General features: G+C 40.5%; 5 protein-coding genes across 6 annotated transcripts; all 5 read right to left on the reverse strand.

Annotated features, from left to right (window-relative positions):
• Nucleotides 1-19,738: 19,738 nt before the first annotated feature.
• On the reverse strand, nucleotides 19,739-36,377 carry KRT23 (keratin 23). Of its 2 annotated transcripts, none has more exons than XM_044921448.1 (8): nucleotides 35,904-36,377; nucleotides 29,971-30,053; nucleotides 28,656-28,812; nucleotides 26,979-27,140; nucleotides 26,768-26,890; nucleotides 23,792-24,012; nucleotides 22,725-22,759; nucleotides 19,739-21,312 (listed from the first exon to the last, which is right to left on the reverse strand). In XM_044921448.1, exons 1-8 carry the CDS (start codon nucleotides 36,297-36,299, stop codon nucleotides 21,200-21,202), a joined length of 1,290 nt encoding a protein of 429 aa, XP_044777383.1. In that variant the 5' UTR covers nucleotides 36,300-36,377; the 3' UTR covers nucleotides 19,739-21,199. The 2 variants fall into 2 exon arrangements, with proteins under 2 accessions (XP_044777383.1, XP_021559659.1); XM_021703984.2 differs by having other exon boundaries at nucleotides 19,740-21,285; nucleotides 35,904-36,376.
• A 21,938-nt stretch (nucleotides 36,378-58,315) lies between these two features.
• KRT39 (keratin 39) lies at nucleotides 58,316-64,773 on the reverse strand. The gene is made up of 7 exons (XM_021704292.1): nucleotides 64,318-64,773; nucleotides 63,359-63,441; nucleotides 62,540-62,696; nucleotides 61,719-61,880; nucleotides 61,485-61,610; nucleotides 59,940-60,160; nucleotides 58,316-58,565 (listed from the first exon to the last, which is right to left on the reverse strand). The coding sequence occupies exons 1-7, from the start codon at nucleotides 64,771-64,773 to the stop codon at nucleotides 58,316-58,318; spliced, it is 1,455 nt and encodes a 484-aa protein (XP_021559967.1).
• Nucleotides 64,774-76,128: 11,355 nt separating this feature from the next.
• On the reverse strand, nucleotides 76,129-83,169 carry KRT40 (keratin 40). Its single transcript, XM_021704262.1, has 7 exons — nucleotides 81,946-83,169; nucleotides 81,139-81,221; nucleotides 80,514-80,670; nucleotides 78,977-79,138; nucleotides 78,773-78,898; nucleotides 77,224-77,444; nucleotides 76,129-76,700 (listed from the first exon to the last, which is right to left on the reverse strand). Exons 1-7 carry the CDS (start codon nucleotides 82,387-82,389, stop codon nucleotides 76,601-76,603), a joined length of 1,293 nt encoding a protein of 430 aa, XP_021559937.1. The 5' UTR covers nucleotides 82,390-83,169; the 3' UTR covers nucleotides 76,129-76,600.
• A 10,806-nt stretch (nucleotides 83,170-93,975) lies between these two features.
• LOC110593169 (keratin-associated protein 3-3) lies at nucleotides 93,976-101,681 on the reverse strand. Its single transcript, XM_044921641.1, has 2 exons — nucleotides 101,649-101,681; nucleotides 93,976-94,725 (listed from the first exon to the last, which is right to left on the reverse strand). Exon 2 carries the CDS (start codon nucleotides 94,711-94,713, stop codon nucleotides 94,417-94,419), a length of 297 nt encoding a protein of 98 aa, XP_044777576.1. The 5' UTR covers nucleotides 94,714-94,725; nucleotides 101,649-101,681; the 3' UTR covers nucleotides 93,976-94,416.
• Nucleotides 101,682-112,221: 10,540 nt separating this feature from the next.
• Nucleotides 112,222-112,794, reverse strand: LOC110580068 (keratin-associated protein 3-1). The gene has a single exon (XM_021689733.1). It carries the CDS (start codon nucleotides 112,753-112,755, stop codon nucleotides 112,462-112,464), a length of 294 nt encoding a protein of 97 aa, XP_021545408.1. The 5' UTR covers nucleotides 112,756-112,794; the 3' UTR covers nucleotides 112,222-112,461.
• Between the last annotated feature and the right edge of the window lie 15,638 nt (nucleotides 112,795-128,432).

Below are 128,432 nucleotides of genomic sequence, written 5' to 3' on the forward strand. Positions count from 1 at the left end.
TTGTAGGTGTTCAGAATGGTTTGATCCCTATCCAGCTGAATTCCTGAAAGGAGACGAAATCTAGGTCTCCTACTCCTCCGCCATCTTGCCTGTTTTCTACTTTTTTAAGCATTGGAAAGCCTGGAGCAATTTCTTATGTGTTTGACACGTATGTTGAGGGATAGTTAGTAATTGCCATGCGGGGCAAAATATAACAGGATTTTATGGCCAAATCTTATGTTGATAGAGTGGATAGGCTGGTAGCTACACACACTTCTTCAAAATAAATGCGTCTCTGTGAAATGAGCTGTCAGGAGGACTACGGGTTTTGGAAGCCCGGAGTAATTAAGGAGCAATATATTGGTTCTGAGGAACTGACGTTAATGTTGACACATGAGGTTTCTGGGCAATTTGATCTGTAGCAATAATTCATTTTGTTCCCTACTGCAGGACTCATTTTGTTCCTAAGTCATTGGAGGCTTTATTCAAGATTTACCTGGTGGCTTTTTAAAAGCACAGGATTTACTGTGGTTTGTGTTCAGTCACCAGTTATGTTCATTGAACATAATAAGTATGACATTAAGCCAGAGATCAGGTTTTTAATCTCTAACTCATCCTCTGCCCCAACACCCCAGATTCACACCAACATAGGGCCTTCACATTGTCAACATGGAAATACCAGACAGCAAAATTGGCCCTGGAAGCAATGATCAATTAGTCATAGATTAAAATGGAAACCAATTATTCTGGCCTGCCACACTTTCATGTTAGAGCCACTATCCTTAATCCACTTTGTCACGATGATTACATTTTGTCTCCATCGTTTTGCATTGTAGAATTCCAGAAATTTTAGCTCACATTCTTAGTGTGGCCACTTGAATGAAATTTTTTGTTAGAACTATAAGAAATCTTTAAGGACTTTGTCCTTTTTATAGTTCTGTCAAAATGGATTCAGCAGGTAGTTTGCATATCGTAGCTTTAGAGCTTTAAAATTGTACTAAGAGGGGCGCCTGGGTGGTGCAGTCAGTTAAGTGTCCAACTCTTGGTTTTAGCTTAGGTCGTGATCTCAGGGTCATGAGACTCCCCCTCTCCCCCTTCCCCATGTGCTTTCTCTCTCAAATCAATAAGTCTTTAAAATTGTACTAAGATATTTATATACACAGGTGATAATCTCCAAGGTAAAATTACCATCATAAAATCTACCTTTTGGGATGAACCAGCTCTCTCTCTCTTTTTTTTTTTTTTTTAAAGATTTTATTTATTTATTTGAGAGAGAATGAGACAGAGAGCATGAGAGGGGGTAGGGTCGGAGGGAGAAGCAGACCCCCTGCTGAGCAGGGAGCCCGATGCAGGACTCGATCCCGGGACTCCAGGATCATGACCTGAGCCGAAGGCAGTCGCTTAACCAACTGAGCCACCCAGGCGCCCCGAACCAGCTCTCTTGATGAGGAAAGAATAAAGTCAGGAAAAAAAAATGGCTGCAAACCTGAAATTGACTCAAAAATTTTAAATCCATCTTTCAAAGATCATCCCAGAACTTGTGCCTTCATCATAAAACAATTCATTATAATCAATTTGAGTTTATTCTTCCATATTTTTCCTTATAAGCCTATTTATCCAGTGTTGCTCTGCTATGCCTCATATTAAAACTTGAAATGCTGTGTATGTGTATACACACATATCATACACAATTTATAAATGTGTATACACATGTGCTTACAACATTCTGCTATAAAGGAAATGTCAGATTTACATATTCCCTGATTTGGAGGAATAAAAGGTTGATGACAGCTTTCTACTGAGAAACATACATTTAAAAAATAGACTCAGTAAAAGAGTTAAAGAAGGGGCGCCTGGGTGGCTCAGTCGTCAAGCGTCTGCCTTCGGCTCAGGTCATGATCCCAGGGTCCTGGGATCGAGCCCCACATCGGACTCCCTGCTCAGCGGGAAGCCTGCTTCTCCCTCTCCCACTCCCCCTGCTTGTGTTCCCTCTCTCTGTCAAATAAATAAATAAAATCTTAAAAAAAAGAATTAAAGAATATCTTTGTCTTGGTGTGGATATTGAAAAGCACTCTTCAAAACCATCCAACATCAGGGTATTATGCTGAGCGAAATAAGTCAAACAGAGAAAGACATGTATCATATGACCTCACTGATATGAGGAATTCTTAATCTCAGGAAACAAGCTGAGGGTTGCTGGAGTGGTTGGGGGGTGGGAGGGATGGGGTGGCTGGGTGATGGACATTGGGGAGGGTATGTGCTATGGTGAGCGCTGTGAATTGTGCAAGACTGTTGAATCTCAGATCTGTACCTCTGAGACAAATAATGCAATATATGTTAAGAAAAAAAAAAGAAGAAGAAGGTAGCGGGAGGGGAAGAATGAAGCGGGGGAAATCGGAGGGGTAGACGAACCATGAGAGACGATGGACTCTGAAAAACAAACAGGGTTCTAGAGGGGAGGGGGGTGGGAGGATGGGTTAGCCTGGTGATGGGTATTGAGGAGGGCACGTTCTGCATGGAGCACTGGGTGTTATGCACAAACAATGAATCATGGAACACTACATCTAAAACTAATGATGTAATGTATGGGGATAATATAAGAATAAAAAAATTAAAAAAAAAATGAAGAACAAATCAAGCTAAAAAAAAAAAAAACAAAAAACCATCCAACATCACTTTTGCCTTTTTACTGCTCTCTGATCCAGAACCTGCTACTAGTATTATAGATAACCAAGGGTTGAAAGCACAGACTTCGGAGATCTAGATTTGAATCCTCTCTCTGCCACCTACTTGCTGTGTGACTGTAGCTAAGGTTCTTAACCTCTCTGAGCCTCACTTTCCTCTTATGTAAAGTGCAGGATGGTTAATCACGCCTAGCATGGCATTGTTGTGAGAATTAAATGAAGTGACGTATTTGAAATGCTTAGCACAACATCTGACATGTTGCAAGCTCTCAGTGAGTTGTAGCCACTAGTAGAAGCAATGAGCCTAGTAAAAGTGCAATAGTTGTAAACTTGGTGATGGAAACAAGAAAATGGCCACTAACATTTACCACTCAGTGTGCACTAGACTAGCAGCATTGTGTCACTGATACTGATTGAGCCCATGTGGCTAGTATTAGGTACGCTGAAGGACAGCCTTCTGGATGAAAATGTAATTGAGACAGCATGTGATAACTTTGAAATATGTACAGTGACCCAGAAGTATTATAAGTGGGAGGAGCTATGAATGATTTACATAGAGCATCAACACATCAGATATTCTTGTGCTGGGCGCCGAGGACAGAAAGATGCATAAGAAAAGGTCCTGTCCTCAAGTCTGCTCCACTCTGGTGTGTGTGTGTTGTGTGTGTGTGTGTGTGTGCGTGCATATGTGTGCGTGTGCGTGTGTTGGGGTGGAGGGAACCAGAGAAGCAAACTTAGTGTGGTGAGAAGTTGAGGGATAAACTCAGCTATCAGGTTGTTCCCTCCTTGGATGATGTCCAGGGCTGGTCTCATGTTCTCATCTCAGGGAGTTTATAATCAAATGGAGAGGATGGATAAAGTAAGCTCCATTAGCACTCCTAGAACAGTGCTATTCAACAGCAACCACATACCTAAGTTAAAATTTTCTAGGGCCACATTTCAAAAGGTAAAAAAAAAAGGTGAGATTAATTTTAATAATTATTTTGTTTAAGCCGGTATATCCAAAACATATAATCTATAAAATTATTAACAAGATACTTTACTTTTTTTTGAACTTAAAAAAAAAAATTCATTTATTTGAGAGAGAGACAGAGCACAAGCCGGCGGGGTGGGGGGCAGAGGGAGAGGGAGAAACACTCCCCGCTGAACAGGGGGCCGGTGTGGGGTTCGATCCCAGGCCCCGGGGGTCATGACCTGAGCCAAAGGCAGCCGCTTAACCGACTGAGCCACCCAGGCACCGCCTTTTTGAACTGTCTTTGAGATGTGGTATCCACTTAAACTCACAGCATATCTCCATTTAGATAAGCCCTCAGTAGGTCCATGAGGTTAATGGCTGCCTACTGGCAGTTCTAGAGCTCAGCTATTCAGTCTCACAGTGTAGGTGTGCCCTGGGTCCCATACTTAGCTCCTGAATCAGGATCTACGTTTTTTTTTTTTTAAAGATTTTATTTATTTATTTGAGAGAGAGAGAATGAGAGAGAGCAAGCACATGAGAGGGGGGAGGGTCAGAGGGAGAAGCAGACTCCCTGCCGAGCAGGGAGCCCGAGGCGGGACTCGATCCAGGGACTCCAGGATCATGACCTGAGCCGAAGGCAGTCGCTTAACCAACTGAGCCACCCAGGCGCCCAGGATCTACGTTTTAACAAGATCCTTGGTGATTCACTGATGCTTGAGATGTGCTGCCTGATGACTTGAAAAGCTGATTATTTGAGATCACACACACCCTCACCTCTAATCATATTCATGCTGTACATTTCCTTATCAGAGATTAGGTAAACTATCTTATCATAACCAGACCAAAGGTAGGGTTCATTTTCGCCCTTGTTGGAATCAGTGCCATCTCATTAGGTTTTTTTAAATCAGAAGGTTGAGATATTTTAGTGAAAAATGAAGGGTAGGGCCAAAGATGAGACAGGGTCAACTTTTTATTCAACAATGACGCTACCATTATCATCTTAGCTATTCTTTTCAGAAATATGAAATGTTTTGAGAGGGAGAAAGAGGAGGAGAGGGATTGAGAGGGTCTGGTTAATTTCCTAATTCATGGGTTTTTCATTATGTCAGAGTCCTTCCCCCCAGGGGTGGCTTCATGGGCATATGACCTTAGAAGGGTCTGGCGCTTTTTAAAAATTTTAATTTAATTTAATTTAATTTATTTGTTTGAGACAGAGAGAGAGAGAGTGTGTGTGTGCGTGCACGTGCATGTGAGAGCATGCATGGGTGGGGGAGAGGGAGAGGGAAAAGCAGACCCCCTGCCAAGCATGAAGGCTGAAGTGGGGCTAGATCCCAGGGCCCTGAGATCATGACCTGAGCTGAAGGCAGATGCTTAACCCACTCTCTGGTGCTGCTGTCTGGCCCTTGTTTTAATGCTCTGCTGTTGCAGTGTGGAAATTCTTAATAATTTTGAACAAGAGGTCCTGAATTTTCATTTTGCACTGGGCCCTGCACATTATGTACCTTGTTCTGTTCTCCCTTAAATGTGTTCTTAATATTCACCCGTATGCAGCTGTAAGAGAGTAAGTAGGGTTTGGGAGGAGCTGATGATCTCTTTCACTTCCCCATCACCACAGTCTCTTTATAGCCCAAGAAATAAAAAGAGATAACCCAGGCCTTGGGGGGAACTAGGCTCAATAATGCATGACATAATGGTGTTTTAGAACTGGATGTCAATGAAGGCTAAATGCTGTGACTATATAACAAAACACCACCATGGAACAAAGATTAAGTTCCTAAATCAACATGTATAAATAGTCCCACCCTCCCAACCATCTCCACCAAGTTTACTGTTATTCATCCACACTGTTTGTACAGAGCTCAGGTCCATCTGGGCCATGCCAGTGAGTCAGCTGGGTTCATCTGAGTTGAAAGTTGTATATGGGTGAAAGTTAAAGGCTGACTTGCTTCTGTTTGTCAGAATTTTAACAATAAAGTGAAATAATAAAGTATAAAAGCATATTGGTAGTTTTAGTGCTCAGACCCAAAATCAGATGCTTTGAGCCAACTCAAAACTTTGAGACCTAAGAAATTCATTCAATTTTTAATGCTAATCTACTTGGTATAATTTGTAATGCTTAAACTCAGAGTTTGGTCCATGGATCTGCAACATTGGCCTCACCTGGGAGCTGGATATGAAAGACCCACAGTGAATATTATCCCCAGTGGGGAAGAACTGAGAGCTTTTCCCCTAAGGTCAGGAACAAGACAGGGATGTCCACTCTCACCACTGTATGTTGTTCAACATAGTACTAGAAGTCCTAGCCTCAGCAATCAGACATAAAAAGAAATAAAAGGCATCCAAGTTGGCAAAGAAGTCAAGCTTTCACTCTTGGCAGACATGGTACTCAATGTAGAAAACCCAAAAGCCTCGTCCAAAAAATTGCTAGAACTGATAATAGGATTTCAAGCAAAGTCGCAGGATATAAAATCAATGCACAGAAGTCAGTTGCATTTCTATACACTAACAATGAAGCAGAAGAAAGAGAAATTAAGGAATTGATCCCATTTACAATTGTACCAAAGGCCATGAGATACCTAGGAATAAACCTAACCAAAGAGGTAAAGGATCTGTACTCTGAAAACTATAGAGCACCTATGAAAGGAATTGAGGAAGACACAAAGAAATGGAAAAACATTCCATGCTCATGGATCGGAAGAACAAATATTGTTAAAATGTCTATGCTACCCAAAGCAATCTACACATTCAATGCAATCCCTATCAAAATACCATCAGCATTTTTCACAGAGCTGGAACCAACAATCCTAAAATTTGTATGGAACCAGAAAAGACCCCGAATAGCCAAAGTAATGTTGAAAAAGAAAACGAAAGCTGGAGGCATCACAATTCTGGACTTTAAGCTCTATTACAAAGTCGTAATCATCAAAACAGTATGGTACTGGCACAAAAACAGACACATAAATCAATGGAACAGAACAGAGAGCCCAGAAATGAACTCTCAACTCTATGGTCAACTAATCTTTGACAAAGCAGGAAAGAATATCCAATGGAAAAAAGATAGTCTCTTTAACAAGTGATGTTGGGAACATTGGACAGTCACATGCCGAAGAATGAAACTGGATCACTTTTTTATACCATACACAAAAATAGGCTCAAAATGAATGAAAGACCTAAATGTAAGATAGGAATCTATTAAAATCCTAGAGGAGAAAACAGGCAGCAATCTGTTTGACCTCGGCCACAGCAACTTCTTGCTAGACACATCTCCAAAGACCAGGGAAACAAAACAAAAATGAACTATTGGGACTTCATCAAGATAAAGCGCTTTTGCACAGCAAAGTAAACAGCCAATAAAACTAAAAGGCAACCGGACGCCTGGGTGGCTCAGATGGTTAAGCTTCTGCCTTCAGCTCAGGTCATGATCTCAGGGTCCTGGGATTGAGTCCCACATCGGGCTCCCTGCTCAGCGGGGAGCCTGCTTCTTCCTCTGCCGCTCCTCCTGCTTGTGCTCTCTCTCTCTCTCTCAAATAAATAAATAAAATCTTAAAAAAAAAACCAACTAAAAGGCAACCTATGGAATGGGAGAAGATATTTGTAAGTGACTTATCAGATAAAGGGCTATTATCCAGAATCTATAAAGAACTCATCAAACTCAACACCCAAAAAACAAATGATCCAGTCAAGAAATGGGCAGAAGACATGAACAGACATTTCTCCAAAGAAGACATCCAAATGGCCAACAGACACATGAAGAAGTGCTCCACATCGCTCGGCATCAGGGAAATCCAAATCGAAACCACGATGAGATACCACCTCACACCAGTCAGAACGGCTAAAATTAACAAGTCAGGAAACGGCAGATGTTGGCGGGGATGCGGAGAAAGGGGAACCCTCCTCCACTGTTGGTGGGAATGCAAGCTGGGGCAGCCACTCTGGAACACAGTATGGAGGTTATGCAAAAAGTTGAAAATAGAGCTACCCTGCGACCCAGCAATTGCACTCCTGGGTATTCACCCCATAGATGCAAAAGTAGGGGTCCGAAGGGGCACGTGCACCCCGATGTTTATAGCAGCAATGGCCACAAGAGCTGTGTAGAAATCTGTGGAGGGGACCTTCCAGTGTGGGTGGAGCAGTGGCCCCTCACAACCCAAGCTGGTGCTGAGGGATGGAAGGGTCGAGACCAGGGGAAAGGAGGCCGGAGGTAAATGGCTATGGTGTGCAGACAACCTTGTCCTGCAAGGACTCCGGTTTTCCTCTGTGTAATACGGCAGCCAGTGAACTTTGCCCGTGGAGTAATCCCCTATTACCTTTAAAAAGAGACGTATAGACCTCACATTATAAATACTGATTTTAAATGAACAGAATAGACAACACACCACTTTTTCTTTGCAATCATTTGAGAGGGGAAAGTAGCATCAGCGGTAACACACACACACACACACACACACACACAGATTTGACTGCAAAGAAATTAAAATAAAGCTACAGAACAAACTAGTAATGATTCAGAGTGAGACCCCTAACACCTCCCAAATGGGGTAAGCTTAGGACTCTGGTAACGGAGGCAGAGTCTGGGCGACTGGAGTTGCCTTTCATTCACGCACCCACCCCGTCCATCTGTCCTTCCTTCCACCCATCTGATCATTAGGAATTCTGGGAGCCTAGTGTCATCCAGGTGGAAGTATGAGTAAGAGTGTTTTCCCCTCGAGGATTCACAGCCTAGGCAGAGAAGCTAGCATAGGGCTTGCAGGTGGATGTACATGGGAGTGCCTGGCAAAAGGGGCACATAGGCGGGGTCTGGCCCAGACAGCAGACTATGGTGCAGCAAGCACCATCTGGTAGGGGTGGTGTTCTCATCACAACAGACTATTACATGGTTCTAAAGCAGCAGCTTTCACTTTCCTTTTGAAAAATGCCCTGCAAGCTTATTCACAGCCTTTGCCTTTTATTCCATGTTCACCAAGTGATTTTCTGATATCTAACTTAGTTTGTAGGCACATTGATCTTGAGACAAGGTGCACTGGATAGTGGTCAAACACCAACACCATCTTCATTGTAAATAAATAGGGGTTCTCTTGTTAACGGGGTTTATATGATTCCATTCCCTTAGCTCCTCATCAACCTTGAGTGGACTGATAAAATTTCTAAACCTGGAAGTTTGAGGAATGGACCTTGGCCACCAAACGTGCTTTGAATGGCTAAATGTATAAGGTGCAGGGGCTCTGGAATGCTCCTCTGGAAATATTCTGTCCATCTTCCCCACTGTGAGTACAAATGTACAAGTGTACCCCCACAGCCACGAATGTGACCCTGACAGCCACATAAGGACATGGCACAATAATACCCAGCACTGTATCCCACGAAGTGGGCTATCTGAAGAAGGGGCTAAAATATCCCCAGCTTCAACACAGGGCTGTGCAGAGATCTTAGGTGAAGTCTGGATACAAAGTCTAACATAGTACGTGCACAGTTGATAGTTAATAAATGAATGAATGAATTAGTATGAGGGGTCCAATTTATCTGTTTTAAAGAGGAAGGCAATTCTTTGTATTTTTCTTTAAACTCTTTCCTGTTTTTATGGTATCTAACACCGATTAAAATGTATTCTACTATGTTCCTTATTCAGTGAAAGAATTTTGATTGCATGTTTCTGTAGTAGGTAAATGAGCATAAAACAATCATTTCATGTTAGTTTTGTCATGGGAAAGAACACAGAACCCGGAGTCAAGAGATGTAGGATTTTACTCTCTCTTTGCTGTGACCAAGTTTCTTTACTTTTCAGGAATTAGTATCATTGAAGATAAAATGAATCGTCTTAAATTCCACGTTGCAACTTTATTTTTTTTCCCAAAGGTTTATTTATTCATTTTAGAGAGAGAGTGAGAAAGAGCATGCAGGTGTGCACAAGCTGGGGTGGGGGGGAGGTTGGGGCAGAGGGAGAGGAAGAGAATCAGACTCCCCGCTGAGGGCGGAGCCCCACATGGGCTTGCTTTCAAGACCCTGAGATCATGACCTGAGCCAAAATCAAGAGCCCAGTGCTTAACCAACTGAGCCACCCAGGCAGCCCTCCGCGTTGCAACTTTAAAGGATGTATTTATCTCTTGCTCCCTCTGCTGGATGATTGGCTTTGTGCTTTGTTCTTATAATGAATATATTGAATTGTCGCTGTGGGATTTTCTTTTTTCTTTTTGTACTTAAAAATTCCCAAGCTTATATTGAACTATAATTAGACTTGAGAAATCCTTTAACTCAGTGGTTCCTGTCATTAAGCTGTACACTGGAATCTCCAAGGGGCTTGATGTCATAGGCTAAGGATATAATTCAGGCTTTTACTGTGTTCAGTGTTTTTGTCCTGGAGGGTGGCATTTGGCCACAGTTTTCAAATTTAAGAAATCAGAAGCCATGATCCTTTGTGTTTTTAACCTAGGAACCATTGCTTTAAATCATCACGGACATTTTAAGGAATGCATCAAAATATCAAACTAGCTCAGGGTATGGGCATTCATATTTCTCCTGACTTGATCCTTCAAGCTGAACCATATGAAATTGCCGTTTTTTGTGGGTCAAACAAGTGGAATATCAGCAGTTTCATATAGTTTGGCCTATTTTGAACGAAACCCTTGGCCAGTATTTGATTTCAAATAAGGAGTTAAATTCTTTGTTGCTAAAGGAATTTGTGTTCAATGAGCTGTTGTAGAAGGCTGTATTTTTATTTTTATATTTAGTGGAGAGGGAAGCTTAGGAAGAGAAGGGAACATCTGGTGATTCTGTTTTGGTGGTCTTTTTTGTTTTTGTTTTTGCTACCGTACATGTTATGCAAACTACTGAGATTTAAAGTTGCCTTGGACATTAATTGTGAACGTTTGGTATCCCTTTATTCCCTCAGGGGGCTATGTGGATATTGATCCTTGTCCAACCTGAGAGCCCTGATCAGGAAAAAGAATATTGAGTTGCCTAAGTTGAGAGGCCTAAGTTGCCTCTCTGGTCAGCAGGGGGGCACTCTTGCCCTTCTTATCTAATAAAGGCTACCGCACCCTTTCGAGGCTCCTGGGAGGGCGGCCCGGGGCGGGGGGCGGGGACCTAAGCTTGTGAGTCACCATTCCCATCCTTCCCACTCTGTGCAAATTGGCATTTTGCAAACAACAGCATTGTTTGTTGGTTAGCAACAGTTGACCAGTCATCCTGAAAAACATTGGGGGAAACTCTACAACTTTAAAAGTAAAAAACAAAATATATCCTTTATATTATTTTTGCCATTAAGAATGAATTACCTGGGGGAAGAGCAGATACTTTCCAATCTCTTCAGTTATTACACCAGCCCTAAATTATTCAGGTGTTCTTTAAGTTAGCCGTGTTCATGTTTAGCAGTGTGCAAAGGGTCAAAAGCAATCTCAGCTGTCAAAAAGGTACAATAGTCTTCCGCCTTTCCCTGGCAGAGATGTTGTCATAGTTGGGCCTGTGTCTGCTCTAATTTCAACTCATTTTCTCCTGGTCTAATGTCTATAGACGAGGATGGCAGATTTCTTTCTGTAAAGGCCAGATGGTAAATATTTTAAGCTTTGTGGGCCAGAGAAACTCCGTTGTAACTATTCAGATCAGCTGCTGTAGCATAAGCAGCCATTGACAATGTGCAAACAAGTGGGTGTGGCCGTGTCCTAATGAAACTTTATAATTTGGCCAACCTATAGGCATCTGTAGATATTTAAAAACCAGTTAATATCTTCCATATACCTGTTATTTTATATTCTTTATAAGTGCAAACTCTTTTCTAATGAACAAGAGAATAATCAGGATTTTTTTTTAAACTTTTAATTTAAATTCCAGTTAACATACACTGTAATATTAGTTTCAGGAACAAGAGAATAATCAAATTCGAATGTCTGCCATCTGGTTCCACTCCTGTTTAGAACTGATGCCTGGTCCCCCTTACAACATTGCCCTCTGCTTGGGAAGCTCAGAGTTTCTGTTTTCCCTGTAAGCAAAGCAGTGCCCCAAAGAGCAGAGAAGGTGATAAAAATCCACAGAAGTTTATAAGGAGATAATACAGCAGTTTAGAAACCAGCACTGCTGGATTTGTGAACTTCTAATCTTTTCATTTGTCACGCCATTTAATCCATATTTTAAAAGAAAAAAAATGCCACAGTATAGAACAACAGGCACCGACTGGCCTGAATGATCCCAGGAAAATCTGGTTTAAGATTTTTCTAGGAGTTGAGCCAAGAACATTTTTCTTTCTACCTTTTGATCTGTTGAAAGATACACAGGATACTTGGATGCCTTGAGGACACAGATGCCCATATGGAAATAAAGTCTGACAAGTTGTCTTGCAGAGGGAGCCAGCGCTCAGAGAAGGGTCATTGTAAGGGCAGAAGCTGGAACTTTTGTGTCTACTGCCTGATCTCAAACTCATCTTTGTACTCTTTCTTTGAATGATTCTGCCTCTCTCGAGTGTGAGTGGGTTTGAGGAAAACTGAGGTAATATAATGGCTGCCTGTGGTTTCAGTCCCTCTTCACCTCCTCTTAAACTCCCCCTTCCCCACCTGGCTTCTGATAGTGGAGGCTACATACCCTCTCCCTCCCTGCAAAGAAACCTTCATCTGGGCCCTCTGCAGAGGGGAAGCTAGAGGACACCGAGAGCAGGAGAAGCTTTTATATCAAGACGATTTTATGTAAATACATAAATGCCAGAGATTTGCTTCGAGGCACCAACACACGGCTGGGGGGCAGGGAGGGAATATCTGAGAGGCCAAGCCTCCCCCTGCTGTGGGACTCACACAGGCACGGGAGGGCCTTCTAGATATCTTTTGGATCCTTTAAGCATAGCAAAGCCACTTAGAAAGTTTTATTTCTGGAGGATTATGGGGGTAGGCTCTGAATTTTTCCCCTTATGTGCTCCTGGTGGGTGAGGTAGGGAGGGTTCCATTCCAAGGACTACCAGGAAGAAACTGGCAGATCATATTTGTGTATCAAAGCCTTGAATTCAGCTCCTGACCCTACCCTCCATCATTCCCCCACTTCAGGTGTCCTGTGGGTCCTTCCCACCCAGCCTGCGCAGTGTCTGGACCCCAGACGGGTGTCTGGCTTGCCCAGAGGTGCTTCCTTCTGTCAGTTGCCTGAAGACATTGAAGGCACCTTTCTGGAGGCTGTGGTTTTAACCCTTTGCCTACTGTAAAGATAGTTAGCAGGCCTGTGTTTGTCACTGGGTGGGGGGGGGCCTTATTTCTACCTTCTGCTTCCTGTGATCAGGAAGGGAACATGTTCTGGACATCTGCTATTCAAAGGCAGCCCCAGTAGGGTTTGATACAGAATCTGGTCCTGGTTACTCTGACCTCTGGCTGGCCCAGGAACAGTGTGGCTGGGGTGGAAAAGAGAAGACTTGAGTGCTGTCATCTCCTCTCTTGCCTATTGGCCTCAGGTGCATCCATATTAGAGGTGGGGGCAGAGGAGGAAGACATGATGCCTTGTCTCCTATAGAGAGGCTTCTTCCAGAACTTTCTAACCACCTAACATTGTAGAGGGAAGAAGAGGGGACAGAGTGAGAAGTGGAATTACCCATGTCCCCATAACATGGCTTAGCCTGCTGTCCATGTAGGAATGATTAAAGGTGCTACCTCCTTTGCCAGAGCTGCCAGCCCATAGGTGTGTAACCTCTCCCAACTCTCAGCATTGTAGCAAGTGTGGTTCGTAAACGTTTAGGTGACTATTATCGCTAAGTGTATGTTAAACCTTTCTTTGAATAACTGAAAGATAAATAAATTTAGATATTCCATGGCTTCCCCAAACACTTGAATTAATGAGTTTTCTTGGAATGCCCTTTTTTGGTCTGCCAGCTGATTATTATTTTCAGAGGACACTAATGACTACCCAGGCATGATGCCTATGAAGCCCCACGTTAAGACAGCTTGTGTTGAAAACCTGCCATGCAGGTAATGACTGCCGCCCTCTGGAAAAACAAGCTGGGCCTCATGAGGGGAAGGCCACGTGGTAATGCCTTGATACTTGAGAAGGGTGTGAGGCCCAGTCATAGGAGTTGACTTGGTGGAAATGGGCGGAAAGGTCATGGATGACTTTACAAAGTTTTTGTTGAGTGTGGGAGAAAATTTCAAGAGGGTAGAAAGAACTTTACTGGAGAGACATGCTTTCTTTTTGTCTCTCAGCTCAAATCAATTTCCTTATCATAACACCAGCAAAGGTGTAATTATTATGACTACTTACTATGATTATGGGTGACAGGAATTACAATTGGGCAGAGGGATGGTTTTGTGTATTTTAATTTCCTTCTCAGAAGTTCTGACTTCATGAACTTTCTTATTTTGTCTCCCTAATAGTGACTGGTTTCCTAGCAGACATGTGTTAGAAGCTTAATAAATGTGTCCTGCTTGGTTCTTAATTCCAACTCATATGTGGATTTCTTGAAGACAAAGAATGATAAAATTAATAACAATAATGAAAGTAGCCAGGTCAAGCTGGTTTGTGTGGAACAGGACATAATTTCACAGAGTTATTGTTTGGGAACTTCAGCCATTGGTTGGTTCACTGAATAACAAAATGATCCTTGAAGAGAATTGAGGAAGAATTTTATAGGTGAATACTCCTATGTAAATAGTGGCATACTTTTTAGTGCTGTGTTAGAAACATGATAGACAACTTCTGACAGGTGTTTTTCACCCTCTCCAGTGAGTCTGGTTAGTAGTGAACTTTTCATATCATGTACTCATGCAATGAGGCCAGGAATAATTTGGGACAAAGTGATCAATCTTCTTGGTTTCCTGACTTCATTCTGTTTTCCACTCTTGACCAGAACCAAGAAACCCCTTCTTCAAGGCTTTCCTTAATCAGTGAGTACTCTTGCAAGCCTCACTTGCCTTGAGCAAGACAGTGCTAATCGGATTCTAATGATGCCACCTTTCCTACTGTATTTTTCATCCAGTTCAATCTATACTAAATCTATTGTTACTGGCTTGTGGATAAGACATTCAGTCTAGGGGATTTATCAATGGCTAATGGATTGAACTCATCTTGCTACTTAAAGTGTGGTCCCTGGATCATCTGGGAGCTTGTTAGTAATACAGAATCTTGGACCTCCAACCCAGACCTACCAGAAACCCAGAATCTGCAATTTGAACAAGATCATCAGATTTTATATGTATATGTATATGTATATGTATATGTATATGTATATGTATATGTATATGTATACACACACATACACACACACACAAAGATTTCAGAAGCACTGATATACATATAAGTCTTGGGATTAGATGTTGACCCCAAACTACTGCTTCCCAGAATGTTGGAAATGATGAATGGAAATCTTCACAATATGTTTTTATGATGAAACATAGTTTTGATTCAATGACTCAGAATTTTATTAGATGGTTTCTAATTTAAATTTTAAAGAGAAGTTTTGGTGCATAGGAAAGTCCATGTACTGGTATAACAAACACACACACACAAACACATATACTCAGAGTTCTTCAGTAAAACTCCTAAGACTCTTTAGGTCAGATCATGAAGTATGACAGAGACACTGTCATCTTTTCCTTTTTGCATGACCTCACGGCAAATATATTTTAGAAACCCTCTTAAGGAAGAAGGTGACATATAGATGTTGTGATAGAATAAATGAGATGGGGAATGACTCACCCACATGGGAATGATCTCAGTCATGTAGTAAGGCAGAGAAACCAACATTGTTATGATACACAAATAACCAACAAAACACTTCAGAGGGTATATACAAACACCAAAAATCTTGAAAGCATTTATTGATATAAGAGTATAGCATAGTGAAGAGACATGCCTCGAATGAATGGACAATATTTAAGGGTCTTAATGACTTAAAAACTTAAACATTATAACTAAGAGCTACCTGATAATCATGATCATCTTAATCTGTAAGAGGTTTTATAGTTTCTAGGTGAAGGAGAACATTGTTTGCCTACATTGAAAACAGATCACCTTTCCGTGAAGCTCTTGATCTGCATGATACTTACTGTTAGCATATTTATAGAGAAGTTGTTAATGTCCCTGGAATGAGGAACTTAAAGACAGAGTCAGAAGGAATCAAAACTCAAAGATAAGAAGAAGGAGAATTTACGTGGGCATCCCGGCATGCTCGAGTGAAGAGCAGGGATGTCCCTTCTTCTGGGTTGGAGTTACACTGCTTGGTCCCCATTTGTGAAGAGGAGAACCGTAAACATACATACATGGGCAATGGCTTTACTCTGTGCTGTCTCTGAAGAGTGAAGATCTTGACTTTTCTCTTGGATCCTTGGTGCTTCATCTATGGTTATTGGACCAGGACTTCCATAGAGATCCATTTCACTGTTAAAATGACTAAAATCCTGGTTGAAAGGTTTGGACTAGACTTAAATCAGCTATTGTCATTGAGCAAATAATAGACTCTTATTTTAAATACTCTGTTTTGTTATCCATGGTCACATGAAAAACTACTCCCAAACAACCATTTTAGTTGTAATTTCGTGGGTCAGAATTTCAGATTCAGAATATTGGGGCTGGCTTCTCTCTGCTCCATGATGTCTGGGGCCTCAGCCTGTTTGGCTTGAACGGTTGGGAACCAGCTGCAATGGGCTGGAGCAGAGTCATATGTCTGGAGCTTCAGTTATGGCTGTTGGCTGGGTTCCTCGGTTTTCCATGTGGCCTCTCTGTGAGGATAGCTTAGGCTTCCTCACAGCATGGTAGTCTCAGGGTAAATGAGCTTCTCATATGGCAGCTGGCTTCCTAGAGGGAGATTCTAAGAAGATATAAGCCCCAGTGTGTAAGCATTTATTAAACCTCTGCTTGCGTCTTGCTTGCTGATGTTCCATTGGCCAAATCAAGTCACAGAGTCAAGCTCAGCGTCTGTGTGGGAGAGACTACAGAAAGGCCTGAGACCTGGTGTTATGGGTTCACTGGGGCCACCAGTATCTACTACATAGCCAGAAAATGGTGCTATTATTTAGTATCCATTTTCTGTTGTGAAAGGCTACATGGGTGTATAGGTAACTATGACACAGCATTGCTTAATGTCCATACAATGTATTTTTAGAATTACGTTATTTTTTATCCCAAAGAAATGGTATGTTATGTTATTTGACACAATGTAAACTTTAAAAAATCTCCATGCTACATAAAGCTGTAATTAAATAATTTATATTTAAGACTATCTGTACAGAAAAGAAAAAAATCCAACCTTACTTAGTACCTATCGCAGGCTTACTTTTCTGTGGCAATTATTGGCATTTTTACAAATTGGTTCTAGCTTAAAAGCTCATCCTTAATTATTTTGGTTTTTCAATCATTCATACATTTAGAATTATTATTTTTAATTTGCTATGAGTTTTAAAAATTATATGGTGCTTTTTTTCAATTCTGATGTTTCCGTATGTCAGGGATGCTACATATAGGTAAGAGTCCTGTATGAGATCTGAGTCCCAGGAGAGCTGGGCTAACCTTTCTAGACTTTAGCTTCCTCATCTCTTTAACAAGAGGGTTCAATCAATTGATAGCTGTTTTCTTCTAATGCTACTATTTTTTTGTTTGGACTCCGTGTGATGCCTGATTAATTATTAGAGACATGTAAAATATGCATTTGGGAAATACTAAAACAAGCTATTACCCTAAGGAAGGATTTACTTAGGTGTTCCTGAAATTAAATTTTTCAGTCACTTGGCTTAGGGATGTTTTCCCCTTAAATCTCTTACCTGCATATGTTACTATTTTGCTTTGCTATATTAAAAAAAATGTAAGAGGTAAAGGAAATGAAGAAGCTAAAGTAACACAGCAAATTTTCATCATAGAAATGCATTACAGGAGCATAACACTCTGGGGAAATATTTGATTAAGCAACTGAAGGGGATTTTACTAAGATTAGGTGGAAGTAAGTTTGCAGAGTTTTGTGAAATACATTTTAGTATTTGTCTTACCTCTAAGTTTTTATTCAGCTGTCCTTCCTGGAAGGACCTTCCAATCTGGTAAAAGGAAACTCTATCTTCACAAGCATTTGGAAGCTTTTATTTCTATTAGCTGTCATTCATTCTTAATGAGAGTATTAAACAATTAGTAATATGGGAAACGTACAAACAAATACAGAAGTACTCACCTGAAGCTACAGAAGCAGTAGGTTCTCAACCTTGTCTATATGTTTTTAATTACTTGGGGATCTTTCAAATGTACTGATGCCTAGGTCCCGACCTTCCAAAACCATGATTTAATTGATCTATAATGGCCTGGCCATTAGAATTTTTAAATCTCCCTAGAAGATCCTGAAATGCAGCCGAGTTTGAGAACCTCTACCCTAAAGAAACTTTCTTGGATCTCTTGCTCTTACCATTTTTTCCCTACAGTCCTTGAACTCTTCTCAACTTTATGACCAACATACAATTGCTACATTCCTCAATAATGAATTTTTATAAGTTTAGTCCCCAATTTCACACATCATTAACAGGGTAGGTGTATAAAAGTATTATTGGAAAAATAAACATTTAGTAAAGGCACGTATTTCATTGGATGGACACATATTAGATGGATCTATCCACTCAACCATGTTATGGTGCTGTTGGAAAATATGTTGCCATAAATATTAAATTCCAAAGTAATATTTTATATCTTTCTGGGTTAGCCGACTATTTGTTTAGTTGGATCTTGGGTAATGGAATAGGTGTTTCTGGAATGAAAACAATATAACTTATTGCCAACTACTTTATGTGGTTTGGGTGTGTGTTGGTCAAAACCAAACACAAATGAAAACTTCTGTGGTTAGTAACTCACCTAAACATGCAGGCACTAATCAATTTGTAATGGGTATTTTGAAATATTTTTGGGATGATTTAGATGCAGGGGAGAAGTTATTCTATGTTGCCCGGCATGCAATGTCTTTTTTTTTTTTTTTTAAAGGTTTACTTATTTATTTGATAGAAAGAGAGAGAGAGAGACAGGGAGTGGGGGGAGGGGTAGAGGGAGAAGAAAAGGGAGAGAATCTCCAGCAGACTCCATGCTGAGCATGGAGCCTGACATGGGGCTCAATCCCAAGACCCTGAGATCATAACCTGAGCTGAAACCAAGAGTCAGATGCTCAACCAGCTGAGCCACTCAGGTGCCCCACCATTGTCTCTTTATTCAGGCAAATGGTTTAATTTTTCTGCTTGTCTCTACTTAGTGAAATAGAGATGGTATGGCCTAAAAAAATTCATATATTGAAATCCTAACCCCCACAGGTGATGGTTTTAGTAGGTGAGGCATTTGGAAGGTGCTTAGGTCATGAGGGTAGAGCCCTCATGAATGGGTTTTCTTACAAAAGAGACCCCAAGATCTCCCTGGCCTTTTTTCCCATTTGAGGACACAAGCTGTGAACCAGGATGATGGCCTTCACCAGAACACAACCATGCTGGTGCCTTGATTTTGAACTTCCCAGTCATCAGAACTGTGAGAAATAAGTTTCTGTTGTTTAGAAGCCACCCAGTCTGTGGTATAGTTATAGCTACTTAAATGGACTAAGGCGAGAGCAATTAATTATTAATAGGGTGACCAACCACCCCAGTTTGCCTGGGACTGAAGGGTTTCCTAGGCAAACTGGAATGAATTGATCACCTTAATCGATACAGTGAAAATTAACAACACTTTAAGGATATTTTAGCCCCTTGACTGAAAAATTATTCATTATGTTATAATTTCCTGTTACCAAATCATATACAAATTACGATGGTAAATGGAAGATTAGTGATTATTTTCTGGGCATAGTATAATAACTTTCCCTTCAGCTTATCATAGTTTTTTGAATATACTTCAAAAGATTTTGCTAGCAATGCTCAAACTTCACCTTGAGAAAATATGTATATTTAATGCATAATTTCTAGATTTTAAGAAAGAGACAATAGTGTCTAAAATTGCAGAGTGAATTGGTGCTAAAATGGAAAAAAATTAATTTTTAGATCTGCCTTGAGACTCTAGTACCCTATTGATGTAAGGAAGTTCTTGTAGTAAAATGAAATAGAAAAAGAGAAATAATGAAGTCTAGTATGAATCCACTCTTGTCCCCCAAAACATCAAATGTCTCCACAGACAAATACTGCACAAAGAAAACTCACTGAAGCTGTTAGTGTATTGGTTATTTTTGAGATTCTTTGAAGTAATCACATAGTACAGATAAATTTATAATTTTACTCCAGAGAATTAGTATATTTCAGTTAAACCAACAACACATTTTTGCCATGATGTGATTATCCTGAGCTCCTTTTGCCTAATTTCAGATTGTTAGGGGTTGGTTTTCCACTCTTTGGGCATTAAGAATCAGAAACACCACTTAATTGCCTTAAAGGGAAGAACAATTCAGTTTTGACAGATGCCCAGTTCAGAAAATATCAAAAGCAATCCTTACCAAGAAAGTATTAAAACACAGAAACAAAAACCACATGGGGCATTCCAATGTGTTAGATGATAATGGAACTACATTACACCACTTTTAGATTAATAACTGTTAATGGAGTCGAGAGAGCTGGATCTAGACTAGCAACGATCCAATGAGTGTTTGAGTAAATGCCTTTATTATTCTGGGCCTCAGTTTATTTGTCTGTAAAATGGGAGAGTTTGACTAGCCTGTGCTTGTGGTCCCTTAAATTGTGAATATCCTATAATTCCGTGTATAGTATTGTGATGACGCCTTAGCAGATATATGGATTTCTATCTTCCTTTTCTCTAACACTGCTCCTCTGTACCAGCCTTAGAACAGTGGCTCACACTGCTACAGTTTGAGAAAAAGGCATCTTCTTGAGAGGACAGAGGTGCATATTCTCTGTGCTTCAGCTCATACTCCACCTCAACATAATACTCCCAATCCTAATATTTGCATTTTGGATCTTGGATAAGTCACTTCCCCTTTCATTAGGGTCTTAGTGTCTGTTTGTAATAAGGTTTTTTTTTTTTTTTCTGAATTCCCTTTCCTTAACTTTCTTTTAGGCCCTTAAGGTTATGTATGTATGTATGAATGTGAGCTAGAATACTTTTTGGTCATCTCACATTCTCAGTGAAGCTTTCTAAGCCTTCCCTCCTCTGTTTCCCCCCTTCCTGTTGGCAGAGGTCTGGAGAGCCTCATGAGCCACATCTTTTCCCTAGGTTGCATGGCTGCAAGGTAGCAATTCTGCCCAGCATTTGGCGGCTGCAGACATGTTCAAAGCATTAAGGTCCCTTTCTTTCATGGACAATGCCCTGAGAATCCCTTGTTAGGATGAGACCTTGATATAAAAATGACATGAATATGATGTGATATAAACAAAGACATGATGCAGCTGGTATAGAGTTTTATTGGCTACAAAACAGATATGTAGTGATGGCAATCTGAAGATTGTAGTAGGAAAGTAGAGCTTTAAAAAGCTCATGAACTCATACTTTGATTCAAAAATTGCAGCAATATATTAAGATCATTATGGAATGTCTGGTGAGATTGTTACAGAGAAAAAAAAATAAGTTTCTGAGTTTGATAACTCCAAGGATACATCTTAGGACTCACCCATTTGTGTCTGGGCAAGGATTTCCATTGGAGAAAAGTAGTTCTTACAATAGGCAGAAACTTTTATTGGCCTTATGCACACTTTTGGATCTCATTCACTTGAGAAAGAATTATTCTTCCATTGACACTCTCCTGTGTGATGGCCTTGATCTTTGGAGCTGAGGGAAAAAGCAATGAAGAGGTCACTGCCATGCTTCTCCCACCATCTGAAATACTCATTTTTAGTTCCCTGCACTCAGCACCTGAAGCCCCTCTGTCCTTCCAAAATGATCACTCGGCAATATGGCAGGCTCTGCTGGAGTGAAGAGATCTCCCCAAGGAAGGTTTTTCCTCCCACCCTCCAGGAAACGAGGGTGTGTGAATAGTGTCATCTTCTAGAGGCCAAGATCTGCATCCTAGGCTTGCCTGATACAGAATCAAGGCTCTGACTACATGCACTTGAGGAGGACTTCTTGCTTATGCAGGCTTTATTGCACTTGTACCACAGATTCTGTGAGCTAACAGAGCACTCAACGCTATTCTGGGCACCTCATTTAAAGATCTAGAAAGCATGTAGGATGTGTGAGAAGCCAGGGATGTTTATTATGGCCACTGTTTTCAAAATTATGGTTTATTTGAATATGTGTTTTGTCGACACACCAGGACACTGATTCAGACCAAAGGGAAGACTTGACATTAAGAGAGATACAGGGAGAACTTTGTTAAAATCAAACCTCTCCCACAGTAGATTGGGCCATTCCTTCAAGTAATGGGTTCCCCATTCCTGGACATGCATAAGGAGAGGTTGAAGGACCATTTGTCCATATCTCACAGAGGGGTAGCAGTTAGACCAGCTGTCTGTGATGGTGCCTGGAACGCTGATTCTCTGAATCTCTAATGCCTTACAACACTTTTACCACAAACTAATCAGAAAAGTGCCACTTGTCCCAGACTGTGGTTTCTTAGAACTTTTCCATGAGATGTTAAAGAAAATCTGAGAAGGTAGGGATCCCAGGTCAAAGACATTTGGTGACACCGAGTTAAACAAAATAAAACTTTTGATGTTTCTTTCTCTTTCCTGTTCCTTTTCTTCCTCACAGCAGTGCCTGGTCCATCTTTAACTTACTGAAATGCATGACTGGTCATGAAGAGGATAGTGAGACCTAGTATTTCAACCATTTCTGGCCATGGGACACATCTTTCCGTAATACACAATTAAAGTCTTATGGAACACTAATGTTCAACAGAATGTAGTTTGGGAAATTATGTGAAATCGTTTTCTTGTAATCTCCTAGGAGTTTAGTAAACAGACTCCATAACTTAACAGAGATCTAATAGTATGAATGATCATTGCTATCTACTCTACTGCTGGCAGAGAACTTGCATATATATTATTGAAGACAATACTGAAAGCTCACTTTCTTCTTTCTTATCTAATTTAAGTTAATTCAAAATTCCTGGCCATCTGGGAGTAAAATAAAAATCGAACACAGGGTGTTTGTACACTAAGTACACTAAGTACATTTAGTACACTAAGGATTATGAGTACTATAGAATGAATAAACATGTTGATTCATTTTTAAAAAGTAGATTCAAACAATGAAAATTTTTTTTTTACCTTTCACACTTGACTTTGATTCCTCCTCCTTTGTCCTATAAAAATGATAAGAGTTACAGCTCATTCTAATGTTAGTGACAATCATAAAAACTCCTTAAGGTGAACCAACTTCCTGCCTGCTTGTAAATTCACAGCTCTTTAATAAGGATAATTGAGCTCTGTAGTCTCAAGGTCATGAGTTCATGGGAAACCCTTCCTGGATCCAGAAGGAAATGAGTACTGCCTCCCACTGACCCTGGGGTCAAGGGAAGTCTACCAAACCACCTCCATTATTTCAGCTGCCTGCAGGCTTTGCCTCCACTGGGATCCTTTCCGGGATCTGGGTTTGGAGCCTGGAACCCCCGGGCTTTTCAGACTGTTCAGGGTTTGGTCTGATAGTCTTTTATTTATGTATTTTTAGTTATTTTATTTTATTTTTTTAAAGTTTATTTATTTAAGCAATCTCTACACCCAATGTGGGGCTTGAACTCACGACCCCGAGATTAAGAGCCACATGCTTGGCTGACTGAGCCAGCCAGGTGTCCCTATTTATGTATCTTTTAAAAAAGTTTCTAACCCTTTCTCTTGGGTCCTAGAATGTATGTGCCCCCTCCCCCCCCCTTTTTTTTTCCTGGACAAGTTGGCCAGAAATACCAGATTGAAGAATCTAGATTTCTCAATTTCTTAGGAATCTTTTCCTGCTGTCAGGCTAAAATATTCCCTTCTGTTGTGGTGGTGGTGGTGTTTTTTTGTTTTTGTTTTTGTTTTTGTTTTTGTTTTGAGCCAAAATTGTGTGCATTCCTAGTGGAAAACACTATAGCCAAGCCTTCCCAGTTGTTTCTTTCTAGAGATTTTAATATATTAATTTTAACTATTGACCTCAAATCCTAGTGCCCTGGGAATAATAACTGAGTAATTCATACTTGCTACTTAATAAAATACAACCTGATCTAAGTATCCAGAGGAAATTCAACATAAACCTTTTTTCTCTGGAGTGATGATTGCTAACAGAACCCTGAGGTATAGGAATGCACCCACAAAAACTCGATGCTCTTTTCGTCCTCTTCCCCTGACAGTCTTTGCCTTACCCCTCACTCTCTCCCTCCAGGAGCTGGTGGTAGGTGGTGATTTCCTTCTCTAGGTGGGTCTTGATGCCCAGGAGGACCTTGTATTCATTGTGCTGACGCTCCAGGTCATGGCGTAGCTGCATCAGTTCATCCTCGTAGTGGGAGATGATCCGTTGCATGTCCTGGAGCTGGCAGGAGTACCGAGACTGGGTTTCCGATAACATGTTCTCTAAAGCAGATTTCTGAAAGAGGAAATGATATTTCTTCTATTAATTGACTGATGGCTTGATTGCTTCAATAATGGGGGCTTGTTGAGTAGTTAGAATATACCAACCACTCTGCTAGGTGTCTTGGTGGCTGCTGGGGTGCAAAGGTGGGCAGCTGGCTGACTCAGAGGTTTGGAGCTTGGGCAGTGAGGAGTGCACGAGAGTCAGGACGTTTGAAGCCCATTTTCTGGGCATTTCTTTGTGTCGGGGAGCCCTTGGCAACTTCATTACATTCTTGCAGTGTTTATTGTATATGCGACTCATTTGGGATTGGGTGTATGGTGCCTTGCCCCGATCTGTTCCTTACCTCCTCATGCTTACACTTTGTCTGTGGCCAGATGGAAAACTCCTGGGGGAAACAGTAACTGGACTGCTGTCTCTGTATCTTTAGAGAAGGGTCTCAAGTAGGAGTGCCAGATAAAATAGCACCTATTTCCATTTGAATTTCAGGCAAGCAACGAGTAATTTTTTAGTACAACATGTCCTAAAAATTGCCTCAATATTGCATGGGACATACTTATACGAAAAAAGCTTTGTTTTGTATCTGAAATTCAAATTTAACTGGATGACCTATATTTTAATTTGGTCAATCTGGCAACTGTAGTCCCAAGCAATGCTTGTTGATTATGACAGTGGTAACAAATTGTCATTATTGAGGAAATTCTAAAAGCTACACAATGAAGTTGCTGCACTAGGTTACAGCTAGGATACAGAGAACTGAGTTCAAGTCCCTGTTCTTTGGATTTCCCACCTGCTTTTCTGGAGCACATAATTTTAATCCTCATGAGAAACTCGTGACTGTGCTGGATACTCTCACTTGATGATGGCTGCTAACTTTCAGGGGGCACTTAATGTTGCCTGGCCTGTGCTCATCACTCTCCTGTTCTCCAAAAGAGCTACTGCATTCCTTCTCCTCTGTCCTCCTCAGATCCCCTCCTCACTCTCCTTTCTCTCAGCCCATGGCCTTGCTTCCTGTGTTATGGAGGAAATGAAAGCCGTCAGAAGAGGATTCCCACAAGCTCCCACTATTACTTCCACATACGTGAACCTGTGTTCTTGTTTCCCTCCTGTTACTGTGCATGAGCTGTCTGTGCTCCAGTCATTTTAGCAACTGCCCGCCTTTTTGCCTCATTAATATTTTCCTCTCTACCAGATTCTTCCCAACGGCTTTCAAATAGAATAATTTCTCCCACTTTAAAATTTTTCTCTCTTGAATCCATATCTACCCTCAGTTGTCATCCACTTTCTCTGTTCTCCTTCACCTACAGCAAAGCTCCTCAAAGAGTTGTCCGTACCCGCTGTTCCAAATTCCTCTGGACCTCCTTCGAAGGGGTCAAGGCTACACAGTCTGACTCCATCATTACCCCAAGGGCCTCCCCTTCCCTTCCCTCTTCTTCTCACCTTTCTTCTTCTCTTTGTTCGCTCACCACAGACACATTGGCTTCCCTGCTGTTCCTCCAACCCAACACCTGTGCCCCATGGTTTTGCCTTTGTTTTTCCCTCCACCTGGAGCCCCCTCTCCATGGCCACATAATGCACCTCTTTACCACTTCCAGGTTTTTGCTCAACTGTCACCTTAACAGTAAAACCTCTCCTGACCCCCTGGTTTAAAACGGCAGCTCCACATTCCAGAATGCCTGACCTCCCCACTCCATGCTTCATTTCTTGGTAACCCATTTCTCCGTCTCACATATTATATACTTTGATGATCTGTCATCCACACTAAAATGTCAACTCCCTTATTATAAAGTCCTTAGTACTTAGAATAATGTCAGATAGTAGAATGCATGAAAATGAATGTGAACGTCTTGCTGACCTCACAGGGTTGTTGTGAAATACTGTATGTCCAAATATTTTGAAAACCGTAAAACACTATAATTATTTCTGTGGTCATGATTATCATCTTGACAGTGTACATTTTAAATGTCTGTTCACCATCACTTATTCCTAAAACATAACAGTAATTTACCCTGTGTACCTGCCAACAGAATGAACCAATTATTTCTCCTCAAGATCAAGGGCAGAGTAGCACTTGGAAATGATATTGATGAATGATTAGAAGACTCAGATAGGCTACAAAGGGAATCAAATGACAGATTTCATTTAATGAATTTTGAGTGCTTGTGACACTCACACAAAGCATTTTACTAAAAACCATGAAAATAATAGAAATGGCATATATATAAGAATTTATAGTTTACTGGGTGATAAGACATCTACATGATGGACACAGCAGTACTTTGGTGTCAGCCGGGCCTGGATTTGCCACCAATTCATGTTGACACCAGAATTTCTTTGTATTGGGGCTTAAGGGGGCAGCCTGGTTGTAAGTGGGGAGAGCACTGGTAGAGATTATGAGGGCCTACCAGACCCTCACACCTCTCCCCAAGCACCAGGTGGCTTCACCACCGGCCACGTACTGTCTGTGTGACCTTGGCCAATTTACTTAACGGTCTGGAGCTTTGGTTTCCTCATCTCTAAAGTGAGAACATGACAACCTACCTGGAAAGTTTAACATGAGGATTAACAGCAGTTAACATAACGAACCCCCTGGCATACAATGTGGCACAATGTGGACACCTCAATAAATGGTAGCACTTACTATCTTTCTCACCATGAACAATTTGGATGGAAAGTGGAAACTCCCAAGGGAGTTGGGGAGAGGAGCCCAGGAGACAGGTCAAGAGAGGCTTTGTGGAGGACGTGGTACCTGACCCTAGCTCAGACTCACCCTGTTGCGCTGTGCCTGCAGGTCAATCTCCAGGGCCTGGAAAGTTCGCTTCAGCTCATGGATGTCACTTTGACTGCTCTGAACAACTGCTGGACTGGCCACCTCCTGGGCCATGGTGGCTGACTAGGAGACCAAGCAAAGGACAGAAGCATTGGCATTTGGGACCACATGGAAATGGAACCTTTGGGGAGTCTGAGCTCCTTTCCTTTACCTGTTCTTTATACCAAGCGTCCAAGTCTTGATGCTTCTTCTTTATTATAAACTCATATTCCTGTCTCATATCCTCCAGAACCTTAATCAGATCTTCTCCTGGAGTTGTATCCACCTTAACACTGACCTTGAAGTCATTTGGTACATGATGTTCCTCCATTTCCTGTTTAATAACAGAGAAAGAAAATGAATTGGCTGTGATAATCAGAAGGCCAGAGATGTGTTGATTGGCAGCAGTTAACAGATCTTTTAAAAATTCAGCTTTTGTGGTTGTTGTTCTTTTACTGGTGCGGTTTGGTTTCTCAGTTATTATTTGTTGATGGCAAAACATTGTATGGTTTTTTTTTTCTATTATAACTTTATAAAATAAAAAATAGCACTAGATAGGTAATCAAATGGCCTCTGTGATTACTGACTTAATCCCTGGTTGAAAATGTTTCACAAAGAATTATGCTTCCATAGCATGTAAAGTACTCTTCAGCACATGTTCATGGGTGAAGTGATGGCACAATTCAACATTTAAACATTTTAGGTTAGAGGCTAAAGCTTTTGGGAAGCAGTTCAGCAACCCAAAGCCAAAAGGTATAAAGACTTTTTAATATCTTGTCAATGCATTATGACTCTGTAGGCCAGACACCCATAGAATATCATGAAAATCAAAAGGGGCGCCTAGGTGGCTCAGTTGGTTAAGCGTCTGCCTTTGGCTCAGGTCGTGATCCTAGGCTCCTGGGATTGAGCCCCACGTTGGGCTCCCTGCTCAGCAAGGAGCCTGCTTCTCCTTCCCATTCATGCTTTCTCTCACTATCTCTGTCGCTATCCCTGTCTCTCTCTCTCTCAAATAAATAAAATCTTAAAAAAAAAAAAAAGAAAATCAAGAAACCGTAGGAAAAGTTTAATTAACAATCATTGTCTAACCAACTGTTCAGAATTGAGGCTTTTTGATGTTCATAAGCAATTTTGCTTTCCTAAAATGGGGATTGCTTTTCTCTTATTGCATCAGAGTCTCAGGGACTTTAGATGGATGGTAACTTTTTCCTTTCCTTTTTTTTTTTTTTTAAGATTTTATTTATTTATTTGACAGAGAGAGAGATAGCAAGAGTAGGAACACAAGCAGGGGGAGTGGGAGAGGGAGAAGCAGGCTTCCCACCAAGCAGGGAGCCCGACTCTGGGATCATGACCTGAGCCGAAGGCAGACGCTTAGCGACTGAGCCACCCAGGCGCCCCTGGATGGTAACTTTTTCAAAGTCAGTTAAATGCTTATGGCAATTAAGATTCTTCATTTTTGCCACTAGTTTTATTTACCCTGGTTAGTGGCAAATTCTCTTTATTCTACTGTCCCCCAATTTGCTGCACATTGGGCCAATGAAGGAAGTTCAATCTCATGCATTTATTCTTACAGTATCATATTAACAAACAAGTCTAGGTAAACATTGTATATTAGCAAAATTGTTGACGGATTCATCATTAATTGTGATTATATTTTGGCTGTTGGATTTGACACTGAATAGAAAACCTTTAAGCTGGAAAAATTAGATGTTTATATGGTTCCTTATAATTACTTAGGTTGAAGGACACTAAGGACTGGCATTCAGATAGTGGTTTCTTCTGGGCTATTGAATCATCTGAATGTGCAGATTAAGAGCTGTGCTGGTTACCAGGAGCTCCTGGGGAGTCCTACCTGCTCATGTCGCTTTTTCATGAGGATGAGCTCTTTCCTCATCCCTTCAACCTCCTGTTCCAGATCTGTTGTGACAATGGTCAGATCATCCAAGGTCTTTCGGAGACCTTCAACTTCAATTTCCAGATCTTTCTTGAAGGAGTGTTCATTTTCATACCTTTTGTTGGAAGGAAGAGAAGAATACACCCGTTGTGTGAAGGCTATGGCCTTGTAAGGATTCACCTTAGTTTAGAGGTGAATCTCTTACTTTTTAGGTTTAGTAGGAGCAAATGAATACATGCATCCCTCATATGTCTGTTTCACGCAGGTTTTTCTGATGGTGACTCAATGTTGTTGTTGTTTTTTTAAATAGAGAGGACTGTTTACTAATAAACAGTCATATGCCCATTGCTTAGACTTAGTAACTGTTAACATTTTGCTTCATCTATACTCTATTTTGTATTTTAAACTATAGACGTTATGACATTTCACCCCTAAATACTTAGGAATAATACATCATTTAAAAACAAGAATTTTTGTTAAGAATGAAGCAAAATGGGGACACCTGGGTGGCTCAGTTGGTTAAGCGTCTGACTCTTGGTTTTGGCTTGGGTCATGATCTCAGGGTCGTGAGATTGAGCTCCAAGTTGAACTCCATGCTCAGTGCAGAGTCTGCTTGGGGTTCTCACTTTCCCTCTCCCTCTGCACTTCCCCGCTTCATGCTCTCTCTCTCTCTCAAATAAATAAATCTTAAAAAAAGAATGAAGCAAAATGTTAACAGCTGTTAAATCTAAGTGATGGGCATACTCTTAACTATGGAGAACAAACTGATGGTTACCTGAGGGAAATGGGTAGGGGGGTGGGGGGAACAGGTGATGGGGATTAAGGAGTACACTTGCGGTGATGAGCACTGGGTGATGTATGGAAGTGTTGAATCACTATATTGTACACCTGAAAGGAATATGACACACTGTATGTTAACTATACTGGAATTAAAATAAAATAAGAAAAAAATAAAAACAGGAGTTTTCTAAATAAGCATAATAACATTATCACACCTACAGAGCTAGTAATAACTCTTTAATATCATCTAATTCTTGGTTCATATTCAAATTTCCCCATGCTACAAGGTGTATTTTATATCTAGTTTGTTTAAAGTAGGGTCCAGTCAAGTATTTGTTCATATTATGCTTTTTGATTATATTTTATAAAGGTATTACATGTGGCTAATGTTGAAATAAGTTTTCCTTTAGCAAAACAAAAACAAGAGGAACCTCCCAAACAAACAAAAACAGCAAATGAAAACTCCCAACAATAGGGTGAAGAAGCAACTTACTTGAGGCCAAAGTCATCCACCGCCATCCTAGCATTGTCAATGAGAAGAATGATTTGAGCATTGGTCATCTTGCCGTCCATGATCTGTAAAACACACATCAAGAGTCATTTAAGTCAGACACACTCCCATGGGAGAGCTGCATTTCCGAAAACTGTATCTTCTGGGTATATGACTTGTTAGCATAGATGACTTCTTTTCTGGCAGTGGAACAACAAATAATCAAATCAATAAATACTGAGCACTTACTAGGTACAAACCATCAGAATGGTTTTTAAAGTAAGAACATGGTCTGCAGCCACTTCACTGTCTTTGTTCACACTGAGTTTGACAGGCTAGGATTGGTGACGTTGCTGAAAGAATGACATCGGAAGGGGAAGGAGAATCATCGTTCAAAGTGCCTTCTGGCTTTCTAGTGCTGTGAACATAGCTTAGTGTTTTGTTTTAGTGCATCCACAACTGATGATGTTACAAGAGTTTTAAGTTCTAATCCTTTTTTCATTGTGACTATTAGTTTGGCTCCCTTAGGGCTCAGTAGTTATTTTCGATGAACATAATTCTTCCTTGTGGTAGCATTCATGTTTCTGATCAGTGATACTGAGCAAAGTATCAAAATCTCACTGATACCAGTTTGTCAAACTGATTTTAAATGAATTTTATAAGAGTCATCACATACCATAATTATTTTTTGTCCAAAGTGACTATAACCATTCACATAACTTGTAGGTATGTGTACGTGTTTGTAAATTATTTCATGATGAGAATGCCCTAATTGTAGCTATTGAAATATTAACTGAAGTAACTTTTTGGCAGCTTAATAAACTTTAACTGTGGTAAAGCCTCTGGTTAAGGCTTTTACTAGATGTTTATATATTTTTAACCTTAAAGTGAAAAATATTGTTGAAAGTTTCTACTTGAGCAATTGTATTTACGTATATGATTTGTAAATTCTTCTATAGTTATAACCAGAGTAGTGCACATTTGATATATGTCACTGTCTTCAGGAAAATTGGGTGGAAGGTGTCTCAACATCAAAAGTATAATACTACATACTTTTGTGCCAAGTCATGCTGAACTAGGAACTGGAGATTTTCTTTTTTAGTTCCTGTTACTGACAATTGGCATGAACTTGGGCCAGTCACTCTGTTTCCTGGGTTTCGATTTCATCATCTGTTAAATAAGGAGTTTGTAGTAGAAACTACTAGAGATCCTAGCTCTAAACTTCGTGATTTAGTTGGAGGCAGAGAATCCTGTGACATTCCCATCGTATTTGAACAGATAATTCCTTTATTTAGAAAGGATTTACTTAGGACAAAGTTATACCTCAATACAAAGGCACCTTTTAAAGATCTGCTCCTATTCAAAGCTTCACTGATTACTTGGAATTTGGTATCATGAATGCACAATAGCAGGATTCAGAGGTGGTAATAACACTCGGTCTGGAACTCCTTAAAGGGCAGAGCCTGGGGTCTTGCTATTGCACCTACTAGCTGAGTGAGCTTATTGAGTCTCAGTTTCTTCATCCATAAAATGGCAATAGTAATAGTAATAGTAGCCACTTCATCAGAGAGTTATGAGAATTAGATTAGAAGAGGTTAAACACAATAATGTTGTAACATACTTAGCATATTCTGGGCACACTGTAGACACTGAAAGATTAGTTGAAATTATATTAATCTAGAAAAATGTAAAGGTTTAATTTTCTTTTATAAAAGAACTTTTGAGAAGACCTATAGATGGCCAAAAGACACATGAAAAGATGTTCATCACTCATCTTCAGGGAAATGCAAATGAAAATCACAATAAGGTAACACCTCACACCAGTCAGAACTGGCTAGTATCAAAAAGACATATAATAAGTGTTGGAGAGGATATGGGGAAAAGGGAACCCTTGAACGTTCTTGGTGGGAATATAAATTGGTAAGCCACTGTGGAAAACAGTATGGAGGCTCCTCAAAAAATTAGAAATAGAACTGCCATATGACCCAGTAATTCCACTTCTGGGTATTTACCTGAAGAAAAAAACCCACCAATTTGAAAAGATATATGCACCCCTATGTTCATTGCAGCATTATTTATAGGAGCCAAGATATGGAACCAACTTAAGTGTCCATCGATAGATGAATGGATGCAGAAGATGTGCTATATATACATACAATGGAATCCTACAGAGCCATAAAAAGAATGAGATCCTACCATCTGCAATCACATGGATGGACCTAAAGGGTATATACTAGTTGAAATAAGTCAGACAGAAATATACCATAGAAATAAGAAACAAGTCAGAAAGACAAATACTGTATGATTTCACTTATATGTGGAATCTAAAAAACAAAGTAAATGGACAAACAAACAGAAATGGACTCATAAATGCAGGGAACAAACTGGCAGTTGCCAGAGGAATAGGGGAGGGGAGTGGGTGAAATCGGTAAATGGGATTAAGAGATGCAAACTTCCAGTTATAAAATAAATGAGGCACGGGAATGAAAAGTACAGTATAGGGAATATATTTAAAAAAAAAGAAAAAAGAAAAAAGCCAGCACTATCATAATTAGAGCCAATGTCCGTCCCGGATAAATCCCAGGTCCTGTACGTTGAGATGCATCCTCAAACTTCTGCTGTTCATGGTGGGAGATAACCAGGCTGCTGCCCAACTCCTTTCTTCCCTTGGTGGATTCCAAAAGGTACTATGACTACTTCCTTTGCTCTAAAAAAGGATTCTGTAGGTATTTCCCTGTCTCCCCACTGTGGTGCTGCTTAGGGACTTTCATACCAATGCTTTTCCTTCCAGGCTCTACATTCCTTCTGTTATCTAAGCTCATCGGAAACGAAAAGTAGCTCCATCCACGAAAGCCTGGGAACCCTGTGCACTGAGGTATTGATTGACATCCAGAGAAACCAAACAGTATTCCCTCCATGGAATCAGAAAAATAAAAAATATAATCTGTGGGCTTATTTGGCTTTTCTGAGTTAAATTGGTAATTTATCTGTTGCAAAACCCACATCAAGAATCTGATTCCCCCAGTTAGCATTCTTCTCAGAGTTCATGAATGGTGAGTTCTGAAATGCACTTGATATAGAGCACATTTAAAAACCAAAATGGGGGCGCCTGGGTGGCTCAGTCATTGGGCGTCTGCCTTCGGCTCAGGTCATGATCCTGGGGTCCTGGGATCGAGCCCCGCATTGGGCTCCCTGCTCTGCAGGAAGCCTGCTTCTCCCTCTCCCTTTCCCCCTGCTTGTGTTCCCTCTCTCACTATGTATCTCTCTGTCAAATAAATAAATAAAATCTTTAAAAAATATAAAAACCAAAATGATTTCCCCTGTTCAGGCTTACTTGATGCAATATTATGATACAGCCACTCTTTCTGAGACATCCTTCACAGTAATGAATGGGTGATGAGGAAGGGTTGAGAAATAATTTGTGAAGCCTAGGTTTTGCATTGTGTGTTGTAATTAATCACCTGGATTCTCCCCCAAGGCTCTGAGTTCATTCTTTTAAAAAACCCAAGTTGGTGTATTAGTATAATGTTGTTGCTCCAGGGTATGTAATCTTGTTCCAGGAAGAAGAAAACAGAATTTTTTTAATCATAAACCATAGTGCCAAAATATGGTACTATTGAGAGCCATTCTAAAATACGCATATCCTTATGACTAAGTCCAACTTGGTGTTTCAAAAGGATTGGATTAATTTTTGAACTCATTTTCTTACAGTTTTTTTGAGTAACATTTAAGATCCCTAAGATGGGAGTAGGAGAATGCTACTACTGATAGCATTTCATCAAGGCCTGGGAAGGGGTCAGCCCCTGGTTGCTGTGGGTTGTTGTATTCCTGGGCCTCTGTTTTCTTGCCTGTGAGTGGGGGAGGTCAGGACAGATAGAACAACCTCAGCTTCAAAGAATTGTTTTCTTCAGACACAAAAAAATACAACTAAAATAAGTAATCCAGAAAAGAGTGGGATTCAAGCCTGAAGTTAATTTATAACGCAGAATTTAAAGTCAGAACCCAGAATCCCAGGCTTAGAGAATGGGCTTGGAGAGTGGGCAAGCCACCCCCTCCTTGGCATTGCCCCCATTCCACTTTTCTCAGTTCTGTTCCAGAGAATTTGGGCAACCACTCAGTCTCCTCATCTATAAAAGGGGGGTAAGAATACTTGCTTCACAAAATGAGATAATGTGTATGAAATGTGTGTCATATGATTAACATTGCAACTGTAATGCATTATTTCTACTAACAAGCAGTACGTTTATGCAGGAGATAGGCTAGTGCGCACCATGCTGTATGGAAACTGTGAGGCCATTAGAAACAGATCTGGGGGGCGCCTGGGTGGCTCAGTTGGTTAAGCGACTGCCTTCGGCTCAGGTCATGATCCTGGAGTCCCAGGATCAAGTCCCGCATCAGGCTCCCTGCTCGGCAGGGGGTCTGCTTCTCCCTCTGACTCTCCCCCCTCTCATGTGCTCTCTCTCATTCTCTCTCTCTCTCAAATAAATAAATAAAATCTTAAAAAAAAAAAAAAACAGATCTGGGTTAGAATCCTGTGTCTGCCTCTTGCTGGTGGCTTTTGGTGGCTACTTCACTTCTCTGAGCTTCAGTCTCTTTACAGGGTCATTGTAAGAATTGAATCAGGTAACATCAAATGTTTCTATCAGTGCAGAAAGCTCTTGGATGGTACTTATTTGTGTATTAAAATATCCAACATGAAGGTTGGCATACAATAAGGGCTCAATAAATGTTTTCCTCCCCCTTCCCTCCTTCTCTCTGCTGTCAGTGAATTATATGACCATGTCTGACCTCATGTTTCTTTTGGGAGTTAGGTTCTCAGCTGTCTATTTGCAAAAATCTTCTATTCTCTCCATTCTAAAACAAAAGCAACTTTATTAATGAAAAAATATGATGAGGTTTGTTGAGTCACCTTGTTTTTTTTTTGTAAAGACAACCATGTACTATATAGTTAGGGTAATTACACAGTCAGTTATTAGGTTGATTATTCAATAATTAGGGTTCATTATGAGGACAGATTTATATTATCTTGATTGGTCTTTCCTACATTCAAGCAAGGACAACTGAGGGTTGAGAAATCATACTGTATAAATACTGGAAACCCGTGATGCCCTTTCTAGGATGGGTAAAATCATGATCTTACAGGGAATTTTTTGGGACCGATTTACAGAAAAGGGAAGTTATATAGCTTTAAAAAATAATTTATGAGCTGACTGGATTCCCTCCACTTCTAACCAATGTTGTGTGATGTCCCAGAAGGTATAAGCTCAGCTTTTTGAAATGTTCAGTTGAAAATTTTTTGTGTGTTTTTAAAGAAGTCTCTATAACCCATTCTAACTCTAAGATTCCAAAAATTATGCTCATTTTATTTTATTCCAGCAATATGCCCTTTCAGAACTGGGAGCAGCAAGAACTCAGAACTTCTAGCAGCCCTCCAGAGGAAATATCCAGGAATGTCAGAATGATGTATCTGTTCTTGGAGTGACAGCCTTCAGGTATGATCTCTAAAACAGTGTAACCCAGCCTTTCTTTCTGTGGGTAATCAAACTGTGGCCAGGACTTTTGAGGTAGAGCAGAAATGACATAATGAGAAAGTAAATGCTCTCTTGTGCCTCTTGTGACCTGAGCATGAGGGATGAATACTGGCCCTTATCATTACTGTAACATTCCTGGATCATAAGTGATATCGGACAGCAGATGGTTGCCTTACATTTTTTGGATTTTCCATATAATTTATGTATAGAGGACAAAATACACAAAACAGGCTTTCCCGAGTCCAAAAGGTGTAACAAGAAAATATCCTCAAATACCTTTGTTCAAAATTACTTTAAGCTCTTTTGCCATTTTCCTGGAAATTGTCTTTTGTACCGATTTTTCCTCCCATGGCTCTCTGGAAATGCAGCCCCCCTCTTGAGTTCCAGGGACACCCATGATCTTACCTGCTCCTGCAGGTGGCTGATGTTTTCCTCATACTGGGTGTAATTTTGCTTACTGCCAGGATCTCTCTGCTCGTGCCACTTCAAGATGTGACTTTCGAGCTTCTCGTTGGCCTCCTCCAGGGCACGCACCTTGTCCAGGTAGGAAGCCAGGCGGTCGTTGAGGTTCTGCATCACCTCCTTCCCACTTGCAGCTGGGAAGGAATTGCCTCTTCTAGATCCCCAAAGACCTCCAGGAGGCAGGCAGCTTGGTGAGCTGAAGGAAAGGGAGATGCGGACACCCCCGGTCCCCCCATGGATGCTGGGAGCCTGAGGGAAGCTCCCCATCTGGTCCCAGCTGCCTCCCCTGCCACGGAGGGAGCCTGAGGGGGTCTGGCTAAAGTTGTGGCTGGAGTTCATGGTCCCATCTGTGTTTGGTGCAGGGCTGGGCTCTGCTCTGCTCCCTGGCACTGTAGGACTGAGCCGCCCCAGACTGCCCTGGATGGTTTTACGCCCTTTGCTGTGGGAGTTCCCTTCCCTGACAACTGTACCAACAAGATCGTATCATTGTGCAACAGGTGTTTCCTCTTGGTCAATCCCAAAGTGCCCTGGGCCTTCACACACATTGTTGTTGTTTAGAGCCACATCAACATACCAGTTTGCTTCTCCCTTCTCGTCGTAACCAGGAGGTGGGGCCCACAACATGAGGTGGGTATTGGTCTCAGGTGTCTTTCTAATCTTCCTGTGGAATTTTTCCTTTGACCATTTATCTGAAAAGGACCAGACTGAAGTTTACAAAAAGGTTATTTGGTATACTACAGGTTTCCTTTTAAAAAGTAGACATTAACCACACAGACACACATGCCTTCCCCCACCCCAAATAAACAAACCGCAGCTCTAAAGCTCGGGTGGGAGAGACTCCCAAGGGAAGAGCCAGATCAGAATCTCAGGTCCGAGAATAAAAATACTCATGCTGAGGAGCTGGAGAATGTTCTGAATATCTGATGTCTTTGTGGCAGTTACTGTTTGATGGAAAGTAATTTCAAAGGATCATTCTTAAGAACAAACCCTCAATTATAATTAATTAATGAATGACCGAGCCTTCCACTTCCAGGGTGCCTTTCATCCCCAGCACACCTCAAAACCAAACAACCCAGCCTGCACCACGACTTCCTTGGCCCCTGGGAAGAATGCAGCCTTTGGTAACTGGCCAGCAGCCCTGTCCTGGCTGAGCCCCGAAAAGGTTGGCTTCTGAGTGTCTGTGACCTGCAGGGGCGTTGGAAGGACGCAGGACTTGTGCCATGGGTTGTCTAACGTGCTTGGTTAATCTTATGCTTCATCTGCCAAGGTAAAGGTTAGAAATGAATAAAGAAATAGTCTGGGGATGGGAAGCCACGTGGGGTTACTAGCAATTAGATTTAAAGGGGACTTTGAAATAAAATGGCAACATTGGAAGGGACTTTAGTGTACCTCCATCCAAGCCACTAATTTTGCAGTGTGGAAAACTGGCCTGGGTGGAGGGGGTGGTGGGGTGGCAGAGGACAGATCGTGGGTTAGAGGCAAAGCCATGGTGGGATTCTTTCCACCACACAGCGTTGTCCTTCATTGAGTTGAATCTTGACAGAGTCCTGTAAAGATTCTCTTCCATCATGGTGGTAATGGGACTTCCTAGGTTTCACAGCCCTTTGATGGTCTTTATTAAATGTGCACGACCACTCTTGAGGTAGCCACGCAAGGGTTATTGTCCCCATTTTACAGATAAAGAATCAGGGGCTCATGGAGGTGACTGCTTCAGAGCTGATTTGCATGTGCAATGTAATTCAGCACACGAATTTGTAGGTGTCAGTGCCTTGGTCTGTGCTGTTTCCACTGCTGGACACTCACTGCCTGACTGCCCGCACCTGCTCCCCTGACTTCCAGATGTAGTTCAAGGGTTACCTCCTTCCACGATTGTTTACTGAATTTTCCTGCATAAGTTGGGTGCCCCTTCTATGAAGAAACCACCTTTTCTGGATCCTAAGACCCTCCGGAGGGGCAGACAGCTTAGTGTTCCCACCGCACTGTGGAAACTGGGAGCCCCTCAACTGGGCCCAGCCACCTCCCTGGACCTGACTCCACCCCTGTTCTTATACTCATCACTCTGCATTTGTCACACTCCTCTGGGACTGCAGGCATCTTGAAAGCTGGGATTATGTCTTCCATCTCTGAAACACCAGAGTCTGGCTTCTTTTTTTTTTTTTTTTAAGATTTTATTTATTTGAGAGAGAGAGCACAAGCACAAGCGGGGTGAAGGGCAGAGGGAGAAGCAGACTTCCCACTGAGCAGGGAGCCCAATGAGGGACTCGATCCCAGGACCCTGGAATCATGACCTGAGCCGAAGGCAGACGCTTAACTACTGAGCCACCCAGGCGCCCCAGAGTCTGGCTTCTTATAGGCATTTCATAAATGTGTGTTAACTCAGTAATGAACTTTTTTTTTTAAAGATTTTATTTATTTATTTGACAGAGAGAGAGATAGCAAGAGCAGGAACACAAGCAGGGGGAGTGGGAGAGGGAGAAGCAGGCTTCCTGCTGAGCAGGGGGCCCGATGCGGGGCTCGATCCCAGGACCCTGGGATCATGACCTGAGCCAAAGGCAGCCGTTTAACTGACTGAGCCACCCAGGTGCCCCAGTAATGAACTTTTTAGAGTTAGGATTTTAACCCTGCTCCTCTGATGTCATCACCTCCTGCCCTTTTGGGAAGTGTGAGTTGTAAAATCAGATAGTAGGAAAAAGCCTCTCCAAGGGATGAAAAAGCCAGCCATAAAGGCAACCTCATTCCTAATTACAAATAAAATTACTTAAAGCACACCAGCTCTGCTTGTCCACCCTGGCAACAAAACCTTGCAAAAGTCCTCTGGAATTTCTTCATCTCACTCCACAGTGAGATGAATTTTTCCAAGATGGAATAATTTAATCAAGTCTAAAGGAAGACTTGAGTGTTCTATGGTCACTTACATCTCTGAACATGAGAAAGAGACAAAAGGGAAACAAGGCAAAAAGAGAGCAAATGAGGGGCGCGTAGAGACTTGTTTGGATGTGTGGTGGCAAGCAGTGCTCTGATGGATGTGGATGGTGCCATATCTTTTATTTTGACTCAAGGTTTGGGTCAACTCTGGATTGTGTTCGCATGGACCCAACCTCACAAATGACAACATCCATATGTAGGTTGCGTAAAGGGCCAGTCTGTGAGCCATCTCCTGAAACTCCCTCCCAGTGATTGGCGATGGGGATGATTACCTTCCCGCGCTTTGCAGGCCTGTCTGAAGTGACAGTGACTTATTAGCCCCGTGAATTTGGCCCATGCATCATTTTACATCAGTGTCTGGGAGTTTGGGTTTATGGGAGTTAACCTGGAGCAAAATACTTCTTGTATTATATATAGCAGGACCAGGTAAGGAAGAATTGGTGGTACCATCTGAGAAGACGGGAGAGAAGTCACCTCTTCTAGAACTATTATGCAAAGGTTTTCCTTGTAGCTCCCAATCTGTAGAGCTCCATTGGATTTTAAAAGAAATGGTGGATTTCTGTTGGTTGGTTGGTTGGTTGGTTGGTTGGTAAAAAATGATACATGCTTGTTATAAAAAATACTCAAGTAATACATGGAAGTATAAGAAAAAAGATTCTACCACACAGACAACCATCGGTAAATTAGTGAACATTATTTCAGATACTCTCTATCTGTATATATTGGTGGACGTAGGGATGACTAGAATAATTTTAGAAAAACGAGCTCATATGGTTTATTCTATTTTAGAAGAATTAAATTTTAAAAATTTAGTTGACGGGTAAGCTGAAAGGAATTCACTTTAGTTACATATTTTCTATAGGATTTTTAGACTTTCATCACATTCTTTTTACAATTTTTAAAAAAAAGATTTTATTTATTTATTTGACAGAGAGAGATAGAGATAGTGAGAAAGAGAGCATAAGCAGGGGGAGCTGCAGGCAGAGGGAGAGGGAGAAGCAGGCTCCCTGCTGAGCAAGGAGCGCAATGTGGGGCTCGATCCCAGGACCCCGGGATCATGACCTGAGCCGAAGGTAGCCGCTTACCTGACTGACCCACCCAGGTGCCCCTCTTTTTACAATTTTTAATGAGAATAAAATGGTCTGTATATTTGTGGAATCACAGAACTGGAAAGAAGGGCAAGAACAGGTCATTTGTTGCAGCTGTCTGTTTCTAGGTAGGTCCACCACAAATTGCTGAGCTTATTTTTAAACTAATTTTTAAACTAATTTTTAAAGAACTCAAGAGATAAAGGCTCAATCGCCTTCTTAATAGATGCCCAACATTTATTTATCTTTTTGGTCAATGAGCATTTCACCTACGATCTGGTTTCATGAATTTTTTTTTTTTTTGGTATTTCTATGGAGTTCAAACTGTTTCTAAATTATTCTTCTTTGCATGACTTTACAGTAAAAGATTTGTGATTTTCGCATTTGGTTCATCTTTCTGATAAATTGAGATGTGGTCACTAAAGGGGATGGATATTTTGCAGGAGAGCTTGGGCAGTGAGTGAATGAAGCGGGTTGCATGTGGGCATATTGGGGATCAGAAGGGAGCCCTGGCAGCCGTAGGCTGTCATTTCCTGGGAGCACAGTGTGTGTATGTCTTTTTTATTTTTATTTTTATTTTATTTTATTTTATTTTTTATTCTTATGTTAATCCCCATACATTACATCATTAGTTTTAGATATAGTGTTCCATGATTCATTGTTTGTGCATAACACCCTGTGCTCCATGCAGAATGTGCCCTCCTCAATACCCACCACCAGGCTAACCCATCCTCCCACCCCCCTCCCCTCTAGAACCCTCAGTTTGTGTGTATGTCTTTTAAAGACAATCATTCCATCACTGAGACATTCCCTAGGCACCCTTTTCTTTAGAGTGAGAGAAGTACAGCCAGAAGAATCCCCAAATAGATTTTAGACTCTGCATGGCATTTCAGAACAGATGAGTAGTAGATCTTCAGGCAAAATTGCTATGTCATTATCCTGTGATTTGGAGGGCTGCACAATAAGATTAGACATTTATAGAAATAAAACACGGCCCCTGCTGTGGAGCCAGGTTGGACATTCTATAAGTACCTAAGTTTATCAAACTGTGGCCAAATAAAAATAAGATTTTTTCATATTTTGATTTTTCCAGGAAAAAGGGGCCAACAGGTAGAAGGTTTAAGTGAAGAAGTATTCAGTATAGTATTCCAGACTAGGAGGGGAAGGCAAGCCAACTTAAGGTGCTTCCAAATAAGATGTGTATATATTGACCGATGTACAAGGAAAAATAATAAAAACACGCACAGGCAAAAAAAATGTCAAGATCATAGAAGGAAGTTTTCTCAAATGGTAGGTGATGAGACAACTGTGTTGGAAACTCTTCTTGATCTGATTTTGAAAAGCAGGAAAGAATTAGATGAAGATGCAGAGGTAGACAGAGCCTCGTAAGTGACCACAAACAAAGAGCATGTGTGGCCTTATGGGCAGATTCAGGAAATTTGAAGAGAAGAGATCAGAATAAAGAAAGAGAAAGCAGTTTTCAATTCAATAAAATCTGGCCATAAGTATTTATTAGGGTCTTACTCTGTATTAGCATATTTCTGAGCAATTTGGACATATAAGAATGTAAGAAGCGAAAGACACGTTTGGCACATTTACTGCACGTCAAGCAACTGCCCGGTGACCCCAGCACTTAAGAATAAGGAAGCTGAAAGGCCCAGGCTCTGGATTGCTCACCTTTAAGTCCTCAATACTATTTTCAGTTTATAGAAGGCTGTGGTAGGCCCTCCGTAAATGTTTATTAACCTTGGTCTTGGGAAGTTCCACTACTGTTCTATGGATTGCGTCAAATAGACCACGTGAGATACAGATGAGAAGAAAAAGGAAGATGATGGTGGCCGGGTCTGGTTAAAAAACAAGCTCTCTAATGGAGCGGATACTTGAGGGACTCTCGTGGTTGATAGGGTGCAAGAGGTCCCAGGTAAGGGAGTCGGAAAGAATGGCTGGAAAGGAAAAACAAATCCTGTGGAAGTTCCCAAATTCTAGATTCTGCTGATTGCATCCCCATGGTGTTTGTTTGTTTTTTTAAACATGTTCCCCTGACCCCTGTATTTCTTGTAAGATAGTAGTTTGATCTATAGGCTTTATTAGATTCCTGTCTGACATTTTTGGCAAGAATGCTTCCTGGGGAGTGTTGTGTTCTTCTTGTTCATGCTGTAACAAAATGCCTCATATCGCCCTTGCTTCACCATCGATGCTTAAACTCTTGTAGCTTCTGTATCCCAGGGGAAAATTTCCCAGGTGAAAAAACAGGACAGTGCCTCATTCTGAGCTGAGGTTTTTCACTTGGAATTCAATGGATAGACTTTAGGAAGTTAGTAAACATCTCTGAAAGTGTGTGCAAAATTGTCTCTGCATGTTCATATGTTCACTCTTCTGAGAGGAAGTTAAGCTTTCATTAACTTGTCAAAGGAGCATATAAATAGAAAAAGCTAGGATCTAATGGTGTAAAACTTTAAAGGTTCATTCTCTCACTGGCCTTTAGTTACCAGTAAGATGTGTAGGATTTTCATGTTTTGTAGGAACGCAACATTGGACTTCAGTAATGAACCGTATTTATCACCTGTCTCATACCCATCACTTTATAGACAGGAAAATAAAGAAGGGAAGTACTTTGAGCAAGGGCCCTTGGCCAGTTAATAGCAGAGCTAGGACTAACAGAAGGATTCCATGACACTGCTGTAGAGCTAGCCTCTCTACTTTATTACTATTTTTTTAAAGTCATAAAGCTGTTGCTTTGGATTCACTAACATTTTTGCACTTGTGGGATGTCGATTCATGCATTTGTTCATCTACAAATAGCCAGCTATGTTTAAAATGTTTCTGTTCCTTTTTTCTCCCGCCCTTCGACTATGCATCTTGTCTCTGATTCCATTGCTACTTAAACTCCATAGCCACACATAATTAGAGTTAAAATCCTCTAATTTAATTCACTTAATTATTTATTTTATTGGGAGTTTCCTTTGGAGGTGCCCTGGACTAGACTGATGAGACACAGTTCCTGCCTTCAAGCATCCTTCAGTCTATGGATATGGAGGTTTCGTTTTGCTTTGTTTTTTGCAGTTAGTACTCTGCCAGTGACGCAAACTGTTGTGTGAGGGTCTGTGCTAGGGGTGCTTAGGAGCAGTTCCTGATCTTTACCCATCTAGACCTTGAATTCAGAGTTGTGAGATCTCAGAGAGACATGGCAGTTCAGTATTACCACCAACGGAGAAAGCCATGTTTTCCTGGTTGTTGGGATCTTTCCACCCAGTAATGATGAAGTCGCGTTGGTGGTATAGTGGTGAGCATAGCTGCCTTCCAGTAATGATGAAGTCATCCTCATCTGAGTGACAGATTTGTCATTCAGTCCCTCATCGTGGAGCTTGGGGAGATTGGGTCAGCCTATCCCATGATACTGAGAGTTCAGTCTCATTTATCACTATCACTTTTTAAAAACAATTTAAAAATTTTTTTTATTTTTTTATTATGTTATGTTAATCCCCATACATTACATCATTAGTTTTAGATGCAGTGTTCCATGATTCATTGTTTGTGCATAACACCCAGTGCTCCATGCAGTACATACCCTCTTTAATACCCATCACCAGGCTAACCCATCCCCCACCCCCCTCCCCTCTAGAACCCTCAGTTTGTTTCTCAGAGTCCATAGTCTGTCATGGTTCGTCTCCCCCTCCGATTTCCCCCCCTTCATTCCTATCACTATCACTTTTAAAAAAGGAGGCCCATCCCCTCCCTTTTCCCAGTTTCCTTTTCCAGCTGCCACCAAACCTCTCTCAGAAGGTAAGAGATGTTCCAGCCAGATAGCTTCTTTGAAAGGAGTGCCAGGACAATCCGGGCTAAGCCTGGCTTTAGAAAGATCCCCAAGTCCTTCTGCACTACCTTTGGCATGACACCAGGCCTTTTAAGGTGATTTTGTTCATTTAAGGCTGCAGAAGACAAACAGATCCTACCAGAGGGTGGGGAGAGCTAGTGCAAGACTGAAATGATTTCATTTTTTTTCTCCTTTTTATCATCTTAATCTGATGAACATGATAGGTAACAGATAAATCCCTTATACAAAGGTTGTTGTCATTGATAATCCTTGAATTAACCTGCACATTAGCTTCAGTGCTCGTGGGGCGTTCCTTTCTTTTGCCATTTAAGGAGATATTTTGAGTAACTGTGATGTTGGTTTGCTGAGACATCATGTCATGCAGTTTGCTGAAGTCTGTCTTGGTAGTTTTTTTTTCTTTTAAAGATTTCATTTATTTATTTGACAGAGAGAGAGAGACAGTGAGAGAGGGAACACAAGTGGGGGGTTGGGGGGTGGGAGAGGGAGTAACAGGCTTCCCGCAGAGCAGGGAGCCCAATGCGGGGCTCAATCCCAGGACCCTGGGAAAATGACCTGAACTGAAGGCAGATGCTTAATGACTGAGCCACCTAGGCGCCCCTGTCTTGGTAGCTTTTACCTCTAGTCCAGTGTGGTTCACGTTGCGACATAGTCAGTGTGTGGAGGGCTGTGGGAAGGTCCTTGTGCTCCAGGATTCTTTCCCACTTGACAGTTGTTGGTGCCTGAAATCCAACCATTTATTTGTTTGGTTCACCAAAATAGTGCTTCCTATTAAAAAAAAAAAAAGAAGACCTTAATGTATTGTTCACCTTTTTATTCATTCATCCATTCTTTCAACAAGTATTTATTGAAAACCTGCTCTAAGTGACTGGAGCAGAGAGAGCAAGGGGGAACGGGGATGAGATGAAGCTGGAGGCACATAGGTGCTAGGATGTTCCGGGCTTTTCCAACCCTGAGTATTTTGATCTTAAACATAAGTTTCCTACAGAAAGATTTTAAGTGGGGGAGTGCTGTGCCACGATCACATTTGTGTTTTAAAAAGATAACCCCGGGGGCGCCTGGGTGGCTCAGACAGTTGGGCTTCTGCCTTCAGCTCAGGTCATGATCCTAGCGTCCTGGGATCGAGCCCTACATCGGGCTCCCTGCTCAGCTGGAAGCCTGCTTCTCCCTCTCCTACTCCCCCTCCTTGTGTTCCCTCTCTCTGTGTCAAATAAATTAAAAAAAAAAAAAATCTTAAAAAAAAAAAAAAAGGTAACCCCGGCTGTCTTATGGAAGTTGCTTGAGAGCCAGAGTAAATGTGTGGGGGTCAACTGGGAGGCTACTGCGCCTATCCAGAAGCAGAAGCGAGACGATGGTGGTTTACTCATTATTTTTTTGTAGGAAAATGATTTGGTGAAATATGCAAGGATATTTGAGGAGTAGCACAGCGTTAGTTTTCCGCCATGAAAAAGAAGACGTTGTCATAAAATTCAGTTTGTTTTTGATTCTTATGGCATCCACAGTATGTACGTGCTGCGTTGACCTTTTCTATAGGCTTATATCATAAGCACGGTATTGAGTATGCTGTCTTAGATAGTACATGCTTGAGGCTTGTCCTAATCAGTCTGCTTTTCGACAGGAAATAGACTAATCATATAGTTGGCTAAATATTCTTTTGTTCAAGGTTCTTAACCTGTTTTATGGATAAGTAACTACTATGATGGACTCTCTGTTACAGATAAAAGAATTTACAAAGTAAAAGGATATAGATTTGCCTGAGGTTGTCCAGTGTTGGTGGCACAGGGGCCCTGGGGGCCCATCCCCTACTTAACCACTGGCTTCAAATTTCATCCATGTATTTACCATGACTTCATGTGTGTTTATAGTATCTTTGCAGATTTATTTCTAGGTTGCTCCTCTTAGTATTTGTGGGTGATGTCCTTCTTACCTATTTTCTTGCTTATTACTATTCATGGCTTGGCTTTTGGTTTGGGAAAATTGGATTTATTCTTTCCCCATTCTCTCCTTTCTTTTGGTTAGAAATGATCGCTTTTTCCTTTCTTTTCTCTTTTTAAGATTTTATTTATTTACTTGAGAGGGAGAGCAAGCGAAAGAAAGAGCATAAGCGGGGGAAAGGGGCAGAAGGAGAGGGAGAAGCAGACTCCCTGTTGAGCAGGGCTGGATCCCAGGACCCCAGGACCATGACCTGAGCTGAAGGCAGGCACTTAACCGACTGAGCCACCCACACGCCCCAGGAATGATAACTTTTTCTATGTTTCTAGTTTCAAAGAATTCCCTGCCCCTTTTAAAAATCACCCTGATGATGCTATACCTTTTCCATATCTTTGTTACAGTGTGGATTAGTGGAAGGGTTTTGGCCTGGGGGTTAAAGACCCTACTGTGCTATTAACACACTGGGTAATCTTAATCTCTTGGTCTCAATTTTCTTATCATTAAAATGGAACTAACAATCTTTCCTGTAATTAATAGGGCTGTTGTTGGGAGTGAATGAGTTAATGTACATACATGAGCTGTATAATCTATATGTAATGTACATACATGAACTATGTAATCTGCATGCTATGTACACACACAAACTATGTAATCTCTGTACAGTGTATATCCATGAGCTGTGTAATCGGCATTCAATGTACTCATATGAGCTTTGTAATCTGTAACCTTCAGTGCACAGTTGAGGGTAGAGGATAGTGATGATTGTAAACACTCCTTGTCTGCCCTGCAGCCACGATCCCACAGGTCTTGAGAGAGAGGAGACCAATGAAGTTGTCAGGAGGTCACAGAGCTCAATAAAAAAAAGCCTCGCCTAACAGGCGTACTTCTGTCCCTCAGATGAACTCAGAAATAAACATTAATTGCAAGAGTTTACATTTTATAGATAGAGTCCATGTGAAGGTTAGTCTAGGTTTATGCTGATGAATGTTCTAGTTACCAGCTTCAAGTTCAGATTTTGATTCTGCCATCTGCTGCCCAACCCCTCAGGCCTCAATTTCCACAAATGTGAACTGAGCTTAATACTCTGATGGATAGGGGTTATTGTGGGGATTAAATTAGATATTGCATGCACTGCACATAAAAAGTGCTCAGTGGTGCTTATTAAAATATGTGTGTGTGTGTTTGTGTGTGAGTGTGTGTGTCTGTGTTAAAATAGTCTATTCTGGTCAAGTAAAATAAGCCTACATCACTCTGTGTTCTGGCTTCAGACAGTTTGCTGGGAAGTTATATATTTTTTATAGAATGCTCTAAACTTACACACTGTTTCAGTATCCTTGGTGTCTTTTAAATTCTCACTTTTCAATGAATTATATCCCAATTTCTTTGCTTAGTATATTTTATTCTTACTCCAACTAGGTTATCTGTTTGAAGTTACTTATATTTTAGGATGGACACTTTTTCCAGTCCGAGGAAGTTACCAGAGCATTTTATTTATGATGTGTTATAATAACTGGGGTTTAAGGTATCATGAAACACAGTGAACCAGTCTTACCGTTCTTCCCTAGGAAGGCTTGAATTTGTCCTGTTTCCTTTGAGCAAGTGAAAGCCATTCCCAAACACCTTTTGTTAGATCTCACTCCCATTCTTTCTTTCCATCTCTGTCTCTCTCATTTCTTCCATGAACCATGACTCTTTCTCTCCCCTTTGTTCTCTCCACTCTCACCCAGAGTGAGAGGAGAGGTTGGGAGGGTGGCCAGATTGGCTGGAGGGACAGGATCGTTCCAGCTAGCTGTCCTTTTTCTTTAATCCTAAAGGCATAACAGTCAATTAGGGAATAAATTCTTGCAAAATGTATGTTGGTTAAAAAAAGAAGAGGCAGTTTTGCATGATGGTTAAAAGTGCAGGGTCTGAAGTCATACAGCCCTGGGTTTGAATATTGGTTCTGACACTTAACTATCCATGAAACTCTGGTAAGTTATGAGTGTCTCTTGCCCGAAGCTCCTCGAAGATGAGTGGGTGTGTAGGAAATGCACATAGAGAACATGGAACACTTTGTTTGGCACATTGGAAGTACTCAGTAAATGTTAATTGTTGTTATTGTTGCTATAAAAAGGTGACCCCCAGGAAGGTTATGGAGTATGTTTACATCTTCAAACTATTAGTTAAGGTATAAGCCTAAGTATACACTATCTTTACACCACTTGTGTTCCCTGAGGCTTGATGTACAACATGGAAACTTGATTGGTTGGTAGATTTAAATACTCATGACTTTGTTACCGTACACATCAAGCTCCAGTTTGGGTCTTGGTGTTTTATGGAGATAATACATGAGACCTCTCTCTCTATCTCTCTAGTTTTCTTTTGGTTTAGTTGTAGGAGAGTGTGACAGGCAGAATAACACCCTCTCCCCAGCATGTCTGTCTTCTAATATCTAGAACCCTGTGAATATGTTATGGTACGTGGCAATGGGGAATTAATGTTGCAGACAGAGTTAAGGTTGCTAATAAGCTGGCCTTAAAATGGGGAGATTATCTTGAATGACTCAGGCGGGGCTGTGTCTTTAGAAGTGGAAGAGGGAGGTAGAAGAAAGGCCACATCAGGGAAGGAATGTGGGAGGCTGGAAGAGGCAAGGGCACAGGTTCTCCTCCAGGACCTCCAGGAAGGAGCACAGTTCTGCCCACACCTTGTTTTCGCTCAGTGGGACCTGTGTCAGACTTCTGAAATAAGATAATAAATTTGTGTTGTTTTGAGCCACTCAGTTTGTGCTAATTTGTTACAGTGACAATAGCAGATTAATATAGCATGTGTGTGTGTGTGTGTGTGTGTCAGTGAGAGAGAGATACAAATAGGAACTCTAGTGATGGAATTTTGCTGAAGACTAAATTAAGGTGAATAGAATATTTTCCATGTCATTTATAAAGCATATATTTTCACATGTATCATATGGATTTTTAATTGTTAGCATAATAGCAAAGATGGTTGTAGTAACTATTTCATAAACTCTATCCAAATTATAGGCAGATTTTTAATTTGCAAGTTAATGTATATTATATATCTTACAAAATTAAAGAATTTAAACCACATTTACTTAAACATTTCACCAATGGTTTTTATTGAAAAATATAAAGTTGCAAAAAAGCAGGACTTTTCTTGAAGAGCGAGGGCGTCCGTGGGTAACATCATTAGGGTGGATGTGAATATTTGTTTTTCAGTTACAACCCAAGGCTATCTCCCACGTGTTCTCCTCCTCTGGCCTCAGCTCCTGAACTCCTCTGTGGACCTTCCTTTCAGATAGAGCTACCTGAACCACAGGTTTGTTGATCACTAATTGCTGTTTACTGCACAGGCTTCATATCATTAATATGAAGAGGTAGGGCTGTAACTGCAATGCTGGACATGATGCCTGCAATCCATTCCCACCAAACATTCTGTTCTGTTTGGGTGAGCTGCAAATGACCTCTTGTCTTATCTCACTCTGTGGCCACAAGAGCATACCTGTTTTCCCCCTTCTTCCTTCTTATTTTTTCTGTGTCTCCCAGGATCTCCCCTGAATTTGCCAGTCATAGCATCTTCTACTTTTACTATCTAAACCTAGTACATTTGATTTCATTTCTGAGTGCTACCCCCCAATAATTTGTAGCCTATATTAAAGGGGATTCTGGGGGCGATTTTTGACATCCTATCCTGTTACCTTATATCCTGTTAATCTTAGGGTCACAACCAGAAAGTCCCCTGCAGCTTCAGCAGCCCATGATTGATGTTGAACTACAGATCATCTGTTGGAAACATGGATGGCTGGCAGCCATTGTTTCGACCTTGTGCTCACCATGACTATGAACAGGGTTAGAAATGAAATCTATGCTTTCCTGATGCTTCTCCAAATCAAGGCCTCTTGGTTTTATGTCTAGTATAGAGCTGTGCCATTCCATGCCAGTCCTCAAACAGTAAACTTCACATGAACTCAACCACTTAACTCCTGTATTTGGAATGAGATGAGATGTAAGTGCCATCTAGTTGGGCTGTCTGATCTCTGAGAAAGAGCTTCACAGGGTGACATTCCCTTGTGCAGTCACTCTGGTCTGAGTCTCTTCTTAGTCCGGTGAGTTCAAAAGCCCCATTTTATTAGTGCACCAGAACCAAAGGGATTCTCAGGAGCCGAGTCACAGGAACTCACCTAATTCTTAGGTGCCGGATGAACAAGCCAGAATGCAAACGTAATAATTTAATGGTGAGAGATGATCCATTCTGCAACCAAGAAATTCCCATCTGTGTTGTATCTGAGTATTAGAGAAACCAGACTGTGATATGGAAATTGATTGGTAAAATGGAACCAGAAGAGAGATGTGGCATGTTAAGGAATGCGGCCTGAGGAACTGCCCTGACTCTCCATGCACTAATGTGATTGCATGCAGCATCATTTCTTCCTGGATTGGGCTGGGTATAAACACTATCGAGTGCTTTTTGGGTTCACCTTCTTCAGAACTCCGGGACAAACACATTTCCTTAACTATTTGTGCCTTTGATTGGGCTACAGATATATTATATGGTCAAATTTGAGTGATTAGAACCAGGGCGTTTAGGGCGCCTGGGTGGCTCAGTTGGTTAAGCGACTGCCTTCGGCTCAGGTCATGATCCTGGAGTCCCGGGATCGAGTCCCGCATCGGGCTCCCTGCTCGGCAGGGGGTCTGCTTCTCCGTCTGACCCTCTTCCCTCTCGTGCGCTCTGTCTCTCATTCTCTCTCTCAAATAAATAAAATCTTTAAAAAAAAAAAAAGAAAAAAAAAAAAAAGAACCAGGGCGTTTAGAGTATGGAAGACACAAATTTGTTCAAATTTTAACTTGACCGTTACTAACCATGTGATGCTGAGCAAGTTAGTTAACTTCTGTAAGCCTTGGTTCATTTATTAGTGAAGTGGGAATAATAATAGCATTGTAAGGTTTTTGTGAGGATTGAGTGAGATAACTCAGGTAAAGCACTTAACGCAGTATCTGAGGCATAATATTCAACTGATTTTTAGTTGACTAGAAGAAATGTTACTCTTTCTACTTGTTGACCATAGGAGGCACTGTGGCTTCTGAATGGATCTCAGCACTTTGATTACGTGTTGATTGTTCTGTAATAACTGGGACAGGTTTGTTTGGAGGCTTCCTGCTGCTTTCTCTGTTGAGTCCATAACCTGACTCCAGGGAACATCGGGGTCAGGGGAGACAAGGGCAGCAGAATCTTTTCTCGGAGAAGGGCCACAAGTCCTATCTGGGCTGCCCTGTCATGTCCAATCTCCACAAAAGTGATCCTGTTTATAGGGCTGGCTTCACACTGTTCTCCCTTCTCCTCCTGGGCTGTCTTCCTGTTGGCTGCCAAAGAGTATGAAGGTTGATATATTACAGGAAGGTCCTTTCCAACTGAGTTCTGTAACATTCCAGAAAATAGAAGAGTTGGGCTTACATGTGGTAATCATTTCCCTATGTATATGTATATCAAAACATCTTAAATAGATATATTTTTTACTTAAAAGATAAATAGTAAAATAAAAAAAGAAAGTTTCCATCCTTAATCTGGTGCTTTCATTAAGTTATCGGGATGACTTTGCTCTACAATGTCATTGTCAGCTCCAGTGAAATATTTCATTAGCTTGAGTGTGACTGTTTGGCAGTTGAATGTAAGTGTCTCAGAGCAACAATGAAATCATACTCACAATGTTGCTCGGTGCCAGGCATGCCTAAGAGCTTTGCATGCATTCATTAATGTGATCATCTCAACCCTATGAAGTAGATGCTATCAATAGCCCCATTTTAAAGAAGAGGAAGTGGAGATACAGAGGTTCAGTAACTTGCCCAAGATCTCACAGTAGGTGGCAGGGCTGAGAATCAGACCCAGCTGGTCTGGCTTCACGAATCTGTTCTAAATCAGCATGTGATTGTTCTTCTTGGCCCGAAGCAGCCATGTTCTCTTGCTTTTTTTAATGCCTTGGTAGGCACAACTTGTTTTGAATTTTCACCCTAGTCTCCTTTTCTCCCCCAAGTTACAGAGTTCTCTTAAATAGGATGTGATTTTTACTTGCCTTCCACTGTGAGACTTCTCTCTGCACCCACAAAAGCTATGCTGGAGGTGGGGGGAGGTGGTCTCTTGGAGAGTGGCAGTGATGGAGGAAGGCACAGTTATGTTTTTCTGATGGGTCAGTGGCAAATGAGCTGACAAATACTTATGAAAGAGAAGACCTTTCTCTCCTTACATACAAGTTGGGGATAGGCAATTCTCTATAACTAACTATATGGATTTGGAGAAATTCAGCCCAAAATGTGGTCTCACTAGGTCTTCTGGTTTAGTAGAGTTGTGTGGCTTCTCTAAGAGCCACAGATATCAAGTAGGTAAGTAACTCTCAAGCATTTGCTGGACCCATTGGGCCACCACAATGAGCTATAAAGCAGAGGGTTTTACTCCGGCTTAGAAGAAGGCCTTTTGATTATAGAAAAATGCAAAAAAGGGAGCCACAAATCTGCTTTCTTTCTAGGAAATAGTAAGATAGACTTTAATCTCAGGTGTTTTCTTCAGGTACCACCAATATGTCCACCGTGATTCTTTTTTTTTTTTCTTTTTTTTTTATTCTTATGTTAATCCCCTACATTACATCATTAGTTTTAGATGTAGTGTTCCATGATTCATTGTTTGTGCATAACACCCAGTGCTCCATGCAGAATGTGCCCTCCTCAATACCCACCACCAGGCTAACCCATCCTCCCACCCCTCTCCCCTCTAGAACCCTCAGTTTGTTTTTCAGAGTCCATCGTCTCTCATGGTTCGTCTACCCCTCCGATTTCCCCCCCTTCATTCTTCCCCTCCTGCTACCTTCTTCTTCTTCTTCTTTTTTTTTTTCTTAACATATATTGCATTATTTGTCTCTGAGGTACAGATCTGAGATTCAACAGTCTTGCACAATTCACAGCGCTTACCAGAGCACATACCCTCCCCAGTGTCTATCACCCAGTCACCCCCTCCCTCCCACCCCACCCCCCACTCCAGTAACCCTCAGTTTGTTTCCTGCGATTAAGAATTCCTCATATCAGTGAGATCATATGATACATGTCTTTCTCTGTTTGACTTATTTCGCTCAACATAATACCCTCCAGTTCCATCCACGTCGTTGCAAATGGCAAGATCTCATTCCTTTTGATGGCTGCATAATATTCCATTGTATATATATACCACCTCTTCTTTATCCATTCATCTGTCGATGGACATCTTGGCTCTTTCCACAGTTTGGCTATTGTGGACATTGCTGCTATAAACATCGTCCACCCTGATTCTTATGTTGTTCCAGACATAGAGGGAGTAAAGAGAGAGAGAGGGAGAAGAGAGGGGAGGGGAGGGATGGGAACAGCAAGAAAACATGTTCAGAAACTTTGCTACTGGTGACAACTTGACTGGAATATTTAGAAACATCGGCATATTACATATTTTCTTATGTGCATATAAGTGGTAGCCTGTGGCTTAAAAACATCATCTAAGAAAACCCTCCAAATATAATGCTCAACCTGAAATGATCATTTGACTACATAAACCTTTCCAATGTTGCCAAATAGGGTTGGTTGTTCGCATTTGAACTGGGTGCGTGGATTTTTCCCGTGAAGCTTGTGAATCATTCATGAACACACCAGATGTTTCCAGCTAGCCAACCAGCCAAAGGATTCATTTCCTATAAAGACATTTGATTACAGTGTTGAAACAGTGCATTCCAGGCTTGCTTGCATTGATATTAAACATGGCATTGTGTCATGGATGCTGGTTGCCTCAGCCTACAAATTCTTCCTAGCGTGGATGGTGCTCTTCTCTTCTCTTCTGGGACACTTTCCGTTTGTCCTGAATTTTAATCTTTTTCTCCCTCCTCCTTATTTGGAGAGGGCACTTGCTTTAAAAAAAATTTTTTTATCAGAACTTGCATTTTAAGTCAAAATGGACAGAATTAGGATAGACCTACTCAGGCAATGAGTAAGATACTTTTCTCCATCGTTTGGTAAATGTAAATTATGGGAATTAATAAGAAGAACATGCCATCATTAGCTTCTAAAGAACTTAAATATCTTATCAATAGCATCTAATTGCCTTTTTAAAAAAGACATCAGAGAGAGAAGGAATTGGAGGATATTATTTCTGGTGTTATTTCCTATTTACAGATGCAGAAGGCAAGACAAAATAAGGTGAGTAACATCAGGGATTGTAAGAGAAGCTGAAGATATTAGATCAGAAAAATCTCTGGGTCTAAGAGCAGAGAAGTCAAATGATGCTCCTAAGAACTAGAAAGGAAGGTCACTGCCTGCTGGTCCAAGGTTTTTTTCCATCACACCCAGTTCCAGCACTGTCTACTCCAGATGTGGTGGGGAATGAGAAGTAGAAGAAAGAGCACTGGATTCTTTCACTGACTGTGTCATCGTAGACCAGTTCCCTTTCTCTTTGGACCCCAGTTTCTCCACCTCTGATATGAAAAAGGCCATTAGATGCCATCAAAAATCTTTCTAATTTTCAAAGAGATATTAGTACTCCCATGTTCATTGAGGCATTATTCACAATAGCCAAGAGGTGGAAACAATCTAAATGGATTGTTTGATGATAAATGGATAAAAAAGAACATGAGATATACATGTATGTACATATGTATGTATACATATATGTGTGCACACACACATACACATGTAATGGAATATCATTCAGCATTTAAGAAGAAGGACATCTTGTGGTATGTGACAACATGAATGAACCTTGAGGACATTATACCAGTGAAATGAATCAGTCACAGAAAAACAAATAATGCATGATTCCATTTATATGAGATATGATATGATTCCACTTATATGAGACATGAGATATATCTAAAATAGTCAAACTCATAGAAGCAAAGAATAGAAAGGTGGTTGCCACGGAAGGAGGTTGCTTGGGGGGAGGGTAAAGGGAGAGTTGCTAATCAAAGGGTATAAAGTAAGTTCTAGAGATCTGCTGGACAACATTGTGCTCTATAGCTAACAATACTGTATTGTTCACTTAAAAATCTGTCAAAGAGTAGATCTCATGTTAAGCATTCTTATCACAATAACATAAGGTTAAAAAATAAAACTCACTTAGTCTCTGAATTTATGGACAAAAAGAATGACCAATGCTGATATCGTAGACTCCTTAGATGGTCTCTCACTAGAAGCAGTGACAAGCAGGCTAGAGAATAGTTCTTTGAAGAGTTGAAAAAATAATCTCTTGCTACTGTGAATTGTTTCCATTCTTGGAGATCGATTATAGAATGTATCCGGTGCTATTTTAACCTACTTAAGGAAATCAAGTACTTAACATTCAATCTTATTATTGCGTGACACTGGGCGATAGTCACACAGTACTCAGTATTCACACAATATTGTGTGATAGTCATTGAACTGCTCTATCCATTAGTTCCTTTATCTATTAAGTGGGACTATTAAGGGTAACTCCTTCGTGGTAGTAAGGATTAAATGAATTAGTTATTAAATGAGTTACTTATTAGCTTTTTTTTAACCCTACCTCATAAACAGGTGGATAGATATGTAGAGAAGGAATTGTCTGCAAGTGTGGTCATCTATCAAGCTAGTGTCAGAACTTAAAAGATAATTCCCTAAGGCAGGAAGTCATTCAGATCTTTAAACCAAAAGGCATTTGTCATTTAGCAAGCAGTGGCTTTTATAATTCAGCACACATGCTTCAGGTGAGAATTTTGTTAAATTTGGATGCCCAGGTCCCACACCTGGAGATGCTAATGCAGGAGGTCTAGGGTACGGCCCAAGCATCTGAATTTTATAGGCTCCTCAGGGGATTTGGATATAAGTGGTTTCTGAGTCAACTAGAGAAATCCTGGTGGCAAGTAATGTAAGGGTTACCACCGACTGAACTCTTGAGGAAAAATTTTCAGGCCACTCCTTCTAAGCAGAAATTGGTGGAATTGATCCTAGAGAATGAGGATGGAGAGGTTATGAGCCATTTATAGGGATTGGGGGACAGTTAATGGTTGAGAGGCAAAGGGGAAGAGAGAAGCATGGTTACCCCTGCATTTGGAAGTGTTTAAACCAGCTGTCATATTAAGGGGGAGTCAACTTGAAAAAAGATGAAATCTAGAGAAAATATATCCCTAAACCTCCCTTGTTTAGAAATATAATTACAGACCACCAAATGGGTTTTGATACTCTTTCCTTCTCTGAGACAGGCTCTAACAAACAAAAGGCCATCTTGCTCCTTGGAGTCAATGTCTTACTAGGACTTTATAGATTTCCATAGAAAGGAACCTGCTGTTATAACTGCCTTATAGGACTGGGATTCATAGTCTTTTTGGTTTCAAATATCTATAATTCAGCCTAGTATGTACGAGGGTAAGTTTGGCACATGGAATACTTTGCTTGGAGTGGGAAGAAGAGAGCCTATTTTGGGGAGAAATTGGGAATGGCATTGCCATATCAGCCCAAGATTAGCCTGAGTCCAGCAAGTTTCCTAAACCCTGAATCCTGTTGGAATAAAAACTCAGAGCAGACTGTGCTACTCTGGCCTCTCACCAGTTGGTTTCCCAGGTAGTGTTGATAGTACATATCGGGTCCACTGGGGACTATCACTGAACCAGACACAAAGGAAGAAGTTTGTGAAATGGCAAATGCCTGGTTTCCAATTAGGGGACAAAACCTCTCTTCTGCCTGGCCTTATACAGCCTTTTACTATTATTATTCCATTTAATCCCTCCAGTGCGTCAGGACCTACATTGTTATGTCCCTTTTACTCAAGGTCATACACATAGACTGGGATGAGACTCTCTCCTAGGGCTTCTGAGTGCAAGCCCCCTGCTCTTCCCACATTTCCATCCTTCAGTCTGAGATGGTATGCTGTGAAGTGCTACCAGGGGTAATCTGGGTATTCAGATGGGAAGGAAGTTATTGATAGGAAAGAGATCATTCTGGGAGTTCTGTATTCCATTTGCTCAGTATAAGTTGCTACTTGTCTGGAGGGAGTGACTGCTGAGCTGTGAGTTAAATGATGCTTTTGTCCTTGCTGTGGGCACCAGCCATCAACTGATATCTGATATAGACCCTAAGACTTCAGAAACGTTTTACTGAATAGAATTGTAGGCTTGATGACAGGAAGATCTTGTTCTGTTCTTTTTTCACCCCTCAAAGCCGAGCACTATTAAAACTCCCCAAATCATGAGTGGATAACTACATTTATGGGGAAAGAATTTTGACAGGAGATAATAACACAGTTAAGTCTAGGGCTGTAGTTAAAAGCAAAGCTTATGTAAAAATAACATTTGCATCACGCTCTTCAGTGTACCAAGTAGCATGACATTAACAATTTCATTTGATCTGCACAACAAACCTGTCAAGTAGCCATGGTCCTCATTTAACAAATAAGGAAATTAAATTAGATGAAAGCTAAATGTTTTGCCCAGGGTCCCAAGAGACTAGTTTAGGACTTAAGGTCTTTTGACTCCACATTCTGTATTTGATTTGTAATTATTTACTAAGACTTCTGGAAATGTCAAATAACTTTGTAGGGATTGACTGAAACCCTCTGTGACCCTGTGAGAAGCTCTGATAATGGCCAGTACATACATGGTATCTTCTCACTTGAGACTGTCTTGTGTTTGCAAGCAGCAATTACTCAATGATTACTTTTCTGCAAAGTTTGTGGGATCAAGTCCATTTCTCTCTGATGGATAGGTTGAAGGAGGAACCTAAGCTATGTTTTCATGGTCATCAGTCCCAGGGAGATGGAGGAACAGGGTTATGGCGTGAGAGTTCCAGCTCCATGTCCCTCGTTAAACAGTCAGAAACAACTCCCATTCCCTAAAGAGTGGAAAGAGAAATAGCAAACATTTAATGAAAGGATCCATGTTATTTCTTCAAAATGCTCTAGATTCACTCCCCCAACTCTTCCTGATTCTTGTTGAAAATATTTGGAGAGCTCAGTGGTTACAAAGTTTTGGAGAACACCGACATCTTCAAAAATAGCTTGGGGGAATGTAAAGTATGTGAGTATGGATAACAAACAGCAGAGTTCAACAGGAGTCAGATTCATGACTATTCAAGGAAACGAAACATTAAAGATCTTTTCCCCTATTCATTCTATTCCTGTATAGGCTTCTTTCTATAGCCAAGGAAGGATTTTAGAAGGGAAGGTCGCAGCTTCTCACCTCATGTACCATGGCCAAAAACAATCCTAGAACTTGTCTGACTGGCTCTAGTGAGGAATATAAGTAAACAAGACCTGAGTAAACAGGAGAGAAACCTGCCTATCACCTGTGGAGTTAAGTAATGTAGGGCACCTTTCTGGGAACTTACAAATCAGTGCCTGTCTCTCAGAGAAATGGGTAATGTCCTTCCAGAGAAATGTCATTTATTATCATGTTGACAGCGGTGACTTAGGGAAGAATCGGAATACAAGGTATTCTATCTAGCAATGCAGACCCACTGTGGTAGTAAAAAACTAAGTACCTTAAGGGGCTGGGGACTTTTTAAGCCTTTCTGGTAGGAGCAAGTATTGACCTCTCTTTCATGAATGAGGGTCATTTTCATCACCTTGGGATGTTAGACTCTGACAGTTCTGATGATGAAGCAAGGCTGCACATGCTCATGAGAAGAAATGATTTTGCCATCCTTAATCTCCTGAGTGATGGTGAAGATTTTAACCAGTATTCGGGGCAGGGCTCTGTAGGCACTGCAGGGCTCGTGTGTCCCGCGGGAAGCTGATGATGTACTGTGAACTGGGGCTGTGCATTCCATGGCACAGGCCTTACTGGAAGGCTCACATTTGGTGGCACACAGGTTACAGGGAAGCCTAGAAAAAAACAGAATTTTACCTGTGATTGAGGGAAGGTAACGATGGTGATGGAGAACAATAGCGGTGGGTAACTTTTCAACATGTGTCACTCAAAACAAGTACTCCCAAATGCTTATTCATTCATTTTGTTCTATCGTTAGTCAAAGAAAAAGAATGAGAACAGATCCATGGGAAGGCAGCATCTTAGGTTTAGAAGCGTTAGATTATGTAAGCTGCCATTATGTAAGCTTCCACTGCATTGTGGAAGAACACCATGCCAGGAGTTGAAGACCAGGTGCAGCCTAGCTCTGTCATTTACCAGCTGGTGACCTCAGATAAGTCAATGAACCCTCCTGAGCTTTAGTTCTTCATCTGCAGACTGGGTATAATGGGAACTAAACTTACAGGGTCAACAGTGATAAGGGCCAAGTTGAGGGGCTTATTATCTGAGGAAAATAAGTTAATCAGATATTTTTCTGATCAGCGAGTCACAATACTACTGGTGGCCTGGACCCCATCTATGGAAGAGTCCTCAGTGCTTTATCCAGAAGCTTCAAAATGCCTTCTGGGAATATTTAAATGAAACTTTACAGAATTGGAGTTGGAAGCAGTTAACAGAACTCTTTATAGAAAGCATCATCTTTCTTTGATGATTCAAGGCACTTTAGTATATTGTAGCTCCTCATAGGGACTAGCTATGGTTAACCTCGTGCTAGTATAATGTGGCAGTTAAAATGTGCCAGTTAAAAGAATGCTGTGAACAGAGTTCACTGACTATCTGGGGGAAGAAGGTCTCCGTAACAATTGTAACTGAGTCTGCATCTGGGCATTACTTTGGACTGAGTTGCTTCCTCTAAAGAGTTGTGCTCTATCTGGGTCAGTTCCTTATGAGTTGGTTGGCTTCTTATCATTGAAAAGCATTACAATTTCTACTTTAAAAATGGTGCTAAAACACACATATCTACATGCTGTTGTTGGCATCAAGGACACGTGGCTGGACGGGGATGGGCATTTCAGCCTGAGCAGAATGTTCCTCCGAAGGGAACAGGGTCATCCTATTCAATCTCATGAAAGTTCATCTCACTGGGGGAAAATCTATAAGTCACCAGGAATATTTGAATATTTGGGAAAACCATTTTCCCCCTTGTACTTTAAAAAACTCAACATACAAGGAATTAACCTGGCACACTGGCTCTTCAAAATGACTCAACTCAGCTAAGACCTCAAATTTGGACTAGGTTACAGTTGTAGGTCTCCAAATAGCACAGCTTTCCCTACCACAAGTTTCCATCACTGGCAAGAAGATCAAAGAACACGCCCCCTGTTGCCAGTGGCAGCATTACATGTATGCAAGCATATTTCCTAGTAGAAGCTGTTTTTTATTTTACTTACTTGACATCTGAACTCCCCAGAAGGCTGCGGTATGTGGCAATCTCACACTCCAGCCGAGACTTGACATCCAGCAGAATCTCGTATTCTTGGTTTTGTCTTTCCAGGGCACACCGGATCTCTGCCAGCTGAACCTCCACGTTATCAATCAGACACTGGATCTGGGCCAGTAAGGCTGTGTAGCGGGCCTCTGTCTCTGCCAGGATACATCCCTGGGAATCTCTCTACCATGGAGGAGGAAAGTAGGGTTTATAATGATGACTCGTTGGAGCCTAGGTCACTTGTAAACTGCATCATTTTAAACAATGGTTTCTTTGTGACAGGTACTAATGAATCTCGAAGCCCTCTTATTACTTCCTAACCAAATAAATCCAAAACCAAAATTATCAACTATGCTAAAGCTCGCTTCCCTTTACCCTCTTTACTTATTTTTGCCTCCCTTTAAGTATTTACTTCTTTCTTAATCACCTGATAATATCCTACCACACTCTCCTACCTGTGAGACAAAAAAGTATTCCAACTTATTTTACACCTGGGCTTTAAGAACCTGGTACCATGGTACCTCATTCTATGAATATTTATACCTTAAAAAAGAAGTTAGCAGCATTTAGCCATAAACAATTCTTTCACTGAGTCCATTCCTTTATATCTAAAACACGAGAGTTGAAACTTTGATGATTAAAGTTCTTTCCTGCTCCATCATTCTGTAAGTCTACAGATAATGGAATTTTAGGTTTGAATAACCTATTATTTGCATGGTTTTCCCAATTTTTAGAGAGGGGAAAACTGAGGTTAAGGGGTTAGGTGAGTTGCCCATGGTCACGTGACTAGCTGGTGACAAAATCAGCTTTGGGGCAGGATCTTCCAAATACCCTTCACATCAGAGCATTTAAATAATTCCCTACTTCAGAGAGGCAGTACAATGAGGCAGAAGTGGTTCCAGCTTTGGAAACTGAATTCTGGCTCGGACTCATTTCTTCTGTGACTTTTAACAAGTTACTTAATGCCTCAAGATCTCAGTGTCTCCATCTCTATAAAATAGGCAAGATGGAACTCACCTGGGATTTGGCATGGGAAAATCACTTCAGCTCCCTGAGCCTCAATTGAAAAATTGGATTACTAATTATGCTACCTTCTTTATAAAATTATTTTATAAATTTGATAGTTTGTAAAAATGTTTTGCATGTAATAAAATGCTCCCTTAGTGTTTCCCAAAGTGTACTCCATGGATCATTATTGCCATGAGATGCTCTTTAAAAAAGGGGTCCAGAGTCAAATAAGTTTGGAATGCTGAATACCATATATCTCCTTCTTGGAGATCTATAGTGCATATTAGCTTATTAAAGGCCTGCAGGAAGGTACCCTGTTGAACCTATGTTTACTCCAGCTTTTCCCAGGCTTATTTGACCACAAGCCTTTTTTTGGCTATAGACCCTTTAGAAAACAGAGGAACTTCTGAAGGACACAATTTGGGAAACATTGCAACATGCAGGTGTCAGGGGCTATTGCCATCACTGCTGTGTTAGGCTTGGTCAGCTTGCTGGGTACCATTCGGTGCTGGGCCTGAAGTTCAATCTCCAGGGCATTCACGGTGCGTTTCAGTTCAGTGACCTCCTTCAGGCAGCACTGCTGCTGTTGAGAGCTGGTCACCACCTGCTGGTTCAGCCCCTCCATCTGAAACACAAAGATCATGAATATTATGAAGGAAAATGTGACGTTGATTAACAGGCACCTGGAAATGCAATGTCAACTTTTTGGTTTTGACTTTTCTACCCTCCCCACCTGTGTGTTGAACCATTGTTCCACTTCTCTGTGGTTTGTCTCCATGATGGACTCATACCGACATCTCATTTCTTGTAGAACCCGGTTTAGATCAACAGAAGGGGCAGCGATCACTTCAATGTTGAGTCTGTCCCCAAGCTGGCTCTGTAAGGAATTGATTTCCTATGGAAAGAAAAAGAATGTGAAGTCACTTGGTGAACAGATGACACCCTTGTGCTCTTGTTTGTCTAACAGCAATAATTTAGCTTAATTGTATCTGAAATGTAGCTCACAATAAAGGAATAGATGATTTATAGGTGCTATTGAGATGCTATAAAATGACCTCAGGCTATTTCAGATATGACTCTGTGTTCAAATATGTGGAACATTAAAAGGAATTAATTAGTAAGATCAGAGTCTTAAGGAATTTAGATCATTTCTAGGGATGGGTAATGGTGAAGCAGCAGAGAGGTAGAATTTATAATAAGAGACCATAGTCTCTATGACCCCAATATGGGCTTTTGTCAATCGGACTTACAGCAATAGTGGCAGAAGTCTGTGTAGGGATGCCTACAAAAAGATGTGAAACCTGTGAGGACAGGAGAAAGGTTGTTTCCTTCTCCTGGAAAAGCTGGAGAGGGCAATGGAGGCCTCAGATACTGTGTTATAGGCGATGGATTTGAAACACATGGAGCCAACGGTAGTAGTAGTAAGAATTGTTAGGGCTGAAAAGCAGAGTAGCATCTACTTTTTGGAGACAACTTTTGCCAAGTTCAACTCAAGGGAATCACTGCAATTTTTAGAGGCTTAGCTTGTAATGACTCTCTTGGTTTTTCTCTAACCTCTTCATGGTTGTTTTTGAGGCAGAGGAGCTCCTCCTTCAGAGACTTGACTTGTGCCTCCAGGTCGGCCTTGGCCAGGGTCAGCGCATTCAGGATCTGCTGTAGGCCTTTGGCGTCTGCCTCCACCAGCTGGCGTATGGACACCTCGGCTTCATACCTTTAAAAATGAGACATAGAAAGAGAGGCATTAAAATGCAGATGGTGTAAGTCAAGCCAAGCAGAACTCCCTTCCACATTTTCCTTTGGGCCTCTCATTTATTATATTTCTGTTGTGGGTTTTATTCTCTTTAGAGGTGAGACCACTTGATAAGCATCACCGTGTAATTATTATTCCTTAATCAGTTTGCCAGCGTGAGGCCATATTGCTGTTCTTTGAGATAAGGGAATTTATCCTCCTTCCCCTGCCCCTAGAGGCAATGCAGTAGACGTGGAAAGAGCAACGGATTAGGAGTTAGAAAACTTGGATGCACGTTTTAGCTACGTCTTGTCCTAGTTATATGTCTTTGGATGTAACTGAACCCCCTCAAACCACAGTTTTCTTGCCTTAAACAAGGCAACTATATATTAGCCCTCCCTATTTTCCTGAATTACTGTGCAGGTAATCAGATGGGTTCATATGTTAGAAACTGCAAGTACTGTTCATATGTGAGTGGTTATTAATCTTTTTCGTTTATCGAATGTGAAGGTTTTTTTTCTGGGCTAGTGCTGGTATGGTATGGATCAGGAGGTTTAGCAGATTTGGGGATAATCTTCTTGGGAGTGAGTAGAGTCAGAAGTGGGGTGAATTCTGTCGTGAATGACAGTGCTGGGTGGGCTTACTTGGCTCTCAAGTCATCAGCAGCCAGTTTGGTGTTGTCAATTTGTGAGACCAGTCTGGAATTCTCAGCCTTGGTACACAAGATCTAGAATTAAGAAATTGTACACACAAATGAGACAAACACCAGGATCTCCTTCTTAAAAACCAAGGGCTTGTGTGTATGGCAATTAACGGGGGCGGGAGGGGGGTAGTTAGGCTTTTCATAGCTATACTTAAGAAGCTTGGGAAGCTTTGGAAAGTCCGAGTTTTTGTTATTTTCCTAAAAAATCAGCAAAAACCACTCCAATAAAAACGCTTGTATATGTTTTACTGTTAAAATATAAAATCTGCTCTCGATTTGCCTCTTCTGGAATGTAACTGCCATGAGGACAAGGACTTCTTAGCTCACTAATATTTTCCCAGAGCCTAGAGTAATGTCTGGTGTGTTACTGGTGGTGTTTGGTAAATACTTGTTGAAGAAATAAAACGGAATAACTCTAGCATGTACAGTAGCAGCAGCACATCGCTCTGATTAGGAGCTAGGCTCGGTGTTGGAAGACACCATTGAAATATTTTGGAGATGATGAAATGAGCATGAAAGGGAGAAACAGTGGTGATGGTAATAAAATGGATAAAACACAAAATAATTCCTAAACTGTTTAGGAACTTATTAAAACAAAACGCTCTTTCTCAGATCCCCGTGTTCTTGTTTTTGTTAAAGAAATGGCAGCAATAGGCTGTTGACATATTTTGGCACATGTTGACACACTTGTGACACAGCAGAATATATCTCTGGAAGATGAGTAAGTATAAAACTCTGAATATTGCCTCAAGATGACAGTTTCATTCAAGAGATTTTCTTTTTCTACAAAATATGTTTTTCCAGCATAAGATGAACTAAAAATATTAAGGTTTAGCAAATGGCTATTGGTTGGAGAGTGTCATGACACGACCTGATTATACACGTTCCTAAGAATCTTACCTTCTGCTGGAGCTCCTCAATGGTAGCATAGTAGGACACGTAGTCAGGACATACAACACAGAGCTCTTTGTTACACTCTTCCTGGATTTTGCACTCCAGTGCAGCATTCTCTTGTTCCAAGATCCGCACCTTCTCCAGGTAGTTAGCAAGGCGCTTGTTCAAGATTTGCATGGTCTCTTTCTCGTTACTGTTGATGCCTTCACCGCACCAGCTGTAGTCATCCAAAAGGGGACAGGTATTGAAGTTGCTTATTAAGCAGATGGGTGTGAAGTAAAAGCAAGGAGTGGGTCTGGCAGCCCTCAGAACATGGCCAGTTGGTTGGCTGCTGTTGGCTTCAAGACCACCATGTTGGCAGCTGGCATTAGAAGAAATGGTCCGAAAATCTGTAATCCTAGAGCAGCCTTGGTGTGGCGTTGAACAAGAAATCGTTGTTGTTGTACAGTCCTTGGTATCCATAGTGTGTACCCAGTTTTGGTTTATTTCAGTCTGTGGTCCCGATCGAAAGCTCAAGCAGCCGCGACTGTGTCTGAATTCCAAGCTTCTTGGCTATTTCCTCTCTGAAGTGCTTATATAGCTTTTGCTCTAGGTGGGGTCACAGATGGCAGAATGTTTTCCTTTCTAATGTTTATATCAAATCCCATAGGAACATCTCATTAGTCTGCTTTTTACTCGCCTGAGAAGAGTTACTTGTCTCATAAAAATGTGCATTGAGGCTGTTACTAAGTTATGACCCATCACAACTACCACTTGTCATTGGATCCAGAGCTTCACATGAAGTCTTCAAAAGGAACTGTCATCACAGTTCTAACAGCATCCATTATTAAGTAGGTGTGAGTATATTAAGTTCATTAAATCCTTGTTGACCTCTCCACCTGGCATTAAGCTTGATCAGGAATGAGTTCATCCTTCTTTTCCTTTCTTCTCTAGAAAAGGGAAACTATTAATACCTAATAATTATTGGAGAACTTAGAAATCAGTGTTTTATTTTGTTCTGCCCCACTGATTTTCCCATTTTCATTGTTCAGACATTGTGAGTATAGGTTAAAATGTTAGTTTTAAATAAGACCCTTTTAAAAGGTGATTACTAGATTCCTGTTTCAGTTTGCCAGGTAGGGTTTGATTGCTAACAAGAAATTTCTTGGAAAAGAGGCTTTGGAAACCTTTTGGTTTTCCAAAGCCTGCATTTTATGACATTTTTAGTGCTCAGTGTTCACTTGTGGAATTACATTAGCAAAAAATTTGTCATGGTGTTGGCTTATGTTTGCTGTTTAAACATGATCTGTTTAAAGGCATGTGTTTTTTTTTTCTCAGGAATACTTTCTCAGCATTTTCTTAAGAAAGTTATTTGTTCCTGATCCTTTATGGAAGCTCTAGGAGAGAATAATTTCCTTGCCTTTTCCAGCTTCTAGAGGCTTCTCATGCTCCTCAGCCCGTGGCCCCTTCCATCTTCCAAGCCAGCAGTGGCAGATCTTTTTCACATGGCATCACTCTGACACTAACTCTTCTGCTTCCGTCTTCCATGCTTAAGGACCTTGTGATTATATTGGGCCCATGCATATCATCTAGGATAATCTTCTTATTTTAAGGTCAGCTGATTATCGGCCTTACTTCCCCTTTGTAACGTAGCCTAACATATTCAAAGGTTGTAGGATAAGGACATGAACATCTTTGGGGGCCCATTATCCTGCATATCACATAACGTAAGGAAAAAACACAGTAATTAACAAGAGCACCAACAAATATAAAATACACAGGAATAAATTCAGTTGGAAAGGTAAACTACATGTACAAAATATTAAAATGCACTGAAGAACAGGAAGCTAGAATAAATGGAAAGATATATCATGTTCTTGGACTGAAATACTGTATTCATCACTATAAAAATGTCATTGATTCTACATTAATTTAACTTGGATTCCAATAAATTATTGAGATCCTCCCAAAATGTGATTTTTTTTCAACCAGACAAGATAATTCTGAAGTTTTATGAGAAAAAATGAATCAAATTTGAATAGCCAGGAAAATTCTAAAAAAGAAAAGTCACCAAGAGATTAGTCCTTCCTATTTTAAAGCCTCAATAATTAAAATAGTATAGGATTCATGCCTGAATAACCAGACAAATGGATAGAACAGAATAAGGAGTCTAAAATAGACCTCTTTTGGATGCCTGGGTGGCTCAGTTAGTTAAACATCTGCCTTTGGCTTGGCTTATGATCCTGGAGTCCTGGGATTGAGTCCCGCATGGGGCTCCTTGCTCAGAGGGGAGTCTGCTTCTCCCTCTGCCTGCCACTCCCCCTGCTTGTGCTCTCTCTCTGACAAATATATAAATAAAAATCTTGTAAAAAATTAAAAAAAATAAAATAGACCTCCTTACAGATTGGGATTTAGTATATGATAAATGTGACATTTAAAATCAGTGGGGGAGGGGCGCCTGGGCGGCTCAGTCGTTAAGCGTCTGCCTTCGGCTCAGGTCATGGTCCCAGGGTCCTGGGATCGAGCCCCGCATCGGGCTCCCTGCTCGGCGGGAAGCCTGCTTCTCCCTCTCCCACTGCCCCCGCTTTGTTCCATCTCTCGCTGTGTCTCTCTCTGTCAAATAAATAAATAAAATCTTAAATAAAATAAAATAAAATAAAATCAGTGGGGGAAAAGATAGACTATCATATGTATTTTGGGGACAATTCTGTATCACTTGAGGTCAAAGGTGGGGCAGGAAATGTTGGAATCATACCTCATGCCTTATAGAAAGACAAATTACAAATTTTTTTAGAGATTTTATTTATTTGAGAGAGAGAGCAGGAGCAGGGGGAGGAGCTGAGGGAGAAGCAGACTCCCCATTGAGCAGGGACCCTGATGCAGGACTCGATCCCAGGACCCTGAGATCATGACCTGAGCTGAAGGCAGATACTTAACTGACTGAGCCACCCAGGCGCCTGACACATTACAAATTAATCAAAGATTCAAATGTGAAAAAATGAAGTCATAACTGTACTAATATGAGAGTTCTTTTATAAATTTGAAGTCAGAAGGCCTTTCTAATAATGACCAAAGTAAAGAAACCATAAAAACTTATAAACTTGACTACATAGAATAACTTGTACATTGGTAAAAAACACATCCTCTAAAATCAGAAGACAGGACGCCTGGGTGGCTCAGTTGGTTAAGCGACTGCCTTCGGCTCAGGTCATGATCCTGGAGTCCCGGGATCGAGCCCCGCATTGGGCTCCCTGCTCTGCGGGAAGCCTGCTTCTCCCTCTCCCACTCCCCCTGCTTGTGTTCCCTCTCTCGCTGTGTCTTTCTCTGTCAAATAAATAAATAAAATCTTTAAAAAATAAAAATAAAAAAAATAAAATCAGAAGACAGATGACAAACTGGGAAAGCATATTTGCAATAACACCGTAGATAATTTACCAGGAAGAAAATACAAAAGGCACTCAATTTAAAAAGTGCCTTAGAAAAAATGCTGTGTCACTCATAAAAAAGGGAATGTAAATTTAAACTACACTGAGATATTTTATCTTTCTACCTGTCAGATTGAAAAAAAAGCGCAGTTTGATAACAAATGTATACAGCCTTTCATTTTTTGCTGGTGTATAAAACTCATACAAGTTACTTTTATACTTTTATAAAAGTACAAATTCAAACAAGTTACTAAACTGCCACAATAGTAAGAGTGATATTGGCATTAGGGTTGACAAATAGATCGGTGAAAAAGAATATGGGTTCTAGAAACAGACTCACGTACATGTGGTCAGTTGACTTTTGACAAAGTTTCCAAAGTAAGTCAATGAGAAAAGGATAGCGTTTTCAATAAATGTTGCCAATCAGTTAGACAGTCGTATAAAAGAAATTACTATATCTTGAGCTCTACCTCACACTATATATAAAAATTAATTCAAGATGGATTAAACACTTAAATGTGAAGGTTATATGTACGGAGTTTTTAGAAGGCAACGTGGAAGAATATCTTCATAAACTTGTGCTGAGCAAAGACTTCTAGCACACGGAGAACACTAAACATAAAACAATGGATTAGACTTCATCATAGTTAAAATCTTTTATTGGTTAAAATATACCACGAAGAAAGCGAAAGGGCAAGCCACTTCCTGGGTGAAAAGATTCACTATTTTATAAAGGACCTTCCCTTTGACCCAGCAGTTTCACGACTAGTTTTGTGCCCAAGAGAATTGAGTGTATATATATATATATACACCCCCCCCCCACACACACAAAGACTTGTATAAAAATGCTTGTAGCATTTTTATTCTTAATAGCATCCAAACTGGAAACAACCCAACTGCTCACAGGCAGGACAATGGATCAACAAACTGGTATGTTCATAGAATAGATTGGTACTCAATAACAAAACAGAATGAACTATTGGTATTTACAGTGACATGGAAGAACTTCAAAAACATTATGTCAGCCTGAGGAAGTAAGGCACAAAAGGGTACAAACAGTACGATTATATTTATATTAACTTCAAAAACAGGCAAAACTCCTCTACAGCATTATATATCAGAATAGTGATTGTCTACTTGTGATGGAGGTGAGCTGACTGGGAAGGGGCATGAAGAAACTCTCAAGGCTGATATTTTACATCTTGGTATATGGTAGTCTATATCTTGATCTGGACGATTACATGACAGTGTATGTTTTCAAATTTCATGGAACTGCATACTTTCCATTGATGCATTTTATTATATGAAAATTAAATCCCAATAAAGTATGGTTAACATAGAAATTTAAGATTTGATACAGTTGAGTCGCTCTAGTAATGCTCACTACTTTATTCATATACCTGAATTACGAATGGATCATAGATTCTCTTGTGAAAAATGGAAGTCATAGATGTGCTAAGAGAAAATATAAGAGAATTCTTTTATAAAATAAGAGTGTGGAAGGCCTTTATAACGATGACTCAAAATCAAGAAACCACAAAAAAATGGATAAATTTGACTCTAAAAATAACAGCATTTGAAATAGTAATAATTTTAAAAACATATAAAATGGATCGGAAGGAAAGATATCTAAATGTTAAGAGTGGACTTCTTTGAATTTTGTAACTATTGATGAATGTTGTTTTCTTCTTTATGTTTTTGTACACATTCCACAACTTGGATGTATCACTTTCAGACTCAGAAAGAGAGTTTGATAATTATTTTGTATTTTTGTTTTTGTACCCTTTTCTCCATCTTATCACTTTTCTTCTCTTGTGTGTCTCAGGCAGAGTTTTTCCTTCCTTCCATGGCGGACTGCTTTATTTGTGCTCTGGAACTGATTCCTCTTTGATTCCTTCAGTATCACATTTCATCAGTTATACTCCTCCTTTCTTGCATCTTGCACATCTTCTGTACTGCCTGATCAATTTTCCTTTCCCTGTAAGCGTGTTTGTTACTGATCCGAAAATATGTCTTACTGATAACTGTATAGCACTTCAGCCATGAAGGCAGCTTCTTCCTTCCTTCCTTTTTTTTAAGATTTCATTTATTTATTTATTTGACAGAGAGACACAGCGAGAGAGGGAACACAAGCAGGAGCAGAGGGAGAGGGAGAAGCAGGCTTCCCGCTGAGCAAGGAGCCCGATGCGGGGCTCCATCCCAGCACCCTGGGATCATGACCTGAGCTTAAGGCAGATGCTTAACCAACTGAGCCACCCAGGGACCCCTTCTTCCTTCTTTCATTACCATTTTTTTTTTTTTTTGAGACAGCGTTGGGTGTCTGTCATTTTCATTTGCTACCACCAGCTCATTTGTTAACTTTTGGCAATCTGGCTAACCTGTAAACATTCTACGATATAGTCTATCTTGAAGAGCTTCTTTATCTGCCTTAACATAGCACCATTTTCCAGTGCAGAAATGCTTCCTACAAAGCAAGGTGCAAATTCTTGATTGCCTGGCAATTAAGACACTCCACAGTCTTGACCCAGCTGACTCTACCTCATATCCCTTGACTCCTGTACCCACCGCATACACTCTAGCCAAACTGGATCCCTTGCCATTCTTTAAGCTCTCTTTGCTTTGTTGCTCCAGAGCATGTTAATTGTTGAGGGTTCCTCCCCCTTTCTTCATCTAGGTGTTTCAACGCTGCTCTGGGAGAGAATTCAGCACTCACCCATATTTGGTTCTCTCCTTTGGGGCACATGGAAGATGAGTCTTTCTTGTCCCCTTGCAGTTAGGAGTAACCAGGCCTTTAATCTCTAGCTCAAGACCCTTGGGCAGTCTCTTTCCCTGCCCCAGGGGCTGGGGAGGCAGTATGTTCCAGATGCTGGAAGAGCAAGTCTGAGAGTGATAGAAAGGAGTTCCCTTTTTACAGCGTTGTCCTGGCTGGAGCCTTCTGGGAAAGAGGCTGTGCAGGAGAGAGGAAGGATGGGCTTTAGGTCCAGCCTGAGATCAGTAGCTGAGATAGAGGAAATATCACCTCTGTAGGGCCAGCAAGGAATCCATGAGTTGTAAATACCAAATATACACTATGAGGAGCCTGAGTCCTTGAGTCATGAATGCTTCTTGCATGTAAAGCAGGCAAATTTTGAGGCCATTGTTTTATGGGGTGGGCTATACATAGAACCTAGAATGCAAGGCTTTTTGCTGGTTCTTATAGATGAGTGATGCATTATATTTTAGATTATAATTTTCATGCAACACTAAGTGCTAAAATTACTGGTATCTTGTTTAGTGCATTATTAAAGCTACGAAGATATTATATTCTTAACTAAAAATTAAGACTCTACTAGATTTTACCGAGGAAAGTCTTATTGTTTCATCCAAAAGTAACATGGACATTTCAGTGTTTGACAACCCAGGGGAATGCCTACTGCATATGTTCACGTGGAAAAGGATGGAATTCCTACAATTTGGAGGAAGGCTTCTCAGTACTGTTTTGGGATGTCAGAGTTTTCAGTGATGGAAATTTTTGCTCTTTGTGTATAATTCAGTCATTTGTGAATATTTATCATCATCAGCAGCAATTAATTTGTTGTGGGTTGTTTGGTTAACTATAGAGTACATAATGATCCAGATTTGTAACAGTGATAATTTTGGTTTATACTTTTCCAATAACCGAATTTAAAAACATATTTATTGCCATGCAAATATAAATCTATTACTCTACTCCAAAGTAGACATATATTTAATGCTGCTAGGACTTTAGAAGTTTTTATCATTGTTGGAAGGTAGAAAGGAAAGAACATTTGGCCAGTCCATGTGTGATATGGTAAAAAAAAAAAAGCTTGAGGCCTCCCATCCTAGCACCATTTGGAACAGGGTGGCCAACCCAAGAAGAGGTCAGATCTAGAATTAACCTATGTCTTTTTTTTTTTTTTAAGATTTTATTTATTTATTTGACAGAGAGAGAGAGAGAGAGACAGCGAGAGAGGGAACACAAGCAGGGGGAATGCGAGAGGGAGAAGGAGGCTTCCTGCTGAGCAGGGAGCCTGATGTGGGGCTCCATCCCAGGACCCCCGGATCATGACCTGAGCCGAAGGCAGACACTTAACAACTGAGCCTCCCAGGCGCCCTTAGAATTAACCTATGTCTTTAACATAATGTTTAGTGCAATAATATGCAAAACTGTAAAAGCAACTGTGAAAGGCTTCAAGTAACATGAAAGCTCCCAAGGCGGCCATTCTATCTTAAAGATATTTTCCTACTTCAGTTCCGCTTTGATTTTGCATTAAGCCAGACTGAAAATATTTTTAACTCAGAAAATACAAATAGATGAATGAATCCATGCAAAAATGTTGTAGATCATGGAAGGTAGTTGTGTATTTTTCTGAGAGGAAATTGGATATAGCTCATAGGAAATTATTACAGATGTTGAAGAAACTATTAAATAAATAATGCTATTTATATATTCATATAAACTATCAAATAAATATATTTTATATTTATAATAACTAAGATATATTTATATACAAATATATATAATAAATATATCTTATATATTTGTTTGTTTATTTATTTGGGTTTTTTCCCCCACAGTTTTGACCAAGGCAGAAAAGAAACCATGGGAAATGCCGAGAATAGGCGGATGCAGACAGGGATTGATATGGTGGAAACCTCCGGGTGGCTGAGATTTATGATTTTATGACAGTACAGTATTAGATTTCTTCCCAATTTCATTAGCCAGAAGAATAATGGGGTTTGACAAATATTTATTGGGTTTACTCATCTGGAAAATATTTTAGTTTGAGCATTTTCACTACTTTTTATTGTTAAAATCAAGAAAGTGATTAACACTTTATTAATTAATTAACACTTCTAACATAAATTAATAAACACTTCTAAAATTTTAGGTCTGCAACTTGACTTTTCTTTAAGCCTACCCTGGACTAATGATTATTATATGCTTTATTTCTGAGTGTTCATAAAATAGAAAAGTGAAGAGGAGAACTTCCCTCCAGTTTTCCACTATATGTTTTTAAAAAGAACACTTGCATTTTGAAAATTATAGTTCCATATATAATGTAATATATATGTGTATATATATATATATAATATGTAAAATTATAGGTCCACAGGAAGTTGCAAAGATAGTGCAGAGAGATCCCATGTGTCCTAGCTTTCTCCTGTGGTTTTATCTTCCTTGATCCAATATAGTTCAATTGAAAGTCAGGAAGTTGACATGGATACAATGTGTATATAATACACACACACACACACACACACACACACGGGATGTGTATATTTCTTTTTTTTTTTTTTAAGATTTTTTAATTTATTTGAGAGAGAGAGAATGAGAGAGAGCACATGAGAGGGGGGAGGGTCAGAGGGAGAAGCAGACCCCCCCGCTGAGCAGGGAGCCTGATGCGGGACTCGATCCCGGGACTCCAGGATCATGACCTGAGCCGAAGGCAGACACTTAACCGACTGAGCCAACCAGATGCCCCAGTGTTTCCACTTTTTTTTTTTTTAAGATTTTATTTATTCATCTGAGAGAGAGAGAATGAGAGAGAGCACATGAGAGGGCGGAGGGTCAGAGGGAGAAGCAGGCTCCCTGCCGAGCAGGGAGCCCGATGCGGGACTCGATCCCGGGACTCCAGGATCATGACCTGAGCTGAAGGCAGACACTTAACCAGCTGAGCCACCCAGGCACCCAATTAGGTTAGATTTTAAGTCTTGGTTTACTGACATAGACTTAGCACAGGTGACTCCATTTTGGATCCATTTTTTGTTTAACACTTCTTCAGCTCCAGAAGTGGAATTGCTCGATCATATGTTAGTTCCATTTTTAATTTTTTGAGGAATTGCCAAACTGTATTCCCTAGTGGCTGTCCTATTTTACATTCCCTCCAAGAGCGCACAAGGGGTCCAATTTCTCCACCCCCTTGCAAATACTTGTTGTTTTCTGTTTCTTTGACAGTAGTCATCTCCTAATGGGTGTGAGATTCTTTCATTTTCACTACTACTTGACATTCTATTGTTAAAGATTTATTCATTTGGCATTAATAAGTACTCTCTTTTAAGAGGCAAATATACTTAAGAGCTATCTGTCTTTCTTACCTCCCCTGGTCAGTTTGATTCTCACGTGACTTCCTGGTAGTTACTGGACTCTAATTAAAACCTACACTTCTCAAATCATGTACCTATAGCCCTGACATTGATTGATTTTTTTTTTAAGATTTTATTTATTTATTTGAGAGAGAGAATGAGAGACAGAGAGCATGAGAGGGGGGAGGGTCAGAGAGAGAGGCAGACTCCCTGCCGAGCAGGGAGCCCGATGTGGGACTCGATCCCGGGACTCCAGGATCATGACCTGAGCCGAAAGCAGTCGCTTAACCAACTGAGCCACCCAGGCGCCCGGGATGTGTATATTTCTTTCACATATGTAGATTCATGTAACCACCACAGTACTCAAGATATGCAACTATTCAATCACCACAAAGATCTTTATGCTATGCCTGATTTGTTCCCTATCTCTGTAATCTTGTCATTTCAAGAATGTCATATAAGCACAATCATATAATATATGACCCTTCAAGATTGCCTTTTTTCACTCAGCATAATGGCCTTGAATCTTGAGAACATTTTGGTTGTTTCCAGTTTTTGGCTATTACAAATAAAGCTGCTATGAACAAGTGTGTATTTTTTTTTCAATACTTTACTTTCAGCCTCTCTATATCATTGTATTTGAACTGAGCTTCTTGTTGAGAGCATATAATCATGCTCTTTTTATCCACTCTGCCATCTCTCTCCTTTAATTAGTGTATATAGACTGTTTCCATTTGCTATAATTATTGATATGGTAGGGCTTAAGTCTATGTTTTATTTTTTGTTTTCTGTTTATTCCTTCTGTTTTTTCATCTCTCTGTCCTATTTTCCTGCCTTCCAGTGGATTCCTTGAATATATATTTAGAATTCCACTTTGATTTATCTATAGTGTTTTAAGTGTCTTTCTTTGCATAGTTTTTTAAGTAGTTGCTTAAGGTATTACATTTTATCTATTTATCTATCTATCTATCTATCTATCTATCTATCTTATCATGCTCTATTGGTGTTGACATCACTGCAGGTGAATACAGAAACCTTACCTCCCTTCATATCCTTTGACTATCCTCTTCTTGGAGATTTATTTATTTATTTATTTTTATTTTTAAAATTTATTTGACAGAGAGAGACATAGCGAGAGCAGGAACACAAGCAGGGGGAGTGGGAGAGGGAGAAGCAGGCTTCCCGCTGAGCAGGGAGCCCGATGTGGGACTTGATCCCAGAACCCTGGGATCATGACCTGAGCCGAAGGCAGACGCTTAACGACTGAGCCACCCAGGCGCCCTCTTCTTGGAGATTTTTTTTTTCTGTCTGCACCTGCTGGTGTTTATGGGTTGTTGGTTTCTCCAGCTCCCAACACAGGATATATGAGGCCAAAAGAAAACCTAGGGAACTCACTACCATGCTGTTCCTTGGATGTGATTCTAGTTGGTTTGGCTTCTTCAACCTTTCAGAGTCTGTTGATATTTGTTTTTTATGTAATTTCTCAGGTTTTTAGCCAAACTTAGGAAGAGGAATGAGGAAATATACATCTATTTCATTTTCTGGAGGTGGAGTTCTCTGTTTTGCTTTTTAAATGTGTGTGAATAATTATTTTTATACCCCAAATGTCCAATAACAGACCAATGTACCTTATGGTATTTTATTTATTTATTTTTATTTTTAAAAAATTTTTAAAGGATTTTATTTATTTATTTGTCAGAGAGAGAGAGAGAGCACAAGCAGGGGGAGCGGCAGGCAGAGGGAGAAGCAGGCTCCCTGCTGAGCAAGGAGCCCAGTGCAGGACCTGAGCCAACGCAGATGCTTAACTGACTGAGCCACCCAGGCGTCCCTACCTTATGGTATTTTATGCAGCCACTAAAATAATGGTCACAAGACAATCTTATATGTTTATTGGGATTGAAAATATTTACATCACACAGTGAAAAAATAGGTTACTCAACTATGTGCATATGTAAATATGATTACCACCATATGGAAAAACCTATTATAAGAAAGAAAGCTAGGGGCGCCTGGGTGGCTCAGTCATTGAGCGTCTGGCTTTGGCTCAGGTCATGATCCCAGGGTCCTGTGATCGAGCCCCGCATCGGGCTCCCCTGCTCCGCGGGAAGCCTGCTTCTCCCTCTCCCACTCCCCCTGCTTGTGTTCCCTCTCTCGCTGTGTCTCTCTCTGTCAAATAAATAAATAAAATCTTTAAAAAAAAGAAAGAAAGAAAGAAAGCTGGAAGTTCCAAAATACTGACAGTGGATGTGTTTGGGGTGTGGAATTGTAACTGACTTTTTTCCCCTTTCCTGTGCCAAATTGAAAAAAAAAAGAGGAATCCTAAATAAAATAATATTTATTCCTAAATTTCCTCTCAGAAAGATACATACAACTGTCTTCCAAGATACATGACATTTTGCATGGATTAATCTATTTGTATTTGAGGAGTTAAAAACTATTTTCAGCTTCAGTTTGTGCAAAATCAAACTATCGCCACGGGTTTAGGCCATTACCTTGGCATCACATGTTATTATATCCACAGTTCTAAGCCACAAAGCTATATTTACCATGCTAAAGGAATGAAACACATTTTATTCGGAGATTAGCAAGAAAGTTTTATAGACTCCTAGCATGTCACAAATAAGCAGTCGGGAGAGGAAATGATAAAGCAGAAATAAAGTGAGGATGTTTGGAGGTCAATTTTAGGGTAGAAACGCCTTCTTGACTTTCAGGCTTGGATGTCTCTGATTGAAGCCCCATCTCCTTTCCAGGACACTGTGGCTTTGATTCCTCCGTCTGCCGTGCGGGGGGTTTAGCATTCACGTACAGCAGCTTTCGACCGTGCAAATCACATACGCCGAGCATGGCTCACACGTGTTGCTTGATGTGCTTACGGCAGGACACGGGTTACAGGGAAGCCTGTGGAAATTTTGAACTAAGCTTAACAAGGGAAAGCCAGATAAAATTTCAACTCAAGAAAGATCATGCCAAAATTTGCCCTGCAAATGATGTTCTGCACACTCTTTGCCGAGTAACATTTGACTTCAGCCTATTTCAGGCCTGGACCCAGCATTGCCGCTTCATGCTCACGGCAGCTGTGCTCGCTGAATACAGTTTTATGTGTTTACTCCACTTTGCAAATGTCGTCTTATGCATGTTTCTGACTTCCCTTTGGCGGAAGGCAGGAACAAAGGGAGACCCGCCCCCCGCCCAGCATGGAATCTTATATACGATACTTGATCTGCTTTAGAACTTAGAATACTTTTAAACACTTCTACTGTCATGTGATTAGCCTCAGCCGTTTTTGTTTTTTACTCTTGTAAGGAGATCTTTTAATGCATTAGCGAGGTTTCACCTCGGGCAGATCTTGAGGAAGCAGGATTCTCCTGCATGAGCCCCTTTGTGACTTGGGGGATTTCGAGAATAATCGTGTGGAGCTTGCCTGCTGTCCTCACTCTCAAGGAGACCCCGGTACGTGTTGATCTCACACTCCAGCTGGGCTTTTGTGTCGAGCAGGAGCTCGCACTCCTGGTTCTGCCGCTCCAGGTCACACCTGATCTCAGCCAGCTGGGCCTCCACGTGATCAATCAGGCACTGCATCTGGGCCAGCTGGGTGCTGTACTGGGCCTCCGTCTCCGCCACGGTGCATTCCAGAGATTCTGTCTGCAGAAGGAAAAGAGTGTATTCAGAAGGGCTGTGTCGCATAGTCCGTGGGGCCAGAGTGCCTGTTTTCAAATCCTGGCTCTACCCTAGTGCTGCTATGTGACTTTGAGAAAATGACTTAGCTTCTCTGAGCCTCCGTTTTATTCTATAAAAAATGGGCAATGCAAAGTACCTAACTCATAGGATGGTTGTGAGGATTAAAGGAATTAATATGTGTAAGGCATTTTGAACAGTGCCTGGAAAAATTTTAAAAGCTGTATAAGCGTTAGTAATTACTACCACCACTATGCCCACTGCAACCTGCAACATACTGATGTAGCTTAAGGAGGATCAACAGCATTTGAGAGGAGAAACTGAGAATGGGCTTGAGGCAGGGAGGAGCCATATAGAAAAGAGGCTCTGGGATGGAACCAGCTGGATCCAGCTTCCACTTTTGTCTTTTAAAAACTGCATGACCTCTGCTACTTAATCTGAATCTCAGTCTTCCTCATCTGTATAATGGGGTTAATAAAGGGATTTACCCCATAAAGTTATTGTGAGGCTTTTAAGGCTCTCACAAGATGAAAGTGCAGCTATTATTCACCCACATAGTCTCTATAGGCCCTAACGTGGCACAGACAGTGGTGTTCGACTGGAACTGGCTAGGGTGACCTTCAAAGCATGGTATTCTTTTTTTCTTAAATTGTTTATTTATTTTAAGTAATCTTTACGCCCAATGTAGGGCTTGAAGTCACGACCCCGAGATCAAGAGTCGTGTGCTCCTCCGATTGAGCCAGCCAGGCATCCCCAGTGCATGGTATTCTTGTTGCTTGGTGGAGTGGGGTGCAATGAGGGGTCTGGTTGAGGTGTGGATCCTGGGAAAGTTTAGGGTAATGGTAGAATACAATGTTTGAATACCATTCTTTTATATGATGATGAGCTTGGGAAATTGGCCTGAATCAAAAGAGAGTTAAAACCCACCAGAATGCTTGAGTGCCTTTGGCTCAGAGGTTCCACTCTCATTCTGCTCCTGCCCTCCTGCTCTCTCTCTCTCTCTCTCTCTCTCTGTCTCTGTCTCTGGAAGGTGCTGTAGGATCATGCTCAAGCCCAGGAGGGAAGGTCAGGGCATCCCGTTGGGGCAGTACAAGCTGTTGACCTATCACTTCTGCTTCTAGTTAGGTAAACAGCAGTATTTGGGAAAGGCAAGGAAACACAATCGTTGCAAATCGGAAATTCAGACTTTCTGCCATGTGAACTGTGGGTCTCTCCTTGGGGTTACGGAAGAGGGGATAGCATCTCAGGGTCTGATTCTTCAGTGAGAAAAACAGAGCTGTCGTTCCCTTCCATACCAGGCTTTGCTGTGCTTGGAGCTCAATTTCCAGAGCATTGGCTGTGCGTTTCAGTTCCAGGATCTCTGTCTGGCAGCCCTGCAGCTGCTTCGCGATGCACAGCTGCTGCTGATTCAGCTCCTCGGTCTGAAACACAGGTATGATTAGAGGATGGAAAGAAGGCAGAAGTCTGGAAGCCTGTCATTTCTTGCTTCGGGTGCTGACCTGAACAGCGAATGATTCTTCCACGTCTCTGTGGTTGTTGGCGAGCACTGTTTCATACTGACAACGCATCTCGTCCAGGACCCTGTTGAGGTCGATGGTGGGGGCAGTGTCTAGCTCCACACTGAGTTGGTCACCCAGCTGTCCATGAAGCAAGTTGACCTCCTGGAAGAGGGAATGGAGTAAAGAAAGTCACAGAGGGGTGGGGGAAAAAATCTACTTTGACATCCCAAGGGCATCCCATTTCTGGAGAAGTGAGTAAAAGTGTGGGATTTAGATTCAGATTGCTTAGGTTGAATCTCTTTTCATCACTCAGTTTCTGCATCTGCAAAATGGGTATAATAATTTTGCCTTCCCCAGAGAGTTATTGTGAGAGATATGAGTTTAACATTCATATAAAGCACTTATGAAAGTCCTTGGCACATAGGAAGGTCTCAATAAATGCTATTATGATCAACACATGCTCAAAGGGAAAACACACTGTTACATCATTCAACTACTCACTTTGTAGCTTCATCAGCATGAGATAATCATATCCTCATATTTTATGATTTTAAAAAGTTTATAGACATAGAATATTTTAAAATACTGGTCCAAATATTGCATAAGATGTTATCCCCTTTCTGAAATGGCCTTCACACTCTGTGCTTGTCAGCCTGAATTTCATACCTTATGAATTAGAGTTACATGTGGCATAATGCCTCTAAGGAAGGCCATTTGTAAAGTTACCTCCTTCACAAAAGCAATGGCAGGTGAACAGTTTGGTTCTTTCATGTGATACTGGCCGGGGGCCATTTCACACGTACATCCAAAGCTATGCCAGAGTGATCAGGCTGCACAACATTAGTGCTGTTAGAGGTTAATTGGACACTTGGCCAGGGTCCCTAATAAGAAAACAGGGACCCAGGACAGCTAAGACAAAACCACACTAGCATCCTGTTTTACAGCATAGACAAGACCACAATAGCATCCTATCTCGCAGCCTCTGCAGGAGTGACTTCTGCAAAACATCCTGAAACATTACAATTAACCATAAAACATTGGTCACTATCACAAATTGAGGCAGTTAGTCTCCAGATGTCAGCCCCAAAGACCAGCAGCATGTGAACAATAACCCGATAGGTAGACAGGTGCATGATCAAAGCCCTGGTTGGCACACCTTAACAGCCAATCCACAGGTGACCCATGCTCAGGATGCTCAAGACAGTTCCTCGAAAGAGCTTATAAAAACTGCTAGATTTGAACACCAAAATGGCCACCCTCTCAGGTCCCCTCCCACTCCAGGAGCTTTATACTATCACTCAATAAACTTTGCTTTGCTGCCCACCACTCTTTGTCTGGTTTACCTCTTCATTCTTTGAAGCAGCGTGACCAAGAACCGCGGACACTGAGGGAACAAAAATCCTGTAACAGTGCCTTGAGTAATTTCGTTCCAGCTTTAGCAATATCTGCCCAGTTCGATTTATATACACAACACGAAATCTATCAGTTTGACTTTGTCACTTCTACATTCGTTCAGCAATTTTACCACTTTCCTCACCTCTTGGTGGTTTTTCTTAAGGCAAAGGAGATCTTCCTTCAGAGATTCCACATGGGCCTCCAGATCAGCTTTGCACAGAGTCAGCTCATGCAGGATCCCACGCAGGCCGCCAATGTCTGTCTCTACCAGCTGGTGAAGAGACAGTTCCGACTCGTACCTTTCACAGAAAAAGAGATGCAGACTGTGCTTACTTTGCTAGACACTGTGCACAGTGCTGGGCATGCTGGTGAGTGACACAAGGGCTCAAGGAAGCCATATCCCAAATAATAAATGTGAGCTTTGGGAGCATTCTTAGCTTAAAATAAAGCTTATATAGAGAATATTTGTGATGTGTGCACATGCACGTGTGTGTGAGAGAGACAGAGAGAGAGGCAGCCATAAATTCTCTTCTTCTTTTTTTTTTTAAAGATTTTATTTATTTATTTGACAGAGAGAGACACAGCAGGAGAGAAAACACAAGCATGGGGAGTGGGAGAGGGAGAAGCAGGCTTCCCGCAGAGCAGGGAGCCCGATGTGGGACTTGATCCCAGGACCCTGGGACCATGACCTGAGCTGAAGACAGACGCTTAACGACTGAGCCACCCAGGCGCCCCATAAATTATTTTCAAATTCAAATTTAACTTACTTTGACCTAAAGTCATCGGCAGCCAGTTTGCAGTTGTCAAGCTGTACAGCAAGTCTAGAATTCTCTGCCTTCGTGCACAAGATCTGGTGAGTAAGTTAGTTATATGTAATAGAGGGCTCTTTGAAAGAAACCTAAATATCTATTTAACAACTATGCCATTATTTATCTTTTAAAAGTCTTTATAAGAAAGTATAAAATAGCATTCAGCCTATTTTTCTTATTAACCATGTCGCTTCAATGGAGAAAAAAGCAGGACCAATTTATAAAAGAAATATAGAAAAAAAAAAAAGGGTTCGTTTTTCAGTGGCCTAAGGCATTTTGCAATATTCCTTGGCAGTTGAACTCGGATTTTTCTCCATAGGTAGTTTGTATTATGATTCTATCCTCATCCATGATAATAAAAATTCATCAGTAAGAAAAGAAGACGATTACTAGGGTGACATTACATGATTAAAAAGATGAAATATCAATATCTGTGTTAAAGATGGAAATATAAATGTCCAGTGTTACGTACAGCAATAACTTTAGGTGTAATGCAGTTTTTTCTCATTCTCTGGATGATAAAGTCTAGATGTGAGTGAGTTTATTTTGGCCACTCAATGATTACTGGCAGCCCCGCAGGTAATGCTGATGTTTGCTGACTCTCAGCCCACCACCCGTTGCTCTACATCACACTACCTCTTGGAAGACCCCTTTCCCTGGGGAGACTTCCATAGAACAGCCTTCTTCTTTTTTTTTTTTTTTTGTATAAAGATAAAGCAAATCACAGATTGGGAGGGTGGAGCATAGGGCAATGAAACACCAGACCTTTTGCTGGAGCTCTTCGATGGTGTTGAAGTAACGCTGATAATTGAGGCACACCAGTGGGATATCCTCTTCACATTGTTCTCGGATCCTGCATTCCAGCTCTGCATTCATCTCCTCCAGGCCACGCACCTTCTCCAGATAGTTGGCGAGTCTGTCATTCAGGAACTGCATCGTCTCCTCGCTGCTGTTGAACACTCCATCCTCACACCAAGCACAGTTCCCCACCAAGCACAGAGTATTACAATTCCCAGCAAAGTAGCATGGTGTGAGGCAACCAGTTGGCAAGCGAGACCTGGATAGGAAGCTGGGAGTCTGACATCTGGATGTAGCGGGGGTGTTGGGGAGGCAAGTGGTTTCCACGGAGCGGGTTGAAGCAAACGCACATTCAGAAGCCCTGGCACAGGATTCAGAAGAGCAGCACGTGGAGGAACATTCAGAAGTCATCCTGTTAGAAGCAAAGAACACAGACTAGTTGCAAAACTCTAGCTGACAGGCTCCCAAAGTCTCTTTCCCTCCTGAGACTTTTATACAGCCCGCAAAATGGGTATTTACAGAATGTACCGGATGTTCTATTTATCATGGTTGGTGTGGGTTTTCATATGAACATTCATTAGTGTTGTTTGTTTGCTGAGAAGAGTTTTATGCCTCATAAAAGAGGCATAACTCCAGGTTACTAAGTAAGGGCACTATTTCCATGTGCCAATAGGATAAAATGCTTGGTTCAAAAAATCTTCATAGGAAGCATTGTCTTTTTGGTAGAATATGGAAAGGCAGAGAAAATTTGGCCACTCAGTAATTACAGATACAACTGATTACAAATAACGAAAATAATATTCCCACAGATTTTGCTCCTATGTATTGGAAATTGTTTATATATCCTTTTAAAATTCATATTACATCTCATTAAATGCCATTTATTTGTTTGTGCCATCATAAAAATGTTCCATGTAGTTAGCAATCTTTGCAATGCTTTTTATGGTCTTGCTGTGCTCACATGGTAGAGGAGTGAGGTGTATACTGGGTTTAAAGTGTGTGTGTATGGGCATGTGTGTGCGTATGAACTATGTCTACTTGTGTGCAAATTGAAAAGTCACCTTATATAACTGATGGGCATAATTTGTGCCCTCCAGGCCAAAATACAAATTGGTTATCAAGATCTGGAGTTGTGATCTTTGATTTCCTGAAACTTGCTTTCTCCACATTTCCTATGCCTCATTTTTAGATTGGGGATACTATTTTTCACCTGTAATAATAATAAGAGTGAAATACAATTTTTTAAAGATTTTATTTATTTTTTTGAGACAGAGAGAGAGAGCGCACGCAGGGAGGAGGAAGAAGAGTGAGAAGCAGACTCCCCTGCTGAGCAGGGAGCCCGATGTGGGGCTCTATCCCCGGACCCTGGGATCATGACCTGAGCTGAAGGCAGCCACTTAACCGACTGAGCCACTCAGGGGCCCCGAGTGAAATACAATTTCTAGGTTACAATCTTTTAGTCTCTTGGGAAACTAAACCCTCATGGGTTACACTTCAGAATAGGGACAAGGAAGCTACAGAAGTCTTCTTTTCTGAGATGGAATCTGCTTTCTCTTATTTACTTATTTTTTAAGGTCACAATTTTATAAACATTTGAAATACTGGGACTGGGAATAAAATTTTATAATGTGAGTTTCGGACCAGCAGTTCTATTGGCTGAAATCCCTGGTGCAATACTGAATGGATAGGGATTTGAGATAACCTCTTTGGATTCTGTCTTGAATTTCATCTCCATTATGTAGCATAATCTCTTTCACTTTGCTTGGCATAATTGTAGTATTTTTTTCATTTTCAAAGGTGGGAAGAGAAGATTGCCTCCAGAATCTTTAAGTTTTGGAAAAAACCCACTACTCTGACAAAGTCAAAATTTTCATGATCCAGAAAAAAACTTAATTTTTTTCTAACTCTGAACACTTCTTCCTAGGTAGCTGATAGTGGAAAAACCAAAATCAAAACAAAAGATCTTAAATAGATGGATGTAAATAGCCTCTTAGGATTTATTACTCTCCCAACCAAGTAATAACTAGGCCTGACTCTGCTTAGATTCCAAGATCAGAAAGGATTGGACACTTTCAGGGTGATATGGTTGTAGACTCTTAGGATTTATTATTCATTAAGTGGAGTCGGGTTTGATTTTAGTGATTCTCTTTACAATTCAACACTTAATGCTAAATGTTCTTTTTTTTCCTTTCAATATTTTATTTAAATTCAAGTTAGTTCACACATGGTGTAGTGTTAGATTCAGGAGTAGAATTTAGTGATTCATCAGTTGCATATAACACCCAGTGCTAATTACATCATGTGCCCTCCTAATGCCCATCATCCAGTTACCCCATTCCCCCACCCACCTCCCCTCCAGCAATCCTTAGTTTGTTCCCTATCTTTAAGAATCTCTTATGGTTTGCCTCCCTCTCTTTCTTTATCTTATTTTATTTTTCCTTCTGTTCTCCTATGTTCATCTGTTTTGTTTCTTGAATTCCACATATGAATGAAATCATATAGTATTTGTGTTTCTCTGACTTCACTTAGCATAATACACTGTAGTTCCATTCATGTTGTTGCAAATGGCAAGATTTCATTATTTTTGATGGCTGAGTAATATTCCATTGAATATATACACCACATCTTTTCCAGAGTGGCTGCACCAGCTTGCATTCCTACCTATAGTGTAAGAGGATTCCCCTTTCTCCATATCCTCACCAACATCTGTTGTTTTCTGAGTTGTTAATTTTCGCCATTCTGACTGGTGTGAGGTTGTATCTCATTGAGGTTTTGATTTGTAGTTCCCTGATGCCGAGCAATGTTGAACATTTTTTCATGTGTCAGCCATTTGTATGTCTTCTTAGGAGAAATGTCTGTTCTTGTCTTCTGCCCATTTCACATTCTTAGAATGCTGATGGTATATTGACACTGTTTTGCAGAGGACATGAGTTCAAGGATTCAAAAACATTTGAAATCAGAAATTACAAATCTCTGGAGAAAATTCTAATTTCCACAGTAACCTAATGAATCAAAGGAAGAATTTCTTTGAAGAGAATCCATGTCTTGGTTGTCTATCATAGGTTCTGATTAATTTAAATGCAACAATATGTCATTATTTTAAAGTAACTGCAGGTAAAAATAAGAAATATTTCCTTGTATCTTGAGCTAATTCTTTTTGTAAAATGTTGATATGTGGAAAGAATGAGAGGAGAGAGAGAGAAAAGCAGTGAGAGCACCAACACAGAGGACTATTTTATTTGGGGCTTGATTAATTAGGTAGTGTTGTATGACAATCGATAGCTTTAGTTCCCATCTTAGAATATTGAAATTGCTGGGGTGCCTGGGTGGCTCAATTGGTTAAGTGTCTGACCCTTGTTCTTGGCTCAGGTCTTGATCTCAGGGTCTTGAGTTCAAGGCCCTGTTGGGCTCCATGCTGGGTGTGGAGCCTACTTAAAAAACAAAAACAAAACAACAACAAAAAAGAATATTGAAATTGCCCAGAGTTCCTTTTTATGGCAGATCATCCTCAAAAGGAGGGAACATTGGGAATAGAGAAAATAAATAGATGCCATTAAAGGTCGTGATAAAATGACATCATTATTTCTTCTTGTAATGTGCCCTTACCTCAGAACATCCACTTACCACTGCTGGACTCACTTTAGCAAAATACAAATCTATTTTTTGCCACTTTCCACCTAAAAAATCCAAACTTCCTGGCTTGGCAAATGACCTTTTCCAATCTGGTGCCAATTTACCCTTCTAGGCTAATTGCCTGATACTTTGTCTCACAAACCCCAGACTGCAGCCATCCTTCAAGCTTTGTAGGTGGTGTTTCCTTGGTCCACTGCTCTCCTGCCACCCCGAATGAACCCACCTGTTAAGACAGCTGAAATGGCATTCAACTGCCCCACATTGCGATGGAAGTGTTTCCCATTGCACTCTGCACACACCTCCACTATAGCAATTGTCACATCTCTTAACATTCTCAGTATTTTTATGTTTACTGGTCTTTTTCCTTTTTGGAAAATGTCTCTTTTAAGACCGGCATATCTTATTTGGCTTATCCTCAGCTTATCCAGTATCCTTCCCATACCTTGGGACATACTATAATAGGCCCTTAATAAATGTTTGCTAAAAATATAACCACTTGGCTCAGTAGAGGTTTCTGTTTTGACACATAATTGCTTATGAAAGAAACTGAATGCTGCAGGACAAGGAAGACTGGCAGAGGACAAAGAGCAATGTCCTCCTGGTCATGTCTACATTCTCATTCCAGTGCTGTTACTAACTAGCTGTATTATCTTCATCTAGTCATGCAACTCCTTTGGGACTTAGTTAAGTCCTCACTGTAGGGAAAAATAATAAGCTGTCACTTCTACATCGAGTTGTCAAGGCATAAACAATATGGATATCTTTCACTTTATAAATAATAAAATTTAATGCCAATGTAAGGTCTCTAGCTGATCAATCTTGGTCCCCAATAACTCCCTAATTGCCAAATACATATTCTTTTTTTCTTCCAAAATTTTAAAATTGAGATGAAATTTACATATATTGAAGTGCAGTTTTGACAAATGCATATACCTATGTAACCTTCACCCCATCAAGATATCTACATTTCCACGACACCAGAATGTTCCCATGTACCCTTTTTCACTCAGTCCCTACCTCCCAAAGGTAAACACTCCTCTGATTCTGGTTACCAGAGATTGGTATTCTCTATTTGTGAGTTTAACAAATCACACAGTGTGCATACTTTTTAATTTGATTTCTTTGGCTCAATGTCATAGATTTTATTTCATCCATGTTGTCCCTGATACCAGCAGTACAGTATTTCTTTCCTTCCTTCCCTCCCTCCCTCCTTCCTTCCTTTGCTTGCTTGCTTCCTTTCTTCCTCCCTTCCCCCTTCCTTCCCTCCCTTTCCTTCTTTCCTTCCTTCCTCTTCCTTCTTTCCTTCCTTCCTCTTCCTTCTTTCCTTCCTTCCTTCCTCCCTCCCTCCCTCCTCCCTCCGTTCCTTCCTTCCTTCCATTCGCTTTTTTTCTTTCCTTCTTTCAAAAAAAAAAAAACACACAAAGTTGCTGAGGAGTATTTCATTGTATGAATATGCTACAATATGTCAATTCTCCTTTGGATGAACATTTGGAGTATTTCTTATTAGGGGCTGTTAATGAATAAAACTCCCATAGATATTCTTGTACAAATATTTTTATGGATATGTATTTCATTTCTTTCTGGTAAATATTTAGGAGTAGAATAGTTGTGTCATATAGTAGGTATATGTTTCTTTTTATAAGAAACCACAGACCTTTTTTCAAAGCGATTATACCCTTTTATAATCTTACCAATAATGTAGGAGAGATTTAATTCCTCTATATCTTCACCAACATTTGATGTTGTCAGATATTTTAATTATAAATATTTTAGTCAGTGTGAAGTGTTCTCTCATAGTTTAATTTACATCTCTCTGATGACTGATGTTGAGCAACTTTTCATGCATTTATTGTCCATTTCTATATCTTTTTATGTGAAGCAACTACTCAAGTCTTTTGCCTATTTTTCTTGGTCTGTTTATCCAGGAGAAAGTATATGCCCCTTGGCAACACATTCTCTACTGTCCCTCTAAATTTACCATTTCCAGTGTTCTTTAATGCTTCCTGTGGTCTGAGATTCCATCTGGTAAAATTACTATTTTAAATCAAAAGGACTTCCTTCAGTGTTTCCCACATAGGGATAACATTTTAGAATCCAAGCCAATCAATTTCAGTGGATGAAAATACCACTAGGGTAAATTTACAGGAGCTACAAAATAAAGTGGCAATAGCATCATTGTTTTGTTTAAGATTATCAAAAAGTAAAAATTAAAAGAAAACTTTCTAAAGCAGTTATTACATGCTATAGCGTAAATGAAAGTTTTTTCTGGAAGTACTTTCTCTTAGTTGTTTTTCTTCAATTCCCATCTCTTTATAACAGAATATTATTCTTCTGAGTTAAAACAAAATTTAAAACACTTAAGGATTACTATAGATAACATTTGACTGTGTTAGCATCATGCTGATTATGGGCTAAGATAGCTGAAAAAATGGCATTAGTAAAATTTATTGATAGCTTTTCTACTCTCAGATCATGACAAAAATATATGCTTTTTTATTAGAAGGATATTGTCTTTGTTGATTATAATTTTCTGGATTATAAGCTTCAAGATGTATTTATTTAGTTATTTCTGTTTATATTAAAAAGTGATTTATTTATTTTTAAAATTCAATTTATTTAAACTAAAGAAACAAAACAGTTCACCCATTTCTTCTACTCCCCACTTCCCTGCCTCTGGCAACCAATCTGTTCTCCATAACTATCAAATTGGTTTTATTTATTTGTTTGTTTTTGATGCCACATATGAGAGATCATATGGCATTTATCTTTCTCCATCTGACTTATTTTACTTAGCATAATGCTCTTGAGGTCTATCCATGTTATTTCAGTGGGAAGATTTCATTCTTTTTTATGGCTGAATAATTCCATATATGTATATAGGTCATTTCTATATCTTAGCTATTGTAAATAATGTTGCAATTAACATGGGGGGTGCATATATCTTTTTTTTTTTTAAAGATTTTAATTTGAGAGAGAGAGAGTGAGAAAGAGTGAGCAGGAGGGGAGGGGCAGAGGAAGAGGGAGAAGCAGGCTCCCTGTTGAGCAGGGAGCCTCACATGGGCTCGATCCCAGGACCCTGGGATCATGACCTGAGCCGAAGGCAGATGCTTAACCGACTGAGCCACCCAGGAGCCCCTGGGAGTGTATCTATCTTTTTGAGTTAGTATTTTCATTTTCTTCAGACAAATACACAGAAGAGGAATTTCTGGATCATATCGTAGTTCTATTTTTAATTTTTGAGGAACCTCCATACTGTTTTCCATTGTGTCTGCACCAATTTACATTCCCACTAACAGTGCACAAGGGTTCCCTTTTCTCCACATCTTGTCAGTACTTGTTATTTCTTATCGTTTTGATACTAGCCATTCTGAATGATGTGAGATGGTATCTCATTGTGATGTTGATTTGCATTTCCCTGATGATTAATGATGTAAACATCTTTTCATGTACCTATTGGCCATTTGTATGTCTTCTTTGGAAAAATGTCTATTCAGAACTTCTGCCCATTTTTAAATTGAATTGTGTTTTTGGTATGGAGCTATATGGGTTCTTTATATATTTTCGACATCTGTGCTTTATCAGAGATATGATTTGTAAATATTTTCTCCCATTCAATAGGTTGCCTTTTCATTTTGTTGATGATTTCCTTTGCTGTGCAGAAGCTTTTTAGTTTGATGTAGTACCACTTATTTGCTTTTGTTGCTTTTGCTTTGGGGATCAAATTTAAAAAATCATAGTCAAGACCTATATCCAGGAGCTTACTGCTTATGTTTTCTTCTAGGAGTTTTATGGTTTCAGGTCTTATGTTCCAGTCTTTAATCCATTTTATTTTCATCTTATTCTTTCATTTGGAAGATATTCCTCTGTTTCTTCATCTTGCTTGACTCTCTATATTGGTTTCTATGCAGTAGATGAAAGAACCACCTCTCCCAGTCTTGAAGGAGTGGCCTTACGTAGGAGATAAACCTTGTTTTTTCAGCTCTGCTGTGGCTCTTGATTGTGTTTCAAACCTCTGTGCTTGTCCAAGTAGCCTGTTATATTTTTAATAGCTCCCAACAGGTCTAGGCTGTGCCAAGACCTGTCAGTGCCCCAAAGGGGAGGATCTTAGTCAGCATCTAGACTCAGGCTGACTGGGAACCAGACTCTTAGGCATTAGCTTTTTAAAGTACGAAAATATATACAGTCCTGTGGGACCCTAAGCATAAGCCCCACTGGCCAGCAAAGCCAGGTGATCTGGAGGTGTCCTCTGAGCAGTGGTCACAAAAACTCAAGATGAGTGTATAAGCCCATTTCTGGGTTATACCACCGAGCTGGAGCAAGGTGGAGAGAGAGGGCCAAGATGGTGTCCACAGTCCATGTTCCTTGAGAGCAGCTCAACACTAAATGTGTGCTGGGTCTGGAGCCCTCCCTTCAGGTGGAAGCTCCAGGACAAGGAAGAGGCCTCTTCTTCACAGAAAGAGGAGGGGGTGGGGGTGGGGAGGAATGCATTGTCTATGTAGTTCTCTTGGGGGTGGCAGCCTGCCAAGAACTGTCCACCCAGTTGCCACAGTCCTGTGGAACCCCAAAGTGCAAAGTAAACAAGGGATGTCCCTTGGGCACCAGACAAAAACCAGGGCACCAGACGTGTGTAAAGTTCCCTTTCGGGGGACACTGGTGCTCTGAAGTGCCACAGAGGGTGAAGGTGAAGATAGGGCCCACCCGCTGAAGTCTCTAGAAAGGATTACAAATGTATGTTTAATTGGAAATTATCTGCTGTAGCTCTTGATGCAGCCATGATGATTAGCTAAAGGCCTCTTGGAAAGACCAAGCTCCTGGGTAAGAACTCTTTCTCCCTTGGTTACAGTCCTCTGGGACACATGAACATAAGCTCCACTGGCCACAATAGGTGTCCCCTTGTAGCACTCCCCAAAATCGGGGTGCCACACAGGGTTCCGAGCTCCTTCCTGGGTGACACGGATTATCACAGTCCCACGGGACCAGGAACACACGCTCCCCTGGCTTCCAGAGCCAGGTGATCAAGACGCATCGGCGAGACAGCTGTGGCTGCAAAACCCCGGGCACCAGCTGAGCATCATAAACGCTCGGTTTAGGGAAACGCTGCCGCCCGGGAGCACGAGCGGGAGAACGCCAAGATGGCGCCCACCGGCCTCGGTCCGTGCTGTCCCCGAGGCGTGTGTGGAGCAGCCCCTCAGCCACCCACGCTTTACTCTAAGCAGGAGCGCCTCCTCCGCTGGAAGCCTGGGGACCGTCGGCTGCCTGGAGCTGGGCCCGGCACCGGTGAGTCCAAGCGCGAGCCCCTTAAGAGCCCTTTCTCAGATCGCTGTCCTGTGGAGCTTGGGGGGCGAGCCCCCGTTGGTGTTCAGGATTGCTTGTTGTGGGGGCTTGTCTTTCAAGTGCGTGTCTGAGAACTGGGATGCCCGTGTGGGGTTTGAACGCTTAGCTGCTCAGGGAGAGGCTCCGGGTTTTGAGTTCTCTCCCGGCTGCGGGTCACCCCGCACCCCCAGAGGTGGGGGGCGGGTGGGTAAGGGGGCCGATGGCCAGGTTGTGCCCGGGCCTGTCCTACCCGCGTCGGTGGCCTGGTGTGTCGCTCCGCCAGCCGTTAGGTTTCTGTAAGAGAAAGTGGTTCTAAACGTGGCGGTAGACCAGCGCATCTGTGGGAGGAGGGATGTTCAGGAGCCGCTCGGTCGTCCTCGTGAGCGGGAGCGCCGACGTCGTGTTTCAGGTGGGCACTTCTTACTAGCTTTCTCTAAACGTGTGTTCATTTTCCTTCCATTTTGAAAGTGGTTTTTACAAACTATAGAACTCTGAGTTAATAGATTGTTTTTATTATTATTATTTCCAGGACCTTTAAAACGAGATTTGATTGTCTTCTGGCCGCCATTTTTTTTCCTCAATACGAGGCAGACGTTCTTTTTTTCTCTTTCTCTTCGCTGCCCTCTGTTTAATGTGTATTTACTCCTCTTCTTTTAAGGTGTGCTGTTGATCTTTTTTTTACTCAACAGTTTGTGGTATATCTAGGTGGTGTCTGTGTGTGTGTGTGTGTACGTTGTGTTACCTGTTTGGGGTTTGTTGAGAGTCTTCAATTCGCAGTTTAATAAGTTATATCATTAAATTGGGAAAAAATTCAGCCTTTTTCTCCCCAGTTTTCTGCCCCACTTTCCTATCATTCTGGAACTCCTATTTCATAATTGTTGGGTCACTTGGTGCTGTCCCACAGGAGGCTGCTCAGGTTCTATTCATTTTTTTCAATCCCTTTCTCTGTTTTAGTTTTGATAATTTTGACCTATCTTACGATTATTTTGAGTTATCTTAATTCACCGAACTCACTCCTAATTGGCAATTTCCAATCTGCTTTTAAGACCATCTATTGAATTCTTTATTTCAGATTGTACCCTTTAGTTCTATAATTTTTATTTGCTTTTCATTTAATTTAAATAATTTAAATTTAATTTAGCTTGTTATTAGTTTGTTAAAAGTTTAAAATTTCACTTTTCTGGTGCGTTTCTTCATCTTGTTCACTCTTTTCCTTTCACATTGTGTTCATCTTTCCCTATGTCCATGAAAATACTTATAATAACTTTTATGGTAATTGTTATAAAATTCTTGTCTGTTAATTCTAATATCTGTGTGTCTATGGACCTGTTTTTATTGGCTGATTTTTTTTTTTTCTTTATTATGGATGACATTTTCCTGCTTCATATGTCTGGCAAATTTTGTGGGGTTTTTTTTGGTTTGTTTTTTAGAGTTATTTATTAGAGTGAGCATGCCTGTGAGTGGGGGCGAGGGGAAGGGGGAGAGGAAGCAGACTTCCCACTGAGTGTGGAGCCCACAACCTGAGACCACAACCAAGCCAAAACCAAGAGTCAGTTGCTCAACCGACTGAGCCACCTAGGCACCCCTGTCTGGCAGTTTTTAATTATATGTTGTTCATTCTGGATGATGTATTTTAGGAAGTCTTGATATGTTGTAGAGTTCTGAGTGTTGAGTTTTGTTCTGACAGGAAGTTAAATCACTGGAAGATTCTCTTGATTCTCTCAGACTTGGTTTTAGACTTTTCTAGAGCAAGTGTAATTTGGTGTGTTCTTTACTCAACGTTGTGATTTTTACCCTCTTGGTGTGTCCTTCTGGAACATCAGTTGAATGCCAGAGGTACTGAGAGCTTTGTCATCTCTTGATGTGCTGGAACTTCGGTGTCTGTTAGTATTGATTGACTTCTGGTATCCCCATTTGGCTCTTTATCCCCCAGCAGCCACTCTTTTAGCCTCATGGAATTTTATCCTGCATGCATACAACCCAGCCCTTTGCAAGTACTTGATAAGAACTTTTACACAGGGGCGCCTGGGTGGCTCAGCCGTTTAGCGTCTGCCTTCGGCTCAGGTCATGATCCCAGCGTCCTGGGATCGAGTCCCGCATCAGGTCCCTTGCTCGGCAGGGAGGCCTGCTTCTCCCTCTCCCACTCCCCCTGCTTGCGTTCCCTCTCTCGCTCGCTCTCTCTCTGTCAAAAAATAAATAAAAATCTTTAAAAAAAAAAAAAAGAACTTTTACACAGACTTGTACACCTTCCCTCATATTCCTCTCTAGAACACTGTTGTGCAAATTTTAGCTTGCTAACCTCCCATTTAGATGCAGAATTGTGCCTCAAACTTGACATATCTAGAGCAGAATACAGAATTTCCTTTTTTAATTCTCTCTTCCTTCTCTGCTTCTATGCTCCATTGGTGACATAACCCCACTGCCTAATCTCTCTTTGACACCTTCTTCTCTTTCATATCCCTTTTACCACCAGCTCCAGTTAGTCTTTGACTATATCTTTCTCCTGTTTATCACTATGGCAACAATCTTAATTTCTTAATTGTCCTCAATTTTATGGTATCACAGCACTTTACTAATATTACTAGTAGAACACTTGTATTTTTTATTATAATACAGTGCCCAGCATTCAATAAGTAATTGTAAATTGTACGAAGGAATGAATGGGTATTGTGTTTGTATCTGCCTGACCTGCTAGACAGTCTACTCATTTTGAGCAGGGACAATAAAATATAGGGCACATAATTAGGTATTTAATAAATGTTTACTGAAATAATGATGTTATAAAGTTACCAATTTTTTTGCATAAACCCATCAAGTCATTGGGAGTTGATATGTTATGTCTTCATATCATGTTCAGTTCTTCCCAATTTACCTTAAACCACTTTTTGGGAAGACAAGTCAGGGAAAGTCTATTTGCAAGTATGCTGATACAGGGGACCTTCTTATATGCAAGGCCATTTAGTTTTCTTTAAAAAACAAGAACAATAAACGCAAGAAACATTTGTACAGTCACTATTTTTAGTTTTGCAGATGTTCTCAGTTCTTCTTAAAATGCTGACTTTTGGAGGTAAGAAGTACATTTAATGAATTGATAGGAATAAACAAACATAATTGTAGACATTTGTGCTATGCCAGAGATGGAAAATTTATTAGTATGATCATGAAGAAGCTCCTCAGTTTCCAGAAAGATACCACCCAGCACTGGAAACAGAATTCCCAAAGCACCCAAAGAAAGATAAACTTTAATATGGAGGAAATGAAAAACTTTGGGAAGCCAACAGCATCCTCCTATTCAAATTGCCCGTGATCACTAATATCTACCACGTGGCCATTGAAAGTCTCTTGGTTTCTTTTTGAGCCAGAGTTGTCAGGGATAACGTCATCCTTGTTCCACCTTGGAAAGCAGAGGAAATTAGTTGCAGGTACTGAAACAGGTGAACGCTAAAGCTTCTGGGTCCTTCATTGTCAGGCACAGAGCAAAGCAGCCATCATTCAGCAGGAGCTTGGGATGCAGGGCTCACCGGAGGGCTGAGTGAAAGTTGTGAGGTTGATGGTCTCCAGGCCTGGGGTGGGGTAGGAGGAGTTGAGCAGGAAGCAGGTGGGCACACAGGGCTGAGGAATGTGGCAGGGTGGGGGGGAGTTGTCACAGCAGGTTGGCTCCAGTAACCAAGTCGTGTGTGGGCAGGTGCTGGGCAGGCAGACTCCGCACCGGCAGCATTTGTCAGAGGAACAGATGGTGGTGGCGGGGCCGGTGGGGACGCTGCAGCAGCAGGGCACACAGCAAGCCATGACGTTGGGAATCTGTGTTTTTAATTGCTTTGGTTGTAACGACAGATGAGGCTTCTAAGGTGTGAATGTCTCCTCTTGCTTTGAGGCTCTTATATACCCTCCCCAGTGGGTGTTGGTCCAACCAGAAGGCTTCTTTCCTGGTTCTTGTTTATATTAGTGCACCCATTATCCTTTGATTGGTTTGACATTTAGATGCTTGTAAAGAGTCTCTATGCTCCTAATTAACATTTATTTGAGTTCCTTGCTAAATCTGAACTGATTACTCTTGCTATTTGTGACTGGAACACAAGCTTTATGACGTATCACCAAAAGCTTCTATTATAATTCCAACGCCAGACTTTCTGGGGAATATTGCGTAGTAATATACCTGTAGTACGTAGGTCTTATCTCTAGTGCTGGTCTAATGTTTAGTCTCTTTGCCTTTATCTGTATCAATTGGCCTGATGATATATTCTTGTTTGAAAAAGTTGAACTTAAGTTTAGTAACTTCTTTTAGCTTTGGGACTTTAAAAAAATTAATTTTTTGTTGAGATATAATCGACATGTAACATTGTGTTAAGTCTTGGGACTTTCGAAGATCATACCTACATTAATATGGAGAAATATGCTATTAAGAAACATGGGCAGACTTTTAAAAGAGACCTATTTTTCCATTTTTGACTATAAATATTATATACTTAAAAATTTGGGGTAAATACCCAGTAGTGCAATTGCTGGGTCGTACAGCAGCTGTATTTTCAACTTTTTGAGGAACCTCCAGACTGTTTTCCAGAGTGGCTGCACCAGCTTGCATTCCCACCAACAATGTAAGAGGAAGTTCCCCTTTCTCCGCATCCTCACCAACATCTGTCATTTCCTGAATGGTAATTTTAGCCATTCTGACTGGTGTGAAAAAAAAAATTTGGACAAAATAAAGAGGTATAAAGAAAACTCACTTGTAATCTTATCATCAAGAGAAATTCTCTATGAATATTTGTGTCTATCCCTGTAGTCATTTTTCTCTACATTTGTTTATTATTTTTTATGTTACTGGAATCATACCTACTGTTCTATAACTTGCCTTTTTGCCTAAAATATATTTTTTCATTATCTTGTATTCTGAAGTATATTTGATAATGATATTAATGTTTCCTAGCATTGATCAGTTACTTTAAAATTTTATATGATTTATCATTTAGGTTATTTGCATGGTGGTAATTGTGGCAGTAGTAACAACTGTGGATAGGACATAATTATTGGGCAGAGTTATTGGAACAATATTTTAAGGCCTTTGGTATTCATTACCATACTGCCTTTCAGAATGGTTCTTTATGCCTCTAGTTATGTATTCCCACCAGCTGTCTTTGAGGATTGCCGTTTCCCTATACTTTTTGTTGGATATTTTAAGTGTTTTGCCAATTTAATGAGTGAAAAATGAAATTTTGTTGTGTTTCTTTTATAACTAGTTAAGTTGAGACATTCCTTCGTGTGTGCATTGGCTGTTTATCTCTCTATTGAGAACTGGCTTGCTTTGTTTCCTTCATTCACTGCTAAGTGTGAGAAAGTTGAATTTGTAGCTTATGTCTACATCCTAAGTAAAAGAATAATTCAAGACCACGCTACTAATATTCACATGAAATTACTACCAACAGAAAGTGAAGTTAAGGGCCTAAGTTAATCTGTATACATTTGATTTTATTCTCTTTCCCCTCCCCCCCAATGTAGTGCATTTTCTCCCCAAATCAAATGTATCTGTGGTAGAAAGGACCTGGACTCTTTAGTTCCAATACACCATTTAGGCTTCAGGCATGGTTCAGTATTTAAGAGGGAACACAGAGTGGGCTTCTGTGCAGGATCATCCTGACCTTCACACCATTTCCAACCCAACTTTGACTCACTCATTCTTCAAGCCATGATTCTTCTCGCTTGCTTCCCACCTCCTCCTTTAAGTATACCTGTGTATCTCTGCATGATGGGGGAGCATGTCTGTGTGGTTTTCCTGGAAGGCGTGTAGATTCAAGAGGACCACATTAGGAGTCAGAAAGCTCTTTACTTGTTCCAGTCCTGCCCATTGCCTTCCTTGTTATGGCAAGTCATTCACATTTTAGAGCTTCATCTTTCTCCTCTGCAAATAATGATCGTAATATCTACATTCTTCTACTTGGAAGATTATTGTCCATAGACAATCATAAAGTGCTATGCAAAGATAATCATTATCCAAGTAAGTTGCAGATCAAATTCAAAGTAAGGAAAAGGTAAAATAAACAGTCTAAAGAAGAAAAAATACAGCTGCAGATAAGTAAAAGAGCAACCTTATAGGAAACAGCAAGCATTTATCTGAAGGTTCATACCTACAATTAGAGAAGACAGCTGACACAGAAATTCATAAACTTCAAATTTTAAAAAAGTTCTTTATGACTCTGTTTGGAAGAAAGGATTTGTAATCTCTGCTGGTGTCCCTGGACTTCAAACAGATTTATCTTTGAGTGAATACCTGCCAAATTGCTCACTCTTTTATTTAGGACTGATCAACATTTTCAGTATTTTAAAAATAATTTAATAGACATTGAGCAGTTGGCATGTGCCAAACATTGTGATAAATTTTGGATATACAGCAGTGAACAAAATAGACCTTGCTCTTGCTTTCGTGGAACTTGGAGTCTGATGGAAGGTTTATCATGCACATATTATTATAAGTTGCTGTTATACATTATGATAGGGTTATAAAAGCATAAAAATTATAAGCAGAGGGAAATTATTTTGACATTTTAAGAAAAACAGTACAAAGGGGTTTGCAGATTCTCACATGATTTCATGGCAGAAAGAGATCGCTCTCATTTACAGTGCAGTGTTACTTTGTGTCAAGCTTGTAAGGATAAAGAAATTGTTACTGTTCTGTGTAGAATGTTATATTTCCATAATTATAAATAATATTTAAAGATATATTAGAAACAGTTGTAAGGTAATAAGTTTATCATAGTAAACTCATCTCTTATTATTACAAACAAAAAAATTTGTTTGTAAATTAGGACAGTGAATCCTAGAGAGGTGAGCTAATTTGCCTTAGATGGCCTGGTGACTCACTTGTTATAAACTAAATATAGGACCTATTGAGATTGAGCTACCTCTTTTGTGGTTTAACATGCAAGTTTAGCATATGTGTCAGAGATACTAAACATTTTATTTTTAGAAACAAAGGTACCTTTTTCCTTTAAGCAAATGCAGGAAAAACATGGTGATTCTAATTAGATGGAAATTTCCAAATTGCTGAAAATACACACACATGCATGCACACACACAAGAACTTGCCCAGTTTTAATTATATCATCTGTAGTCAATGGGGGTGTGGAGAAGGAAAAGTTCTTCCTCTCCCCTTGAAGGTCTTCCAGCTGGCCTAAGAACTAAATTTACATGAGATAGATTAACAGGAGAAAACACCAAAGTTTTATTAGGTGCACGTGGAAGGCCAATAATGAAATTGGGACCTAAAGAAATGAGGCAGGCAGTTTTTATACTTCTGAGGCAGAGAGAGAATATGTGAGGAATTGACAGGTCAAAGAAGACTTAACTTTGGGAGCTTCAAATAGTAAGGGATTGTAAATGGAATTTGGGCTGTGGTAGTAAATTAGTAAAAGGTAGCAAGGTTTGTGTATACATCCTTCTCAGCTCTACATTCCCTATCTCTGGTGATAATGAGGATGTGTCTTTACCGCCTAATACAGGGAGGGTACCTTTCACATTGGAGATTTATTTCCTGCTCTCATAGGGGCAGTAGAGGGTCTGAATGTCCTTGCATAGGCTGTCTCTTAAGTAATTTTTATTTAAAATAATCAGTATGATAAAATTAGTATGCCAAAGTGGCACATACTGGGGTGGCCTGCCCTTGGCGCTACAGGGATATCTGTCACAGTGAAGACATAAATTAAATGTTGATAATAAAAAAGAGACAAACTAGGGTTGTTATTTTCTTGCTTCAAATCTCTCTTGGTTTGGAGGTTTGTCTTTTTTTTTTTTTTTTTTAAGATTTTATTTATTTGACAGAGACACAGCGAGAGAGGGAACACAAGCAGGGGGAGTGGGAGAGGAAGAAGCAGGCTTCCTGCGGAGCAGGGAGCCCGACGTGGGGCTCGATCCCAGGACCCTGGGATCATGACCTGAGCCGAAGGCAGATGCTTAACGACTGAGCCACCCAGGCGCCCCTTGGAGGTTTCAGTCTTAAAACCCTTTGCTTAGGGAGCCCCAGCGTCAGGGTCTTTGCATTTCTTCTCTCCTCCTCCCCTCACCTCTTCTCCCTATCTTCAATGCGCTCAATCCATGAGTTAATAAGTTGCTGTTGTGTCTGGAACAGCTTCTCTCCACCTCTCCTGCCTTGTCATCTTTTAACGCTTAGCCTGGATAGCATGGAGGCTTTCCATAACTATCCCTCACCCTGACACTGAATCACCAAATATGGATTCTAGTTCCTCTGTGTGCCTGCATGCCATGCTGCTCACATCTGTCATAGCAGGAACCACATGGCATTATAAATATATTCATAGCTGTATGTAGACCACATGTATTGTGATTATAATAACTTGTCTGGCTCAGTTGGTTGAACATCTGACTCCTGGTTTTGGCTCAGGTCGTGATCTCCTGGGTCATGAGATTGAGCCGATATTGTTGGGCTCTGCACTCAGCAGGGAGTCTGCTTGAAGTTTCTCTCCCTTGCCCCTCCCCCCCACTCTCTCTCAAATAAATAACTAAATTTAAAAAATATATATCTTGTCTGTCTCCCTCACCAGATCTGAGAGAAACTTGAGAGCACTCTAGGTAATAATATTTCTTTTATCTTTATAATCTTAGCACAGATACGGTGCCTGGCACAGGGGGAGCCCTCATCAAATACTGGCCAGATGAGTGAATGGACTAAATCCCTTGTTGGCAGTATTGCAGGTTGTTTCGCATGTATCCCATGGCTGCTAAGTTCTGGTCATTCAAACCACTAATAAGCCTGTGAGATCGTTTGAGAAATCCCTCTCTGGGGAGACTGGCAGGCACTCTATGGACATTGAGAAAAATGTTTATTTAAAGGCATTTACTTCTTCCCTTCCTTGCCCTGACTTTTTCTTTTTTGCCTATACTCTTTTGGTTTTAGCTCAATGCTTTTCAAATTCTGACTTGTGCCTTTGTATATGAATGACATGTATACATTATACATGTATTATACATGTATACTTCATGATATATATGTATTCTCTCTTTAAGGCTGGGTAAAGGATAATCTCAAGATAAAATTAAGTTGGTTGGTAAAAACAAGTAAAATTAAGTCATAGATTAAATAATTTTTTTAAAGATTCTATTTATTTATTTGACACAGAGAGCACAAGTGGGGCGGAGGGGGGGTGCAGAGGGAGAGGGAGAAGCAGGCTCCCTGCCGAGCAAGAAGCCTGATGCCAGGCTTCATCCCAGGAACCCCGAGCCGAAGGCAGATGCTTAACCGATTGAACTGCACAGGTGCCCCATTACATCATGTTTAATCAAGACTTTAGCTCTAGTTCACAGCTTATCACCTGAAGAGTTTTGGCATTCTGTTAATCACTGGAGTTGAATTTCTTTTTTCTTTTTCTTTTTTTTGGAGTTGAATTTCTGTGCTAAGGACGGTGGCAAGTAGAGATATATTCCTAGTGCCCTGTTTCTAGAGTTGACCACTTGAGTTCTCTTTAAGGGAAAAGGAAGTTGAAATTGGTAGGCCCACTAAATGACCCAGATCTTAGAACTGAATACCTGCCACTTTTAATCTGTGAGCCAGTAGATCCTTTTCTATTACAATTGGATGTGATGATTTTGTTAAAGATTCTTACATTTTTTTCTCTTGCATGTTTGAAGTTGATGTCATAACTGTTCACTCAGCTTCTGGCTCTTAGTATTGGAGGCTCTGTCATATGGTAGAAAGAATTGGGCTTTAAAGTCAGACATATGAGGAGCTGAATTCTGGGTTTCTTACTAAGTAACTTTGAGAATGTTGAGTAATTCTTAAAGCTTAATTTTTCTCATCTATGAGTGAAGTTTTAAGGATTATGTGAGTTAATAATGTGATTTACCTAGCAAAGTGTAGGTAAATAAATATTGGCTCACCTCCAAATTGTATTTGGCTGAGGAAAAGGAGAGAACATAAAAGATAACCAATTTGTTCCAAGCATTCTTCTAATAGATTTTTTTTTTATAAAATCATCTTATCTTTACCTTTTTTTAAATTAAAGAAATATACCTGAAACTCTAACATACACAAACAACATATCTTGCCAGAGAGATAAAGTTTATTGGAAAACCCATCAAGAATTTTTTTTTTCTATGAAAATATCCAATATAAGAAATGGGATCCAAGAAGCAATGTGACCAGAAAATATAGTCTGAGCTCTTAGGGATTCCAACAGTATTTTGGTAATAGATGATGTTCACCTGCCCAAATGAACCAAATGGTTACTCAGCCAAATAACCATAACAAATTTCTTCATTTTTTTTTTTTCTCTCCATTAAAACGGAGGGTAGGTTTTCCATATCTGGGCCATCTGTCTGCCTCAACATCTGATAAACTGCTGAGGCAAGTGAATACTGAATAGATGCTTCTGGGTCCTTCATTGTCAGGCACAGAGCAAAGCAGCCATCATTCAGCAGGAGCTTGGGATGCAGGGCTCACCGGAGGGCTGAGTGAAAGTTGTGAGGTTGATGGTCTCCAGGCCTGGGGTGGGGTAGGAGGAGTTGAGCAGGAAGCAGGTGGGCACACAGGGCTGAGGAATGTGGCAGGGTGGGGGGGAGTTGTCACAGCAGGTTGGCTCCAGTAACCAAGTCGTGTGTGGGCAGGTGCTGGGCAGGCAGACTCCGCACCGGCAGCATTTGTCAGAGGAACAGATGGTGGTGGCGGGGCCGGTGGGGACGCTGCAGCAGCAGGGCACACAGCAAGCCATGACGTTGGGAATCTGGTTTGCTCTTGGTTTCTGGGAAAGATGAGGTTTCTGAGGTACAAATGTCTCCTCTTGCTTTGAGGCTCTTATATACCCTCCCCAGTGGGTGTTGGTCCAACCAGAAGGCATCCTCTCATTTTTGTTTATCCCACCCTTCTTCACTAAGATTCTCTAATCAGTTTGGTATTTACTTGTCCATTAAGAGTCCTGCCCTTATTAAGGTAAATCATGTTTTTGACTCATCATGTCATTTTTGTCATAAGGTGATTACATTTTATCTTCACAGGGTCCTGGAATGCCAAACCTTATATGAATTATGGATAATCAGTGTGAGAGACAATTTAGCTATAGTTTCAGAGGCTATATTCATTTCCTTGTTTTTCTCCCCCTTAATTTAAAATAATATGCATAACATACAATTTTTAATTACTAATTTCAGTATATATAACTCAAATGGTTAATTGGACCATTCTCTCAATAAAGTCAACAAGGACATAACTACTTATAGATGAGTGTTGCATATGGCTATGTGCATCTCAGACATTTATTTATTGAGGCTATAATTCAGGTTCTATTGAGCAAGTGGGGTGATAGAATGGAATAGATGAAACTCCTTTTCATTATTTTTACTCTATTCCAAGTTTCCGAAGGTTGTATTACTCTGTTCTTTTTTTTTTTTTTAACAGTCTTTACTCAAAGTTATGCCAATCTTCTAGTGAGTCAAAATGTAAATTCACTGGGAAGAAAGATCCACCCAGTTGCTGACTTTTGTTAAATGTACCGTTAAAAGAAAATCACCTCATCTTTATTCATTTTCAAATGAATGCTGTACTAAATCTAAAATAAGTTGAAACAAGGTCTAAAAGCGTAAGTCATAAGATTCACAAAACAACAGTGGGTTCAGGAAGTGGATCTGATCCAATGTGATTTAGAACTATAGAAATCCTTTTTTCACGGGCTTACTTCCTACTGTGCATGTTTATTTGTTTTCATAGCTTGGATCTTCAATTAGGTTGTAAATTCCTTCGAGGAACCTCACTTGGCCTTGATTTGCTGGAGTCTTAGGTTGGCAGATGAGAAAGTGGGACTGAATAATCTGCAGGGTGTAATATCCTGATTCCAGCATCTTCACATACTTCCCCTTGATCAGCACAAAACTATCCAGGTAGTAGAATCTAAATTACATAATTTGTTGGATGGCAAGTTGTTGTTGAGGAAACACGAAGTATGGATTCTTTGGTGGGGTGTTTCTGAGGGGACATTACTGAAAACCAACTTGGCCTGTTTAAAAGAGAAGCAACCTGGCTGAAACAAATGGAAAATTTAATGGAAGATACTAAATGTCATTGGTAAATAAGCCTCATGCATTTTATGAGAAGAAAAACTTGTTAGTGAAGTTGGCTTGATTTTTGCTTAAATATTGATAGGTATCACAAAGCTTATCAAATAAAAAGATTAGTGCCTTCTAGGTACTTTGCATCTCTGTGTGATCATACCGTTTCTTGCAGTGTCCTTCCCTGCTTCTCTACTTCTCAAATCCTGCTCATTCCTCAAGCATCAGCTCAAATATTTCCTTCACAGCAACCTTTAGGTGGTTCTTCTAGATGTTTTCATTCTTTGCTTTCACAAAGTATGCCGCCAATCTTTTCATTTAGACCTCGTTTCAGTCTGTTATATATTATGGCTCATCATTTATATCTGTCTTCCTCACTCCAATGCAAACTCTCTGAAAGTGGGAATTAGGTCTTCATCTTCTTTGTCTCTGTCAAGTACCTAGGTCATAGTAGGCATTTGATAAATGTGTATTGAATTGGATTAAATTACAGATTAGAATGAAAAAGGTATGTATTTATTTTAGAATAGCTCCTTATAATAATAATAATACTTTAAATAAGCAGAACAATTCATTTCATTTGTGCTTTTACACCTGTCAAAAATGGTTTTACATTCAAAGCTTCACCTAAATGAGTCAATGAAAAAAATATGGCTCAGCCCAGTCTTTGGGGTTTCTTCTGTACGTGGATGTTTAATTGCCAGTTTCTCAGAATCTTTTAAAAGGAGATATGTGAGATAGTTACTTAAGAGGCAGGGGAAACATTAAAATTAAAAGTACGTCCTGACCTTGGAATTTAAAATGATGTTAAGCTTAGGGCTTAATATATTTGACTATTCAGGCAATTTTCTTCAAGTATGTACATATCCTTGTGAGGCCTCCTTTTGCCTATGAGATTTATGTTGATGTCATCAGACAGTGTCATTCTGCTGGACATATTTATAAGTTTATGATGTGCACACATGTGTCAAGAGTTTGGTAATTATAGCATTAAACACAAGACAGCACGTGGTTTGGGGCGCAGTGGTGTTTATTTAGTTTTAAAGTGAGGAGGTCCATGACAGCATTTATTCGACTTCTCACTGGAAATCATCATTCAAAACATAGAACAGTTATGCAAAACTGAAGACACAGGGTCAGAAGATTTTCCTCCAGAGCTTTTAATTAAAGACCATTTGCTGAAGGGCCCTTAATGACTATTGTTGTCCCTTGGGGCAATGTGGGCAAGCTCTCAGACCTATCTTTGGCTAACAGCCTGGTGCTTCACACTCATTGGGCTGGACACAGGTTGTGACAGAGATCCCGCTCAGGTTTGGAGGAGGGTGGCCGCTGTTGAGCAGCCAACATGATGGCACGTAGGAGTCAGGCTCACAGCAGGGTGGGGGGCAGGTGTCGCAGCAGGTGGGCTGAAGGAGGCTGATCTTGTGCGGGCAGGTGCTGGGTAGGCCGACTCCACATTGACAGCATAGGTCAGAGGAGCCGATGGTGGTGGCAGGGCCAGTTAGGATGCTGCAGCAGCCTTGGAGACAAGACTCACAGAAGACATTTTGTTGCAAAGGAAGATTTTCTACTACAAAGTTGTTCTCTGTGAGTCTTTTATATCAAGCTGTCTCAGGGAACACAGCTTCTGTCCATCAGACTGTTTCCCTATTATTGCTTGTATAATCCCATACAAATAACTCACTTCTTATTTATCAGCTGCGAGATGAGCTCTCCTTAAGTTTTATTTGGTTGTGTTGCTACATTTCAAACGTGCTTCCTGTTGAGGTTTCAAAATGGTATCAGTGTAGGTTCTGCACTTACTCCATCCTAGGTAAATACTTCACTGTCTTTTCTAACTTTCTTCTTTTTTACCAACCAGAATTTGTTCTTACAAATGATCACTGCTGAGTGTAAAGAATCAAGAGTGATTTCCCTGGGAAGTAAGAAATGATCCTTCTCAAAATGTGTGCCCTCATATAATTGGGAAGTCAAAACCTCTGGGACTTTTTTCCTGCCAGATTCACCTTGCTGTCTTTTCATGGATTTGAGGGAATAAGTGAGTACCAGAAATAAAAAAACCCCACATCATCTTGATTGGGAAGTTCAGAGCCTGCTAGATGATTTTCTGTATCAATCCACTATGTTATCTGTGTACGCAATTATGTATAAATATTTAAATAAACTCTCAAAGGACATTATGGTTTTTTTTTAACCAGGAGTCTGCACATATTAAAACATAGTTCCGTAAGACTGTATATGGTCTGAAAAATGAGCTTGCAACATGAAAAGTTCTTTCTTTTCAGAAAAACCAACTGCTGACCTGCCTATTTCATTTTTCAAAACTGTCAAAGCTGGTAGTCACTTCCTATCAAACATTTAAAAAATTCCTTCCACTTTAATTCAGTGATAATATTAACATATCATGTCCAAAGCTAGTACATAACTACAGTAAAGGACGCTGGTAAGCAAATCCACTCATTATAAGTCAAATATTTATTCAATCTCTAATATATTCTGAAAATTGTGGGAGAGGGAGAAATAGGAGGCATGGTGCCTGCCCTCCAAGAGTACAAGGTCTGATGGAAAAGGCTAGAAATCCCTTTGCGTATGATTCCAACAGTGTGTAATTAAGTACAGGACAGGGTGATGGGAGGAGTTCTGGAGCTAGGTTTGAATCCAGATTATAAGTTACATGCTGTGTACCCTAGATGAAGTTATTTGGGCTTTAGTTTTCTCAGCTACAAACTACAAACTACTCCCCGTCACTCGATTTCCCTTAATGATAAGGTCTTACAATACCATTGTGCGTTTGTCAAAACTAAAAAACCAACATTGGTACATTGCTGTTAATTAAACTTCAGATGCTATTCAGATATCACTAGTTTTTCCATTACTGTCCTTTTTCTATTCCAGGATCCAATCTGAGATCCCACAATACATTTAGTCATCATGTCTCCTTAGTCTCCTCTGGTCAGTGACAATTTTTTCTCAGTCTTTCCTAGTTTTTCATGACCTGAACAGTTCTCTAGTGTACTCGTTAGGTAGGGTACAAACTACTTTTAATCTTATTTGACAGTTGAGGAACCTAAGGCAGGGAGAAGCTAAATGACATGACCAAGGACACATAGCTAGTAAGTGATAGAGCTATGATTTAAAGCAAGGACAGTCTGGTTGAGGAGACTACTCTCTTGACTGTCATATAGGGGACATTGCTCTGATAAGAGTGTAGGCTGCACTTTGCCCCAAGATTAGTAGCAGGTAAGATTTGGTAGAAATGACTATACCAGATTATTGGGGGTCTTGACAGCCACACTGAAGAATTTAGCCTTGATTCAGTAAAAATAATAAATAAATAAATCTTGAGTTATCCTAGAGTTTTGAGCAATTCAATTTAGCCAATATTTATAGTAGGGATAGAAGCCTTGGTCTGACAGAGGTGTAGTTTGGATGAAGGGAGAGGCATGGTCTTACTCAACCAAGGTTAACTAGGAGGCTGTGATCAGAGGTCTGGTGATCAGTGTCTAAATTAGGCTAGAGTCAGTGAAGATGGAAAGAAAGGCCTGGAGGCCAGGAGAAATTTGAAAGAAAAATGATATGACTTGGTTTTCTGTTCCGTTATCAAGGATAAACAATTATTAACTTTACAGGTAGTTTGTTTTTGCCTTGAACTGGGTTATTGAAACTCATCAGAAAATAAAAAATGTGTTTGAGTTGCCAAACATTCTATATTTCATTGCAGGGTTAATGACCCAGTCAGTGTTTTTCTTGTGCTGAGGTTGCTAATCAGTATTTAAAGTCTGACTTTAAAAAAATATAATTTGTTTTCACCTTAGAAACATAAACAGTTTTTCCTAGACTCTCGGTATATACTCATTTTGTCTTAAACTGTAATCACCTCAGAGAAAGTGAGTTATTATATACAACCAAATATACAATTTAGAGGGATAGTGGAAAGTTTATTGTTAAGTGGCATATACTTTCTCCTGGATAAAGAGAGCCATATGTAATCCTATTTGTCTTGGACATACTGCTGTCTGCAAAGGAGGTGTGTGCTTTGGTGTAGTGGAAAGAGAAGTGGCTTATGGATTCAGGCAGTTTTAGGTTTAATCCCCTCTCTGTCACTTACTATTTGTGTAACTTTGGGAGTCTCTGTTTTCTCTCCTGTAAGGTGTAGAGAATGATGGTAGTTACCTGTCTGTGTTTTTTTGTTAGAAATAAATGAAACCTCTACCTCTGAAACAAATAATACATTAGATGTTAAAAAAAAAAAAAAAAGATAGTAGGAAGGGAAAAATGAAGGGGGGGAATCGGAGGGGGAGACGAACCATGAGAGACTATGGACTCTGAGAAACAAACTGAGGGTTCTAGAGGGGAGGGGGGTGGGGGGATGGGTTAGCCTGGTGATGGGTATTAAAGAGGGCACGTATTGCATGGAGCAGTGGGTGTTATATGCAAACAATGAATCATGGAACACTACATCAAAAACTAATGATGTATGGTGATTAATATAACATAATAAAATTTAAAAAAATAAAATAATGCCCATGAAGCACAAATTAGAATGCCCAGTAGATATTCACCAAACGTTAGCTATTATGAATGAAAGTAGCAAAAGTGATAAAGTGGGATGGAGTTGGTTAGTGGCATGGAGTACTTGTTACTTGAAATGCTTCTGGACAATCTAGAACCATAGACTTTTTTTTTTTTTTATTCTTATGTTAATCCCCATACATTACATCATTAGTTTTAGATGTAGTGTTCCATGATTCATTGTTTGTGCATAACACCCAGTGCTCCATGAAGAATGTGCCCTCCTCAATACCCATCACCAGGCTAACCCATCCTCCCACCCCCCTCCCCTCTAGAACCCTCAGTTTGTTTTTCAAGTTCCATCATCTCTCATGGTTCGTCTACCCTCCGATTTCCCCCCCTTCATTCTTCCCCTCCTGCTACCTTCTTCTTCTTCTTCTTTTTTTTTTTTCTTAACGTATATTGCATTATTTGTTTCAGAGGTACAGATCTGAGATTTAACAGTCTTGCACAATTCACAGTGCTTACCAGAGTACATACCCTCCCCAGTGTCTATCACCCAGTCACCCCATCCCTCCCACTCCAGCAACCCTCAGTTTGTTTCCTGCGATTAAGAATTCCTCATATCAGTGAGGTCATATGATACACGTCTTTCTCTGTTTGACTTATTTCGCTCAACATAATACCCTCCAGTTCCATCCACGTTGGTGCAAATGGCAAGATCTCATTCCTTTTGATGGCTGCATAATATTCCATTGTATGTATATATACCACCTCTTCTTTATCCATTCATCTGTCAATGGACATCTTGGCTCTTTCCACAGTTTGGCTATTGTGGACATTGCTGCTATAAACATTGGGGTGCATGTACCCTTTCGGATCCCTACTTTTGTATCTTTGGGGTAAATACCCAGTAGTGCAATTGCTGGATCATATGGTAGCTCTATTTTCAACTTTTTGAGGAACCTCCATACTGTTTTCCAGAGTGGCTGCACCAGCTTGCATTCCCACCAACAGTGTAGGAGGGTTCCCCTTTCTCCGCATCCCCGCCAACATCTGTCATTTCCTGACTTGTTAATTTTAGCCATTCTGACTGGTGTGAGGTGGTATCTCATTGAGATTTTGTTTTGGATTTCCCTGATGCCGAGCGATGTTGAGCACTCTTTCATGTGTCTGTTGGCCATTTGGATGTCTTCTTTGGAAAAATGTCTGTTCATGTCTTCTGCCCATTTCTTGATTGGATTCTTTGTTCTTTGGGTGTTGAGTTTGATGAGTTCTTTATAGATTTTGGATACTAGCCCTTTATCTGATATGTCATTTGCAAATATCTTCTCCCATTCTGTCGGTTATCTTTTGGTTTTGTGGACTGTTTGCTTTGCAAAAGCTTTTTATCTTGATGAAGTCCCAATAGTTCATTTTTGCCCTTGCTTCCCTTGCCTTTGGCGATGTTTCTAGGAAGAAGTTGCTGTGGCTGAGGTCGAAGAGGTTGCTGCCTGTGTTCTCCTTTAGGATTTGGATGGACTCCTATCTCACATTTAGGTCTTTCAACCATTTGGAGTCTATTTTTGTGTGTGGTGTAAGGAAATGGTCCAGTTTCATTCTTCCGCATGTGGCTATCCAGTTTTCCCAACACCATTTGTTGAAGAGACTGTCTTTTTTCCATTGGACATTCTTTCCTGCTTTGTCAAAGATGAGTTGACCATAGAGTTGAGGGTCCATTTCTGGGCTCTCTATTCTGTTCCATTGATCTATGTGTCTGTTTTTGTGCCAGTACCATGCTGTCTTGATGATGACAGCTTTGTAATAGAGCTGGAAGTCCGGAATTGTGATGCCGCCAGCTTTGCTTTTCTTTTTCAACATTCCTCTGGCTATGTGGGGTCTTTCTGGTTCCATACAAATTTTAGGATGATTTGTTCCATTTCTTTGAAAAAAGTGGATGGTATTTTGATGGGGATTGCATTGAATGTGTAGATTGCTCTAGGTAGCATTGACATCTTCACAATATTTGTTCTTCCAATCCATGAGCATGGAACGTTTTTCCATTTCTTTGTGTCTTCCTCAATTTCTTTCATGAGTATTTTATAGTTTTCTGAGTACAGATCCTTTGTCTCTTTGGTTAGATTTATTCCTAGGTATTTTATGGTTTTGGGTGCAATTGTAAATGGGATCGACTCCTTAATTTCTCTTTCTTCTGTCTTGTTGTTGGTGTATAGGAATGCCACTGATTTCTGTGCATTGATTTTATATCCTGCCACTTTACTGAATTCCTGTATGAGTTCTAGCAGTTTTGGGGTGGAGTCTTTGGGGTTTTCCACATAAAGTATCATATCATCTGCAAAGAGTGAGAGTTTGACTTCTTTGCCGATTTGGATGCCTTTGATTTCTTTTTGTTGTCTGATTCCTGTGGCTGGCCTTCTAATACTATGTTGAATAGCAGTGGTGATAGTGGACATCCCTGCCGCATTCCTGACCTTAGGGGGAAAGCTCTCAGTTTTTCCCCATTGAGAATGATATTCGCTGTGGGTTTTTCATAGATGGCTTTTATGATATTGAGGTATGTACCCTCTGTGCCTATACTCTGAAGAGTTTTGATCAAGAAGGGATGCTGTACTTTGTCAAATGCTTTTTCTGCATCTATTGAGAGGATCATATGATTCTTGGTCTTTCTTTTGTTAATGTATTGTATCACATTGATTGATTTGCGGATGTTGAACCAACCTTGCAGCCCAGGGATAAATCCCACTTGGTGGTGGTGAATAATCCTTTTAATGTACTGTTGGATCCTATTGGCTAGTATTTTGGTGAGAATTTTTGCATCCATGTTCATCAGGGATATGAACCATAGACTTTTAAAGCTGAAAGTGTCTCTGGAGAGCTGGTCTACCAGCCTGTTTGTTGTTTTTTTTTTAAGATTTTATTTATTTGACAGAGAGAGATACAGCGAGAGAGGGAACACAAGCAGCGGGAGTGGGAGAGGGAGAAACAGGCTTTCTACGGAGCAGGAAGCCCGATGCGGGGCTCGATCCCAGGACCCTGGGACCATGACCTGAGCCGAAGGCAGACGCTTAACGACTGAGCCACCCAGGCGCCCCTACCAGCCTGTTTAACCGATTTAAGAACTGAGACCCACAGAGCTCAAGTGACTGGCTCAGGGCCACAGAAGCAGCTCGAGCGGAGAGCCACACATTTTCTGGGTTCCATCTGGGGCATTTTAACTAGCGCCAAGTATCTTTGAATGCCTAAAGATCCACAGTGGTAGTACTTGGACACTCAGACTTATTTTCAGTATTAAAAATAAAGTCTAAATATTTATCCCTTACAAGCATGGATGAAAATGTCAAACTTCTTTGCTTTTGACTAAAAAAGAGGTAACTTGGGTATATTAATCCTAAAATTCTCACTAATGCTTATAAATGTATTTATGAACAAACATGAAGCAATGAATTATAGTTTTACAAAGGTACATGGGAAAAATAATGTTTTTCAAGAAATAAGGGGATGCCTTTTGGTGAGAAAGGTAAGAACAGTAGTGTGGCAGTAATGGCGAGTGAGCATCTCTCACCATCCAGAGCGGGGCTCTGTTGGGTTGTTTGATTCTCACAGTAATCCTGAGACACGAGCAGGGATAAGAGTATCATTTCTGCTGTGATAACAAGGAAACTGATGCTGGAAGGGAAGTGAATGGCCCAAAGTTTCAAGGCAAGTCCAAGAAAATATATGAGATTGCACGTTGGGTACTTTCTGTAAAAACCTTGCACACTTGGAATTTTCCAGGACAACTAAGGAGATGAATTAATGGTCATCATAAAAGTTTTGTTCTAAGAGGAACTGTGTGTTTTTCCTTCCAGAATTGTGTGCCTATTTCTTGTGGATGGAGACTACTGCTCTATAGCCTGATATTTTCAGTTCATTTTAACGCCATGATATTATATGTCACTTGGATTAGTAAACTTTCAAAGATAATTCTGACTCATGTAAACCAAGCCTCATTTGAGGGAGCAAGGAATACCCAATGAATGCTAATATTCAGAATTGATTTTTCTAGAAGACGGAATATATCAAGAAATGGGTGTTTGTTCTTCCCCAAATTACATTGCATTTTGAACTTGGAATTTCACTAATGACTATAACTAAGGGAATCAAAATTATTTCTACATGACAGCAAAGCGATCAGTTTGTTTAGTCAGTTAAGGAAGAAAGAAAAGTCAATTCAGGGACAATGGAAATTAAAATAAGTAAAACATTTAAAAAACATACCAATCTCCAGGTTCCAGCATAGGGCTCGGCATAGTGGTTGTCTTCAAAAAATACCTATTAAGTAAAAAGATCCTACAAAATGACCTAGTGAATTTTTCACTTTTCAACCCATCACAAAGAGCCAGTATCTAATTTTCCTTTTTTTTTTAATTGAAGATTTTATTTATTTGAGAGAGAGAGAGAGTGAGAGAGAGCATGAGAGGGGAAAGGGTAGAGGGAGAAGCAGACTCCCCGCCGAGTTAGGAGCCCGATGCGGGACTCAATTCCGGGACTCTGGGATCATGACCTGAGCTGAAGGCAATTGCTCAACCAACTGAGCCACCCAGGCACCCCAGTATCTAATTTTTCAATGATTCCACCACACACGCTCTCCTTCTGCTGGGATAAATCTTGGATAAGATGACCTGCTATTCAGGTTTAGGTAGGCATTCCACTTTCCCTGAGAGGAAATATGATAATAAATCATCACAAAGCCACATTTGCGAAGCCAGAATAGAGTTTATTAAGGAATAGTCAAAATGGTTATTTCTCAAAGAACAATGAAATGGCCTAAAAGACAGAAAGAAGGTCTCCAACTCCACTCAAAGGAGGAGAGAAGAAGTTGGGCAAATTCATGAAAACATGGCCCAGGGACTTGGGATTGATTTAGCCTGATGTAGGTAATAGCAGGTGTTGAAGTCCTGATGATGAGCCCCACATTCTTGAACCTGTGCAGAGACGGGTTGCTTAGCAGGGTTCACAGGGACTCTGACAGCCAGGCTGAACGTAGGTGGTCAGGTTGATCCCACTCATTCCAGGAGTTGGGTAGTAAGAATTGAGCAGCCAGCATGTTGGCACATAGGTGTCAGGCTCACAGCAGGGTGGGGGGCAGGTGTCGCAGCAGGTGGGCTGGAGGAGGCTGATGTCATGGGGGCAGGTGCTGGGCAGGCAGACTCCGCACCGGCAGCATTTGTCAGAGGAGCAGATGGTGGTGGCGGGGCCGGTGGGAACACTGCAGCAGCAGGGAACACAGCAAGCCATGGTGTCAGGAGTTAGATTTTTTTGGGTTGAGAAGAGAAGTCTATTGGTGTCTCAATGCTGCTCTCTTCTGCCTTGGCTCTTATATACTCACCTCCCTGGGCGTCAGCCTATTACCAAGATTTTTTTCCCCTGTGTTTCAGTTTATAGCTATCTCCATTAAAACCATCCAATTACTTAAGTGTTTATTACCTGAGACACACTCTTTATCTCATAAAAGGGGTTTAGGTTGTTTTGTTGTCAAATTAGGACTCTTCATGTTGGCTCTTTGTCACTTTAAGGACATTTCATTTCAGTCTTCAAAGGCAACGAATCATTATCCTCTAATCATTATACATCATTAGTGATGGCCTGGTATGCTAGGTATCTGCAAATCATCCCCGCATTTCTTTGTCTACTTTCAGATGATGAGATAAGTAGGCTTTTTGATTGCTAGTCTGTCAGCAACCAAAGATTCTATATGATAGTTTAGGTTTTCTGGCTGAAAAAGTGCTAAAAGTCGTAGATTTATTTTTCATGGCTCCAAGAAGCTGAATTAAGATGAACAGATGGGATCTATAGAGAAGGAGATTCTGATTCTGTGTAAAGACTTTCTTAGCTGTAAAAATAATTCGCCTTCTGTTCCCTCCACGCATGTGGTGAACAATAACATGTCAGGGACAGGCAGATGGGAGTCAGGAACTGTAAAACTCCATCCAACAATGTCATGGATTAAGATTATTTGTGACCCAAAGAACAGGCGTATGGGGCCATTTAGAGACAAAACAGTGCAGTGTATTCTAAAATGAGTTCCATGAATATCTGTTCGAAGGAACATTAAAGGGTTCTCTGGTAAATACATTTGGGAAATAGAGTTCTTCATTGGTGGACCTTCCAGAGCCTTTAATATGCTAAAGCACTCTGTGACTTGCCAATAAAGAGCTAGAACATGTATTTTTCTCCAAACTTACTTGGCCATGGAGTCATTTTGTTAGTTTCCATATGTTAGCTTCATAAATTAGTGTTCTGTGGAGCACACTTGGGGAGATTTCCAAGTTACAGCTAAACCACTAAAGCCCTAATGATAGAATTATTTAAATAAATAAAGGCATAACACTTGCTGTGATGTTTTAGATGCTTTGGAGTAGGAAAAAAATATATATATATAAAGATTTTATTTTTTTATATGACAGAGAGAGACACAGCGAGAGAGGGAACAAGCAGGGGAGTGGGAGAGGGAGAAGCAGGCTTCCCACAGAGCGGGGAGCCCGATGCTGGGCTCGATCCCAGGACCCTGATATCATGACCTGAGCCGAAGGCAGACGCTTAACAACTGAGCCACCCAGGCGCCCCTGGAGTAGGAAAAATATTAAACTAGTAAACCTTCAGAAATATTTTACTTTGAAAGTCTTAAAGAATGTTTTCTTGACTCATCTTCATATAAAATGGCTCAGGCTTTAAAAAATTAGAAAATTGTACATCATAGGGGTGTCAGAAGCCAAAATCAACAAGATGATGGATCCAAAAGATGCTTAACATTAAAACTGCTTTCATTTTAGCCATCTTACCACTATTAGAATGATTTTGTGGTTTTGGATTCCTCTGCTAGAATTTTGCTTGTTGTCCACGTTACTTCCATAGATATCTCTTAGTTCAGTCAAACCCTCACTGGCTGAACACCTGCTGCAAGTCAGACATTGCGTAAAAAAAGGAGCAAATAGGAGCCTGCCCTTGAGGATGTTGTAGAGAAGAGACACAGAGAAGTAAACTGGCAAATGACAACACAGGGTTGTACATTCAGGATTTTTAGGTGAGGTGTGGGAGTTTGGAAGTAGGTACCACTGACTTTACCTGGAAGATTCAGGAAGTACTTCATGAAAAGGGAACAATAGTGTGGGTAGGGAAGCATGATTAGGAGCTTAGCAGGTAGAACGGAATAGGAAGGGAATTTCAGCAAGTGAAGCAAGGAAACAATGTGCTTCGGTGTGTTCATGGGATGGCAGAAGTGTTGATTGGGGGAAGCACAAAGCACGAACTCTGGATCTCCCTTTCTTAGGGAGGCTGTGGAGGAAAACAGTGGGAGATGGAGTTGGAAAGGTGGGTTAGTGCCACAGTAGGAAGAATTTGCTCTGTACCTAGAATGCTACACTCAGGATTTTGAACTTAATCCTCTTGGCAGTGGACATTAATTAAAGGTTTTGAACAGATATGGGACATGTTTGGATTTGTTTTTAGAAAGATGACTAGTTTTTGAGTAGAGGCTCAGCAGCAGCATCACTTACTAAGTATTAGGCCTTGTGCCGAGTGCTTTATGTGTGTTGTACAGTTCTCACCACAAGCTTAAGATATACGCAAAGTTGCATCCCTGCCGTTTTACAGATGAGGAACCTGGGGGTATAAACAGGCTAAGTAACTAGTAAGGGAGTAAGTGATGGATCTGGCATTTGAAGCCAAGCAGTCTGGCTCCAGATTCTGCACTTTAAACCACGATGCTATATTCCCTCTTGGTGGGTGGGCGGGTGGGGGTATTGTTCTGACTAGAGTGAAGACAATCCTCAAGATGAGTTGGTATAAGATTGGTGGGAAGGGTGGGATCAGGTTATTGAAGGTCTTGAGACCATAGAAAGGGAGCTGATTTTAGAACCTGTTTTCCTAACCAAAATGCTAGCGGTAGAAAGGAGATAATTTGAAGGCAGGGACGGTGGATGGGAAAGTATTTGGGTGTTCTACGGGGATGTTGAGGACGGTGTGATTTCTGTTTTAGAGGGTATCATAGAGAAGAGGGGCTATATCTGGGATTTCTCATCATATTATTCAATTTCCTGGGGACCACTAGTGGCACATCAGTTTCCACAACAAAACTAATATTCTTGTTTTTAAGATGACTACAATATGGTCATCTTATCCTCAGCTAATAAGTAGCATTTATTGAATATATATACCATGTGCCAGGCATAGTGCATAGTATTTTATGCACATTTTCTTCCTTATTTCTTACAACCCTATAAGACCAGGACTGTTACTACACCAACTTCCCAGAAGACAAAACTGAGAGTAAGGATATTAAATAATGATTTAAAGTCATACAGCTAGTGAATGGCACCTTGTCTAATAGCAATTCCTCACACTTATTGATAAAAATCAGCATTTTTCTGGGATTAAATTTTACATAACTAAATTGTGTTCATTCATTTTTTTAAATTAGTTAATTCATTCAGCAGAAGACCCAGCACTGTGAGTCAGATACGGAAGTTAACAGGTAAGATAAGGTCCTTGTTGTTAAGGTGTTCATTCTAGCAGGGGAAGACAGACAGTAAAAAGAAAGAGTGGGGGCACCTGGGTGACTCAGTCGGTTAAGTGTCTGCCTTTGGCCTGGGTCATGATCTCAGGGTCCTGGGATCGAGCCCCGCGTTGGGCTCCCGGCTCAGCGAGGAGTCTGTGCCTCTCTCTACTCCTCCCTACTGCTTGTGATCTCTCTCTCAAATAAATAAATAAAATATTTTTTAAAAAATGAAGTAGTGACCATGACAAGTGACAAGTGCCAGAAGAAAATGAAACGGTGAAGTAACAGAGTGGTTGGAGGTGATGCGGTACACTCTGCTGGTCAGGGCGGTCAGCGACAGCCCTTGCCAGGTGGCTGGAGTGCGTGCAGCAGAAGACCAGTGTGAAAGTAGATGAGGTTCACGGAGGTAGGCAGGTGCTGGGCCGTGTAGGATTTTGTAGGTTCAGCAGAGTTTAGGTTTTATTCTAAAGGCACTGGATGCTTTGCAGTAGGGGGTGAAAACGTGTGTTATGTTCTGGGGAAAGGGAGGTCCTGCAGGTCCAAAGTGGAAACAGAACAATCTGTGGTCCAGGTGAGAGGATGAGCCGTGTTGCCAGCGGTGGATGAACTGGTAAGAGGTGGAAGAGTTGGGGAGACATTTTTGAAAGTAGAGATGGTAGGTTGTGCTGATCAAGATGCGTGGAGAGACAGACCAAGGACCATGTTTAGGTCTCAGATTTACTCATAGGCAAGAGGGGAGCTGAGCCACAGAGCTGCCATCTGGGTTGGTGGGAAGGGGTGGATGATGAGGTCAGTGTGGGACCTGCAGGGTGAGCAGCCTGAAGCCCATGAGAGGGAGCAGGGCTGAAGACACGGGAGGCTCCAACACCCAGACGCAGAATGTGCTTACTGCCAAGTTCTTGGCCTGGGATGAAAGGTCACTTTTATGTGTGTTAGTCACAGTTTGTTGTGAGCCTGTGAGCCTTACCAACATCCTGGATTCCTGGGGTGCTGTCGGGAAAACCCTCCCATGATGGCACCTTCCGAGTCAGCAGGAATGTCAGTGTGGTGAGATTTCACACTTCGAGGCAATTCAATTTTCTTTAAGCCTGATGGAGCACTTCATCCCTTCACAAAAGCAGGCTATAGGAGCCTTTTCAGTTTGTCATCCTAATAAAAATGCCTGTAAGTAAAAACATTTAGTCTTTGTTTTCTGAATTGCATGATCTTTTCAATTTCTGGGGAACTCCTTTATAATATCAGTTGGAAGAAAGAAATAGCTGGCATCAGGACTGCTATGGACATCAGTCCTTTCATTGCATAATGTCCACTTTATTCTTTGCTGAGCAGGCAGGCAAAGGATTCTGGGTTTGGGTTAAGTGGTGGACTTTGGGGGCCTTTTCCAGATATCTTCTAGTGTGTGGTTATAGCCAAGACAGATATAATGCTTGCCAGCTTATTAGCCGTGTTGTTTGGGTTTCTTTTAAATGGAAGTAATGTTCTGTGACTTGAAGACCGCTGATACTGACTTAAAGGGAGTGAGTGAAGCCTTCCACTTTGTCTCACGTGGACATGTATGATCCCGATGCAACATGCCAGAGCCGGTCTCACAGTACTACAGCACACGCACGCTTCACCCAGCTTCTGCTGGCTGGCAGTGCTGCCTATTTTTCTTGGGGGTTAATTCTCATGTGTTATTGTGGGCTGTAGAATGTGCAGATAGTAACAGGAAATTATACACAGTTAAGGTATAAATATATGTGTTAAGTAAAATTAACCTGGTTGGGAAAATGGATGTTCAATAAAATTTGAATCCCTAATATATGCCAGGCACTGGGAAAATCAAATTTTCAGCTGTTCACTGTGTGAAATCTAATATTGAGACAGTTAAACACAATTATTCTATAGTAAACTTAGGGTTTTACATCCTTGGAATTATTTGCTAACAATAGTTATATCTTATAATTTTATTTTAAATTGGATGTTTTTGTCCATTGATTGGACAAATCTGATTACTGGATTGAATTAAATAGCTACTGGATTTCCAAAGAATTCCTGTAAGTAGTTGAAATTTTTTTTAAATTAAGATGATTAAATGTTTATGTATTTAAATATTAGCTGACATGATGACTTTAAAATATATTTTGAGTTGTTAGTTTACTGTAATATACAGCTGATTTTATAATAACAGCAAACCCTTATATAGCATTTACTGTGTAGCAGATGCGGTTCTATGCTTTACATGTATTATGTCATTTAATTCTTACAACAGCCCTATGTGGTTGGTATTGAAGGTATCCTTCGTTTTATAGATGAGGGAAACTGAGGCATAGAGAGAGTAAATAAGTTGATCAAGGTCAGCAACTGGTAAATAGTAGAGTTGGGATTTGAACCCTGGCTGTCTGGCTCCAGAGTCTGTGTTCTTAATCACTGTATACTAATCCACAGTCTCTCCATTGTTGATTATTATATTTTTGAAGAGAAAATATGTAATTTACTTTATTTCAGCCAGGCTTTGTTGATACCGGCTATTTGCCTTGCACTGTGCTAGGAGATTTAGGGGACTCAGGGATGGTTTAGTTTCTACTGGAGTTCATTGGGCACTCAGGACTTGAAGCAAAGTAGGAAAGTCATTCCAGTTGTAGTGAGCAGCTGCAATAAATGCACAGATGTGGAAAAGAACAAGTTGTCATTAGGAGGCAGTGAATAGTGCACTGTGTCTAGACAGTAGTCATGTGAGGTAAAAGCTAGACAGAGAGTCTTGACTTTCAGGCTGAGGAGTTTGAATTTAAGTAGGTAGACCATTGAGAGCCACTGGCATGTTTTTCTAAAGCAGGGAAATCATTTCATTAATCTCCCCATTTGTAAAATACCACATTGCTAGAATGTATGAGGAATAAATTAAATAATGCATTAAAAATGTTTAACATGGTGTCTGGAACATAGTGCTCAATAAATGGTTCTAAATAAGGGTAGTTATTGTTAAGTAAATGAAGGGAAGCTGTAGTTCTTTTTCCATCATTCACAGGTAAACACCTGTGAATTCTGTTTAACAATGGGGTGATCTAGGGGTAACTCTAGGAGTTTAGCTTTCCAGTCTCTCAATGTCTGAAAAGTCTTCTGCCTGTTCACAGTCTTCACTATAACTTTGCCACCAGTAGGGGCTCCACCTCTACAAAGGAAGGACTAGTGGCCCTTAGCCTTGCTTTGCTGGAACCCTGTGAGGCTACTGGGAAGCAGTGTCTCCTTCTCTAGTACCTTCTGCCATGTTGCCATTTTGTGGAGGTAGTCCAAGCAAACCCTCAGTAAGATTTATTACTTAGAGGGTACTGAAGCAAATCTGTCAGCTTGAGTATGGATTTCTCCATTCTGCATTTCTCATCAATATCTGTGGTTTATGGTAAATGATGCAACTCACATTGAAATTCGGTTTGAAATTTTAACTGGAGAACCAAGATGTATTAGGATAGCTTATAATCATAGTTGGTCAGCGTTCATCAGTAGGAATTTGGCTTCTTGGTCTGTTGGGAAGAAGTATGTGAAGAAAGAAAAGAACAGAAAGGAGAGGAACATCATATGTGGGAAAAAATTCCCACCAATTAAAAGTGTACAAATGAGTTGGATAAAGAAGGAACAACCACCCAAATGGAGTAAAACATCACTGTGGGCAGCCCTCATCCTAGTTTTCTCAGCTTTATCCTTCACTCTTGTGTATCTGGGTGTTGTTAGCCTCCTAATAGTCAACAGGGTTTTGTGCTTCTAAAGATGTACAATTGAATGGAGAGGAGGAAGAGAAAAAATTATTAATTTTTTTACATGCCAAGCATATTACTATTGATAAACTTATTTGATATAGGGACACTGAGATATTAGAACCCCCATTTGATAGGCAAGATAAAACTGGGGAGATTTGTGATTTTCATCTTAGGTCTTCTGATTCCTTTTTTTTGTCCCTTCCTACAGTTAAAAACGTCTTTAGAGTGATCAAAGTGTACAACCTGTACTCAAATACAATTTAACAAGATATTTGGCTTACTTCCAGCCTCAGCCCCTGGTCCACACTAATTTCTATTCTTAACCTTTGTGTGCTTCTCTCTCATTTTTGTCTCTTCTCTTCAATAAAACAGTAACTGTTGGGGTGAAGTTTCAAAATTCTAACCTCAGAGTTTCCTGAATTCTATCTTTAGGATTCATTATATTGTCTCCTTCCTCCCTCATGATGACCCCTAGGGGAGAACCATGAATTCCTCCTGCTTCAAGATCTTCCTGGCTATTACTCTAGATAAACCTCTGTCATCTTGACTCTTCTCAAACTTTCTCATGGCTCACCACCTCAGTGGCTTTGAAAATCCAGAGTTCCTTCACTTCTCCATCCCACAATGTTATAAACCTACTAGGATCTTTTCTGCAGGTCTACAGGTCTCATCTTTTGAACAAATGAATACTATCTTTACTTTATTCTGGTTCCATTCAGACCAAGATTCCTCCCATCCTTTTGAGAAAAGATTTAGTTTGTCTCTTCCACCTAAGATAAATACTAAAAAAAAATCTTAAAAGAAATGAAGAGCCCCAATATGACAAATATTTGGTGCTTTGGATTAGTCTCTCTGAATCTCACAAGAACACTTTTACTTAACTTTCAAATCCCCAGGCTCACCCTATGGTTTTCATGTTTCAGTTGATGTGATGATTCAACATTTTCTCCCTTGAAGTTTCCTAAAAATCCCTTTGTATTCTTGGGCTTTTAAAATTGTTTGCCTGTTAGCATTTAATAGAATAACCATGATGGAAAGCAGGTTTCTCAAGTCAGAGTTATGGTTTTGGGGATAAGTCAGTAATTAACAAAGGGCCATCTGCTATCACTTCTCCACGGCACAGCCCACTTTGCATAGAAGGTTTTTAATAGAAATGGTAGAGCTTTCTTAACTACAGAGCTAAATGGTGCTGAGTAATCTTTCTAATTCCTCAGATTCTGTCAGGCCTATAATGTAATTCTCTGGCTGCCATCTCCAAAGCTCAGAGACATTTTTTCCATAGTCAGTTCCTAGGGTTAATCAAAGTAAGTGGGAAGTTGAACAAATGGTTCAGTAAATAATCTGAATAGGCAGTAAGAGTGTAACAGTGAGGATCCCTTCAGGAAACAAGAACCACGCCCATTATTTGAATCAAGTGAATTTTATATGGAGAATTTTAAAATAAGTTCTTAGGTAACTAAAAGGGTTAAAAGGGGATACTGAGATGTTACAAATATAAGAACTGCAGAAAACCCTGGGAATGATAGTTTCTTTCAACGGAGGAGGGAGGGAATTAACACTTAGAAATTTAGAGAGGGGGTTGTCCTGCAGAGCCGAGACTCAGATGTTTCAGGAAAACTGGCAGGCTGGTGACTCTAAGTGGGGTGTGCAGTGAAGCAGGTTCTACAAGTGTTGAGAAAACTGCAGACTGGATTTAGGTGCTTCTCTGGAAAGGATCTGCAGCTGCTGGAGTGAACAAGTGTTATTGGGAGATAATCCTGGGAATTGTCAGCAAACAGGAAGTCCCAATTAAGCAGAAGGAAGCAAAAAGGAAGGAGCATGTTCCTTCTTCCTCTTCAGCTTTGCAGCTTTCCTCTGTCACCCCCTAGTGGTAAAGCCCGACAGAGTGGTCTGCAGAGCATCCCAGGGCTGACGACAGCAGGGAGGGCATGAAGCTGGGACAGTAACTTAACACCTGGCACAGAGGAGCTTACTCTGAAAGCCCACCGCTTCCCAAATAGGCATCTTTAAATCAGCTGAACCAACGAAATCAGAAAGGGAGACAAACCATAAGAGACTCTTAACTACAGGAAACAAACTGAGGGTTGCTGGAGGGGAGGTAGGTGGGAGGATGGAGTTATTGGGTAATGGGCATTAAGGAGGGCATCTGATGTAATGAGCACTGGGTGTTATATGCAACTGATGAATCACTAAATTCAAGCTCTGAAACTAATAATACACTATATGTTAATTAATTGATTTTAAATAAAATAAATAAATCAGCTGAACCTCCCCACACCATTCTTCATTTCCAGTTCCTTAATTTCATTGTCTCGTTATGAGTTTTGGAGTCAGAGTTGGGTTCATATTTTAGTTTTTACTGCTGAGCTGTGTGACTATAAGCAAGCTATTTAACTTTCTTTATTCATTAAAAAACTACTTTGAGATATGATTGACATACAAAAAGCTATTTAAATTTAAATAACTTGATGAGTTTGGAGATAAGTATATACCAGTGAAACAGCACAATCAATGCCATAAACTCCCAAAGTTTCCTCTTCTTTTTCCAACTTTTTTGTGATAAGAACACTTAATATACATCTTTTTAGCAAATTTTTAAGTGTACAATACAGTATTGCTAACTATAGACCCTGTGGTACACAGTAGATCTCTAAGACTTATTCATCTTGCATAACTGAAGCTTTGTACCCTTTGACCATTACCTCCTCAATTCTCCCCACACCTGAACCTCTGGTAACTGATGTGAAATATTGGGGTTCAGGAGCAGTCAATAAAGAATTCTTGAAACATCTTCAGTGCAAAAAGGGTGGTTTTATTAAAGCACAGGGACAGGACCTGTGGGCAGAAAGAGCTGTACTGGGGTTGTGAAGAGTGGCTGATTGTATACTTTCAAGTTGGGAGGGCATTACCGATAGCATGAGTCTCTGAGGAACTTGGAAGCAAGATTTCCAGGACCCTGAGGGGCTAGTAGTTAGGAAAAGTCCATTTACTACTATCTAGTAAAACTTTAATCATGAGACCCTTCAGGTGAATATCAGTGTTCCATATGCTTGGAGGATGATTGCTAACCTATATCTTGGGTGGGGGTAGAGATAAAGGAAGTTTCCAAAGGGATTTTTGCAGGATCCTGGAAGTCTGGCTAATGTCAAGCTAAGGTTGTCTTTTGCCTCTAGCAAAGTATTAACATTGAGGCAGTTGAGTTCCTGGAGAAAGGTTACTTGGCCTGTATCAAATACTTGTTAATGGGCTGTAAGTTGTAAGGAAATTTAAATTTTTTTTTTTTTTCCTTTTTCTCCACATCAGTAACCACCATTCTATTCTCTGCTTCTATGAGTTTGACTATTGTAGATTCCTCATAAAAGTGTCATATAGGATTTGTTCTGTATCTGGCTTATTTATGTTAGCATAATCATCCATGTAAACAACATGATTTTCCTTCTTTTTTAAAGCTGGATAATATTCCATTGTATGTAAATATCACATTTTCTTTATCCATCATTCATTGTTGGATACTTACTTTGCTTCCATGTCTTGTATATTGTGAATAATGTTGCAGTGAACATGGGAGTACACATATCTCTTTGAGATCCTGATTTCAGTTTGTTTAACCTCTTTCAGATTTAATTTACTCATCTTACAAAACCAAGATAACTGTTTCACAGAACTGATGGAATATTAAATGAAATTGGGTTCATTTGAAGTTTAGTCTGGGTACAGCATATGGCACTAAACAAGGGAAGGAGAAAGGAGAAGAAAAGGAAGAAAATACACATAGTTTCTATAATCCTAATTGGTCATAAGACTGTAGTTGATATTTATAACTCTCTGCCTCCACTACACATTTCATGTTTTCTTTATGCTCAATCAGGACTTCAACTGGTTGAGATTCTTCACCTGATAGGGGATGATTTAAATCTTCATTTCTGAAAGGAAAATCCATAATGGTCCTGTCTTTTTCAGGTTGTCAGTAGATGGGTTACGCTAGCACACTAAAATACAGTATATATTGAATTCAAAATGCAAAAAAGCCCACCAAGAGTTGTGCTTTTCCTAGCTGGAGATAGTTCAAGGGACAACAGGTTTTCTTTCACTTTAGAAAGGAGATCTCAACATGTTCTAGACAATTTGACTCCAAGAGGTTTCACTGAGGTGGTGACCTCCTTAATTTTTGTGGGGTTTATCTCCAACCCGGGAGTTCACATGTGTTTACTAAGACATCTAAAGTACTTGCTACTTCCTGCTCCTCAGACAATTAGCACAATGTCATCACTGCAGTGGACTGATACCATGTGTGGAATGTCAAGATGGTTAAGATCTCTGCTGAGTATATTATGACAGAAAGCAGGAGAGTTGACACAGCCCTGAGGCAATATTTGTAAGGTTACTGTTGGTCATAGCAGTTAAAAGCAAACTACTTCTGATTGTCCTAGCAAACTGATATGGAGAAAAAGGCATTTTCATGTCAAAAACTGCATACTTCCAGTTGCCAGGGGCTATGTTGATTTGTTCCATGAAAGAGACTCCATCTGGAACATCAGCTCCAATTGGGGCCATTACCTAAATTGGTTTAAAATAATGTAGATAATTACTCTTATATTCTGATTTGTCTGCTTTTTCCATAGGACAAACAAGAGAGTAAGTGGGGAGATGCTAGGTATCACCACTGGGCTTTATTCAAGTGTCTGAAAATGGCACTCATCTTCACAATTCCTCCAGGGATCTGATACCATTTCTTATTTACTACCCTTGTAATGAGGGGAACGTCCAGGGGCTTCTACTTGGTTCTTCCTACCATTTGAGCTTTATTCCTCAAGCCAGAGTGCTAATGTGGGGATTCTGCCAATTGTCAGGAAGATTATCCGAGTTATAGATTCCCAAATTGAGGAATTGATCTCTGGACCTACTGGGTCCACTTTGATTAAAATGAGTGGTAAGACTCTATCATCTGGCCACCATCAGCCACCACTTTCACTGATGGACTGGAGTGACATTTTGGGTCTTTAAGAGTTAGTGTCAGCATAGTGTCTGGTAATCCCTTGAGTAGGCAGAATTTGGGGCCCTATGACCTCTGAGCCCCGGTGTCATACCCATCAATATGTTACAGGACAAAAGGGACTTTGCTGTTGTAATTAAGGTTACTAATAAGTTGACTCTAAAATAAAGAGGTTATCCTGGGCTATCCAGGTGGACTGAGAGACAGTAACTGACACAAAGAGGAACTTATTCTGACTTCCACAGCTTCCAAATAGCCATTTTTAAATCTTCTGAACCTCCTCACACCTCCTTCAAGTCTAGTTACTTAATTTCATTCTCTGTGAGTTTTGGAGTCAGACAGATTTGGGTTCAGATTTTACAGGGTTTGTTTGTTTGTTTACTTATAAGAATATGTGATTTAAGCAAGCTACTTAGATTCATTTAGACTTACTTTCCTCACCTACAAGCCAGGATAACAATATCTATTTCAAGGATTGATGTAAGTGTTAAATAAAGTGTGCAGAAAGTGTAATTAGCCCATAGGTCATGGTGGTTCTCCACTCTCTCCTTCATGCCTGTCTTCCCCATCATTTCCCCCCTTTTCTTTTCTGCCTCTTGTCCCTAGTCTTTTCATTGTTTTTTCTGTCTTTTCTCCTCTATTTTGTGCTTTTCTTTTTCATTCTTTTCTCCATCATTTATTACCTTAATCCCCCCACCTGATTTTCTTCTATCCCTTTTGTTATCCATATACCCATATTATGGTCAATGAACCTCAATTAAAAATTCTCTCTTTTGCTTTAGAATTTGTAATTGATGTGCTTTTCCTATCACTTAACTGTTTATGCATCTCAAGTCCTTATAGGTGTCATATATAGGAAGTTTCCATTTTGAGAGCTTACTGCAGTCTACTGCATAGTGTAGTGGTTAGAAATATTCTAGGTTTCCAGTTTTGGAAAAACCAACAGATCAAAGGACTTACTCTTCTCACAGGTAGGCAGCTGCTAGTAATGGTGCAGAGGCTCAGCTATGTCAGGACCAGTGTCCCTTCCATTGTCTTGAGATTTTGTAGTTCCAGGAATCATATCTGTGTTTAAAGTGAAAAGAATAGTCTGGGTGAAGAGGAAGTAGAAGCACCAGCAGTATATGTCCCTTTTATCAATAAAAGGAAGGTTTCTTAAAAGCCCATAACTGACTTCTGTTTAGATTTCACAGGCCAGTCCTGTGTCTATTTCTATAACTTTATTTTTTTAAATCTATAAGCTTGTTATTTTAGTGCTGGACTACAGACATCTGCAGGGCATAGTAGTCAGAACATTTTGGCAACATTTTAATGTCTCTGTGGTTTTGTCTTTTTCAGAATGTTCTATAGTTGGAATAATATAGCACATAGCCTTTTTATTTTTTTTTTATTTTTATTTAAAGATTTTATTTATTCATTTGAGAGAGAGAATGAGATAGAGAGCATGAGAGGGGGGAGGGTCGGAGAGAGAGGCAGACTCCCTGCCGAGCAGGGAGCCCGACGTGGGACTCGATCCCGGGACTCCAGGATCATGACCTGAGCCGAAGGCAGTCGCTTAACCAACTGAGCCACCCAGGCGCCCGCACATAGCCTTTTTAGATTGGCTTATTTCATTTAGTAATATGCATGTAATATTCTTCCATGTCTTTTTGTGGCTTGATAAATCATTTCTTTTTATCACAGAATAGTATTCCATTGCATAGATGTAATACAGTTTTTCCATTCACCTATTGAAGGACATCTTTGTTGCTTCCAATTCTTAGCAATTATGAATTAAGCTGCTATAAACGTTCATGTGTAGGTTTTTGTGTGGACATAAGTTTTCAGCTTATTTGGATAAATACATAGGAGCACAATTGCTGGATTGTATGATAAGCCTATGTTTAACTTGGTAAGAAACAGCCCAACAGTCTTCCAAAGTGGCTGTGCCATTGTGCATTCCTACCAGCAGTGAGAGAGAATTCTTGTTGTTCCAGTAGCATTTCACCAGCATTTGGTGTTGTCATTGCTTTGGATTTTAGCCACTCTAATGGTGTGCAGCTTGAACTCTTTTTCACTCTTTTCCTCCCATTTAGAATGATCTTCAGGGCCCCAAAGATTGCTTCCCTTGTGAAGCCTTTCCAAATGCTGCTCCCGACATAACCCCTGCTGGTCCCAAAGTGATCTTTTCCTCTTTGAAATCCCATTTCTGGCCCTTCCATCTTCTTTTTTGCAGTCTACATAACCAGGATATTACTTTCCACAGCAATGGCCATCCAGAGCCTCTCCACAATTTCTGAGCGTTCCTGAGGCATTACTTTCTTGTAGTTTCCCCTGCTCTGTCTGGGTCCTGGGTTGTCTCCAACTCCCTTTGAATCAACCCAGACATGAAACTCAGCTCTTTCTCTGGTATTCACAGGAAAGTTGACCTACCCTAAGGATTGTGGGAGTTTGGTAACTTAATGGGGATGAATCATAGAGTAATATTCATGACCTTCTGACTGGGTCTCTCCTCTCTTCTTTCTTCTTCTCACTCCCTTTCTGGAGTTAAAAAAAAAAAAAAATCCTTCTCTCTGCCTCACGTGTAATTATTTTACATCCTTCTCTTAGGGTTTTATGTTTGCTAACATGCATGTCACATGTGATGCACCTATTGTAAGTTGGACCATCAAGGCTTATTGGCCACAGAAACATCTCCTTAAAGTAGAGGGAGATTTTTTTCTACCAACTATTAAGAGAATACAGTTTATCTTTTTAAATTGTTTGTAGCTATTTTCACATATATACTTTTTCTTACTGGATAGCAAAGTCCTCAAAGATAAGAATTAAGTCTTCATCTTTCTGATCTCCATAGTCCCTGCTTTAGAAGTGGTGGTCAATAAATGTTTATAGAATGAATGAATGAATAAAAAAAAAGAATGAATGAATACATTATATATGATTTCAGTTTCTTTTAAAAAGAAATAAATGTATTTCTTTCAAGTAGGCATGCACAAATTATCACAGTTAACCCACTTTAGGTACAAGTGGAAACATAGACTATGGTTTGTTTGCCCAGTTATAGTATTTATTAAGATATGACAGAAAACACTGTATCATAGATGTAACTGAAATAGCCAGCAGACAAGATCATTATGATCCCACCCTGCAAAAAAAAGGGATGGAATCAGATGTCGAAAGATGAAAAAGTCTAGCCTACTCCTTAGAAAGTGAATGTTGAGTGAAGAGTCCATTCTCTCTGGTAACAACTGAGGAGTGTCACTTGACTATACTCTGGTGCCTTTGATGTTAGAAAAAAAATGTTAGGTAAACAGAGCTAAAAATAGATTATAAAGCAGGGAAGAATTAGATTTGTGGGTAGTTCTCAAGGATTAATTCCACAGTATATCAGTAATTTTCAACCCTGCAGAAAAATCAGAAGTAGTATATCCAAAACATTTGATAGTCAGCTGGTAGGTTCACAGCATTTCTGTGTCGGCAGTGGACAGTCAGGGTATTCACTGCAGAATGAAATCAGATAAAACTCATATACTTGGTAGCCCCCATAACAAAAACACAAATGGAAGTCTAAGAACTTGTGGTGGTCCAGTGGTGGTTGAGGAGATATGCTATTCAGAGATCCTGTGTCCTGGGCAACTGGAAATCAGCAGCCTGGCTTTCAGCAAGTGGGCTCACAACAGCTGGGCTGGCAGCAGTAGCAGCAGCAGGCTGG

The sequence above is a fragment of the Neomonachus schauinslandi genome, chromosome 15 (assembly GCF_002201575.2).
Source record: "Neomonachus schauinslandi chromosome 15, ASM220157v2, whole genome shotgun sequence".
NCBI lineage: Eukaryota > Metazoa > Chordata > Mammalia > Carnivora > Phocidae > Neomonachus > Neomonachus schauinslandi.

Coding starts and splice junctions, on each gene's coding strand:
- KRT23 (XM_044921448.1), bottom strand. CDS start 36,299: ATGAACTCCAGCCACAACTTTAGCCAGACCCCCTCAGGCTCCCTCCGT. Junction 30,054..35,903: donor TCAGCCACCTGCAGGAGCAG/GTAAGATCATGG, acceptor TGTGTTTTACAG/ATCATGGACGGCAAGATGAC. Junction 22,760..23,791: donor CTGGAGGGAGAGAGTGAGGG/GTAAGGCAAAGA, acceptor TCATTTTTATAG/GACAAAGGAGGAGGAATCAA.
- KRT39 (XM_021704292.1), bottom strand. CDS start 64,773: ATGGATACCAAGGACTGTACAACAACAACGATTTCTTGTTCAACGCCA. Junction 61,881..62,539: donor TCAAAAACAACCATGAAGAG/GTTAGAGAAAAA, acceptor TTCTTTCCATAG/GAAATCAATTCCTTACAGAG. Junction 58,566..59,939: donor CTGGGGAGTTCAGATGTCAA/GTAAGTAAAATA, acceptor GTTTTTTTCTAG/GCTTCCCTGTAACCTGTGTG.
- KRT40 (XM_021704262.1), bottom strand. CDS start 82,389: ATGACTTCTGAATGTTCCTCCACGTGCTGCTCTTCTGAATCCTGTGCC. Junction 80,671..81,138: donor GCCGATGACTTTAGGTCAAA/GTAAGTTAAATT, acceptor TTTCTGTGAAAG/GTACGAGTCGGAACTGTCTC. Junction 78,899..78,976: donor AAGAATCATTCGCTGTTCAG/GTCAGCACCCGA, acceptor CCTGTGTTTCAG/ACCGAGGAGCTGAATCAGCA.
- LOC110593169 (XM_044921641.1), bottom strand. CDS start 94,713: ATGGCTTGCTGTGTGCCCTGCTGCTGCAGCGTCCCCACCGGCCCCGCC.
- LOC110580068 (XM_021689733.1), bottom strand. CDS start 112,755: ATGGCTTGCTGTGTTCCCTGCTGCTGCAGTGTTCCCACCGGCCCCGCC.